We start from the raw sequence: 144,179 nt of genomic DNA on the forward strand, positions 1-144,179 counted from the left end.
ATAATGTCCTGGAGCTGAGATGATTGACCTACAACCACCAAAACCATCTTACTTTGTGCCAGGTATGTCTCCAACCAGCGGAGAGTTTCCCCCTGATTCCCATTGACTCCAAATTAGCTGGGGCTCCTTGATGCCATACTCGGTCAAATGCTGTCTTGATGTCAAGGGCAGTCACTCTCACCTCACCTCTGACATTCAGCTCTTTTGTCCATGTTTGAACCAAGGCTGTAATGAGGTCAAGAGCTGAGTGACCCTGACGGAACCCAAACTGAGCTCCGTGAACAGGTTATTGCTGAGTAAGTGCCGCTTAATAGCACTGTTGATGACTCCTTCCATCACATTGCTGATGATGGAGAGTAGACAGGTCTTCAATACTATTGTCGGGTTACTATCAGGGCCCATAGCCGTTGCAGTAGTTTCAACAGTTGTTTCTTGATAATACATGGAGTGAATCATTTTGGCTGAAGACTGACATCTGTGATGCTGGGGACCTCCGGAGGAGACCGAGATGGATCATCCACTTGGCACTTCTGGTTGGAGATTGTTGCAAATGCCCCAGCCTTGTCTTTTGCACATATGTGCTGGGCTCCTCCATCATTGAGGATGGGGGTATTTGTGGAGCCTCCTCCTCCAATGAGTTGTTTAATGTCACACGATGTGGAAATGCCGGTGTTGGACTGGGGTGAGCACAGTAAGAAACCTTACAACACCAGGTTAAAGTCCAACAGGTTTGCTTCGAATTCACCTGAGGAAGGAGCAGTGGTCCGAAAGCTAGTGATTCAAAACAAACCTGTTGGACTTTAACCTGGTGCTGTAAGACTTCTTACAGCATGTCTACCACCATTCACGGCTGGATGTGGCAGGACTGCAGAGTTTAGTTTGTTGTGGAATCGCTTAGCTCTGTCTATTACTTGCTGCTTATGCTGTTTGGCACACAAGTGGTCCTGTGTTTAAGCTTCATCAGCTTGACACCTCATATTTCGGTATGCACGGTGTTGCTCTTAGCGTGCTTTCCTACTCTCTTCATTGAACCAGAGTTGATCCCTTGGCTTGGTGATAATGGTAGAGTGGGGGAGATGGCAGGCCATGAGGTTGCAGTTTGCAGTTGAATACAATCCTGCTGCTGCTGATGGCCCACAGTGCCTCATGGATGCCCAGTCTTGAGTTGTTGTTCGAAGTCTATCCCATGGTGGTAGTTCGCAAGAAGTGACTTTGAGTAGGACTATGTCAGACTATTGCTTGACTAGTCTGCGAGACAACTCTCCCAACCTTTGCACAAACCCCCAGATGTTAGTAAGGAGGACTTCTTAGGGTCAACAGGGATGGATTTGTTATCTTTGTTTCTGGCTTAATTTGTTTTTGTGTTTTTGTAGCAGTTGAATAGAACTTGCTAGGCTATTTGAGAGTCAGCCACATTGCTGTGGGTCTGGAGTCAGATGTGGGCCAGACCAGGTAAGGGTGGCCTTCCCTCAAGGACATTAGTGTTTCAGATAGGTTTTTACGACAATCAACTCATGGGTATCATTTGACTTTTAAAAAATCCACCATCTGCCATGGTGGGGTTCAAACATGGGTCCCCAGATCATTATTCTGGGTCACTGGATTCGTAATCCAACGACAATACCACCATGCTACCGCCTCTGTTAAGAGTAACAGAAAGTATATTGGCTTAAAAAGAATGTGCGACAATAGAAAATAAATGAGAAAACATTGGGCCGTAACTCCCTCGGAATGGCAATCACCGGCAGATCCTACCGATCCACCCATGGGAATCACTCCTCATTTCTCGCTGGAGACCACACTTTTTTTTCCATAATTTAGAGGACCCAATTCTTTTTTTTTCCAATTAAGGGGCAAATTAGCGTGGCCAATCCACCTACCCTGCACAACTGTTTTGGGTTGTGGGGGTGTGATCCACACAGACATGGGGAGAATGTGCAAACTCCACACGGACAGTGACCCGGGGCCGGGATCGAACCCGGGTCCTCTGCGCCATGAGGCAGCAGTGCTAACCACTGCCCCACCATGCCACCCTTCACACTTGAGTTTAAACCGTCTGATCTGTATTTGCAGGGCTTAATTTCAAACCCTTTTTTAACAAGGATTTGCTAATCTCCAGTCCTCTGGCACCACCCCGGAGTCTGAGGAAGATTGCAAATTTATATAGGCAGAGCCTTCATAGTTTCCATTCTCACTTCCTTCAGTTTTTGTATGCACCTCATTCGGCCCTCGTGCCTTATTCACTTTAAATATAAATAGCCTAGAAAATTATCTAATTACCTCCTCATCAATTCTAAACGCGTCTAATATTTGAATTACCTTCTCTTGCACCATGACCTGGGCAGCATCTAGTTCCTTAGTAAAGACAGATGTAAAGTATCCATTTAGTAGCTCAACCGTGGCCCTTGTCTCCATATGCAACACTCTGTTCCTATCATCCCCACTCCTCCCCTTACTACCATTTTAAGATTTATATGCCCACAGAAGACTTTTGGATTCTCTTTTAGGTTAGCGTCATTCTCTTCCATTATTCCCTTCGCTTTTCATTTGTTTTCTCAATTCCTCGCTGAACCTTCTATAGTTGGCCTGGTTCTTAATTGTTTAGGGCACCTGACATCTGTCATAAGCACTCTTTTCCTTCTTCATCTGAAGATTCATCTCTTGCATCATCCTGCTAGCTCTGGATATGTTTGCCCTATCCTTCCCCTTTGCGGTGGAAAAGTAAATTTTACTCAAACTATCTCTTGAAAGGCAGCCCATTGTTCAGTTACAGTGTTGTATGCCAACCTTTGATTCCAATTACCCTGGGCCTGATCCATTCTTACCCCATTGAAGTTGGCTTTTGCCCATTTAATGATTTTTACTCTGAATTTCTCCTTGTCTTTTCCATATTAAACCTGAACATTATGATATAATGATCACTCAATGTTCCCCTACTGGGGCCTCAAAGTTTCACTCCTGAGGTGGGTGCATCGAGCCACGATGCAGGATAGATTGGGCCAGCCACCTACCAACCCGCCGGATGCCGAGGTGAGCTGTTTAAAAGGCTGCCTTAGTTCTCTGGGACTTTGTTCCTGTCATCCTCTTAAACATTAGGCCCTCTAGCTCTCTCCACTCAGACCCCCTCAATCTACTCCCCATAATAATGATAATCTTTATTAGTGTCACAAGTAGGCTTACTGCAATTAAGTTACTGGGAAAATCCCCTAGTCGTCGCACTCCGGTGCCTGTTCAGATACACAGGGGGAGAATTCAGAATGCCCAATTCACCTAACAACCATGTCTTTTGGGGCTTGTGAGAGGAAACCGGAGCTCCCGGAGTAAACCCGCACAGACTCAGCGAGAATGTGCAGACTCCGCACAGACAGTGACCCAAGCTGGGAATTGAACCCGGGCCCCTGGCGCTATGAAGCAACAGTGCTAACCACTGTGCTATCATGCCGCCCCATGCCAACACATGACAACTCATGTCAGTCTCTGCCTGCCATCCACCCCATGACCGATAATAGCTCCCATGTCAACTTATGCCAACTCGTGCCAACCCTTACCCCCACCAACCACTTGTCTCCTTACAGCCTCTATGCCAAATTACCCAGTATTCACTTTGGGCAAAACTCAAGAGACATTCTGAAATGAAGCATAAATAAAGTTAGAAGTATCTATTATACATTTCACCATGTAAAAAATAAACTCCCATTCATGAACCCATTCTTCCTTCTTTTTGACTTCTCTGCTCGATCCCATAGTGCTAAATCCTCCACCACAGGTGGGGCAAGGAGGCAGGTCCTGAATCCACCCCATCTGGAATGGGAATAAAACCCAGTGCTATTGACATCAATCTGATCCACACCAGCCACCCAGCTCGTTCCCCAAGGAGAGCGAGTTGCTGTGACCACATACACCTCTACATGCATGTTGTAGACTGGAGCTATTGATGGCAAAGGTAGAAGTTCCAATTTCTTCCATCACCTGGCTGACCATAAATCTCTTCTGCTTTTACCACATGCCATTGGCATATGGGGGAAGGATTTATATGCTGCTATTTGTTTGGCCATCTCCTGAATGCACCTTTCTTGGTAATCAAGTGCGACTTGAACCTGGAGCTTCTGCCTCAGAGGTAGAGACACTACTCACTGGATCACAAGACCACCTTGAAAGCCCATTCAATACATTTAATCCCTCACAAGTACTTAATCCTGTACAAAACAAACACTGCCTATGTTCTATTTGTATTTTAAACCCCCATCAAACCCCACAGCTAGTCCTTTAATAATATCTTTCAGCTGTCAATCAAACTGAATCTCTAGCCTCCTACTGTAGTAATGATAGGTTGTGGAAAGCAGTCAAACATTAATAATGCTACAATGATAGCACTTGGAGTTTTGTCAACAAAAAGCTATTGAAACCTCTTGGTCAGATTTTTTCAACTCTTAGACAGTTCAGTTGTTTTTAAATTTATTGTTGAAGGGCAGGATTTTTAAATGATTTGACTACTTGATAGTTCTACATAGCCTATTTGCCATTCAAAAGCGTTCATCTACTGTAATGATTCATAACTCACACACTGCAAGATAAAGTCCTTGCTCTAATGAAAACGGGGTCTGTTGGAACTCAGCACTGAATTCAAATGCCTCTGTTGAATTTGGGTTTCACCAAATGTGGGAGATTTTTCCCGCCCCTCAAACTCCTCCCTGGTGAAAATGTTTTCTGCTAGATATGAGGATGTGACTTTTGGATCTGGGTTTCATCCACCATTTCAGATATGCTGGGGAATCTCTCACAACTCTGCAAAATCCAGGCTATGATCCATTTGGCACGCCTCATTCCTAAGAATCAGATCCAGCATTGCCTCCTTTCTTATTGGGCTAAAACATACTTCTGTCGTGAATTCTCCTGAACACACTCTAGGAACTCTTGCCTCTCTCTACCCTTTCCACCACAACTATCTCATTACATATTTTAGATGAATAAACTCCCCCATTACAACTACTCCATAATTCTTGCACTTCTCTGCAATTTCGTTGCAAATTTGTTCCTCCACATCTTTCCCATTAGCTGATGTCCTATAGAAAATACCGGACCAGTGTTTTCCAATCTTTTTTTCCAGGGCCCCATTTTTACCAACCGGCCAACATTCGGGAACCATGCCGGCTGACCTTCATGACCCACGCCGGCCGACCTTCACAACCCACCATTTTCTCTTACCTTTAGTGTGAGAGGTGAGCCTGCCGGGTCCTCACAATCTCACTCCAATCAGGTTAACAGGAGGAGACGGCTATGCACATATCGGGTGCAGGATTCAGCCGGTTCCTTTGTGCTGTATTCATCTTTGTAAGGACGGAAAATCCATTCTCGCACATGTAGGTCGTTGTGAAGGGCAAAAGCAAAAAAATGTTTGTTTTACTCAGCTCCGGATACTCCTCGGAGATGCTACTCCAGAATGCTGATAGCCTCATCAACTTGTGCTGTGTTTTTAATGTGCTGTCGCAGCTGAGGTGCAGGAGCTTAGTTTCTTCATTTGGAGTCAGCTGCAAGTTAAGGACTGATTCTGGGGTGTCAAACTCAAAGGGATTCTTCACCCACCTGTTCTCTCTCAACATCTTAAACTTGTCCTCTGGAAAGTAGTGACCAAAATTGTTGATCAGCGCAGCCAGATGCAACTGAATAAGGCTTGCCAGTCTATTTACAGTTTCCTTACTAATGCTGTTTTCTTCGATGTGTCGAAGCAGTGTGGGCAACATGTTGTAGTTTTGGCTTTGCACTTGCAATTGCCAAACTTTCAGTGTCTTTTGGAAAGCTTTGATTCATTCACAGTCCCGAAAGCAATCATAATCCTTCCCTTGCAATTTGAGGTCCAGTTCATTTGGAATTGAAAAGATGTCTGCAAGGTAAGACATTGTTAGCTTCCAAGTTTCATCAGCAAATGAATCAGCCAGAGAGGGCAATTTCTTGAGGTGGAAAGCGTGGATTTCATAGATCAGTTCGTAAACTCTGAGTAGCACCCGATCCTTTGACAGCCAACGTACTTCTGTGTGGAACAATAAATGTGTATGCTCAGCCCCCATATCGGAACACAGAGTGTCAAAAAGTCTGGTATTGAGTGGACTGTGTTTAATGAAATTCACAACTTTCACAATTCCTTTCAACATCACGTCAAGATCAGATGGAATTCCTTTCAATGCCAGTGCCTCACGGTGAATAAAACAATGATTCCAAACAATATCCTGACCAGCTTCCTTCTTAAACCTCACTATAACTAGGCTGTTTTTCCCAGTCATGTTGGCTGCTCCATTACTTGTGATTCCTCTGTAATGAACCCAGTTGAACCCGCACTTTCCAACCATGAAACTATTCAAAGGTTCAAAAATTTCTTCGCCAGTCGTGTGGGTTGGTAAAGTCAGTTAGCACAGCAAATCCTCAACAAATTCATTGTGCCAAACATACCTAACGTAAACTAGCAAGGTTGCACAATGTGAAACGTCTGTACTTTCATTCAGTTGTATTGAGAATGCCTGCACTTATTTTAAACGAGAAATAAGCTGCACTTCTAAATTCCCAGCAATATCACAAATTCAGCCGCATTTTTTTACATGGTCGCGGCTGTCATTTTGAAGGTTACTCGCAGCCGGCATTGTTAAAAACTAGCTGTTGCACGCAAATTTTCGCAATCGGAAGTGCCGTGACGGACGGCTCTGTGACCTACCGATACCCGCCCACGACCCACTCGCGGGTCGCAACCCCGACTTTGAAAATGCATGTACTGGACAATATAATAGCACATTGTTTGTTCCTTACCTCTAGCCAAATAGATTCTCTTATTGACCCCTCTGAGACATCATCTCACTCCAGCACAGCAATGTTCTCCTTCCTCACTACTGCCACATCCCCTCCTTTCCCATCTTTCTTGAACACCTTGTATTCAGGAATATTTTATACTCAGTTCTGGCCTTCTTTGAGCTAGATCACTGTTCTAGCCACAACATCATATTTCCACATGGATATCTGCACCAGCAACTCACCAATCTTATTTTCCATACTCCATGGCATTCAGTGACATCTTTGACTAAGACACTAAGAAGGCAACATACTATCCTGAATTACTGACTGCAGTCACAGAAATTCCAATCTGTTCCCCCAAGTATCAAATCTCTTATCATGTATCTTCTTCTAGTCTTCTTTGTGCCACCTAAACAGCGAGGCCAACTGTCATGCCATGGAATTGGCTCCGGCTGCACTCCTCAGAGGAACCATTATTTTCATCAGTATTCAGAACCCAACAGTGAGGTGCACTCAGGGGAGCCTACACTACCTGCCTATTTCTGCAAGACTGCCTTGTGGTTACCCATTCATGCTCTCCCTGCATATTCCTAAACTGTAGATTGACCATGCCAATAAAGGTGCTATGCACAGAGTTTTCAACCTTGCAAATGCACTGCAGTGACACCAGATACAGCTTATAGGGGCTGGTTTAGCACAGGGCTAAAGAGCTGGCTTTTAAAGCAGATCCAGGCAGGCCAGCAGCACGGTTCAATTCCTGTACCAGCCTCCCCGAACAGGCGCTGGAGTGTGGCGACAAGGGGCTTTTCACAGTAACTTCATTTGAAGCCTACTTGTGACAATAAAGTGATTTTCATTTTTCATTTTTTTTCAAGCTTCAAAGCCCAGAGCTCAAACTGCTGTAGCTGACAACACTTCCTGCACAAATGGTTAGCCAGGAAATGTCCTAGAGTTTCAACATGGGGTTCTGGTGTTGGGGCTGCCCCGCCATTCCTCTAACTATTTGGTAATGAAACCTACTCCTTAAAAAGTGAAGACTTACCATCAACTCACTTCTCTTCTTCTGTTGTCACTTAATTGAAATGTATTGCTTAACCCTTATTATCAAAACAAAATAGAAGTTTTTAGACCAACATCCAAACTTTAGAGAAAGGGAAGCAAAGGTAAAGTCCTCATCAGCCATCAACTCGTCATCTTCCTGTGATATTACTGTTTGATTTTGTTGTTGCCTCTGCCTCTCTCTCTCTCTCTCTCACTTCAGCTATCCCAATATGCTTTATACTTCTCCCGGTCTACTTCACAGTACTCCTGACTTGCTGCACACTCTTCTCAGTTCATTGTCTCGATTCCAAACATAGAATTACTTTGAAGCTTGTAAAAATAATAATAATAATTGCTTATTGATAATAAAAGCCCCGGCGCCTGTTCGGGGAGGCCGGTATGGGAATTGAATCTGCACTGTTGGCATTGTTCTGCATTGCAAATGTGAACACAATGAGCATCACACTCATGTGACAGCAGCCTAGATTTCATACTGTTTGTGTGGCCAACTGGAGGTTCGGTGATATCCAAGTTGTGCCTGCCTGACATAGAGGACTGATTTTTGATTAATTTCTGAGGTCAGCCTAACTACAATAATGCAATTAACCAACAGATGTAGACGCACAATTTTCACACTCCTCTTTTCAGGAACACAGTTATGGGGCAGGGCTGGGAATCACTTCAGAAATGTAAGTCTGTAATTCAAACTGGTGTCCACAGCAATAGCTACCATAAGGGGCATGTTCTACCCAGGTACATTCAAAATCTTAAAGTTGCATAACAAAATACAAATTTAACCTCCGAAACCTATCGGGAAAAAAAATCCATATTTTTCCAAATCAACTGACTTTGTACTACAAAATTGTTTCTATTCAGATTTGGCACCAGAAATCTGGCTTCAATCTTCAGTCACTTTCTAGCTGGATTGCTGGCTGTGTCACATAGCACTACTTGTAACAACGCTTCTTCCATTAACCTGGGACTAAGCCTTGTCCACTTTTTGAAAAAAAGATCTTGCTTCTAATAACCTCTTCAAAATGTGCCTTGCCTGTTATCAATCTGTTCCGATTTCCCTCTCCCTCCAGGAGCGCATCCAGTTGGCTTCATTTGTGTGATTTGATTCAACGTGCTTCCACTGCTCAGGCAGAATTCTGGCAAATAGCTTTAAATACAAATTAGAAGACTTGGATGAATCTACATTCTCCCCAGTGGGATTCTCTGAATTTTAATTTTCTTGTTTTTTGTTGAGTGAAATTCCTTGGTGCTCAATTTTAACACAGTTATTCACCTACTTACTTGAAATTAATAACCTACTTGTTTGAAATTAATGAGTTTTTCAAAGGAATTTTCAGTAAACATTCTAACCACTGCTCTATGAAAGGGAATTAAAGGGAGTGATTGCATTAATCAAACACAATCATATTATAGCATGTATGGTGCACACCAAATCCTCAAATGTATTTCTTTCCAAAAGAAAATATGGCAAATACCATTAATAATTTGGAGGTAGACTTTCCAAATTCCACTCAGCTAATTCAGGAACAGGATGAGCGTTGCTCATCTCAAATTTAGAGTACACGATTGTTTTTTTCCCCAAATCAAGAGGCAATTGAGCATGGTTAATCCACCTACACTGCACATCTTTTTTTTGATGTGTGAGGGTGAGACCTATGCAGACATGGGGAGAATGTGCAAGCTCCATATGGACAGTGACTCGGGGTCGGGATCAAACCCGGGTCCTTGCCGCCGTGAGGCAGCAGTGCTAACCACTGTGATTGTAATCAGTAAAACTACACAGCAATGACAGGCAAAACACTATGAAGAAGAATGGATAGGTCTGCTGGATTCTTTGCTGGAGCTTCTCTCACAGGCCAATGATAATGGCAAGGCTGATGGGATACTGGACAATGTACTGTACCATGTTACTTCTGATCTAGTTTTTCTTTGAATTAGTTAAACTGTATCACTACCCCATTGATTAAAGTTTGGTGAAAGGCCCAGAGTCTAATTTTAGTAATAAAAGGAACAATATGGGTTTATTTGTTTTATTTCAGTTCCAGCGAACAAATCAAATTGCAGTATCTGTCAACTTCTTGGACAGATTTCCGAATCAGCTCTGCCTGCATCACACAAATCGATCAAACCTGAAATGTAAAAGTAGTGGAAAGATGTCAGAACCAGCACATAGATAATATGCTATTCAGGAGCCTGGGCTTACATAAATCTAATACCAAAGGCAGCAAAACAACCCCTCCTCATTTATTGTCTCCACACTGAATACACCACCCAATTCCCATTCAATAGTTGCCGATTATTTCCAATTCCTTTGCAGTTTTATTGTCACAAACTCCGATAAAAGTTGCTTAACCAGTTGTTGGTGTTGTTGAAAATACACAGCAAAACACTAACTAGAGTTTGGGCACAGTAGTTGAAATTATTCAGCAATATTCCAGCAATTTCAAAAGGTGGCCATCTCTCAACAACAATTCCAACGGCAACACCATCACCCTGCCCCCCCCCCCCCCCCCACCCTCACCCCTCACATCCCCTCACCCCACGCTCCCCATCCAGTCTTATCTCTTCCTATCCTGGAGACATACATCAAAGCAAAATTTGGAGCACATCAGCCACCCTTCAATGTTAAATTTGGGGAGTGTCAGTGAAGCTGCAGTAGATGGTGGGATTCTTATCACTTAATCACCTGGGATTAGGGAATGGGAGTCAAAACTTTAAAGGAAATAGTTTGGTTGGGACAATATTTGAAATTGGGGTTTAAAGTGGAAATACATCCTTGGTTACAGGTCATGCTGCATTTTGTTATTATTGCTACTGTTCTCATTACCACATATCAAGCTTTTGCAATGATATGTTAAAAGATGGACAAATGGAAGTTTGATTAAACGTGGCCTCAGTAATGAGACATAGGAATTGGGTTTTAAATATGTAAATATGTAATTGAATAAGCTTTGAATATTGTCAGGGAAGTATGTATCTCTTTTTTTAAAATAAATTTAGTGTACCCAATTCATTTTTCCAATTAAGGGGCAATTTAGTGTGGCCAATCCACCTACCCTGCGCATCTTTGGGTTGTGGGAGCGAAACCCATGCAAACACGGGGAGAATGTGCAAACTCCACACGGACAGTGACCCAGAGCCGGGCTCGAACCTGGGACCTCTGCGCCGTGAGGCTGTGTTACTCACTGCGCCACCGTGCTGCCCTGAAAGTATGTATCTCTGACTCACTCTAAGAAGGATTACCCAAATTAATAATCCCAGAGTTTACACTTATGTGATCACAGGAGGAAATGTGGTCCTGAAAACAGGCTGAGAAGATACACAGAGGCCAGGAACCGAAACTGCCTCATGAAACCCTGGCTGGAATCCATACTGATTGCAAAAGCACTCAAGTCAAAGCATAAACCTGTTATTGCGATATGGACTTCGATTACCCACTCCATGTCTATGAGTATGTAACAAACTTCCAGACACAGGTGATCAACTTTGCAGCAGGACAAAGGACAGACAGAATAAACCACCAGACTCCTTAATGAGCTGATGGCTGTTCAGACATTACCGGGTCGGAGAATCGCCGGGGGCTGGCGTGAATCCCGCCCCCGCCGTGTCCCGAATTCTCCGCCACCAGAGATTCGGCGGGGGTGGGAATCGCGCCGCGCCGATCCCACCCCCGGCGATTCTCCGGCCCGCTGGCGTGGATTAAACCACCTTTTTGAATGGCGGGACAAGGCGGCGCTGGCGGGCTCCTGGGTCCTGGGGGGGGCACCCCCCGGGGCCAAATCGCCCCGCGATCGGGGCCCACCGATCCGCGGGCGGGCCTGTGCCATGATGGCACTCTTTTTCTTCCGCCTTCGCCATGGTCTTCACTATGGCAGAGGCGGAAGAGACCCCCTCCCCTGCGCATACGGGGGAATGACGTCAGCAGCTGCTGATGCTCCCGCGCATGCGTCGCCCGGCGAAGATCTTTCGGCCAAAGGCCTTTCCCGCCAGCCGGCGGAGCGGAAACCACTCTGGCATGGGCCTAGCCCCTCCAGGTGAGGGCTTGGCCCCTAAAGGTGCGGAGACGTCCGCACCTTTGAGGGGGCCCGACGCCGGAGTGTTTCCCGCCACTCCATTACGCCGGAACTCCCCGCCCCGCCGGGTAGGGGAGAATCCCGCCCAGGGAGCTTCAGAGCACAATGGGTCTTGATTGAACTACCATCGATAAATAGGAGCATCCTGTCTTTCCCATTAACTAGATGGGGTCTGGCTAGGACAATGACCAGTGGTGGGCGTATAGATATGACTTAATCCAAGCTTTCCAATATAAGAAAGCAGCATCGAACACATCTTGAGAGAAGCTGGGAGTTGCCCACGCACAGCCATCGCAAGAAGAAAGGGCCCTGGGTTTCGAACCCAGAGAAGACATCAACATCGAGTGATTGAAGCCTGCCAGTCTCCTTTACTAAGTGTGGGTAAAACCCAAAGCTCAGCTGTGAGTCTGAGTTATAAAAATTGTGTTAAATTGTGAACCTGTTTTGTACTTCGTTCATCCCGTAAATAAAGACATCTGGGTAAAACCTTGAGTAAGTAAACTGGTCGAATGTATCAGAGGTTTTAAAGGTACAACACCTTGGATACTTCACAGAAGTGTTCATTCTTAATTTGGATATTGAGTATCTGCAGGTTATTTGGCCATGAGGGTATCATATAGTCAAGCCCAATTGAGTTCCCATTAATGCCTGTGCATATAGCAATAGGAGTTATGGCTGGCTTTCTCTGCGAAGCCAAGGAGTGCTGCAGCTGTGGATTGAATCAACTGTCTTGCTGGGCAGTCAGACTCAGAACCACAATAGGCAGTGCTCGGAGTATAACTAAGGCACTGGGAGAGTTCTATAACATTCTTTATACAAATATTTGGAGAGTGGTTGCATTCATTTTGCACATGCTTGAGCAAAGGTTAGAAGAAGTGGACTTCAGTAATTGATTTTAAGAAGATTCAAGGATTAAAAAAACGGAACTGGCATCAATAGAGGGACAAGTTGAATGAAGGACACTACCCAGGGATGATAAAAGGCTCAAGTTGTCTGCTATGAAATGCAAATTTTCTCAAGAGCCCTGTTTCTCTTTATTGTAAATGAAACCATTTCCCAAACAGAAATTCTGCCGCCTGGATGAAGAGTGTGTCTGTGCGCAATTCTAATGAAAGACAGGATAGCCATGGGCTAGTTTAAAGTGAAAATATTGATTTTCACTTCACATGGAACTTCAAAATTATTACCAGTTCACAGCACAAATATTTGACTACTACAAGTTTCCTTCTCATTTTAGGAGTAATGATAAAAGTCACCTCTCTCAAATCACCTTGCATGAGACACCCAATGGTTAGGGAGCACAGTGAGGATTGCCAAAAGTACAGACACTGCACTGCTGATTGCAATTGTTAAAAAAAATAGGAAGCTAAAATAAATTGAAACATATAGGGCACAATTTAACTAAAAAAATAGGATCCATTCCAAGCACGAATCGAGGAGACATTCCCAGCGCTTGTAGTGCTGGGAACGACCCTGCAATCGAATTCACCGAGGCCTTAATTAGCCCGATATCGTACACTGAGGAGCACCGACGAGCGGAGCTCCTCAGTGCTGGACGCGATTGGGGTGCCATTTTTAAATGATGCCGCGATCTCTCGAATGCCCGCACGCCCCCGGACCTCCTCACCTTTTGGGGTTCCTCGAGACCCCTCCCCCCCCCCCCCCACCCCCCACCACATACCGGTAGGGCACTCCTGGGCCCGATCCCCAGAGTAGGCCAGCTTGGCATCTTGGCACTGCCGGCCTGACATCCTGGCAATACCCCTGCCAGGATAGCACGGCCAGGGTGCCAGGATGGCAGTGCCAAGAGGCCCAACTGGCATCAGCAGTGCCAGGGTGCCACCTTGCCCTGGGCCAATGACCCAGGCACTTCTGATCTCCTGGGAGACCCACCCCCCTCCTCAAGTGCCTTTATGCTTTGTCCCCATTTGTGAACAGCATCCAGCTGGGGTGTGCTCTGTGAGGCCGAGGATAGCTAAGTGAGCTATTAAGCTTTCTTAACTATGTGAGTCTGGACCCTGCCCATTGTGGGCAGGATCCCGATCAAAATGTCTTGCAAGATCTCATAAGATCTCGCGAGGCACAATGACCGTCAGGGATCCCGGGAGAGGCCTCTCCTGGGATCTACCAGCTGCATCCCTTCCCGATTCCTGCAGGATGCGGATAGTAAACCGAGATATAGTTATTTATGATATGTCGCTGAATGCTATTAAAGTTTGAAGCTTATGGCATAGTTTGCAATTTCCACACACCTCCACCCATCCCAGTTGTCCTCTGGAAAGATCTTGCAATTTCAGATACGATGGCTATCGATAAAGCAATGTTTGCTGGATTTAATTAACAGACTCTTAGAAATTAATGAAGAGAGGACAATTATTTAGCCAATTTAGAGAGCTGTCCACTTTCATCCTAGCTTCCTGCATTTTCTTTTTCTCACCTTTTAAATTCTTCTAACAATTCCTGATGTAGTCTTCCTGAAACTCTACCAATGTTAAAGCATTTCATGGTCGAATGATCTTGTGCGTGATAAGGTCTTCGTCCAGTGAGTGTACCATCGAGCAATGTGCACGCCAAAGGGCAATGATTATGTATAATGATTTAAAGGGAATATCCTAGAAAACAGGATTTCTCAACTTAATCTGTGCCTTATCGATTCCTACAAGGAATGTATGCACATTTAAAGAGCAGATATGTCATCTCTTTTTTCATATTACTGATTAACTTCATTATTTTCAGCCAGCTCCAATAACAGCTGTAAAGTCTCAGGCAAGCGACTACTCGGAAGCGATGATTGCAGAAAAATTTTGAATTATTCGTCTCACTATTTACACCGCCTACTCTCCGAAGGATCTCCTGCGCCCGGCCCTTACCCAGGCTGGGATATTTATGTCCCAGCAGTCCTAGGAAAAGGTCGGGTGACCTGCACCCTCATCTGGGTAAATCGTACTCATGTGAGGCCACAGGGACTTTGAGGTTACAGATCCCTGGGCCTCTGTAGGGTTATAACAACGGCAGCGACCTAGTTTGTGATTTCTTCTATACTTGTACTTGTGCATTTATTTTGGAAAGTAGCTTTTGAAACCAAATAATGCCACTTCTGACAGTAGGCCCGGAAGGGTAAATGACAAAAGGGGCAGAAAAGATCACTACTGTGACCAAGTGAATGATTAATCCATTATGACCACAAACATAATTTTCATTCTAATGGAAATTTGCATTCCTTTAAAAGCTGCTGCATCATTGAATTTACACTTAGTGGCGAAATGTGCTAAAATCCACACTTGCCTATTCCATAAACCATTAAAACTTTAACTTCAATAAGTAGCAAGCTGATGCCAGAAATTAGTCAAATTGCTGTCAAAATCAGCATGTTGCTGCAATTGTCTACAATCAGTTTATGCAATGCAATGGCTCTGTTCATGTGAATGGATATTCTACAGGTAAACCCAGTGGGACATTATTGTTGAAAGGACAGAGATGGGTACGTCAAAACAAGTACAAGTAGAAGATTGATGAGATTAGGGGCGCGATCCAAACAAATGACAACAAAGTCCTATGACGAGCACTTTAGCCGGATGTTTCCCGGTGCTCTCAGAGCCGAGAAGCACCATGCTATCTATCAGGTCTTAGTTGCAATTCTGGGCCTGTCCCGCTGAGGCCACACTTAGTCCCGTTTCCTGCACTCAGGAGCTCCACTTGCCAAAACTCGTGCAAGAACAGATCGGGAGGCCATTTTTAAGTGGCGTCCCGATCTCTTGACCTCCCACGTCCAACATGACCCCTGAACCTCCCAAAACCTAACTCACTTAATTAGGGGATCCTTGGGGCCCCCTTGCACCCCACCTCATATGTGCTGGGCACCGACGGGCTGGAACCCCATCATGAGAAAAATGCCAGCGTGGCATTGTAGCACTGCCAACTGTAAGGGGCACTGCTAGGTGCCAGGTTGGCATTTCCAGGGTTCCAGACTGGAAGTGCCAAGTTGCCTGGGTGGCACCAGCAGTGTCAGTGTGCTACCCTGCCCAGAGGGCAACCAGTTTATGGTCTCCAATTCCTTGGGAGGCCGACCCTCCACAGCCCTTTTTTTGGGACCAGCCCTGAACACACTCACCCGAGGTCTCCGAGACGAAGGGGTTAGAATCCAGGGCTTCGCTAGATCAGGTGAGTGCGTATGAGAGTGAGACTAGCTGACTTGCTCTAATATGCAGATTTCCCAGATTTGAACCCACCCACAATGGGCGGTATTCAGACGGCGAAGTCTTGCGAGTTTGTGTTAAATCTCGCGAAACGTGGTGAGCTGGGAAGATTCCGGAAGAGGGATCCCCTGGCATCTGCCGGCCATGCCACGCCACCGTTTGGGTACAACACGGCCGGTAGATCATGCCCTTGATGTTAGGTGGGTGCGTTGGACAAGAAGGTCAGTACTAGGGGCAGTACGGATTGTTAATCATAATGTTATAAAACCATGTGCTGGCTTTATTTATTGAGTGCGTTTAAACTACAGGATAAGGGCCGTGATTCTCCCCTACCCAGTGGGGCGGGGGGTCCCGGCGGAATGGAGTGGAGGGAACCACTCCAGCATCGAGCCGCCCGAAAGGTGCAGATTTCTCCACACCTTTAGGGGCCATGTCCTCACCGTGAGGTGCTAGGCCCGCACCGGAGAGGTTTCCGCTTTACCGGCTGGTGTGGAAGGCCTTTGGCGCCACGCCAGCCGGGGCCGAAAGGACTTCACCGGCCGGCGGAAGTCCGCACATGCGTGGGAGCGTCAGTGGCTGCTGGCGTCATCCCCGGGCATGTGCAGGGGGGGTCACTTCCGCATTGGCCATCGTGGAGGCTATGGCTGAGGCAGAAGGAAAAGAGTGCCCCCACGGCACAGGCCCGTCCGCGGATCGGTGGGCCCCGATCGCGTGCCAGGCCACCGTGGGGGCACCCCCCAGGGACAGATCGCCCCGCGTCCCCCCCCAGGACCCCGGAGCTCACTCGCGCTGCCAGTCCCGCCGGTAAGGTAGGTGGTTTGATTCACGCTGGCGGGACTGGCCTGACAGGAGCGGGACGCCGGCGATCGTGGGTCGGAGAATCGCCTGGGGTGGGCCCGCCAACCGGTGCGGCGCGATTCCCGCCCCCGCCGAATATTTGGTGCCAGAGAATTCGGCGGGGGCGGAATTCACGCCACCCCCCGGTGATTCTCCTACCCGGCGGGGGGGTCGGAGAAACCCGCCCAAGGTTTTTTTAAAAACTCACAAAAGCATTCAAATTGAACTAAACAACAGTTCTGAAAAGGGCCAAGCATTTACATAGCTTTTGTAATTTGCAAGGTGACCCTTTCAGAAAGGAGACCTGCTGTCTGGAAATTGGCCGCCAGAGCCAATCAACTTAAATGAGTGTAAATGCCTCATCCACTGAACCATTCACAGATATCCAGACATAATCAGTTATTCAGATGGGTACAGACCAAACCATAACATTCAATGGGGAGAATTCTCCTGCCTTTTCCACAGGCGGGATCGTCCGGTCCTGTCAGAGTCAACCCCCACCATGGATTTCCTGATGGTGGCAGAGGCAAGAAATATATATCGCCATTGACATTGGCTGGGCCAGACGAACCTGCTGCTGGTTAATGGTGAGCTGCCTCCGCCACGTGAAAATATGCCACCAGTGGGCTAGAGTATTCCACCCAATCATTTTGGACAATGCAGACAGGCTTAGGGACTCCACTGGCCACGTAATCTAATCACCGTGAACAATGGACCTGGAATTAGGGTTGCCCAACTTGCTTTGATTATATTTGGTAACTGAATAGTTTCTGAATGGAGGTCATGTGTTAGCAAGTTAAACGTGGTGTTTAAAGAAACTGCATTTCCATGGCCAGAGTCCAGATAGACCTTGAATGGGTAACAGCAAGAAGAGGACTCTCATAGTCCCTCTTTCTCTCTCTCTCTTTCGCTTTGTGCCCTGCCTGTATCTCACTGACCAAACATCACAGCAAGCACCTTAAATATATACCAAACAACTATTGACTTCAGAGAAAGATAGAGATTGTCTGTCAAGTATCTAAATTGCCACCAGACTGAATACAGAAAAATCACGGCCTGAAACCATCCAACACATCAACCTAAAAGAATTATATATGATTGACTGTATATGAAATGGCACCCCCGAGGGCGGCACGGTGGCATAACGGTTAGCACTGCTGCCTCATGGCACTGATGACACCGGTTCGATTCCGGCCCTGGCTCACTGTCCGTGTTGAGTTTGCACATTCTTCCCGTGTCTGCGAGAGTCTCACCCCCACAACAAAAAGATGTGCAGGGTAGGTGGATTGGCCATGCTAAATTGCCCCTTGATTGGAAAAAAAATGAATTGGGTACTCTAAATTTATGTTTAAAAAATGATATGGCAGCCCTGCACCTGATCCCCGACGTGGGCAAAATGCCACCCGGGCACCTTGGCACTGCCAGCCTTGGCATTGCCAGTCTTGGCACTGCCAGGGTGCCAGGCTGGCAGTGCCACATTGCCCGGATGGCATCAGCCATTCCATGGTGCTATTTGCCCAGAGGCCAACCACCCAGGGTCTCTGATCGCCCAGGAGACACCCCCTCCCCCACAAGTGTCATTCTGCCTGGTCACCATTGTGGGGACCAGTGCTAAACGGCGCCCGGCTGGGGTCTCCTCGGTGAGGCCGCTAGTTCCCAGGGGCTGTTTAGGTCCGGCATAGACATAGTTAAGTGTGCTGTTACACAATGGGTGGGATCCAGTTCTCAACCTCTCACGAGATCGCGTTAGGTCACATGGGTGTAACGACCATCGGGAATCCCAGAAGAGGCCTCTCGTGGGATCTACCGGCCGCGTCCCATCCCGATTCCAACGGGAAGTGGATGAAAAATCACACCCGTGAACACAGAGGGAATGATTCCGCTCTGGCACCATGTACTTTGTATATTGGAGAGTCCATTCTTTGATATTGGTTCTCTAGGGCAAATGGAAAGGATTAAATCATGAATGTAGCAGACTGAAAGCAACATCAGACTATATAAATATGACTCCCTATTCTGAGAGCATCATAGGGCTATACTTTGTAGTCAGTCGGTGTACAGCAAAGCTCTTCTGCTGACTAAATCTGTCATCACTCTGGAGTTAAACCAAACTTAAATAAATAACTATCAGTTTTTTCCTTTACAGCAGAGCTCCCTCCTGACACATCTCCCTTAGCCACATAAGTGATTGGTTTCACCGTTCCAATGCACATATTTGTACAGGTTGACCTGCCTGAAGCTATTTACTGATTTTGATTTTGACAGTCTGAATGGAATGAGTTTGGAACTTCTCAGATTCATTTCCTATGTCTCATGTATTCTTTCATGTAAGTGATACAAGTGGAAATTTCAACTGTTTCAATTCTATCCTCACTCCAAAAAAACGACTCAAAGTGAAATAAGTTGTAGCCATTGGCACATAGGAATGGGTATACTAAACAATGGAGCCTTGTTAAACGTAATAGGTTGTGACAGTGAAAAATGCGCTTATGAGCAGTGACTGGCTACAGTAACACTCATTAAGGTCATTATTCAACAAGGCATAGAAAATAATCCTGCCACAAGTGCCTTTTATATTACCGAAAATATGGAACAAAATACCAAAGTGTTATTCACAACTTTAATTATCAAAAGTGTGGAAAAGGAATATTAATTCGACAGTTTGAGGGATGATCAATGCAAAAAATTCTAATTGCATTTACGTATCATTTTAACAGTGTCACTCATGTTGCCCAAAGTATTTCACATGTTTTTCGAAGTACTGTTGCTTCACACGCAGCAAAGTCCCACAACAGCAATGGATCAATTCATGTATTTTCCTGGTATTGGTCGGGCAATAATGTTCATTATGATTTCAGGGAGATTCCCTGCTTTTCTTTGAATCGTGTAGCAGGATGTTTTAGGCATACATAAACAGACAAATGACAGCGCTTCCAACAATTCAACACGCCTCCAGTGCTGGACTAAAGGTGAACCAACATTTGAAATGAATGATCTGCTCACGTGTTTGATTGCTGTTTGTGAGCTTTTGTGATGTGCAAATATTCCTTTTCTTTCTGTTCTATTCCACAGCATTCCCTTTCCTTTATGCTCATTTTCTGGATAGAAGACCCTTTGTCTCAGTGACAAAAGGGCTAACAACTGAGCCAAGACAACTGGCAATCTCTTAAAGCAATACTTTTTCAGTTAAATTATTAGATCATCCACTAATCCGTGATTAAAGAACTCCCATCCTAGAAAGAGCGCAATGAAAAATCGAACGTTGCAAGTTCTGTTCAACTGTACCACTATCAGCTCACATTTATTTTCCTTCCAAATATTAATGATTTACTTAACGTTATTTTTTGCTGCTATAATGCATGCTTTAAATTTCAATCTCCAACCTTATATGAAAATTCATTTTTCACTCAGCAGTTTTCATGGTTTGTTGAAATACGCAAAAAATGCTTATTGGAAAAGATCAGAGTGGGGGGAGGGGGGTGATGGGGGAATGCAGTAAGTCAGCATACCAAACTATTTCAGTATGTCCACCTTCGGTCCTCTCGAGAAATACAAGGAAAGACTTAGAAAATATCACACGAAGATAAATCTCCTGATTGGAGGGTGTGATTGTAGTGTATTGGAAGTGCTACTTCAAAGTAAAACTTGCAAAACCGTCTATGCTATGTGTTCAGAAGTAAGTTACTGAAGATATTATACTATAAATGCTCAAACGCGAAACTACAGCCTGCAAAAGTTTCAATACCAAAATGAGAGCACCAAGACAAGTGTCATTGCTGGCATAATCATCACATAAACATCATTAAATATGTTGGATTATTCATACTACATACTCTTAGCATGGGCAATTAATTTTTCATTTGGTACACGTATTAAGAAAATCGCCACCGTGCCGGTCGACGCCCCCCCCCCGCCGCCCCCCCCCCCCCCCGCCCCCCCCCCCAGCGATTCATCGGCCCATGATGGGCCGAAGTCTCACTGCTTCTATGCCAGTCCCGCCGGCGTAAATTGAACCAGGTCCCTTACCGGCGGGACCTGGCGGCGCGGACGGGCTCCGGGGTCCTGGGGGGAGCGCGGGGTGATCTGGCCCCGGGGCGGCCCCACGGTGGCATGGCCCGCGATCGGGGCCCACCGATCCGCAGGCGGGCCTGTGCCATGGGGGCACTCTTTTCCTACGTGCCTACCATCAGCCTCCGCCATGGCCGACGCGTAGGTGAACCCCCTCCAGCGCATGCACGGGGATGACGTCAGCAGCCGCCGATGCTCCCGCGCATGCGTGGACTCGTGCCGGCCGGCCCCGGCTGATGTGGCGCCAAAGGCCTTCCATGCCAGCCGGCGGGGCGTCAACCACTCCGGTTGGCCAATTAATGACCTAAAGGTGCGGGGGTAGCCCCTAAAGGTGCAGAATCGGGGCGGCCCGACGCCAGAGTGGTTCACACCCATCCCACCGGGACCCCCCGCCCCGCCGGATAGGGGGGAATCCTGCCCGTGCAGGGTAGGTAAATTGGCCATGCTAAATTGCCTCGTAATTGGGGAAAAAAATAATTGGATACTCTAAATTTATACTGAAAAAACGGTCAGGGCACAAAACTGCAGGGAGAAATCTAATCATTTAGCTATATAAAAGAGGGATGGCACGTGGCACAGTGGTTAGCACTGGGACTGCGGCAGTGAGGACCCGGGTTCAAATCCCAACCCTGGGTCACTGTCTGTGTGGAGTTTGCACATTCTCCCCGTGTCTGCTTGGGTTTCACCCCCTCAACCCAAAGATGTGTAGGTTAGATGGATTGGCCACGCTAAGTTGCCCCTTAATTGGGAAAATAAAATAATTGGGTACTCTAAATTTTAAAAAAAGCTATATAGAAGAGCAGAATCTGTATTTACCAAAATTTATGTTGTGGGAGTATCAAAATTCTGCAGACATCCAGGCTGTCAAAGGCATGTATTGTCAAATTGCAGAGCGCAGTCTGAAATATTAAACATTCTGAATATTCAGGATAGGTAAAATGAGCAAACCAAAAAAGTCGATTTGCTGTTTTTTAAAAATATGATTTGTGTTGCCTTCTTTAAGCTTTCAAAATCATCCCTATCCTGAGTGGCTTTCTTACTTTACTGGTAACGTTGTAACTACTTAGAATGGCTGGTTTAGCTCACTTGGCTAGACAGCTGGTCTGTGATGCGGAGCAAGACCAGAAGCATGGGTTCAATTCCCATACCAGCTGAGGTTATTCATAAAGGCCCACCATCCCAACCTTTTCCCTTGCCTGAGGTGTGTTGAGGTTAAATCACCCCCAGTCAACTCTTCCCCTCAAAGGGAAAAGCTGCCTCTGGTCATCTGGAACTATGGTTTTACCTTTACTCAGAAGAGCAGAAAGCACCGATGAAGAGAACAGTCAAATTTAACATTTCAGCTGTGGCTCATCCCTTAGCCAAACTGGAAGATATAACTGAACCCTGAAAATAACAGATCAACAAAAGAATAAAGCCCCAAAAATCATAGACAAGAGAAGGAACACAAACCTATTAAACAATCTCTCAGCAGCAAGCAGAATATGCTTAATTTCGTTTTAGTTAAATACAATTTCTAAAGGCAAAGTGAAAATAGCAATAAGTTTAAAAAAAAATTACAATAGATATTGTACTTCAAGGATTTTGCTGGGGTTTTGAAGAGACACTTACATCTAACTTTAGATCTGAAGAGTCCAAAACCAAACTGAAAATTCCAGCAGCTAACATAGGCGTGTTGTTCATGTATTTGGGGTGTGGGGTTGGGAGAAAAAGAATATTGCCGACTGAGGAATTTTTAGACTGCATTTCACATTTGGTTGAAGCAGGCACAATGGGCTGAATTGTGAAGTAAAAATAAACAGCACTCACTCACTGTCATTTACATGGAAATGGGACCACTTCTGGCAGTCACACATATAAAAGTCGAATGCTGAAATCAGAAAACTGCTGTCTGAGAAATCCTGCATCTCCAAAGGCTGCGTGATCACGGCATCTCTACATGCAACTCTCCATCAGAATACATTAAACTATTTCAAGTTGCTGTACCTTCCTGATTGATACAGACTAAGTCCATCAGGAAAAGTTAAATCTTGTCCATTCCCATGCTTCTTAGGCAGTTCCTTGGAATCAAGGATAATTTGCTTCCACTCCGGTTTGATGGATTCTGAGTTGGCTGATGCGTAATCTGTGGACTCTGCCACATGCAGGGCAGGAAGTGCCTGAAGGTTAGGGTAGATGGATTGAATTGAGGTTTGTGCATTTCCTCAGCATCCCAACATCACCTCTGCATGTTCCTCGTGAATTCTCTCAATGTGTTTGGTGTCTTGAAGCTGTGAAATGGCTTTTTCCGCTTTGCTTCAGACAGCGCTGTTTCAAAGCCAAGATGGTTGGGGTATTGAGGAATGGAGTTGAGGATGTTTGATTTGAAGACAGAGCCTTCATTGAGGAGGTCTTCAAAATGTTAACTTCATCAAGAACAAACTGCTTACTTCCCCTTCATGAACTCCCTTGAATGCTTGATTAGCAGTCTGGCAGTGCTGAAAAAACTATGCATGTCATTGGTGACTGTAAGTTGTTGAATCTCTTCTGCTCTTTCATGATCATCATTCGACTTTTTAATTCCCGATTTTTATTGAATTAAAATTTCACCATCTGCCATGGTAAGATTCAAACCCAGGACCCCAGAGCATTATTCGGGGTCTCTGGTTTACTAGGCCAGTGACAATATCACTGTGCCATCACCTCCCCTGTAGGCCATGGTGTCAAGAAGCACACTGATGCTATTTGCGAGTGTATCCCAACTTGGAACACCGGTTTGTGGGGGTGTATATTTTTTATTTTGTTTTGGTGTGAGGAGACAATTAAAACCCCAGTGAGAATAAATATCTCAGTCATCGGGTAACAATTATTAAAGACTATTAATAAAGTAAAGAAAAGGCAAATACACGCAAAAGGGTTAACTCTACTCTCACACAATTACTAAACACACAGTTTAACTCGAATGTATCCCTTGTTACAAAATATGGGCGTGATCTAATGGACAGGCTTCTAATTGTCATTTGTGGTGGGTTTTGCTGGGAGTTTCCTGCCGGCTCTGATGGCGAGTTCCCCAATGTAATCTAACAACACTTAGTCACTATTTTGAGCCCTGGGGAGTCTCTCACTGGATTAGCCCACACTATGGGTGGGATTTACCGACCACCTCGCCGCATGTTTTTCAGGGGCGAAGTAGGCACGCCAGTGGAATTACTGGTCCCGCCGTTGTCAACGGGGTCCCGATCTCTAAGTGAGCTTGAGGGTCACCCACATCTCCCAGCCATCAGTAATGTCACCGTCCGCACACCCACCCAAGCGAGGCCATCCTGCTATGGGGTCTCTGAGGGCTCCCTCTTCAGGCCCCCCACACCACCTCACAGGCTCCCCTTCTTGGACACCCAGCCATCATCCCCCAATCGTACGGCCCCTTCTTACCTGCTCTGCACCCCGTACCCTCCATGCCCCCCTCCACACTCCTTTCAGGGCCCCCCTCAGGCCCTGACCATTGGCAGTGCCACCCTGGCATCTGAGCACCCTTGCACTGCCACCCTGGCAGTGTTCCTGATGGTTTGGCAATGCCAAATTAGCACCCTTAGCACTGCCAAGGTGCCCAAGTTTTGGGGGATGACCAGGGGCCACCCTCCCCTATACCTGACCACCCAGGAGCTTCCGATGGCCGAGGAGATCCCTGTGTGCCCTTCTGCCTGGTCCACATTTGAGTGGACTAGTACTGAACGGCGTCCAACTGGGGACTCCCTGTGGAGGCCACTAGATACCGGGAGGCTGGTAGATCCCGTGAAAGTAGATCTTAGTAGATTTAAGGCCTACTTATGCCAGCGCAGTTGGGTCATGCCCTTTTGTGGGTGGGTTCCTGATCTTGACTTGGGTAGATCCTGCATGGCGTACTAATCAAAGGGTTTAGCAAGTCTTCAAATTCTTATAAAATTCATACTGAAACCCATCGGGTCCCAGGGCCTTAACAGGTTGAAGCTCCCTCAGGGCAAGAGCCACCCCCCTAGAAATGGGGGCATTCAGGATCGACCATTGGTCATCAGAAATGGTTGGGAGTTTAAGGGAGGAGAAGAGACACTCCATGTGTGCCAATGCATCCCCAGACTGGTTTATTTTATATAAGTCAGCATAAAACCTTTAGTTGCCTTATTCATATCCTCTGTCTCAATTCTCCTATCACTCTTGAAGTGTAGCACAGAGTGGATAGTCCTAGAATCTGCCTTCTACCAGGTAAGAAAAGCAAGGTGTCCAGTCAGTTTATTTCCAAACTCATGTAGCTTTTGTTTGGCAAACATTATACTTCTCTCAGCACATAGTCAACAAGGAGTTCAGAGTTGTTTGAATTGCATTAATTTCTTTCAGCTATGAATGGCTGGGATTCCTGCCGAACTCCCTCTCTGTTTCAGCCAATTTTACTTCCAACTGGCACTGTTGCTCGAGCAATTTACACCTTTTGTTGGCCGTATGCAAAATCACTAAACCCCTAGCCTAAGCCGTGCTGGTTCCCTGCAGGATTGAGGGGCCTACATCATAAAGATAATTGATCGAAGAGATCAAATTCATCCTTAAAGTATGAGATAAAGTTATAATCCCTGGGCAAAGATGCATCAGATCTCTAAGATCCAGACCGGGAGTGGGTCCCCTCGAATGAAAATTTCAGGAAGACAGGCGCGCGATCAGAAATCATGCTACTACTTACATTGCAGGAAGTCACTGAGTGTAGAATTGATTTTGGCATGGACAAAGTAGTCAATTCTAGTATGGCATTGGTGGGGAGCAGAGAAGAAAGTGAACTCTTTATTTTTAGGATTCAGTGTTCTCCACACATCTAAATACCTCATCTCCTCACATGCCCTCTGTTTGGTGGGGGGTTCCTGGTTACGGGGAGTTTGATGACAGTTGAAGTCCCCATTTATAAATAAAGAATTGGTTGATGCTATTTCAGCAAAGTCCATGAAGACGTTCGTCACAAAATTCGGAGAATAATTTGAGTGACCAGAAACATTCACCACTGAGACATTTTCCCCATACAATAGACCCTTGACAATCACGCACACCCCCCCTCCCCCACCACCCCCCCCCCCCAACCCACCCACACACACCTCCTTATCTGTCACACAGTCGTCCAGTCCAAAAGCCACTATGTTATTGACCAGCACTGCAATACCTCGGCTACTGGTCGAGAATGAGGCAAAAAGCATCGGCCCCACACAATCCCTCTTCAATTTTAGGGGCTCTTTTATCCACCAAGCTAAACTCTTATCTCCTCTTAGACAGATACTCTCTGACCCCCAACTCTCTGACCCCCAACGTAGCTCTCCAGGCATCCCCCTTCTCACCAATACCTCCGGTCCCTTACAGATCTATCCAGTCCATCACCCCTAAGTCCACCATGAGCCACCATTTCTCCCCTGCTATAGCTTGAATTCAACAGACAGTCAGCCCATCAATCTGGTTGGCTGCCCAGAAATGTCAGAATTGGAAGAATTCAGCCTTGGGCTGGAGTTGAAAGTTCTGGCAAACTTGAATGAAGAATTTACAGTCAATGTTTTGGAAATTAGGAGTCAGTTGAGCTCAACAAAGAAAAAGAATAATGGGGGATGGGGTTTATTTTGAGAAGAGATGAGATTAACAAATATTTTCACATGCAGTCATTGTACTGGGGAAAAAGATGAATTTCTGAAGAATTACAAACACTAAGGGTTTACTGCTTTACCTGATACCCTATGATTTAGCAAATTAAGTCTCATAACAAATCCAACCCAGCCACCGCCTCATCAGTCAACTCTTGATCATCAGCAAAGTGATGGAAGGGAATGCCGACAGTGCTCTCAAGCAGCACTTACACAGCAATAAACTGCTCATGAATGCTCAGCTTTTACATAAGAACATAAGAACATAAGAACTAGGAGCAGGAGTAGGCCACCTGGCCCCTCGAGCCTGCTCCGCCATTCAATGAGATCATGGCTGATCTTTTGTGGACTCAGCTCCACTTTCCGGCCCGAACACCATAACCCTTAATCCCTTTATTCTTCAAAAAACTATCTATCTTTATCTTAAAAACATTTAATGAAGGAGCCTCTACTGCTTCACTGGGCAAGGAATTCCATAGATTCACAACCCTTTGGGTGAAGAAGTTCCTCCTAAACTCAGTCCTAAATCTACTTCCCCTTATTTTGAGGCTATGCCCCCTAGTTCTGCTTTCACCCGCCAGTGGAAACAACCTGCCCGCATCTATCCTATCTATTCCCTTCATAATCTTATATGTTTCTATAAGATCTCCCCTCATCCTTCTAAATTCCAACGAGTACAGTCCCAGTCTACTCAACTTCTCCTCGTAATCCAACCCCTTCAGCTCTGGGATTAATCTAGTGAATCTCCTCTGCACACCCTCCAGTGCCAGTACGTCCTTTCTCAAGTAAGGAGACCAAAACTGAACACAATACTCCAGGTGTGGCCTCACGAACACCTTATACAATTGCAGCATAACCTCCCTAGTCTTAAACTCCATCCCTCTAGCAATGAAGGACAAAATTCCATTTGCCTTCTTAATCACCTGTTGCACCTGAAAACCAACTTTCTGCGACTCATGCACTAGCACACCCAGATCTCTCTGCACAGCAGCATGTTTTATTTTTTTATCATTTAAATAATAATCCCTTTTGCCGTTATTCTTACCAAAATGGATAACCTCACATTCCATCTGCCAGACCCTAGCCCATTCACTTAGCCTGTCCAAATCCCTCTGCAGACTTCAGTATCCTCTGCACTTTTTGCTTTACCACTTATCTTAGTGTCGTCTGCAAACTTGGACACATTGCCCTTGGTCCCCAACTCCAAATCATCTATGTAAATTGTGAACAGTTGTGGGCCCAACACTGATCCCTGAGGGACACCACTAGCTACTGATTGCCAACCAGAGAAACACCCATTAATCCCCACTCTTTGCTTTCTATTAATTAACCAATCCTCTATCCATGCTACTACTTTCCCCTTAATGCCATGCATCTTTATCTTATGCAACAACCTTTAGTGTGGCACCTTGTCAAAGGCTTTCTGGAAATCCAGATATACCACATCCATTGGCTCCCCGTTATCTACCGCACTGTTAATGTCCTCAAAAAATTCCACTAAATTAGTTAGGCACGACCTGCCCTTTATGAACCCATGCTGCGTCTGTCCAATGGGACAATTTCCATCCAGATGCCTCGCTATTTCTTCCTTGATGATAGATTCCAGCATCTTCCCTACGACCGAAGTTAAGCTCACTGGCTTATAATTACCCACTTTCTGCCTACCTCCTTTTTTAAACAGTGGTGTCACGTTTGCTAATTTCCAATCCGCCGGGACCACCCCAGAGGCTAGTGAATTTTGGTAAATTACTACTAGTGCATTTGCAATTTCCCTAGCCATCTCTTTTAGCACTCTGGGATGCATTCCATCAGGGCCAGGAGATTTGTCTACCTTTAGCCCCATTAGCTTGCCCATCACTACCTCCTTGGTGATATCAATCCTCTCAAGGTCCTCACCTGTCATAGCCTCATTTCCATCAGTCACTGGCATGTTATTTGTGTCTTCCACTGTGAAGACCGACCCAAAAAACCTGTTCAGTTCCTCAGCCATTTCCTCATCTCCCATTATTAAATCTCCCTTCTCATCCTCTAAAGGACCAATATTTATCTTAGCCACTCTTTTTTGTTTTATGTATTTGTAGAAACTTTTACTATCTGTTTTTATATTCTGAGCAAGTTTACTCTCATAATCTATCTTACTCTTCTTTATAGCTTTTTTAGTAGCTTTCTGTTGCCCCCTAAAGATTTCCCAGTCCTCTAGTCTCCCACTGATCTTTGCTACTTTGTATGTTTTTTCCTTCAATTTGATACTCTCCCTTATTTCCTTAGATATCCACGGTCAATTTTCCCTCTTTTTACCGTCCTTCCTTTTTGTTGGTATAAACCTTTGCTGGGCACTGTGAAAAATCACTTGGAAGGTTCTCCACTGTTCCTCAACTGTTTCACCATAAAGTCTTTGCTCCCAGTCTACCTTAGCTAGTTCTTCTCTCATCCCATTGTAATCTCCTTTGTTTAAGCACAAAACGCTAGTGCTTGATTTTACCTTCTCACCCTCCATCTGTATTTTAAATTCCACCATATTGTGATCGCTCCTTCCGAGAGGATCCCTAACTATGAGATCCTGAATCAATCCTGTCTCATTACACAGGACCAGATCTAGGACCGCTTGTTCCCTCGTAGGTTCCATTACATACTGTTCGAGGAAACTATTGCGGATACATTCTATAAACTCCTCCTCAAGGCTGCCTTGACCGACCTGGTTAAACCAATCAACATGTAGATTAAAATCCCCCATGATAACTGCTGTACCATTTCTACATGCATCTGTTATTTCTTTGTTTATTGCCTGCCCCACCATAATGTTACTATTTGGTGGCCTATAGATTACTCCTATCAGTGACTTTTTCGCCTTACTATTCCTGATTTCCACCCAAATGGATTCAACCTTATCCTCCATAGCACCGATGTCATCCCTTACTGTTGCCCGGATGTCATCCTTAAATAACAGAGCTACACCACCTCCCTTACCATCCACTCTGTCCTTCCGAAAAGTTTGATACCCTCGGATATTTAACTCCCAGTCGTGACCATCCTTTAACCATGTTTCAGTAATGGCCACTAAATCATAGTCATTCACGATGATTTGCGCCATCAACTCATTTACCTTATTCCGAATACTACGAGCATTCAGGCAAAGTACACTTATGTTGGCTTTTTTACCTCTGTTCTGAATCTTAACACCTCGATCAGTAACCTCTCCTAAGTTATATTTCCTCTTAACCTTTCTCCTAATTTTCCTTGTCGTCGAACCCACATCTTCCTGTAACAACCTGCCGCATCGCTTACCATTAATGTTTTCACTTCCCGTTTTATTTCTTTTAGTATTCCTGGTCCTATTCACTGAGCTCCCCTCAGTCACTGTACCTTGTACTGTCGCCCTTTTTGATTTTTGACTTTGGCTTCTCTGCCTTACACTTTCCCCCTTACTGCCTTTTATTTCTGTCCCTATTTTACAACCTTCCAACTTCCTGCATCGGTTCCCATCCCCCTGCCACATTAGTTTAAACTCTCCCCAACAGCTCTAGCAAACCCCCCCCCCCCCCCTAGGACATCGGTTCCAGTCCTGCCCAGGTGCAGACCATCCGGTTTGTACTGGTCCCACCTCCCCCAGAATCGGTTCCAATGTCCCAGGAATTTGAATCCCTCCCTCTTGCACCATCCTCTCTATCCTGACATTCCTACTCTGACTAGCTCGTGGCACTGGTAGCAATCCTGAGATTACTACCTTTGAGATTCTACTTTTTAGTTTAACTCCTAGCTCCCTAAATTCAGCTTGTAGGACCTCGTCCCGTTTTTTACCTATATCGTTGGTGCCTATGTGCACCACGACAGCTGGCTGTTCACCCTCCCCCCCCAGAATGTCCTGCAGCCGCTCCGAGACATCCTTGACCCTTGCACCAGGGAGGCAACATACCATCCTGGAGTCTCGATTTCGTCCGCAGAACCGCCTGTCTATTCCCCTTACAATTGAGTCCCCTATCACTATAGCCCTGCCATTCTTCTTCCTGCCCAGCTGCGCAGCAGAGCCAGCCACGGTGCCATGAACCTGGCTGCTGCCGCCTTCCCCTGGTGAGCCATCTCCCTCAACAGTATCCAAAGCGGTATATCTGTTTTGCAGGGAGATGACCGCAGAGGACACCTGCACTGCCTTCCTACTCTTGCTCTGTCTTTTGGTCACCCATTTACTATCTCCCTCAGTACCTTTCATCTGCGGTGTGACCAACTCGCTAAACGTGCTATCCACGACGTCCTCAGCATCGCGGACGCTCCAAAGTGAGTCCATCCGCAGCTCCAGAGCCGTCAAGCGGTCTAACAGGAGCTGCAACTGGACACACTTCATGCACATGAAGGACCCAGGGACAGTGGACGTGCCCCTGAGCTCCCACATCGCATACGAGGGGCATGACACGGGTCTGAGATCTCCTGCCATGTCTTAAACCTTCGGTTAACTTCAATAATTTCAATTTCCCCCCCAAAAAATTTAAATAAACAAATAAACAATGAAGAAAAAAATAAATAAATATACCAATGAAAAGAAACAGAACCACTACTTACCAGTCACTTACCAGGGATAAAAAACACTTCCTCCCCACCCAGCTTCGAATTCCCACCTCGATTCAAATTCCCAAACTCACTCGTTGCTGTGTCTCACTCCTGGCTCTGTCTTCTCTCTGGCTCACTGTTCCGTTAGGACTACTCAGCTCCTCACCTCATTATAACCTTGGTCTAAACATGGACAAAAGAGATGTGGTTAAAATGGGTGCCTTGTCATCAAGGTAGCATTTGACTGAGTGTGGCAACAAGGAGCCCTAGAAAAACTGGAGCCAATGGGAATCAGAGGGAAAACTCCCTATTGGTTGGAGTTATATTTGGCACAAAGGAAGATGGTTGTGGCTATTGAACGTCAATCAGCTCAACCCCAGGGAATTGCTGCAGGAGTTCCTCACGGTAGTGCCTGTAGTGTAAGAGCCTGGCACATGTAGGGTTAATGTGGGATGGAGTAAAGTCCCACCCACCACATCTGGTGCACCAGCTACCAGAGCTGCCCATAATCAAATGAGAAGGCAGATAAATGGATCCATACAGTAAAAGCTCTCCTAAAATATAATGAAGATCTCCCCACATCACTGTTCACACACCGGTCCACCACGTTAGAATGCAGCCAGCCCCAATCTGAAGTCCTAATAGACAGAAAACTCCACAAATTTGGATATTCTGAATTCTCCCTCTCTGTACCCGAACATGTGGAATGTGGCAACTAGGGGCTTTTCACAGTAACTTCATTGCAGTGTTAAGCCTACTTGTGCCAATAAAGATTATAGAACATAGAACATAGAACAATACAGCGCAGTACAGGCCCTTCGGCCCACGATGTTGCACCGAAACAAAAGCCATCTAACCTACACTATGCCATTATCATCCATATGTTTATCCAATAAACTTTTAAATGCCCTCAATGTTGGCGAGTTCACTACTGTAGCAGGTAGGGCATTCCACGGCCTCACTACTCTTTGCGTAAAGAACCTACCTCTGACCTCTGTCCTATATCTATTACCCCTCAGTTTAAAGTTATGTCCCCTCGTGCCAGCCATATCCATCCGCGGGAGAAGGCTCTCACTGTCCACCCTATCCAACCCCCTGATCATTTTGTATGCCTCTATTAAGTCTCCTCTTAACCTTCTTCTCTCCAACGAAAACAACCTCAAGTCCATCAGCCTTTCCTCATAAGATTTTCCCTCCATACCAGGCAACATCCTGGTAAATCTCCTCTGCACCCGCTCCAAAGCCTCCACGTCCTTCCTATAATGCGGTGACCAGAACTGTACGCAATACTCCAAATGCGGCCGGACCAGAGTTCTGTACAGCTGCAACATGACCTCCCGACTCCGGAACTCAATCCCTCTACCAATAAAGGCCAACACTCCATAGGCCTTCTTCACAACCCTATCAACCTGGGTGGCAACTTTCAGGGATCTATGTACATGGACACCTAGATCCCTCTGCTCATCCACACTTTCAAGAACTTTACCATTAGCCAAATATTCCGCATTCCTGTTATTCCTTCCAAAGTGAATCACCTCACACTTCTCTACATTAAACTCCATTTGCCACCTCTCAGCCCAGCTCTGCAGCTTATCTATATCCCTCTGTAACCTGCTACATCCTTCCACACTATCGACAACACCACCGACTTTAGTATCGTCTGCAAATTTACTCACCCACCCTTCTGCGCCTTCCTCTAGGTCATTGATAAAAATGACAAACAGCAACGGCCCCAGAACAGATCCTTGTGGTACTCCACTTGTGACTGTACTCCATTCTGAACATTTCCCATCAACCACCACCCTCTGTCTTCTTTCAGCTAGCCAATTTCTGATCCACATCTCTAAATCACCCTCAATCCCCAGCCTCCGTATTTTTTGCAATAGCCTACCGTGGGGAACCTTATCAAACGCTTTGCTGAAATCCATATACACCACATCAACTGCTCTACCCTCGTCTACCTGTTCAGTCACCTTCTCAAAGAACTCAATAAGGTTTGTGAGGCATGACCTACCCTTCACAAAGCCATGCTGACTATCCCTGATCATATTATTCCTATCTAGATGATTATAAATCTTGTCCCTTATAATCCCCTCCAAGACTTTACCCACTACAGACGTGAGGCTCACCGGTCTATAGTTGCCGGGGTTGTCTCTGCTCCCCTTTTTGAACAAAGGGACCACATTTGCTGTCCTTCAGTCCTCTGGCACTATTCCTGTAGCCAATGATGACATAAAAATCAAAGCCAAAGGTCCAGCAATCTCTTCCCTGGCCTCCCATAGAATCCTAGGATAAATCCCATCAGGTCCCAGGGACTTATCTATTTTCAGCCTGTCCAGAATTGCCAACACCTCTTCCCTACGTACCTCAATGCCATCTATTCTATTAGCCTGGGGCTCAGCATTCTCCTCCACAACATTATCTTTTTCCTGAGTGAATACTGACGAAAAATATTCATTTAGTATCTCGCCTATCTCTTCAGACTCCACACACAATTTCCCATCCCTGTCCTTGACTGGTCCTACTCTTTCCCTAGTCATTCGCTTATTCCTGACATACCTATAGAAAGCTTTTGGGTTTTCCTTGATCCTTCCTGCCAAATACTTCTCATGTCCCCTCCTTGCTCGTCTTAGCTCTCTCTTTAGATCCTTCCTCGCTACCTTGTAACTATCCATCGCCCCAACCGAAACTTCACACTTCATCTTCACATAGGCCTTCTTCTTCCTCTTAACAAGAGATTCCACTTCCTTGGTAAACCACGGTTCCCTCGCTCGACGCCTTCCTCCCTGTCTGACCGGTACATACTTATCAAGAACACGCAGTAGCTGATCCTTGAACAAGCCCCACTTATCCAGTGTGCCCAACACTTGCAGCCTACTTCTCCACCTTATCCCCCCCAAGTCACGTCTAATGGCATCATAATTGCCCTTCCCCCAGCTATAACTCTTGCCCTGCGGTGTATACTTATCCCTTTCCATCATTAACGTAAACGTCACCGAATTGTGGTCACTGTCCCCAAAGTGCTCTCCTACCTCCAAATCCAACACCTGGCCTGGTTCATTACCCAAAACCAAATCCAACGTGGCCTCGCCTCTTGTTGGCCTGTCAACATATTGTTTCAGGAAACCCTCCTGCACACACTGTACAAAAAACGACCCATCTATTGTACTCGAACTATATCTTTTCCAGTCAATATTTGGAAAGTTAAAGTCTCCCATAATAACTACCCTGTTACTTTCGCTCATATCCAGAATCATCTTCGCCATCCTTTCCTCTACATCCCTAGAACTATTAGGAGGCCTATAAAAAACTCCCAACAGGGTGACCTCTCCTTTCCTGTTTCTAACTTCAGCCAATACTACCTCGGAAGAAGAGTCCCCATCTAGCATCCTCTCCGCCACCGTAATACTGCTCTTGACTAGCAGCGCCACACCTCCCCCTCTTTTGCCTCCTTCTCTGAGCTTACTAAAACACCTAAACCCCGGAACCTGCAACATCCATTCCTGTCCCTGCTCTATCCATGTCTCCGAAATGGCCACAACATCGAAGTCCCAGGTACCAACCCACGCTGCCAGTTCCCCTACCTTGTTTCGTATACTCCTGGCATTGAAGTAGACACACTTCAAACCACCTACCTGAACGCTGGCCCCCTCCTGCGACGTCAAATCTGTGCTCCTGACCTCTATACTCTCATTCTCCCTTACCCTAAAACTACAATCCAGGTTCCCATGCCCCTGCTGCATTAGTTTAAACCCCCCCAAAGAGCACTAACAAATCTCCCCCCCAGGATATTTGTGCCCCTCAGGTTCAGATGTAGACCATCCTGTCTGTAGAGGTCCCACCTTCCCCAGAAAGAGCCCCAGTTATCCAAAAATCTGAAACCCTCCCGCCTGCACCATCCCTGTAGCCACGTGTTTAAATGCTCTCTCTCCCTATTCCTCATCTCACTATCACGTGGCACGGGCAACAACCCAGAGATAACAACTCTGTTTGTTCTAGTTCTGAGCTTCCATCCTAGCTCCCTGAAAGCCTGCCTGACATCCTTGTCCCCTTTCCTACCTATGTCGTTGGTGCCAATGTGGACCACGACTTGGGGCTGCTCCCCCTCCCCCCTAAGGACCCGGAAAACACGATCCGAGACATCACGTACCCTTGCACCTGGGAGGCAACATACCAAACGTGAGTCTCTCACGCTCCCACAAAATCTCCTATCTGTGCCCCTGACTATAGAGTCCCCAATTACTAATGCTCTGCTCCTCTCCCCCCTTCCCTTCTGAGCAACAGGGACAGACTCCGTGCCAGAGGCCCGTACCCCATGGCTTACCCCTGGTAAGTCGTCCCCCCCACAAGTATCCAAAGCGGTATACTTGTTTCTCAGGGGAACGACCGCAGGGGATCCCTGCACTGACTGTTTTTTCCCAGTCCCTCTTACAGTTACCCACCTATCTCCAATCTTTGGTGTAACTAATTCCCTGAAGCTGCTATCTATGACCCCTTCTGCCTCCCGAATGATCCGAAGTTCTTCCAACTCCAGCTCCAGTTCCCTAACTCAGTCTTGGAGGAGCTGGAGATGGCAGCACTTCCTGCAGGTAAAATCAGCAGGGACACTAACTGCATCCCTCACCTCAAACATCCTGCAGGAGGAACATTGCACTCCCTTCCCTGCCATTCCTCTAACTTTCTACCAAGATCTGGCTAACAACTAAATTAAAAATTTTATAAAAAACAATAATAATATAATAAAATATGGTACTTACCTCAGACCAATGGGTTTTATTATTAGGTTAGAGGAGGAGGGCGGGTGGGAGACACTACACGTGTAGTGTCTCGGGTTTCCTCTCCACCAGAATTTATTGGTGAGGGTCTTCCCAGACGTCCGCGGGTCGACGTCCTGATCCCGCCTAAAAAACTAATTTAAAAAAAAAGAAAAATTCTCAGCTCCTGCTGAAATTGACTAACCAGCCAGCTCCACTCCCGCCGAAATCGACTGGCCTGCCCCTGCAAAGAGAAGTGCTTTTAAAGGTTGACTTACCTCCCAGCAACCTCCTTCCGCAATGCTCCCGCTGAAACTGACTAACCAGCCAGCTCCACTCCCGCCGAAATCGACTGGCCTGCCCCTGCAAAGAGAAGTGCTTTTAAAGGTTGACTTACCTCCCAGCAACCTCCTTCCGCAATGCTCCCGCTGAAACTGACTCACCAGCTGCTCTCATGCCGCCGAAATCGACTGGCCTGCCCCTGCAAAGAGAAGTGCTTTTAAAGGTTGACTTACCTCCCAGCAACCTCCTTCCGCAATGCTCCCGCTGAAACTGACTCACCAGCCAGCTCCACTCCCGCCGAAATCGACTGGCCTGCCCCTGCAAAGAGAAGTGCTTTTAAAGGTTGACTTACCTCCCAGCAACCTCCTTCCGCAATGCTCCCGCTGAAACTGACTCACCAGCCAGCTCCACTCCCGCCGAAATCGACTGGCCTGCCCCTGCAAAGAGAAGTGCTTTTATTATGATTATAATAAACAACTTCCAATCCAATAAAACTCAAACCAGGGTTGGCAATTAAGAAATTATCAGGACACCCAGGGAAGCAAGTAGTCTGACAGGCAGAAGTATGCTTACACACATGACAGAAGGTACAGACCAGGCACTTGCCACAATTACTGAAAAGTGACAAAGTCCGGAATAAAGACCTCGAGAGAACAGTTACCACCATTAGAATGAACGAGGAGCAACCTTGCTCCTGCCTGGTTGTTATTGCAGAGGGCACATTCAAGCGAAACAGGGAGAGTCTCCTGCTCACCTTCTTGACCCCCCCATCTCCATTTTGCAATGTAGAGATATCGAGGAAAGTACTCAGATGCCAGAGCAACCTCAAAAACGTACAGGAAGGACCAGCAATAGCAGAGCCTAACGTTCATCTGACAGTAGCGCAAATGAGATATGGTAGGATTATAATGACTCCAGAGCGACTAATACTTTGAATTCAAGGACTTAAAGGGGGAGATGGAGTAGTGATAGTATGGAAATGGCAATGTAAATGTATGATAGTAATAGCAATGCAAGACATGATGTCAACGAGTATAACACTAAATACATTGGATGAAGGCTTGTGAGGAGCTGAGGTACAAGGGTCTGGCACATATTGGGTGAATGTGGGACTGAGTTCACAACTGCCCGCACTTTGATATAGAAGGACACATGGCCCATACTGAGGGGTCAGTGTGGTGATGGACAGGTCGTGCTAAGAGTCAAGAAGGCTTACATAACCTTGTAAAGACTATGAAGACTTCATTAAACTTACTGAGATGTAAACAACACTCATTTTGTTCACCAATATCCTTTAGGAAAGCTACCTGGCTTGCATGTGAATCTATTCACACAGAAATGTGCTTGATTTTTAACCTGCCCTCTGAACTGTCCGAGCAAGCTATCATCAAACCACTGTGGAAAAGAATAATACAGCCAGGACCACCCAGTATTGGCCAAGGCACTGAACATAACAAAGCCCTGTTGATCCTATAAAACCTTACTCACTAACATCTGGCAACTTGTGCTAAAATTGGGAGAGCTATTCCACAGACTAGCAACAACCTGACAAGAGTCATACTCACTGAATCATACTTTACAATTAATGTCCCATACTCCACCATTGACATCTCTAATTATCTCTTGTCGAACAAGCACTGTTTATTACAATTTGTAAGAAGTGGCCCTGTGAGTGCTCAACATTGACTTTGGACCACATGAATTTTCATGGGACCACGTCAAACATGGGCAAGGAGACCACTTGCTGGTTACCACCTACTGCTCCTCCCGCAGCTTCTGAATCAAGACTCCTTACAGATGCTTCCAGCATTTCCAGAACATTAGAAGCTTCTCAGCTTATGGATGGTTTTGGAAAGCTTAAGGAATGTATGTTTCTTTTAAAAAGTCTAATTTGCTTGGTTCACGTGATAATTTTAGTTGACACATTTTATGACACCCTAGGCAAGTGTGCGGTCAATTCCAACCCCAACTGTCCTGGAATTACAACACAAGTGAATTAACCAATAATTCTTATGACAACAGCCAAAGTCTTTGGTGCTTGGCTGCCCAATAATAATAAGTCACCAGGTTTGTAAATGTAAACACAATTACTGTTTATTTATAACAAGAAGCATAATGAAATGCACAGCAGATACAGTTGGTTAACAATTAACTAACACTGAACTCCCACTTTAACTTGCCCCCTACGCTCTACACATACATAAACAAGACAGACAAACACAGAGGGGTGGAATGAGGTAAAAATCATAAGTGAAAGGAAAAAGAGTCATTGTTTCAGATTATGTATTTTAGCATACTTTCTTCACAGCACATTTACAGATTAAAATCTTTGGTTTGCAGCCTGTAATGGTCTTCTCTGTAGCTTAGAGATGTAGTACTCACAAATTTTTGTGGCGATCTCCACAAAAAACAAGACAAATCTAATCCGCCCAAATACCATGCCTTCATCTACCCTCAATCACAGCAAAGTAATGGAAGGTGTCATCAACAGTGCTATCAAGTGTCTCTTATACAGCAATAACCTGCTTTTCAATGACCAGTTTGGGTTCTGGTAAGACTCCTCTTCTTCAGATCCCATTGCTGTCTTGGTTAAAACATGGACAAAACAGCTGAATTCCAGAGGTATGGTGAGAGTGACGATGTTTGACATCAAAGCAGCATTTGATGATGTGTAGCATTTAGGAGCCTGAGTAAAATTGAAGTCAATGTAATGCGGATGAATAAAAATCTTCACTGGCTTGAGTCACACACAGTACAAATGAAGGTGGTTGTGGTTGTTGGATGTCGATCATCTCAGCCACATGACAATGTTGCAGAAGGTCCTAGGCCCAACCATCATCAGCTGTTAAATCCTTCCATCATAAGTGGGAATGATTGCAGCGTCAGTCCCATTTTTAACTGTTCAGATGATGAAGCGATCTACCATGCAGGAAAACTTTGGCGACATTCTGGCTTGACCCGATTGATGTGTTGGGTGTTCTGGATCACATACTGGTCACCAACACTTGAAGTAGTGCAACACTATTTTATTAAAAGGTTAACTATTTAAACATACTTGAACTGTGGGTAAATACGATACCAGCTTTAACTAAAGACCTTTGCCTTGTCCAAACCAGTTGATGCAGTCAGCACATGGTGAATGTCTGTGTTTCAGGCTGTGAGCTCTGTGCTCCTAGTTAGCTGCTACTCGAATGAGCGGGAACTCTGACGTCCCTGTCTTTATAGTGCGTGTGCTTTCACTGGTGATTTGCTGCGGTGTTGTGTATGTTGATTGGTCCCACTGTGTGTCCATCAGTGTGTGCCTGCACCATGATATACTGGTGTATATTATTACATCCCCCCTTTTATATAAATAAATGTGCCTGCGTGACAAAAAATAGTGTGTGGTGAATGTTCCTGACTACGTGTGTGCGAAATATTTACAGGACTATATACATAAAACTAAGCTATTTACATGGGAAGGTGCCTGGTGCAGAAAAAAAGTGTGTCACACAAATAACGAGATGAACACTATATACAAACCACTTAAACGATTCAACTGAAGAACAGAACAGACCAGAGAGTCTACTCGTGCAAAGTTCACAAATTAAGTCTCTGAGGTGGGTGACGAATTCTGGTTGACCGCCTCAAGGGTGGGTCGGGAGCCGCCGGCTGAGGAGCGGGCTGGACTGCATCAGAGTGAGGAGGGTGCAGAGTTACCGGAATCTCTGCATAGTCTAGGTCAGGGACAACTGGAGGGCATGGCACTGGCGGAGGATCACGTAGCGAGCGCGGAACGAGACGAAGGGCACGCCGATTACGGCGCAGAATGGAACCATCCGGTAGACGAACCAGGAACGAACGGGGAGCCACCTGCCGAAGAACCACAGCAGTTGCAGACCAGCCACCATCCGGAAAATGGATGCGGACATTGTCACCTAGAGCCAGAGCAGGGAGATCAGCTGCACGGGCGTCATAAGCCGCCTTGTGCTGTGCACGAGACAGCTGCATTCGTTGAAGGACCGGAACGTGGTCGAGGTTTGGGACGTGAATGGACTGCACCGTTGTCCTCAGGGTGCGACCCATGAGCAGCTGGGCTGGCGACAGGCCAGTGGACAGTGGGGCTGGGCGATAGGCCAGCAGGACGAGGTAGAAGTCCGATCCCGCATCAGCAGCCTTGCAGAGGAGCCGTTTGACAATGTGGACGCCCTTCTCCGCTTTGCCATTGGATTGGGAGTACAGGGGATTGGATGTCATATGCACAAAGTTGTACCTCCTGGCAAAGTTGGACCATTCCTGGTTTGCGAAGCAGGGGCCATTGTTCGCCATCACAGTGAGTGGGATGCCGTGACAAGCAAAGGTGTCCTTACAGGCACGGATGACTGCAACGATGTGATGTCGTGCAAACGTACCACTTCCGGGTAGTTTGAAAAATAATAGTCTACAATCAGAACATAGGCCCTGCCCAGCGCGTGGAACAGGTCGATGCCGACCTTGGACCAAGGGGACGTGACCAACTCATGGGGCTGTAGGGTCTCACGTGGTTGGGCCGGCTGGAACCGTTGACAGGTGGGGCAGTTGAGCACTGTGCTGGCAATGTCGTCATTGATGCCGGGCCAGTACACTGCCTCTTGGGCCCGTCGGCGGCACTTCTCCACGCCAGGATGGCCCTTGTGTAGCTATTCCATGACGAGCTGGCGCATGCTGTGCGGGATAACAATGCGGTCCAGCTTCAGGAGGACACCATCGACTACAGCCAGATCGTCTCTGATGTTGTAGAACTGCGGGCATTGGCCCTTGAGCCACCCATCTGTTAGGTGGCGCCTGAAACGCTGTAGCAGGGGGTCAGCCGCAGTCTCGCGGCGAATTCGGACAAGGCGTTCATCCGTGGCCGGTAGATTGGAGGCCGCGAAGGCCACATGGGCGTCAACCTGGCAGACGAATCCCGCTGGGTCACACGGGGTGTTGGCTGCCTTGGACAGAGCGTCGGCTATGCTCAGGTCTTTGCCCGGGGTGTATACGAGCTGAAAGTCGTATCACCAGAGTTTGAGCAGAATGCGCTGAAGGCGAGGCGTCATGTCGTTCAAGTCTTTTTGTATTATATTGACCAGCGGCCGATGGTTGGCCTCGACAGTGAATTGGGGAAGGCCATACACATAATCATGAAATTTGACGACACTGGTCAACAGGCCCAGGCACTCCTTTTCTATCTGCGCGTAGCGCTGTTCCGTGGGGGTCATGGCGTGTGACACATATGCAACGGGGGCCCATGATGAGGCCTCATCGTGTTGCAGGAGCACTGCCCCAATGCCAGATTGGCTGGCGTCGGTCGAAATGTTTGTCTCTTTTGCTGGATCAAGAAAAGCCAATACCGGGTCCGTGGTGAGTTTGGTTTTGAGTTCTCTCCATTCGCGCTCGTGGGCAGGAAGCCATTGGAAGTCTGTCGTCTTCCTGAGCAGGTTCCTGAGAGCTGTGGTATGAGAGGTGAGGTTAGGGATGAACTTCCCTAGAAAGTTGACCATGACCAGAAAACGGAAGACCGCCTTCTTGTCCTCTGGCTTTTTCATGGCTGTGATGGCAGCCACCTTGTCCACCTCCGGCCGCACACCCAACTGGGAGATGTGGTCCCCTAGGAACTTGAGTTCTGTCTGGCCGAAGGAGCATTTGGCTCTGTTGAGGCACAGGTCCTGCTCCCGCATGCGTTTGAATACGTGCTGGAGGCGACTGATATGCCCCTGCGGGGTGGTGGGCCAAATGATTATCTTGTCAACATAGACGCGAACTCCTTCAATGCCTTCCATCATTTGTTCCATGATCCTGTGGAATACTTCTGACGCCGATATGATCCCAAACGGCATCCTGTTGTAACAATATCTGCCAAAAGGGGTGTTAAAGGTACACAGTTTCCTGCTGGATCTGTCTAGTTGAATTTGCCAGAATCCTTTCAAGGCGTCAAGTTTGGCGAAGAGCTTGGTACGAGCCATCTCACATGTGATCTCTTCACGCTTGGGGATTGGGTAATGCTCCCTCCTTATATTGCGATTCAGATCCTTTGGATCAATGCAGATTCTGACCTCGCCGGAAGGCTTTTTTACGCACACCATGGAACTGACCCAGTTGGTTGGTTCCGTAACTCTGGAGATCACTCCTTGGTCTTGGAGGTCCTGCAGCTGCTGCTTGAGGTGGTCCTTGAGGGATGCTGGGACTCTGCGAGGTGCATGCACCACACGCGTGGCGTTCTGTTTGAGTAGGATCTTGTAAGCATCTGGGAGCGTGCCCATGCCTTCGAAGACATCGCGGTGCTGGTCCATGATGGCGTTGAGTTGCGCCCTGAAGTCAGCATCCTGGAAGGCAGACGTGTCATCAGGAGAGATAGAATGAACTCTTTGAACGAGGCTTGGGAATTTGCACGCCTGTCCTTCGAGGAGCCCACGAGGAGCATTGTCGAGATTTTGCGGGGCATTGCTGCTTTAAATGGGCGGGGCCACAGTTGCCGTACATCGTGACGTCAGCACGTTCACTGCGCCACCGCGCATGCGCGGTGCGGTCCTGCGTGGTGCGCGCCTGTGCATTACGTTCCTCGATGTCACCGCCCCCTCGTTTGGTGCGTACAAGCGCGGGAGTCCGCGAAAAGCACACAAATGGCCGCCCTCATCCAGGCTGAGGCCTTGGAGGTGTTCAATTACTTGGACCCGTACCGCCTCGTGGGGACCTTGCTGTGCCGTTTCAGCCGCTTGTATATGGGAGTACCGACTGGTGGCATTTTCATTTTCGATAGCAGTTGCTAGGGTGAGTTGCTTTACTTTGAGGAGCTGCTGACGTATGGGGTCCGACTGAACACCGAAAACGATCTGGTCGCGTATCATGAAGTCGGAGGTGGGCCCGTAGCTGCAAGATTGCGCAAGGATGCGGAGGTGCGTTCGAAAGGATTGGAAAGGTTCGTCCTTATCCTGCAAACGCTGCTGGAACACTTAGCGTTCAAAACTTTCATTCACCTCTACGCTGCAGTGAGTGTCAAATTTGAGGAGAACCGTCTTGAACTTCGTCTTGTCTTCGTCATCTGCAAAGGTGAGAGAGTTGAAAATATGGATGGCATGGTCCCCGGCCGTGGAGAGGAAAAGAGCAATCTTTCTGGTGTCTGAGGCACCCTCCTTGTCCGTGGCTTCGAGGTAGATCAGGAAGCGCTGTTTGAAAATCTTCCAGTTGGCCCCGAGGTTGCCAGCGATGCGGAGCGGCGGCGGCGGGCTGATGTTGTCCATGTTGCAGAATGACGGAATGCTGGCGGAAGGCAAATCACTTGCAGGTATGTCTAAGAAGTGCTAGTATCCCACCACTCCTGGTATCATGATGTGTTGCGTGCTCTGGATCACATACAGGTCACCAACACTTGAAGTAGTGCAACACTATTTTATTAAAAGGTTAACTATTTAAACATACTTGAACTGTGGGTAAATACGATACCAGCTTTAACTAAAGACCTTTACCTTGTCCTAACCAGTTGATGCAATCAGCACATGGTGAATGTCTGTGTTACAGGCTGTGAGCTCTGTCCTCCTAGCTAGCAGCAACTCGAATGAGCAGGAACTCTGATGTCCCCTGTCTTTATAGTGCGTGTGCTCTCACTGGTGATTGACTGCGGTGTTGTGTATGTTGATTGGTCCCACTGTGTGTCCGTCGGTGTGTGGCTGCGCCATGATATACTGGTGTATATTATGGCACCGATAAATGGCAAATAACATTCACATCGCACATGAGCCATGCAATGATTATCTCCAACAAGGAAGCAGTTAACCATACCTGCTTGAACTTCAACCGTATTACATCAATAAATCTGCTACCATTGACATTCTGAGGTTCCCATTGAGCAGAACTCACTTCCCGACTTCCCAGATCCTGTCAACCATCTGCAAGGTACAGCTCAGGAGTGTGATGGAATGCTGTCCACTTGCCCGGATGAATATGGCTCCAAGAATAGTTGAAAAATTGGACACCTTCTAATAATAATAATCTTTATTGTCACAAGTAGTTGCATTAACACTGCAATGAAAGAGCAGCACGGTGGCACAGTGGGTAAGCCTTGCTGCCTCACGGCGCCGTGGTCCCAGGTTCAATCACAGCTCTGGGTCACTGTCGGTGTGGACATTCTCCCCGTGTTTGCTTGATTTCGCCCACACAACCTAAAGGAAAAAAACACTGCAATGAAGTTACTGTGAAAATCCCCTCGTCACCACACTCCAGCGTCTGTTCGGGTACACTGAAGGAGAATTCATAATGTCCAAATTACCTAGTAGCCCTCTTGATTGACTGGCACACCATCCACCATCTTCATCTGCTCCACCACTGATGCACAGTGGCAGCTGTATGTACCATCTACAAGGTGCACTGCAGCAACTCACCAAGATTGCTTTGACAGAACTTTCCAAACCGGTGACTTCAAACACCTAGAAGGGCAGCAGGCACATGGGACCACCACTTCCCAGCCCAGCAGGACATAAGAATGCTGACCTTACTGAAATTGGCTTTATTAACATACGCTAGGGATGGACTTTGATGGCTTCATGGTCAGAATAATTTAATACAGGGCAGCACGGTGGCGCAGTGGTAGTACTGCAGTCTCACGGCGACGAGGTCCCATGTTCAATCCCGGCTCTGGGTCACTCACCGTGTGGAGTTTGTACATTCTCCCTGTGTTTGCGTGGGTTTCGCCCCCACAATCCAAAGATGTGCAGAGTAGGTGGATTGAACACGCTAAATTGCCCCTTAATTGGTAAAAATGAATTGGGTACTCTAAATTGGTTCTGAAATAACTGTGGATCAAGTTGCAAGAAATCAAAGAATCTTGGTAGTCCTGATGCTCAATAGGTTCATACAAGATCGCTTCTCGACCTTTTGGCTCAGATCAAGTGCAATATCTGCTCTGCCTTTTGGCTCAGATCTGGTATGTCTCTCTTGTGGGGACCATGAATTGGATTCAATTTGAATTTGAATTGGTTTTTGGAGCAGGCAAGGAACTGGATTAGGGGTTCGCCCCTGTCCACACTCTGAGCCCTGGCATTGTAACTCTGAAAAAGTAATAAAATAAAAAAATAAGTTCATACAAGGCAGGAATCAGCAATTCCAATAACATTTTGAACTATATAGCCATAACAGTATAGGTTGGAGGAGGAAGTCATGGTCAAACTAAAGAATGTTCAGGTCAGACTATATTTTTAATACTGCATTCAGACATTGAATTGCTGCAGGCAATGCAGAAGAGCCAGGAAGTTGATTCTTATTATTTATTGTCGAATTCTTCGAAAAGTATGGAGAAATTAGGCTTTCCAAGGATATAATGATTTCAGTGAATTGCCACCATTATTCTATATGAGTTTCTTCCGTGTATTGATGACTCTGAAGATCAACTTTCTGGACCAAGTCCTAAATTTGCATTTTATTCTTTTGCAATTATTGAATTGCTACAATTCGACCCTTATGTTTATGCCAGCGAGAGCAGTCAGTTTGACTCTTTTCCCTCATCCTTTCCCCATAACTGCAAATCTTTCACATTGCTCTCATCTTTCATCTTCCACATGCCTGACCATTCCACCGCCCTGTCTACATCCCCCTGAAAAGGTATCATTATCGTCCTCACAGTTTATAATAATGCAAAGCTTTGTGTCACAAGACCAGAAGATGTAGGAGAAGAAATAAGCCTTTCAGCTCACCGGGTCTAGTCCGACATTCAATAAGATCATGACAGATCTGGTATGATTTATTTAGATTTCTTTTTATAAATTTAGGGCACCCAATTATTTTTTTTCCCGATTAAGGGGCAATTTAGTGTGGCCAATCCACCTAACCTGCACATCTTTTGGGTTGTGAGGGTGAAACCCACGCAGACAAGGGGAGAATGTGCAAACTCCACACTGGCAGTGACCCGGGCTGGGTAGATCTGATATGACAATCCTCAATTCCACTTTCCCGCCTTATCCCCATAACCATCTATCTCAGCCTTGAATATACTTAATGACCCAACCTCTATAGCTCTCTGCAGTAAAGAATTCCACAGATTCATGACCCTCTGAGAGAATAAATTCCTCCTCATGTCTGTCTTAAATGGTCGATCCCTTACTCTGAGATTATGCCCTCTTGATCCTGGACTCTCCAACAAGAGGAAACAACTCTCAGCATCTACCTGACAAGCCCCCTGAGAATCTTATATGTCTCAATAAGGTTCTTCTAAATTTGGGGGCAGCGCGATGGCACAAGTGGTTAGCACGGTTGCCCCACGGCGCCGAGGTCCCAGGTTCAATCCCGGCGCTGGGTCACTGTCCGTGTGGAGTTTGTACATTCTCCCTGTGTTTGCGTGGGTTTCGTGCCCAAAACCCAAAAGATGTGCAGGATAAATGGATTGGCCACACTAAATTGCCCCTTAATTGGAATAAATGAATTGGGTACTCTAAATTTATTTTTAACAAGATTTTTCTAAATTCCACTGAAATTTAGGCCCAACCTACTTCACCCCTCCTCATTAGAAAATCCCTCCATAACTGGGATCAACCTAATGAACCTTTTCTGGACTGTCTCCAATGTACGTGCATCGCTCCTTAGATAAGGGGACAAAAACTGTTCACAGTATTCCAGGTGTGGTCCAGCTCATGTCTTGTACAGTTTTAGCAGGACTTCCCTACTTTTATGCTCCATTCCTTTTGAAGTAGAAGCCAAAATGCCATCTGCCTTCCCTATGTGAACATACATGCTAGCTTTTTGTGACTTATGCACAAGATTTCCCAAATCCCTTTGTGCTGCAGCTCTGTCTCGTCTGCAAATTTTGAAACTGTGCCCTGCACACCGAAGTACAGATCATTAATATATATCAAAAAATGCAATACCAACGCTTGATGAAGCCATCAGCTTCCTCTGGTTCACCACTACTCTCTGTTTCCTGTCACTCAGACAACTTTGTCGGCATGCTGCAACTGTCCTTTTTATTTCATGGGCTTTGACTTTGCTTACATACTTATAAATGTGGCACTTTATCAAGCACCTTTTGGAAATCCATGTACACCACATCAACTATATTACCCTCATCAGTCCTCTCTGTTGTATCTTCAAAAACTCAAATATGTTTGTTAAACACAAATTGACTTTAACCCATCCATACTGGCGTTCCATAATTAATCCACATTTGTCCAGGTGGCTGCTAATTTTGTCCAAACTTATTTGTTCTCAAAATGTTCCCACCTCGGAGGTTAAATTGACAGGCCTGTAATTTCTGGGATTATGCTTACGTCCTTTTTGAACAATGGTGTAACACTCACAATTCTCCAGTTGTCTGGCAGCATCTCGGTTTCCAAAGAAGATTGGAAGACGATGGTCAGTACATTGGCAATTTACACCCTTACTTATCTCAGTGTTCTCAAATACACCTCATCTGGTCCTGGTGATTCATCGTCTTTATTTACAGCCAGCCATTCTAATACCTCCTCTTTTTAAATTTTTAGCCCAACCAGTGACTCAACTTCCTCCTCTTTCATTATAACATTGCAACATATTTTTACTTCATTAAGGCAGCTTGAAAATACTGATTTAGTACCTTGGCCATAACACCTGCCTCCATATCTAGATCTCTGTTTTGGTCTCTAATCAACCCCATCCCTCCTTTTACAATTTAAAAAAAAAAATTTTTTTAGAGTACCCAATTCATTTTTTTTTCTAATTAAGGGGCAATTTAGCGTGGCCAATCCACCTACCTTGCACATCTTTGAGTCATGGGGGTGAAACCCACGCAAACACGGGGAGAATGTACAAACTCCACACGGACAGTGACCCAGGGCCAGGATCGAACCTGGGACCTCAGCGCCGTGAAGCAACAGGGCTAACCCATTGCGCCACCGTGCTGCCCCTCCTTTTACAACTTTTATGCCGAGAGTAAACTTTTGGATTCCCTATTATATTAACAGGCAAACTCTTCTAAATTCAAGCTTTGCTTCTCACTTTTTCACTTCCTCTCAGAGCTTCCTAAATTCAGCCTGGTTCTTACTTGCAATATCAATCTGACATTCCTTTTCTTTTCCATCTTACTTTCTTATCATTTTCATTATTCAGGGAGCTCTGAGTTTGTTTGTTTTACCTTTCTACTAACGGGAATATACTTTACCTGTACCCAAACCATTTCCACTTTAAAACCAATCCATTGTTACTTGATAGTTTTGCCATTCAATTTTTGATTTCAATTTATCCAGAACAGATCTGTTCTCTCCCGCTAAAATTGGTATTCCACCAAATGATTTTTTAAAACCCCGGATTACTCCCTGACCTTTTCCAAATCTCAGCTAAATCATATGGCACTAAGATCATGTTCCTGTAAATGTTAGCTTGCTGCTGCCTCATCCACCTGACTCACCTCATTCCTGGAACCAGATCCAGCAATGCCTCCTTCCTCATTAGGCCAGAAACATACTGACCAAGAAAACTCTCTTGAGCACACTTCAGAAGCTCTCCCTTTTTCAAAGGCAAACAACCAAACCAATGTTGCATTCCTGTGGTGTCCATTAGGTAGCTGAACATCTTAAGATGCTTCACAGAGGTGCAACTAAAAAAAGTATGAAGAATGACAAATTCTTTGGTGAGTTTTATGAAGATCTTAAAGCAATAGTATGTCGGAGCTACAGAAGTGTTCAGGGGTGTATTCTAGTGCAGGGGGCTTGGGCAGCTGAAGATACAGCTACCAGTAAGGTGGCAAACTGGTGAAGTTACAACAAAGGATGGCAAGCATGCTAAACAGTGGAAGCAGCATGCAATAGACAGAATGAAGCAATCCCACAACTAACACATCAGATCCAGGCACTGCAGTCCTACTGCATCCAATTGCATATGGTGTTGGACAATTAACCAATAGGAGGGGGATGCTTCACAAATATGCCCATCCTCAATGATAGAGGAGTCCAGCTGTCAGTGCAAAAGACAGGGCTGAAAAATCCGAAACAATCTTTAGCCACAAGGGCTGAGTGGATGATCCATCACATCCTTCTCCTCAGGTCTCACGATCATATATGCAAGTCTTCAGCCAATTGGATTCATATCATGTGTTATCAAGCAATGGCCGAAGGCACTGGATGCAGTATAGGGCAAGGGTCTTCAGAACATCCTGGCAACAGTACTAAACATTTGGGCTTCAGAAACAGCCACTCCCCTAGCAAACTGTTCCAGTACAGTTACAACACTGGCATCCTCCCAACAATGTGGAAAATTGGTCCAAACATGAACAAAAGAGGTGAACTCAAGAGGTGAGGTGAAAGTGACTGTACTGAACATCAAGGCATTTCATAGTGAGTAAAATTGAAGTTAATGCAAACCAGGAAAAACTCTCCACTTGCTGGGGTCATATCTAGCACAAAAGAAGATAGTTGTGGTTGATGGAGACCGAACATCTCAGCATAATTGCCGGAATTCCTCAGAATAGTTTCCTAGGCCCACCCATTTTCAGCCGCTTAGAATCATAGAGTCCCTACAGTGCAGAAAGAGGCCATTCAGCCCATTAAGTCTGTACCTACCCTCTTAAGGAGCACTCTACCCAGGCCCACTCCCCCATCCAGTCCCCGTAACCCCACCTGACCTGCACATTTTTGAATACTAAGAGACAATTTTATCATGGCCAATCCACGTTGAACACTAGGGCACAATTCTATCATGGCCAATCCACGTTGAACACTAGGGCACAATTCTATCATGGCCAATCCACGTTGAACACTAGGGCACAATTCTATCATGGCCAATCCACGTTGAACACTAGGGCACAATTCTATCATTGCCAATCCACGTTGAACACTAGGGCACAATTCTATCATGGCCAATCCACGTTGAACACTAGGGCACAATTCTATCATTGCCAATCCACGTTGAACACTAGGGCACAATTCTATCATGGCCAATCCACGTTGAACACTAGGGCACAATTCTATCATGGCCAATCCACGTTGAACACTAGGGTACAATTCTATCACGGCCAATCCACGTTGAACACTAAGGCACAATTCTATCATGGCCAATCCACATTGAACACTAGGGCACAATTCTATCATGGCCAATCCATGTTGAACACTAGGGCACAACTCTATCATGGCCAATCCACGTTGAACACTAGGGCACAATTCTATCACGGCCAATCCACGTTGAACACTAAGGCACAATTCTATCATGGCCAATCCACGTTGAACACTAGGGCACAATTCTATCATGGCCAATCCACGTTGAACACTAGGGCACAATTCTATCATGGCCAATCCACATTGAACACCAGGGCACAATTCTATCATGGCCAATCCACGTTGAACACTAGGGCAGAATTCTATCATGGCCAATCCACCTAACCTGCACATCTTTGGACTCACCATCCTGTTTCATGAAATTTCAGAAGTGGATGTTCGCTGATGATTGCACAATGATCAGCACTATTCGTGACTGCTCACATACTGAAGCATTCCATATCCAACTGCAGCAAGACCTGGAGAATGTCCAGGCTTGGGTGAATAAATGGCAATTAACAGTCATTTTAAAAAAAATTTAGAGTGCCCAATTCATTTTTTACAACTGAGGGCCAATTTAGCTTTGCCAATCCACCTACTCTGCACATCTTTGGGTTGTGGGGGCGAAACTCACGCAGACATGGGGAGAATGTGCAAACTCCACACGGACAGTGACCCAGAGCCGGGATCAAACCTGGGGCCTCGGCGCCGTGAGGTAGCAGGACTAGCCCACTGTGCCACCGTGCTGCCCCGCAATTAACAGTCATGCTACACACTTACCAGGCAATGACCATCTCCAACAAGATCAAATCTAACCATCTCCCCAAATTTCAACCATTAACACGCTGAGGATTACAATTGATCAGAACTGGACCAGCATATAAATACTGTGGTTACAGGAGCAGGTCAAATGCTCGGAATCCTGTGGCGAGTAACTCAGCTCCTGACTCCCCAAAGTCTGTCCCATCTACAAGACACACGTCAGGAGTGTGATAGAACACTTATTCCACTCGTCTGGATGAGTGTGACTCCATCAAGAACAACAACATCCAGGACAAAGCAAACTACTTGATTGGCACCCTATCCACAGTCACTCCCTCCACCACCAGCACGTAGTGGCAACAGTGTGTACCATCTACAAGACGCATTACAGCAAATCACCAAGGCTCCTTTGGCAACACCTTCCAAATCCACGACCACTACCATCTAGAAAGGCAAGGACAGCAGAGATACGGAAAGATCACCACCTGGAAGTTTCCCTCCAAGTCACTCATCATCCTGACTTGAAGATATATCGTCATTCCATCACTGTTGCTGGGTCAAAATCCTAGAACTCCCACCCTAAAGCACAGTAGGCGTACCTAGACCACAGGAACTTGGTTTAAGAAGGCAGCTCACCACCACCTTCTCAAGGGCAATTAGGCATGGGTCACAAATGCTGATCTTGAGCAGCACGGTGGTGCAGTGGGTTAGCACTGCGGCCTCACAGTGCCGAGGTCCCAGGTTCGAACCCTTCTCTGGGTCACTGTCTGAGTTTGCACATTCTTCCCGTGTTTGCGTGGGTTTCGCCCCCACAACCCAAAAATGTGCAAGCTTGGTAGATTGGCCGCACTAAATTGCCCCTTAATTAGAAATTATGAATTGGGTATTCTAAATTAAAAAACAAAACAAATGCTGATCTTGTAATCGGTGGTCACCTCACATGAAAGAATAAAAAGAATTGCGAGTGAAGCGAAGGGTGGAGGAACAAAATGGCAGAGACAGAGCAGCAGTGTACTCTTGGGAGGAGAAGAGGATTGGGGAGACAAGTTGAACAGATGGAGGAGGTTGCAGAGATGGAGCAGGAAAAGAACATAAGGACATTTTAACCCATGGAGGAACATTTTAAATTGGGGGACCAGGAGACATCAAAATCAATAAGCTGTGTAAATTCATTCTATTATGGAAACAGATGCTTTAATTCTACTAATGTGGAGGTGATGCATGACGCCTGTATGTGCCTGTTTCTCCTGTGACGGTAGAATTTCTTTATCATTGTCAATTAATCAGGAGGTTAATGGAAGAAGATCTAACGAATGGATGGCTGCCTGGTAGGACATTAACCTCTTGAGAGTTGGCTTGTATTCTCTTCCATCAATGGCAAATAACAAAGGCTATGGAACTACACATGTGGTACAAAACCTGAGTGCCAAATTCATATGCCAGAACGAAAGTGATGTATACATGGAGAGACAGGCTATACTGAGATTCATATGATTAACAATGCTGACATTGTTCTTTTAAACAGTTTTTTATAAGTATTTTAGTTTGACTTAAATATTTAAGCGAGTTTGAACATGATCTCCAGCTCATCTGAGCTATGTAAACACTCAAAACACAAAACAAACCAGATATCATTCTAATTAATTCAGAAGATAACTATTTTGGGTGATCATTGTATGAAATTGAAGTGAAGCGAAGACCTCATTAAAAAACAAACTCCCAAGCCTGTTTCAAATAAAGTTTGACATGCAGAAGATTTTGGTAAATTTGAGCCAGTCACATACTTAGTTCCATAAAACCCAGCTAAACATATTTTAACCTTGGACCATAATTATTTTCAATTTCCCATTTATCCCTGAGATTAATAGTCCAGAAATAAGAGCGCCACAAAAATGGTGGTGCATTGGAATCGAAAAGAGCAACAACAAAATTTGAAGCATGAATTTGTATTTTGGCACGAATCCAGGGCATATTCAAAATACGGAATTGTTTTTATCTTGGATTGAACAACATGTAACTGCTGACCTGGAATATTGCACGGTTTTGAAGAGGTGACACATAGCTAGAAAATGAGCTTGAAAGTGTTGTGATATTGTGACCAGCACTTATGTGTGGGGCAGAACGATTAACATAATCTGCGGTGCAGTGTAAATAGAGATTATATGAAATAATTACTGATTTATTAATTCTACGAAATCCAGAAAAGTTACAAATCTGCACCCTCCCCATTTTGAAGCTCACTCAGCCTCTTGTACTGCTTTGAACCACAAATGACACTGGCTCACATTAAAGCGTTGAATTCCTTTAAAACAAAATCAAGCATGGAGAGCTTTAAAGTCCTTATGTTGCCACAAGTGGTTTCTTTCTGAAATAAACTTGTGTTTGTAATCAAAAGGTGGGTAAGACAATCAGTAAACATCAAAGCTGAGAGTACAATAACAATATTTTTGGAAGGTTTTCAAAGTACATTCTTCCATTCGATATAATTCCTACCATCTTTGATGTTACTAACCTATTATAATTTACAGATCAGATTGCCTTTTCAAATATTGATATATTCAGCCGCAGAAGCATGCAAATTTAGCTGTAACAAGTTCTTTATGCATATACATTTTTTGCTCTGCTTCTTTACATTTTAAGATTATTGCCACATCAAAAGTATGTAGTACCCAAATACCATCTCTATTAACTTCATTACAGCTTCAGTGCCTACATAATCCACTTAGCCAGCTTGTAGGATGAACAGATCCAGCAATGCTAATATGATAGCTTGTACAGTCCTTTGCATTTAGTTATACAACTTTGCCACTGCACACCAGGGAAATGTTAATTCTAACAATCACCCAGTTATACTCAAAATGTGTTTCAGAATTATTGCTTTGATGGAAATCAGTATCCTCTCCCTGCCCAATTCCTCAATTCAGTGGCTTTTCTGCATTTCAGACCTACAATTTTTCTATCACTGACCATGTAAAGAAAAAACATTGGCCGGAATTCTCCGACCATTGCGATTCAAGCTCAGTTCTAATAGCCACATTGTACAAAAGTTTACCAACACTCATTGTATGGCTCACATGAGAATGCCTACTTAGTCTTTGAACCATAGGCGGATCATTGCTTGTGAGCTTTAATCCATACCAATTATTTAACTTTTAGACAAATTGTGGTGGATATTGATCACTCTTAATCTGTGAATACTGTAAACAGCCTGTTGTTTCAAGTACAACCTTAGCTCCCATTCTGATGACTGAAAAAAAAGAAAAATATTTTGAATTAAGAAAGAATGTATTACCAGAAACAACTGTCAAAATTAGATTTTGCTTAGGAGACAGAACTAGAAAAAAAACTTGTTGTATTATTTCATCATGCACTCCTGGTAGAATGGCTGGTTCATGTATGGAGTTGGCTAACCTAGCCTCCAATGACTATGGGGCGCCACACTAACAGGCATCACATCCTGACATTTTTGAAAATGTCAGTGTTCCCAGTCAAACAGATGTAGCCAATTTACTCTTTGCCATTTTTCTCATAAGTGCTTATGTTGCAAGACTGATCAAGATCAATCAACTGCCCACTATAGGGAAAATTGGAAAAGATACAGCAAATGATTAGTGTGGTCCAGAATTGTAATTCATATCCCTGGGACTTCAATTAAACTTTATTCCATTTAAGCATAGTTATGCTTGAGCATAACAAGTAGCAATTTGGTCTAAATACAGCATACATGTCGTAGGGAAAGAAAACTAAAGCTACACATTTGTATGGTTATTTAACATAAACAATTTTCCCTCAAACTTCAGATCTTTCAATATGAAAACATTCTCGATCACAAGAGTAAAGTTACATCGTCCAAAATCAAGTATTCTGTTTCTAAAACTGTGCGATTAGCCTTTTTTGTTATAGGCACAAGAACAACGAGCTTTGTTTCTGTGGTATGGATTTGGGATTAAAAACATGCTTATAATTCTTTATGCCGCATACATATAATCAACCAGGAAGAAAAAAACATCTTTGGAAATGACATTTGGTTGTGATTTACAAGTTCATAAAGGCTTGAGCCATTTCTTCCAAATCATAGGCTGCAAAGGCACAGAAGTATATTGCTGGGCAGAATGAATTTTCTGCATATTACAGAGCTGGGCTGTTTGAAGAACACAGCTTTGTCTTTATGACAGAAATTATTTTGGAGCACTGCAAGCAAATGCACAAACTAAATAGTTGCAATTTCCAGCTATGAGCTCAGATTGAAATTGATGAATAATCTAATGGTTGCAACTGGTATAATGGCAGAAAAAGTACACTCAGTCGGTGACTCGTAATCTAGAAATAAATGACAATTACAAATAACGCCACAAATTTGTAAGACGCAAAACAAACTGGCTTTTTTTTTCACCATTAACACCTGTGAAAATAGGCCAATTATTCCTGGCTTGTTCTTCCCAGGTGTTTCTAGTCAATGTCATTCTTCCTCTTCTTTTTATCCCTCCCTCAGGATAGTGGAATTCACACTCTTCATCAGGGGTTGGGTGGATGGATTTGTAAGGACAGAAAGCTATGAGTTCAATTTTAGAATTAATATTTCTCGTGTTGGGTGTTCTGATGTACAAACGATCCAACATGGCTGGAGATGGTGTAACTCAATTTTATTAACTACTCAACTATAACAACACACTGCTAACTTGGGTACATACATTACCAGCTAATCTGTGGACCCTGTCCTATCACTATCTGGGTGAGGCACTCAGCACATGGTGAATGTCTGAGTGGCAGGCTCTGAGCTCGGTGCTCTGAACTGGCTGCTGCTGGAACGAGCGGGAACTGTAGTGTCCCCTGTTTTTATAGAGCGTGTGCTCTCACTGGTGATTGGCTGTGATGTTGTGTGTGTGTTGGTTGGTCCTACTGCATGTCCATCAGTGTGTGTGTGATTGCACCATGATATGCTGATCTAAATATCATGACATCCCCCCTTTTCGCAAAGAATATGTGCCTACATGATAATAAATAAAGAAGTGTAGTGAGTGCATCTAATCATGTGTGTGCAATATTTACAACAATATGTACATGTGGCTATACTATATACACAGGAAGGTGCCAGGTGCAGAAACTAACTATGTTACACCAAGAATGAAACCAATGTTATTAACAAACAATAACAAAATCTTAAACAATATGGCAAAAAGTCTGAAACAGTATGTCAGAACAAGTCAGTGAGTCCAAATGAAAAGGTTCATAAATTAAGTCTCTCAGGTGGGCGACGAATTCGGGTTGACCGCCGCAAGGGTGGGTCAGGATCCACCGGCTGAGAACAGGCCGGGCCACGGTCGAGTGAGGAGGATGCAGGGTGTCCGGAAGTTCAACAAAGTCCATTGCAGGGACAACAGGAGGGCGTGGCACTGGTGCAGGATCACGTAGCGAGCACAGAACCAGACGAAGGCCACGCCAATTGCGGCGGCGAATAGAGCCATCAGGCAGACGAACCAGGAACGAACGGGGAGCTATCTGTCGGAGAACCTCAGCGGTTGCCGACCAGTCGCCCTCCGGAAGGTGTATGCGAACATTATCTCCAGGCGCCAGGGCAGGAAGATCAGTCGCCCATGCATTATGTGTCGCCTTTTGTTCCTCACGCTGTTGCTGCATCCGCCAAAGTACCGGAGCATGGTCGAGGTCTGGGACGTGAATGGATGGCACAGTGGTCCTGAGGGTGCGACCCACAAGCAGCTGGGCCGGCGATAGGCCCGTGGACAGTGGGACCGAGCGATAGGCCAGCAAGCCGAGGCAGAAGTCAGATCCTGCATCAGCAGCCTTGCAGAGGAGCCTTTTAATGATGTGGACGCCCTTTTCTGCTTTGCCGTTCGACTGAGGATGCAGAGGATTGGACGTCACGTGTGTGAAGTTGTATGAGCTGGCGAAGGAAGACCATTCCTGACTCACAAAGCAGGGGCCATTATCTGACATCACGGTGAGCGGAATGCCGCGGCGAGCAAAGACCTCTTTGCAGGCCCGGATGACAGCCGATGACGTGGTGTCGTGCAGGCGTATGACCTCTGGATAGCTGGAAAAGTAGTCGATGATGATGATGTAGTCCCTGCCGAGCGCATGGAACAGGTCCACGCCCACCTTCAACAAGGGGGACGTGATCAACTCATGGGGCTGAAGGGTCTCATGGGGTTGTGCCGGCTGAAACCGCTGACAGGTGGGGCAATTGAGCACAGTGTTGACAATGTCCTCATTTATTCCCGGCCAGTACACAGCCTTTCGGGCCCTCCGCCGGCACTTCTCAACGCCGAGATGGCCTTCATGCAGTTGTTCTAAGACAAGCTGGTGCATGCTGTGTGGGATCACGATGCGGTCCAGCTTCAGGACACCATCAACGACTGCCAAGTCATCCCGAATGTTGTAAAACTGTGGGCATTGTCCCTTGAGCAACCCGTCCGTCATGTGGCGCATCACACGTTGCAGAAGGGGGTCGGCCGCAGTCTCATGTCGAATGTGGGCCAGGTGTGCATCAGTGGCCGTCAGATTGGCAGAAGTGAAGGCTACATGTGCGTCGACTTGGCAAACCAACCCCTCAGGGTCGGACGGCGTGTTGACTGCCCTGGACAGAGCATCTGCTATGATGAGGTCCTTACCCGGGGTGTAGACAAGTTGAAAGTCGTACCTCTGGAGTTTGAGCAGAATGCGCTGGAGGCAAGGGGTCATATCATTGAGGTCCTTTTGAATGATGCCAACCAGCGGGCAATGGTCAGTCTCCACAGTGAACTGGGGAAGGCCATACACATAGCCGTGGAACTCGTCAGCGCCAGTCAACAGGCCTAGGCACTCCTTTTCAATCTGCGCATAGCGCTGCTCTGTGGGGGTCATGGCCCGTGACGCATAGGCGACTGGGGCCCATGATGAGGCGTCATCCCGTAGCAGGAGGACCGCCCCAATGCCGGACTGGCTGGCGTCAGCCGAGATTTTTGTCTCCCTTGCAGGATCGAAAAACGCCAGTACCGGGGCGGTGGTGAGCTTGACCTTGAGCTCCTCCCATTCACGCTGGTGGGTGGGAAGCCACTGGAATTCAGTTGTCTTCCTGACAAGGTGCCGGAGAGCTGTAATGTGGGAAGCGAGGTTAGGGATGAACTTCCCCAGGAAGTTGACCATTCTGAGAAAGCATAGCACCGCCTTCTTGTCTGTGGGCTTCTGCATAGCCGTGATGGCTGCCACCTTGTCGGCATCCGGCCGCACACCCAACCAGGAAATGTGGTCCCCCAGGAACTTCAGCTCGGTTTGTCCAAAAGAGCATTTGGCTCGGTTAAGACACAGGCCCTGGTCCCGTATCCGTTTAAAGACGCGCTGGAGGCGACTTATGTGCTCCTGCGGTGTTGTGGACCAAATAATGATGTCGTCTACATAGACGCGCACCCCTTCGATGCCCTCCATCATCTGTTCCATGATGCGATGGAACACTTCAGAGGCCGATATGATGCCAAATGGCATCCTATTGTAGCAGTATCTGCCAAATGGTGTGTTGAAAGTGCACAGCTTCCTGCTGGACTGATACAATTGAATCTGCCAGAAGCCCTTTGAGGCATCAAGCTTGGTGAATATTTTTGCCCGAGCCATCTCGCACGTGATCTGCTCACGTTTGGGTATGGGGTATTGTTCCCTCATTATGTTGTGATTTAAGTCTTTCTGGTCTATACAGATCTGGAGCTCGCCGGAAGACTTCTTGACGCACACCATGGCGCTGACCCATGGAGTCGGCTCCGTTACCCGGGAAAGCACTCCTTGGTCCCGAAGGTCCTGCAGCTGCTGCTTGAGGCGGTCCTTGAGGGGTGCTGGGACCCTGCGAGGTGCGTGAACTACCGGGGTGGCATCCTGTTTAAGCAGGATTTTGTACGTGTAGGGCAGTGTGCCCATGCCATCGAAAACATCCTGGTTGTGCGTGAGGATGGAGTTGAGCTGCGCCCTAAAGTCTGCATCTGGGAAATCGGACGTGCCTTCTGGAGAGAGAGAGTGTACACGCCGAACGAGGTGGAGGATTCTGAACGCCTGTGCGCCTAGCAGAGAGTCCTTTGAGGAGCCCACAATTTCGAATGGTAGTATGACTTTACGTGAGTTGTGTGTCACTTCGAGCTGGCACGACCCAGTGGCGGGGATGACGTTGCCATTATAGTCAACGAGGGTCTGGAATGCTGACCATGCGAGGAGATTGGTGGAGGCACCAGTGTCCAGGCGGAATCAGGGGCGTCAATCTCCGACCCCCCGCCGGGTCGGAGAATGGCCGTTGGCTGCCGTGAATCCCGCCCCCGCCGAAGTCTCCGGTACAAGAGATTGGGCGGGGGTGGGAATCGGGCCGCACCGGTTGGCAGGACCCCCCGCTCAATTCTCCGGCCCGGATGGGCCGAAGTCCCGCCCAGAAATTGCCTGTCCCGCCGGCGTAAATCAAAGCTGGTATTTACCGGCGGGACCAGGCGGCGTGGGCGGGCTCCGGGGTCCTGGGGAGGGCGCGGGGCGATCTGACCCCGGGGGGTGCCCCCACGGTGGCCTGGCCCGCGATCGGGGCCCACCGATCCGCGGGCGGGCCTGTGCCGTGGGGGCACTCTTTCCCTTCCGCCTCCGCCACGGCATCCACCATGGCGGAGGCAGAAGAGACTCTCCCCACTGCGCATGCGCGGGAAACTGTCGGCGGCTGCTGACGCTCCCGTGCATGCGCCGCATTTCCGCGCCAGCTGGCGGGGCACCAAATGCCATTTCCGCCAGCTGGCGGGACAACAAACGCCATTTCCGCCAGCTGGCGGGGCGGAAATCCCTCCGGCGCCGGCCTAGCCCCTCAATGTTGGGGCTCGGCCCCCAAAGATGCGGAGCATTCCGCACCTTTGGGCCGGCAAGATGCCCGTCTGATTGGCGCCGTTTTGGGCGCCAGTCGGCGGACATCGCACCGTTGGGGGAGAATTTCGCCCCTGATCTGGGATCGGTTGACCGTCAGGGTGGCACACCACTCGTCGTCCAGATCAATGCTGTGCACTGACAGCGGCTGGTGCTTTTGACTCGGGGACAGCTTGTTCTTGTTGATAACAGCAACGCGGAAGGGCTCGCTGTCCTCAGCGCATGGACGGTGTGGTCTTGCGTAATGCGCACCTGCGCATCGCGTTCCTCTGCATCAGCGTCCCCTCTTTTGGTGCGTACAAGCGTGGGAGGCCTCGGAAAGCGCACAAAATGGCCGGCCTCCTCCAGGCCGCGGCCCGGGAGGTACTTGATCGTCTGGACCCGCTCCGCCTTGTGGGGCCCCGTGCCATGCCGTTTCAGCCGCCTGGATGTGTGAGTACCGGCTGGTGCCATTCTCATGCAGGACGCAGGTCTCGACGGCAGTCGCCAGGGTGAGTTGCTTGACCCGAAGGAGCTGCGGGCGCAGGGTGTCCAACGTGACTCCGAAAACTATCTGGTCGCGTATCATGGAGTCAGAGGTGGTCCCGTAGCCGCAGGACTGCGCGAGGATGCGGAGGTGTGTTAAATAAGACTGGAAAGGTTCGTCCTTACCCTGCGGGCACTGCTGGAACAGGTAGCTTTCGAAGCTCTCGTTTACTTCAACGCTGAAGTGTTTGTCAAACTTCAGGAGCACCGTCTTGCATTTGGTTTTGTCCTCGCCGTCCGCAAATGTAAGGGAGTTAACGATGTGGATGGCATGTTGCCCTGCCGTGGAGAGAAGAAGGGCAATCTTCCTGGTGTCCGATGCATTCTCCATGTTTGTGGCCTTGAGGAAGAGCTGGAAGAGCTGCTTGAACAGTTTCCAATTGACCCCGAGATTGCCAGCGATTCGGCGGCGGCGGCGGATTGATGTTCTCCATGATGCAGGATGGCGGATTGCTGATACGTTGCAGGTAGGTCTCACAGGCGCTGGTTTGCGTCTACTTCTGGTATCATGTCGTGTTGGGGCTTCTGATGTACAAACGATCCAACACGGCTGGAGTTGGTGTAACTCAATTTTATTAACTACTCAACTGTAACAGCACCCTGCTAACTTGGGTACGTGCATTACCAGCTAATCTGTGGACCCTGTCCTATCACTATCTGGGTGAGGCACTCAGCACATGGCGAATGTCTGAGTGGCAGGCTCTGAGCTTGGTGCTCTGAGCTGGCTGCTGCTGGAATGAGCGGGAACTGTAGTGTCCCCTGTTTTTATAGTGCATGTGCTCTCACTGGTGATTGGCTGTGATGTTGTGTGTGTGTTGGTTGGTCCTAGTGCATGTCCATCAGTGTGTGTGTGATTACACCATGGTATGCTGATCTAAATATCATGACACTACTGTCCTCATTCACATCTTGTGCCCAAAAGCATGGGGCATAATAATAATAATCTTTATTGTCACAGGTAGGCTTACATTTACACTGCAATGAAGTTACTGTGAAAACCCCTAGTCGCCACATTCCGGCGCCTGTTTCGGTACACAGAGGGAGAATTCAGAGTGTCCAAATTACCTAACAGCACATCTTTCAGGACTTGTGCGAGGAAACCGGAGCACCCGGAGGAAACCCACGCAGACACAGGGAGAACGTGCAGACTCTGCCCAGACAGTGACCCAAGCCGGGAATCGAACCTGGGACACTGGCGCTGTGAAGCAACAGTGCTAACCACTGTGCTACCGTGTGGCCCCCATGCGAAAGAATGGACATTGTGCTCAATAATGTACAAAGTTGTGTTTTGTTTTTTCCGTTCAAGTAATTATGATTAAGCAACACCTCTACAATGCTGCAGGATTAGTAAATGCTAATATGACATCTGCCCATCCTTAGAACGCTGATCCATCCATTAGAAAGCTTAAAATACAAGGGTAGCTTTTCATTTCACTGTGTCTGGAGAGTGTAGTGGCTGGAAACTAAGCAAAGAGAAATAAAGCAGTGGAAACCCATTTTGCCAGGTTTCTAATGCATTGGCCCAGGATTTCTCAGGGCTTCCCAAAGGAATCTCACAGAGTCTACACCTGGAATAATTAAAAGTGCCAGTATTGCAATGCTAATGAGATGGAAAGGCTGTTTCAGCCTCTTGTATTGCTTTTCTTTTCTGACTGTTGTGTGCCCAGTCAGAAACCCAGCAATCGGGCTTGTCCTGGGACCAAAACATAATAATAATCTTTATTTGTGTCATAAATAGGCTTACATAGACACTGCAATTAAGTTACTGTGAAAATCCCCTAGTCGCCACACTCCTGCGCCTGTTCAGGTACGCAGAGGGAGAATTCAGAATGGCTAATTCACCTAGCCAGCACGTCTTTCGGGACTTGTGGGAGGAAACTGGAGGACCCAGAGGAAACCCACGAGGACACGGGAAGAATGTGCAGACTCTGCACAGCCAGTGATCCAAGCCGGGAATCGAACCCTAGTCCCTGGTGCTGTGAAGCAACAGTGCTAACCACTGTGCTACCATGCCGCCCACTTTGTAAGGGAAGGACAACCTGAACCAAGAGCCTTAAGATAAGATTTTAGAAGATACCTTCCTCTATCCACCCTCCTTCAGCCCCCCACATGATGATTACCGATATCAGCCATAAACACAACAGGTTTGTAGCTGTGCTGCTGTTCACCGTCCTGAAGCTAGGCTCAACCAGCGATTATGCCAATGGCAGGAATGCACCCGAGTGATACAAATAGTTTGGACCATGAAATCTGAATGTCCCTCCTGCGACAGAGGAAGCACATTGGGCGGGATTCTGCCGTAATCGGCGGGGCGGGCAACTCCGGCGGGATGGAGTGGCGCGAACCACTCCGGCGTCGGGCCGCCCCAAAAGTGCAGAATCCTCCCCACCTTCAGGGGCTAGGCCAGCCCTGGAGTGGTTTGCTCTGCGCCGGCTGGTGGGGAAGCAGCTTGGCACCACGCCAACCGGTGCCAAAGGGCCTCCGCCAGCCGGCGCGAGTTGCGCGAGCGCCAGCATGTGCTGGCGTCATCCCAGCGCATGTGCAGAGGGCTTCGTCTCTGCACTGGCAATGGCGGACCGCTGCAGCTGCCGGTGCGGAAGAATAGAGTGCCGCCATGGCACAGGCCCGCCCGCAGATCAGTGGGACCCGATCGCGGGCCAGGCCACCGTGGGGGCACCTCCCGGGGCCAGATCCCCCCGCAACCTTCCGAGAACCCCGGAGGCCGCCCGCGCCGCCAGGTCCCGCCGGTAACGACCTACTCTAATTTACGCCGGCGGGACTGGCAAAAAAATGGGCGGCCACTCGGCCCATCGTGGGCCAGAGAATCGCCGGTGCCGCTCCACCGATATCGCAACAGAGGAGGGAAGGTAAACAGCAGCAAAGACAAACTAAAGACCACTGAAATCTTGCAATATTAACTTCTACACCTGGGAAATACAGCCATTGACAGGCTATCATATCTACCTTGTTAGCTCGGTTGTGAGGATGAGCGGCTGCAAGATTTGGTTGCCAACTGCCTGGCAGACAAGGCAACCCATATATCTGCCCCATCAGGCTTTTAGTGCAATATGTGCAGCCATATATGTGCTTCCCGAATTAGGATCTTCTACCATCAGTGCTGAGGCTCATCTACACAACTGAGACTCAGCTGCTGATTTGCCAAGAGACTCCCTCAGAATCATCAACCACATATAACATGGCTCAGTGTTCTTGCAAGATCTGGTTGAAGATCACATTGTATTTTCAATAGCCTGTCATGAACGGACTTTTATAAAGATTTGGGGGTAGAGTTTCCCCTTTGGGCATCATTTCCAGTTACAGTGCAAATTGCACCCATTTTGAAAGCATTTGTTTTTAACCACCACTCCTCCCTTCACCCCCCCCCCCCCCCCCCGCGCCCACCCCTCTTGGGTTTTCTCTCAAATTCATTTGCATGCCATCAAATGCCACAAATCAGGGGAATTGGGCTGCATTTTTAAATTTCTCTTTAACTTTATTTTAAAAAATCCTTCATAAATGGCAACTTGGTGAACTTGATAAAACAGGTTAAATTGGGTTTATCACACAAGTAATCCATCACATCAGAGTAACCAGATTTTAAATTGCTGTAATTCACTTTTCAAAAATACCCCAAACTTTTTCATAGCTATACTGGAATATATTCATCAGTTACTTGAAACAAAATAGGTAAAAAAACTTATAAAAATTACCTTTGTGTTCATGGACCCAAAAGGACCAACTTAACTTTTTAAAGGTTCCAGAGGAAGGCCTGCAAATCAGCCCAAACAAATATGTCACCCTGAGGTCATGGCCAATGTTGGCAAAAGTCTCTTTCCAGTGCAAGGTTTTTAAAACAAGCATCAAATATTGTAAAAACTTCAGTTTACAAACTGAATACAGAATACAAACCATGCTGAATATTCCACCATCCTTTTAATTTCAGCTGAATTGTGCTCAAGCAATCAAGTGGAAACTTAGGTCATGGATACACTGGCAAAAATTCAGAGATGACTGATTAAAAGCCTACTCAGACTTGTAACGCTTAAATTGTACTAAGATTGCTCATAATTTTGCAGTCAGCGATGAAGTACCCTCTCCACTGATCTCAAAGGAAGCTCCCTGCAAAGGATTGAGTGATCTCCGTGACGTGGTTTCCCCTTTCCCAACAGCAGTGTAAATCTGGTGTCACAAAATCTGGTGCCACGTGAAAGGGGTATCTTGGTGTGTGGCAGCAGTGATGCCAGCACATCGGTAGGGAACCAGCCACATTAAAATATTCACACGCATCAAACCATGAAGCTAAAGATACTTGATATACTTCTCTTTTAAGATAAATGTTCAGTGGGCAAAATAAATCAGTGCTCGATAAAAGTGAAAACAAACAGTGACAATCTTTCTAAAAAGAATTGTCATGGAGAAATGTGATATTCCACAAGAGTAAGATTAGATTTTCAGGATTAGTGAGGGTGGGTAGCAGTAATTATGAAGTTTGTGCGCTGTTAAAAACCTATGTCCACCTCATTCAACGAAGTGCAACTTTTTCAAAGGTATTTACAGTGGGGATACAGAGTGGAAGTTCTCATCAATTCAGTCGAATTGATTGTGGGCTGGAATGGGGTGTGGTTAGGTGGAATACCCCAACTGCGTGCACTCTGAAGAAGTGTGGCTCTAGACTTCCGCATAATTCTGCATGTATGCTGCTGCCCGGCTCAGTGGAGTAATGCAGCGAACACCGACAGTTCTACCTTCACTGCCATTGCAAAATACCAGCCATAAATTCACAAAACTGATTGATTCTTTCATCAGAGAAGTGGTACCTGACCTTGGTCTTTAAATGCTAAAAAGTATAATTAGTGCAGAATGTAAGCATTCTAATATGTGGAATATGATTACAAAACGAAAGAGTATAAATATCAAACAGGCGAGTCTCAAATAAGTTGTATTTTTTTTCTCCTTTGCAGGGCAATAAATATTTGGAATAGAATTTAAACAAAAGTATTTTGTATTTTAGCAACTAAAAAGGAGCTGTCCTTTTGGAATTACAGGTTTTAAACACAATTATGGACATAGATGATCAGATACTTCATGCAGTGCAATTCAAACAGTCCTTTTGGACTGCATCTGGTTAAGTTCAGTAATGTAGATTCTATTGCTAGATTGCTACCCCAGAACATGACTCAATCAATTGCAGCAGAAGGATGAAATTTCAGCTTTCCTATTTGGACGTTTCCCCCATGGTTATTCAGCTTCAGCAGGAGCCTAAATATGTTTGGGAGAATCTTTAGGCAATGGCTCGTTGCAAAGTAAACCTGGCACAATGGGCTTAATACTTATACGCATTTTACATGTGTGCCTATCCAAACTAAGGAGAAAGGATAGAATGGAAAAATAAATTAATAATTTAAAACAAAGCAGAGATTTTGAAAAATCACTTAAAAAAAATAATAAAAAGCTCATTTTGATTGAGTAAAAAGGTTAAGTTACCTTTCACCCAATAACAAAATATTTAAAGCATGTGTGGGAGGGCATTGTGTAAGGACAAGTCAAATCATGTATAATCTCCATACCATCTTAAAGCTGGAAGGCGAAAGGTGAGCCAAACCTCTACAACCTGCTGGTCTTATTTTTAAATGGTAGATGTGTTACACAAACCAAGGTCCTAACCAGTCAGGCAATCTCAAAGGAACTGGAATACAGATTACTTGGGCGAAATTCTCCAGTATCGGCGCGATGTCCGCCGACCGGCGCCAAAAACGGCGCAAATCAGTCCGGCATCGCGCCGCCCCAAAGGTGCGGAATCCTCCGCATCTTGGGGGCCCAGCCCTAACTTTGAGGGGCTAGGCCCGTGCCGGACTGACTTCCGCCCCGCCAGTTGGCGGAAAAGGCCTTTGGTGCCCCACCAGCTGGCGCGTAAATGACATTTCCGGGCGGCGCATGCGCGGGAGCGTTAGCGGCCGCTCACGGCATCCCCGTGCATGCGCAGTGGAGGGAGTCTCTTCCACCTCCGCCATGGTGGAGACCGTGGCGAAGGTGGAAGGAAAAGAGTGCCCCCACGGCACAGGCCCGCCCGCGGATCGGTGGGCCCCGATCGCGGGCCAGGCCACCGTGGGGGCACCCCCCAGGGCCAGATCGCCCCGCGCCCCCCCAGGACCCCGGAGCCCGCCCGCGCCGCCTTGTCCCGCCGGTAAGGTAGGTGGTTTAATTTACGCCGGCGGGACAGGCATTTTAGCGGTGGGACTTCGGCCCATCCGGGTCGGAGAATCGAGCGGGGGGGCCCGCCAACCGGCGCGGCGCGATTCCCGCCCCCGCCGAATATCCGGTGCCGGAGACTTCGGCAACCAGCGGGGGCGGGATTCACGCCAGCCGGCCGGGTCGGAGAATCTCGCCCCTTGTTATAATTAGCCTTCCCCCAATTTAGCACATTCACTCTAGGACCACTTTAAAACTTACTGAATTTTGGTCACTGTTCCCAAAATGCTCCCCTACTGAAACATCTACCATCTGGCTGGGCTCATTCCCCAATACCTGGTCCAGTACAGCCCCTTCCCTAGTTGGACTATCTACATATTGTTTTAAGAAGCCCTCCTGGATGCTCCTTACAAACACTGCCCCGTCCAAGCCCGTAGCACTAAGTGAGTTCCAGTCAATATTGGGGAAGTTGAAGTCTCCCATCACAACAACCCTGTTGCTTTTACTCCTTCCAAAATCTGTCTACCTACCTGCTCTTCTATCTCCCGCTGGCTGTTGGGAGGCCTGTAGTAAACCCCCAACAATGTGACTGCACCCTTCTTATTCCTGATCTCTACCCATATAGCCTTGCTGCCTTCTGAGGTGTCCTCCTGTAGTACAGCTGTGATATTCTCCCTAACCAGTAGCGCAACTCCACCACCCCTTTTACATCCTCCTCTATCCTGCCTGAAACATCTAAATCCTGGAACGTTCAGCTGCCAATCCTGTCCTTCCCTCAACCAAGTCTCTGTAATGGCAACAACATCATAATTCCAAGTACCAATCCAAGCTCTAAGTTCATCTACCTTACCCATTATACTTCTTGCATGAAAGCATGTGCACTTCAGGCCACCAGACCTGCTGTTTTCAGCAACATCTCCCTGTCTGCTCTTCCTCAGAGCCATACTGGACCTATTCCCCAGTTCTCCCTCAATGTTTTCACCTTCTGACCTATTGCTCCGGTACCCACCCCCCTGCCATACTAGTTTAAACCCTCCTGTGTGACACTAGCAAACCCCACGGCCAGGATATTTATGCCTCTCCAGTTTAGATGCAACCCGTCCTTCTTATACAGGTCACACCTGACTTGTAAGAGCTCCCAGTGGTCCAGATAACGGAAACCCTCCCTCCTACACCAGCTGTTTAGCCACGTGTTTAGCTGCTCTATCTTCCTATTTCAAGCCTCACTGGTCCGTGGCACAGGGAGCAATCCCGAGATTACAACCCTAGATATCCTGTCTTTTAACTTTTTGCCTAGCTCCCTGAACTCCTGCTGCATGACCACATGCCCCTTTCTGCCTATGTCGTTAGTACCAATATGTACTACAACCTCTGCCTGTTTGCCCTCCCCCTTCAGGATGCCCGCTACCCGTTCTGAGACATCCTGGATCCTGGCACCAGGGAGGCAACATACCATTCTGGAGTCTCTTTCACGTCCACAGAAGCGCCTATCTGTGCCCCTGACTATAGGGTCCCCTATGACTATTGCTCTTCTGCGCTTTGACCCTCCCTGCTGAACATCGGAGCCAGCTGTGGTGCCACTGCCCTGGCTGCTGCTGTTTTCCCCTGATAGGCTATTGCCCCCAACAGTATCCAAAGCGGTATACCTGTTTGAGAGGGGGACAACCACAGGGAATTCCTGCACTGACTGCCTGCCCCTTCTGGTGGTCACCTTCTCTGCCTGCACTTGGGTGTGACCACATCTCTAAAACCCCTATCTATGATGCTTTCCGCCACCTGCATGCTCCAAAGTGCATCCAATTGCTGCTCCAACCGAACCTGTGAGGAGCTGCCGTTGGTTACACTTGCTGTAGATGTAGTCGACCGGAACGCTGAAGCGTCACAGATCTGCCACATCTCACAGTTGGAACACTGCACCCCGCTGAGTGACATTTAAGCACTAGTTAATTAATTTAAAATAAACACTTGAATTATTGTTAGATTGAGTTACAATTAACTATATGGCCCTGAAGCTGGATTATTTTTATTGTAAATTTAAATGCTAAATACCGATCACTGCCCTCAGGTTTATTTACTCCACTATCTAGTTAATCAATTAGATTTGTTTTGCAATATTTTTTTTTTCAAATTTAACAGATTTCCAACCAGCCAATCAGGACACAGCTTTACTGTGATGTCACTTCAGTACCTCCCCCACACAATTTGAAAAGGTAATAAAAATCAGGTACCTTCCCAGGATGCTCTCTGGTTCTCTCCCTGCAGATTAACAGTTACAGGCCAGAAGAAAGAGAACAAAACGGTAGGGAAAAAGCACCTTCTCCCACTCTGCACCAAATTACCTCGCTGCACCAAATTACCAAGTTCCAATTCCCACTCTGGATGTGCCTCACTCATTCAGGCTGTGTCTCCTTCACCTGCGCAAAGCTTAAACCCCACCCTTGATGGCATTCCCAACCCCTCCTGACCCCTACGGGATTCCCACAACACGCACAGGACTCTTGACCCCTCCTCTCCATGGCCCAACTCTCAATGCCTACTCCCACCCCCATCACGATCCCCATCCAGCAAGGCCGACCAGATTTCCCCCCCACCCTGAGTTCCAACCTGACCCCCACACACCCTCGACCCATAAGACCATAAAATATAGGCACAGACTTATTCCATTCAGCCCATCGAGTGTGCTCCTCCATTCAATCATGGCTAATATGTTTCTCATCCCTATTCTCCTGCTTTCTTCCCATAACCCCTGATCTCCTTATTAACCAAGAACCTATCTATCTCTGTTTTTGGCCTCCACAGCCTTCTGCAGCAATGAGTTACTTAGATTCACCACCCTCTGGCTGAAGAAATACCTCCTCATCTCTGTTTTAAAGGATCATCCCTTCAATCTGAGACTGCACCCTCGGGTTCTCGTTTTTCCCACTAGTGGGAACACCCTCTCCACGTTCACTCTATCTAGATCCAAACACCCAACTCCCACCGTCCGACCCAAATGGCCTCCACACAGCAGGTCTGATCCAGATTCGAACACCCCGACCCAGGGGACCTACACCCATGCCCCTCCCACAACCCAGCTGGATTCCCTGGACTCCTCACCCTTCCAACCCAACCCGACTCTTCCAAACTGACTGGACTCGCTGCCCAGTTTGGGGTTTGTGGGGGTGAGACCCCCGCAGAAACGGGGAGAATGTGCAAACACCACACAAACAGTAACCTGGGGCCGGGATCGAACCCGGGTCTGTGCGCCGTAGGGAGCAGTACTAACCACAAACAGTGTGACACCGTGCCGCCCAACCTGTTCTGTCAATTTCAATCGGTTTTTTAAACTCGCCTGGTTTACACAGCTGGTGCCATAAAAAAGGGGACGAGTTCTCCTCAATCTGACTCTGCTGTACTGCGACGCTGGACCTCGGAGACCGCTGCACTGCTTGGATCTTGCCCGACCCAATTCAGAAGGTCAGGGGAGATGGGCATGGAAGAAATGTGGCATAGATAAGTGGGCACATAGTGGCAATCTGATGCTGATTGCCAGCCCGAGGAACTTACAGCCCAATCATTTTTTAAAAAGCTGACCTGGTAATATGAACAGCCATTAAACCAAAACAAAAATGACAACGATCAAACTTGAGCCATGTCTAACCACTTACAGTACAGTAAAATAGCATTCCTTCTGGGTGAATTCCAATAGATTAACTGAAACAAGTTTACAGAAGAGATACTTAATCAAATATGTGTGAAGGGCACAGACCTGATGGAATAATATCCTTTTCATATTTAAAACTTTGCAAAGATCCACCATTTCTGCCTGGTTGTGGTGACCATCTTTGTTGGCATTTTGGCTTCAGCGATTTTGCATTTTACCCACAGAATGCATCGCACCAAGCCTCACGCACTCCCTTGCTCAGAATCAGCTTTATTTAGTGCCTTGCACCACATATTTCCAAATGTTAAACTTAACATTCCACTGTAGATCATATAAAGGTAAGAAATTTGGGGATGCTAGAGGAATCAAAGTTTATGACATTTAGCAGTTATTGGGTTGACAGAATAAAGATTAATCCCACATTTAAGTTATGCTTTCTACTAGGAACTCCCAATTTCCTATTTGGCACAAGTTATCAAATGTGCTTGATCAAAACTTGCTTTGTCAGACACTGTTGCAGCCTGTCCGAACACCATACAATGAAAAAACACCATTAGAAAACAATCTATTAAAATATGATACTGTTCATCGCACAATGTAGAAGAAGCTGTATAATCTGGGAGAAAAATAAATAGGAAAAATTGTTTTGAATCATTTCTAAAAGAAAGTGCTGCAAGTACAGTACCTTCTGACTAATGGGGTGGAATGGGAAAAATAACAATGTATTCGTCTCATTAGAAATACCATGCTGTCAAGGCAGAGAATGTGGCTGTAATTAACCGTGCAGGTTTTATCTGTACAGCAATGATTAATGTGGGATTTTAATCTCTTCCATATTCCAGTTCTTTCCTATGTAAACTTTGGAGGTTATTGGTTGTCTGTATCTCTTGCCCTCCCCCAGCTGGGGGATTGGCCTTTCTGACAGTTCTTTTTGTGAACATAGCCAAACTACCTTAATGTATTTGGAATTCATTCATGGTTACCGAGAACAGTCCAGAATTTAAGGAGTGGAAGCTGAAGACAAGAGTATTCAATGACTGATCATGGGAAACAGATTCAAAAGGGAAATATTTTGACTGATCATGTACCAGTCATTACTCATAATCTCCAAAAAAATGACATCTGAATTCAATTAGTAACTAATAGAATTGCTTGTGGACAATGGAGAATTAGTTAGGAATGATTAAACATCATGGGGCCAGATTTTGATGTGGGGAACATCTCATGATGTGCTCCGTCAGTTTGACGTGTTGCGCTCACTTAAGATTTTACCCATTTTTGTCCACAAAGTTGCTGGAAGTGCAAGCTGAAAACACAGATGTGAGGGCAACATGACATCTGGCACCTTGGTGCATGATGGGATCAACAGAGTGCCTCTTTGATCAATGAGATTTAAGGATTAGGAAACAAACAGAGGAAGGACTGAGGAGAAAATTAGAATGAGTGAATCAAATCAAGTGCAGAAAAAGAAATAAAGAATGGGGAAGAAGGTTGCATTCAAAGACAGAGAGAAAATAATGAGTCAGAAGGAAAAATAAGAAGTTAAAAAAACAGAAAGATTTTACAAGCTTGCAAAATAATTCACATACCAAAGGAGTGAGATTCCACACTTATAATTAATAATGTTCTGGGAAAGAGAGGTAGCTTGGCAGGCATTAACAAGTATTACATTGTTAATAGGGTACTTATGCTGTTACTTACTAGACCTAACTTTCTATGACAAGTTTAATGGGCTATTAATCTGCAAATACTGCCACTTCATGAAAATCATGCAGCACAAAGCAGCCAGCAACTTGTGGCAATTCTCAATTCTTGGACCTTCTTCATCACTACAAGTTGCTTGTGCATTTGCACATTAAACATGCAATGATTGTTTCATATGCTGTAATTTCTCAACAAAATCTGGCATAATATGTTTATATCCTATAAATTTCAATGCATAAGAAATTACAAGCTATTTAAAATGAGGCAGGAGTGGCGCAGTGGTTAGCACTACTGCCTCACGGCACCGAGGGCCAGGGTTCGATCCCGGCCCTCGGTCTCTGTCCATATGGAGTTTGCACATTCTCCCCTTGTCTGCATGGGTCTCACCCCCCACAACCAAAAAATCTGCAGGTTAGTTGGGTTGGCCACACTAAATTGCCCTTTAATTGGAAAAATAAAATTAAAATGAGGCTGTCTCAGAGTTGCACCAGTCAGAAGTACAAGTCTGGCAAGAATAGTAACATTTTCCAAAAAGGATGTGGTCTCATAACAGTACCTTTGTTTCCCAAGAATTATACCAATTCAAGATCTACTATTTAACAATGTGTTAGACCACTCCAGACACTCTCATTCTAATTTTCGGGTGTGGGGAAGAAGGCCATGAGACACAGTTAAACCTATTAATAGTAAACTCCACAAACTTGCATTATCACAGATCACAACCACCATATTGAAATTCATGAGTATAATTGTCCCCAATTGCTTTAAATTTCCATGCTCATTATTTCACATACATTCAGCTCCTGTGACTTTTGACTCTGAAGGTCATTACTGGAATAAGTCACTTCTAAGCAAATGAATAACAAATTTAAGCAAAGCTTTCCAATGTTGCAGAATTCTATCTATTATACTATAATGAATCAGGCAAGACAATTAGGTTATAAATTATTCCAATACTAATCACCTGCATTTCTATTTCTTCAGCACAGTGAATGCATCCTCTGACAATGGAACTTAAAATCTCCTAGTCATTCGGAAAAGTTCAAAATACACAAATGCAAATTAATTCATAAACAGTTCAGAAATGAATATACCTGGGTACTAGTTTACACTAGTAAACCATCCTCTGTGCATTTTGATGATAAAGGAATCAGCTTTCCAAATTTTGAATTCAGTGTCAAAATTAAACACCGATCGCTAAATGCAAATTGGCTGCCACATTCCCCAAACGACAACAGTGACTTCACTTCAAAAGATCTTCATTGGTGTTTAGTGGCATCTTGAGACCATGAAAGATACTATATAAGTATTTATTTCTCACCAATGGGTTAGACATATATGTGCATGTGGGAGGGAGAAAAAGAGAGCACTTTAAATTGGAGCATCAAATCAAATAAAAGAGATTTTTCCCCCCGGTATTTTATGTATAGGGAAAAAACATGATCATTTCGGATGATCTACAATTGGGCAGGGTAAAATAAAGGATGAGCTCAATTGACTTTTCAAAACTGCCACGAGTCTTCGATGACCCTTTTTGTTAAATGTTCTTTTGAATAGGCCCCATGTATTTGTTTAAACTTCATGATAGTTTTCTTAAACTTCATGAGTTTTCTTAAACGACGAATTCCGACTTACGGTCATGACATACATACCATTTTCATGTACACAAGCACATTGTAATAATTTTCTTGTCTCTACAGATACATTCATGTGTTTGTAGTTCCCTCTAAATGAGCTATGTCAATAAAATGACCAGGAAAAGCAGCAGTGGTAGTTACTGCAAAGGTTTGTGGTGACTTTACAGTGGCTTCTTATATTATTTGAGTTAAACTGACAAATTCTATTGAGCTACAGCAGAAAGCCACTACACACTCAAATTAACACAGAATGACAAATATATATTAACCCATATCAAAAGGTACCACCAGAAGGGACAGGGATCAGGATAATAGATCTCTCTGAAAAAGACAATTTATCATTTCTCCTCTCCCTTGTCTAAGCGTTTAACATTTTCTAATAGTATTCAGAGTTTGTCGCCCTGTCTCTGTCATAAGTGCTAAGTAGCAAAGAATATTTGTTTTCATGAAAGAGTTGATTGAAAAAGTACATTCCATATAATAAATCTGAAAAAGACATGTTTACTTCATAAAATTAGCTTGTCGTTGTTCCTCATGATGTGACTTCCTTACAACCTATCAACCACCACCACAGGTTCGAGTACAACATTTATAAAGGCCAGGTTGGGGGATCCCTTTCAATATAAATATTGGCAAATAAATAAAGTCAGAAAGAATTAAAAGCAAGAGATGCAAATACAGCCAAAAACAAAATGATTTTCAAAATTGAATAATGATTTAAAAATTATAAGTTGATGCCAGAGTGCACGCTCGTGGAAAGTAGGTTAAGAAATATATTTATCAACTAAGATCACCTTACCCTCCTGCCTAAATCAGTTTCACAACTCTTTGGATTTAGACATTTCTTTGTTCATTCCTAAAGCACTTCACAAATCATCCATACTTGGAAAAAAATAACTTCCAACTCTGCATAATTACTCTGTCAGCTAGGCATGATCACAGACTCCAGACTCACAGTAGCCCCTGATCCCAATCATACACACATGGCTGGCTAAATGCACTAATGATAAGCATGTACAACAAGCTCGATGTTACTATAATCTCAATAATGAAAGAGAATAGGAGGCTGAACCTTTTCATTCTTGGGGCTTTTTTTGGGGAGCAATTTAGAATCAAGTAACTTGTGCAGTCATTTCAGCGTTAAAGTACTTCTAAATGTATAATAACTATTAACCACTTTCATCTTGGAATCACTTAATGAGGAAATTCTCTCAATTGTGGAGCCCCCTATCACCATGTGAATTTTTTTTTTAAATTTAGAGTACCCAATTAATTTTTTCCAATTAAGGGGCAATTTAGCGTGGCCAATCCACCTACCCTGCACATTTTTGGGTTGTGGGGGCGAAACCCATGCAGACACGAGGAGAATGTGCAAACTCCACACGGACAGTGACCCAGAGCCGGGATCGAACCTGGGACCTCGGCGCCGTGAGGCAGCAATGCTAACCACTGCGCCACCGTGCTGCCCCTCCACCTGTGAATTTTGAAGCAAAACTGTTTGCTGAAATAGGTGGGTGCGCCTGGCTTCCTGCCACTCTGAGCTCAGAATTATTGAGCCTTTGAGGGAAGCCTGGTTTTTATACATTCACCTACAGCTCAGGCTATGATATATGTGTAATGTTTAGTTACAAGCATTTAGCTAATGTTTCCCATTCCACTTGAACTCGCTGATACTACCTGTACCTGTATTGTTTTTCTCCTACTGTAAGTCTGCTGGGCTCTTTTGCAAATGTCTATCGCATGTTGGTATCTTCCATTATAAAGCTCTATATCGGCCAATTCCAGTAAATGCAATACAAAAGGGAAATCAAGGGTAATTTTGATTTTATGCAAAAGCATAATGGGTGATAGCAAAGTGGCAGTCTGTTTTACACCTCTCCCAATTGTTCTTTCCAATGTAGCCTCAAAATTGCCAATGTAATTAGAGTAAAATGTGGTTCCCAAATATATACACAGCGATTGGGTTGCATGATGATACATTTTTGCCTTGGTGATTATAAGGAACATGTTGAAAAAGTAGGTTCATTGCGGAACAGAATTTGCCCTTTGCTTCACATGTGGAAGCAAGCAAGCAAGCAGCTGTTTCAGAAACAGTGGGCAGGATTCTCCCATTCAGCGGCAGAGTGTCCACGCCATCAGAAACGCCATCGCGTTTCACGACAGCGTGAACGGGCCGCTGGAAGCATCGATTCTGGCCCCTACAGGTGCTCCAGCCTCCCATAACGGCGCGAAATGCGCGCCGCGGGATCCGCGCATGCTCAGTGGCGCCGGCACCAACCCACGCTTGCGCAGTGGCCTCCTCAACGCACCGGCCCCGACACAACGTGGCGTGGAAGTTCAGGGGCAGGCGCAGAAGAAAATAGGCCCAGGGAGCGAGAGGCCGGCCCGCCGATTGGTGGGCCCCGATCGCGGGCCAGGCCCCATGGGAGGCACACCCCCTGGGGTCGGAGCCCCCCCCCCCCCCCCCCCCCCCCCCCCCGTATGGCTTAGTGGGCAGCACACATGTTTCTGAGTCACAAGGTTAAGGATTTAGGTCCCAATCTAAGACATGAGAACAAAATTTGTAGAATCTACAATGCAGAAGGAGGCCATTTGGACCACTGAGTCTGCACTGACCCTCTGAAAGAGCACCTAGGCCCACTCCCCCACCCTATACCCGTAACTCCACTTAACCTTTGGGACACTATGGGGCAATTTAGCATGGCCAATCCACTCAACCTGCATATCTTTGGACTGTGGGAGGAGACCGGAGCACCCGGAGGAAACCCACGTAGACACAGGGAGATCATGCAGACTCAGCACAGACAGTCACTCAAGGCTGGAATCGAACCCAGGTCCCTGGCGATGTGTGGGTGATATAGGGCGATACTCAGGAAGTGATGCTGTTTTTCAGATGAGACATTTGGGGCTCTGCCTGCCTTCTCAAATCCGATGGCCCAATGCCAAAAAAGTGTATCCCTGTAAGTGGAATCATGCTGTGTGCAAATCGGCTGCTGTATTTCCTACACATGTGGCATTAAAGGCACAGATTGAAAGTAAAAGAATGAATGCAAATCTCAAAATATTGAGGATTTATTTCTTGTGTTACTAACAATTGTGCAGAGAAGTAGGTTATATAAATTAAATGAGGAAATGGCAAACAATCAAATAGTATATTTTATTCTTACGCTACAAAACCTCTTTAAAATATCAAATAAATTAAATGCCTCAAATTGTTCTTTCATTACACAGCACAGTGCAAATGTTCTACATATGTCAAATAGCAAAACTTCATCCAGTTTTCTATTAAAATTGCCTGAAGTCTTAATTAAGTTACCATTTTATGGCAAATTTCTCTTCCACAAATAAAAATTCCTGGGCGAAATTCTCCTACCCGCCCCGCCACATTTCTGCCCCGACCGGCCGGCGGGAGTCTCCGTAACACCGGCCGGTCAATGGGGTTTCCCATTGTGGGGCAGCCCCACGCCGTCGGGAAACCCCCGGGCGCCGGCAAAACGGAGACTCCCGCCGGCGGAGAATGACGCCCCCTATGTCCACAGGCTGACAGATACTCGATAGAGTGACACAGACAATTCTGCCGTGGGCATGGCATTCTTCACCACACCTTGGCAAGTACAGAACTATACTTTTTCAGGATTTACACGTAAAGCAAGTGTTCGGTCATATTTGCAACATGCTGCAGGTGAACTGAAACTGAAATCCTTATCGCACGCAAGCTGCCTATGATCATTCAGCACACAGAGCACAACCTCATATAAATGAGGCTCAAGAAAGGTGTGCCACTGGTTTACCCACATTGAAGCAGGGATAATTTCTTCTGACCAGTTTGTGCTGACTTGCCAATGCAAGACAAGATCGGGTCCTGATGTCCACCCCAGATTTATGAACGTCCAGGACTGTCCCCACCACTGCCAAAGACCAGATATGCCCAGCCCAATTAAACCTTAATTCTTTGTCCCAGCACTGTTAAATAGCAGGAATGTAACTCCAATTGATTCTAGCGGTTCAATTCCCCAAAATACAAGGAAATATATTGGAAGAAAACGTCTATTTGACTCATTCAATAGGCCTGACATTATGGGCGTCATTCTCCGACCCCCCGCCGGGTTGGAGAATGGCCGTTGGCCGCCGTGAATCCCGCCCCCGCCCCCGCCGAAGTCTCCGGTACCGGAGATTGGGCGGGGGCGGGAATCGGGCCGCGCCGGTTGGCGGGACCCCCCGCTGGATTCTCCGGCCCGGATGGGCCGAAGTCCCGCCCAGAAATTGCCTGTCCCGCCGGTGTAAATCAAACCTGGTATTTAACGGCGGGACCAGGCGGCGTGGGCGGGCTCCGGGGTCCTGGGGGGGGGGGGGGCACGGGGTGATCTGACCCTGGGGGGTGCCCCCACGGTGGCCTGGCCCACGATCGGGGCCCACCGATCCGCGGGCGGGCCTGTGCCATGGGGGCACTCTTTTCCTTCCGCCTCCGCCACGGCCTCCACCATGGCGGAGGCGGAAGAGACTCTCCCCACTGCGCATGCATGGGAAACTGACAGCGGCCACTGATGCTCCCGCGCATGCGCCGGGAAACTGACAGCGGCTGCTGACGCTCCCGCGCATGCGCCGCATTTCCGCGCCAGCTGGCGGGGCAACAAACGCCATTTCCGCCAGCTGGCGGGGCGGAAATCCCTCCGGCGTCGGCCTAGCCCCTCAATGTTGTGGCTAGGCCGCCAAAGATGCGGAGCATTCCGCACCTTTGGGCCGGCGCGATGCCCGTCTGATTGGCGCCGTCTTTGGCGCCAGTCGGCGGACATCCCGCCGTTGGGGGAGAATTTCGCCCTATATCTTTCATAGGATCAATACCCTTCTTGTACATTAACACATCCTCATGCTCACTTTGAGCAACACCTTGGGAATTCTATTGGCCAGTTTAAATGTTGAAGACATTTGTAATGGTCAGACAAAATATTGGTATATAATCGAAGAAAAGAAAATACTTCGACTTTAGTTCATCTCAAATTACAGGGTTTCTCAAAGTTCAAGGAATTGTTACAAAACAATTTTCTTTGCTTGGATTTTCTGCTTGGACACCCTTAACCGTTGTATTGTCCATTTCTATTACTTTCCTCATCCATATGATTTTGTAATTCTTCAGAAATAATTATTTACTGTATGCAATACTCAATATTCCTGCATCTCCCTTTAATATATTAGCTTTTGCCCAACTTGAACTATTAAAAGGCCTGCATGAAGTACTCCATAAAGCTGCGACCACGGGAAACACAGTATCAGGCCACTGGTGTAAGCCAACAGCAGAAAGTTGAAGCAATAAAACATACATTTTAATAATTCAGGGACACAATTTAAACATAGTGCCACTGCTGAGCATGATGAAGAGAACAGAGACAAAGTTTAACTATTAACGTTGCAGTATGGATTATAGAACATAATACAGAGATATATCGTGGGGACAGCACGGTGGCACAGTGGTTAGCAGCAGGACCCGGGGTTCAATTTTGCCTGTATGGAGTCTGCACGTTCTCCTCATGTCTGCGTGGGTTTCCTTCGGGTGCCCCGGTTTCCTCCCACAGTCCAAAGATGTGCAGGTTAGGTGGATTGGCCATGCTAAATTGCCCCTTAATGTCCAGGGATGTGCAAGTTAGGATCTGGGCTCCGGAGATAGGGTGGGGTGGACAGGTTAGTGTAAAATGGGTGGAGTGCCCATTCGAAGGATCGGTGCAGTGTCGATGGGCCGAATGGCCTCTTTCTGTGATTCAGAGATTCTATGACTGGAAATAAGATTTCCACAGTTGCAGAATAATCACCAACTGAATCCCTCTCACTCTCGAAAGCTGAGATTTCTGTAGCAATAAGCATGTGTGATTGTTTTGGTCTGCCTTTCTGGAGTCAAATAAAAGATGATATATTAACTTGGTATAAAGACACAATGTGCACTGTGCAAAAAGAAAATGCAGATCAATCAACTCTTCAGGGTTAATCCCATCAATCCTTCATGAGAATCTCGCGAAGGGAAATGATTTTTATCTATGAAATATTGGCAGCATCCAGCATGATGGATGGTTGTGTCACAGTAATAAAGAACAGGAAACGAGCTGCCTGTAAACTTTTATAGAGAAACTGAAGCTGCTCATGTCCTGCCACACTTTCCATCCACTGCAAATATTACATAATTACATAATGCACTTGACAAAGTAATCACTGTTTATCAATAAATTAACAATAAAATCTCAAAAGCTGGACATATATTTTTGCCATTTGAGGATGGCATAAAGAACAATAATGGAAATTGAGCCATTATCAAGGAATGAAAAATTATGTACAAGGCTTCACAGAAACGCTTCTCATTCAAGTATATAGCAATTACCAATTAATGGCATAATTGTCCACCGAGATAGCATGCCCTGAGATGAAAATAAAAGATTGGTCATCTTTGTTTTATACTATGCTAACAAACACATCTAACCATTCGGAAATGGGTAGTTTTTAATTCCAGCCAGCACACCATATAAGTCAGGCAGCATATAATTTGCCTGGACCTGATTTGAAGCTTGTGAAGTCTGGATCTAGAATCATAGAATTCCTACAGTGCAGAAGGAGGCCATTCAGCCCATCGTGTCCGCACCGACCCTCTGAAAGAGTACTCCACCCAAGCCCACTTCCCCATCCTATTCCTATAACCCTTTAACCTGACCTACACATCCTTGGCCATAAAGGGACAATTTATCATGGCCAAACCACCTAACCTGCACATCTTTAGACTTTAGTGGAAGGAAACCGGAGCACCCACGCAGACACGGGGAGAGAGTGCAAACTCCACACAGACAGTCACCCGAGGCCGGAATTGAAACCGGGTTCCTGGCGCTGTGAGGAAGCAGTGCTAACCACTGTGCCACCGGGACGCCAATCTACTTCAGGGTTCACCTAATTTCAGGAGTGTCAAGATAGGATGCTACAGTAGAGCATCATGGTTGTGCAGTGAATACATCAAGTAGTGAATCTTCCATCCTCCCCAAACATCCCAACAGTATTTTTCTATGTTTCGATGCTTGGCCAGCGGACAACCCTGCACACGTCATAGAAGAGAATAGCAGAATCTTACAAAAGGAGGCCACCTGGACTATCATGTTTGTGTCAGCTCTTATGAAAAGCCAAGCAGTTTAGTTCTATGCTTTAGATTTTTCCCCGCTTGTCCCTATAAATTAGTCCTTTTCAAGTATGTCTCCAGTTGCCATTTGAAAGTTCCAATGGAATCTGACTCCACAGAACTCTTTCAGGTAGTGCATTCCAGAACTTGACAACTTTCTGTGTGAAAAGAATTCTCATTTCTCCTCTAGTTCCTTTGCCAACTGTTTCACATCCATGATCTCTAGTTACTAACCCAATTGCAAAAAAAAGTATTCTCCTCAGTTGTTCTTTCAAAATAACTCAGAATTCTGAATACCTGTTAAGAAACTCCCTTCAGTCTTCAATGCTCTGAGCAAATGACTCAAAACTTTTACAGTCTTTCCACATGACTCAAGTTATTTCTCCCTTGTATCATCCTGGTAAATCTCCAAGGTTTTGACATTGTTCCTAAAAATATGATGCCCAGAATTGAATGCAGTGTTCTAGTTGAGGGCCAACCAATGATTTGTTATGGATTAATAATAATAATCTTTATTGTCACAAGTAGGCTTACATTAACACTGCAATGAAATTACTGTGAAAAGCCCCTAGTCGCCACAGTCTGATGCCTGCTCGGGTACACTGAGTGAGAATTCAGAATGCCCAAATTACCTTAGTATGTCTTACTTGTTTTGTACTCAATGCCCCATAAATAAAGCCAATTATAGCATACATTTTCTTAACCGCCCTATCGATTTTTCCTGCCAACTTAAAAAATGTGAAAATGCATCCATAGGCACCTTCCTGTCAAAATGTTGGCCCATAACTTCCGAATATCGGTTGAAAGCCACAGCTCGCCAATACTGAAAGAGAAAAGTGCGCACTTACCTGCGCTCAGAAATCGTGGCAAACGTTCCTGTTCCAGCGGCAACCCTGGGCCTCCAGCGGGACATGCGGTTCCAGTGCGGCTCAGTTTTGATGTAACCACGACCCCTTGTGATGCAGAAGCTATGAGAATGCCCATTGGGGGCAGGCATTAAAACTGCAGATTTATATTGAAAGCACCAAGCAACAAGTGTTTTAAAGGTATGTTGAAATTGTTTTAACAGTTTTTTTGGCTCTTTTTTTGTACAGACATTGCTGTTGCTATTGGTGCTTTTAAAGTCATTTTAAATTTTATTTTTATGATTAGAGGTGATTACTTGCAAGTGAGCATAGGTTTTGTTACTTAAATTTGTGAAACTACTTAAATCTGCACTTTATTATTTTACATAGTTGTGTGGCATGCTTAAAGCTGTTTGCATGTTTTAATTTAAATTATGGTCATAAGGTTTTAAAAGTGCCCCAGGATGTTTTGTTGTCGTTGTCCTTGTAACATCTGGGGCAAAATCTAATGGCCGCGTCATGCCCTACTCTAACAGGATCTCGTGAGAGTTCGCAATCTGGATCCCGCCCACAATGAAGGGGACCTAAATTTGTATATATATAAGTGTGCATTTAGGCATACTTGAATATGCACTCGCCGGACCTAACCAGTGCCCGTAATCAAAACCCCTCACTGAGGAGACCCCAGCTGGGCACTGTTTAGCACTGGTCTCCAGAAATGAGGGCTAGTTGGAACAGCACTCTGGAGGATTTCCCAGGCAGCTGAAGGCTGCCGGGTACTCTCCCTCACGGCAGGGTGACACCCTACCACTGCTGATGCCACTCAGTCACCGTGGCACTGTCAGCCAGACACCCTAGTAATGTAACCTGGACACCCTTGCAGTGCCCAGATGGTGCTGGCAGAGGCACTGAAAATGCCAAGATGGCACTTTGCCTTTGCTGGGAATCAGACCTGGGGGTGCCCTGCCCTTATGAGGTACGGGGGTGGGGGAGGGGGGGGGGAGTACGCAGGACTTCCCAATAAGTACGTTGGGACGTTGGGGGGTCGAGATATCGGGGCGCCATCGGAGCTTCTCAGTACAGAAATTAAGGAGAGAGCGGTGTTGGCGGAGCCTTCTTTGCCAAGGTCTGAAAAAAATAACAAAGTTCCGTTCGATAGCGGGGCACTTGGAGTGCTGGGAAACACCCAGATAAACCCGTCTACAACAGGACTATATTTTTTCCACATTAAATCGCCCCTGATATTTTTTGGATTTGTGATTATAGAATCATAGAATAACCACAGGCAGAAGAAAGTCATTCGGCTCATCAAATCTGCACTGATGCTCTGAAGGAGCACTCCACTCAGGCCCATGCCCCGCCCTATCCCCACAACCCTGCCTAACCTGCACATCTTTGAACTATAGGAGGAAACCCACGCACACACGGGGAGAAAGTCAAACCTCCACACAGTCACACAAATTGAACACGGGTCCCTGGTGTTGTGAGGCAACAGTGCTAATCAGTGTGCCACATGGATCCCTGTTATTATGTTTCTGCCTTGTTTACTTCAATTATATTATACATTTATAATTATATCATAATTAAATGTTGTGCTTTGATGTTTCAGTAAGATATTTGTAGAAGCTTGTAAAATTTAATGGAAAATATATATTAACAAAGATAATTTTATAAATACCAAACTTTGAAACCAGTTAACATTTAACTTAATGCTTAACTTTATCAACTGAACAATACATTTTGTGTAATAAAAGCCTCAACTTTTACAAATAACTTGCAATAAAATATACTTTCTCACTTAAACACAAATGGTTCTGTCCATTTGTAAAGGAGAGGGGAAGGAAGGGAGGGGAGGGGAGAGAGGGGGAAGGAGAGAGAGAGAGGAGTGGGATGAGGAGGGAGAGAGGGTTTTGACATATCAATTATTAATTTTACAAGCTCAAAGTGCCAAAGCAGCAGCTGCTGAAGCACAGTCTCCTGGCACCCATCTTCTCTGACATCACTTCTTGATGTCCTTTGCCGGTACACTCTTAGGGGTGGGTAAATAATTTGCTTCCATGCCAGGCGGAGATGTAACCAAACTCGTCTCTCATGATCCCTGCGTCTATGTCGAAGTCTCAAAATAACTTCAAGGATTTTAAAAAGCCAAGCTATAAGTCTGATGCCCCAGCGGAGGTGAAACATGACTACAGATTTAGAATCTGCACTGGATACTGCAATACCTGGCAGGGAGATAGTTCACATTACCTTAAAGGAGGCTTGCACATATCAACTAAAGCTCCAAACTTCATTAAAACATTTAAGTAATCACTGAGGCTTGTAAAGGTGAATATTGCACCAGGGAGACTCTTGAACAACACAACTTAAAATACATTGCAAAATCACAATGTACTTTAGCTCTAAATCAGCTTGGAGGACAGGCGTGCTACCATTAGTGTCCTTGGAGATGTCAATAGCGCCAGTATCAAGGCCACGATCATCCGAAACCAACTCCGCTGGGCCGCCCATATGCTTAGGATGTCAGAGTCCCGACTGCAAAAGCAAATCTTCTTCACTCAGCTCAAAGAAGGAATCCGAACAAGAGGAGGACAAAAAAGGACTTCAAAGACACCTTGAAAGCTTCAAGAAATGGGATAGAGACATCAATGCCTGGGACACCTTTCCTCAGAAAAGACCTACTCGGAGGATCCTCTTGATTGAAGGGACAGAACTCTTCTAGAACACCCAATGGCAAAAGGAGGTCTGGAAAGGGAGCCTGAGAAAGGAATACCAATGACCTAGGATCCAAGGACCGAACCCACCTTTTGGAAACTCCTGCCAAGTAAGTGATTGAAGATGTAGCTCTTGGATCGGGCTCATCACGCAACGACCCACAGTAACCGTGACCTGTAACATGGAGTTTCTTAGGTGAACAATGATACTCATTAGCGAGTGATCGCCAAAGATTACCTACACTCCAAACCCACTCTATCCATTATGGTTCCTTTAATGGAATAACATCTTCATGACAAACTAAAGTTTTAAAAAAAAACTTTATTTCACTTTATGTGACTCCAAACTCACTTTATACAGTAAAATACATTTTAATGGAATTAACAGCTTCATGACTTTTGTAAGGGCCACGAAGAATCCAGCACGAGTTTTAAGGATACAAAATAATAACGTTTATTTACTATAACAATATATACATAACAGTAGCAGTAACTTCCCTTGCTACCTTCTCCTTCCTGCTGGTTCCTCAACTGGCCAGCTTATTTATACTAGGAGTTTCTCCGCCCCCCTCATTGGGGAAGTTCATACTCCCATAGGATTGTGGGATAGTCATTAGTCCCCAGCCAATCGTAAGTAGGCAGGTTATAACATCCCTCCCCCCCAAAGTCCAAGGAATCCACCGAAGACCCTGGCGAAGGAAGGCGTCGAACTCGTTTGGCCGCAGGCCGGATGCCATTTGCACGCGGCGCTGGATCAGGCGGCGTGTAACAAGACGGAGACCGGCGCTTCCGTGATGAACGGCGCGGTTGTACATCCACGGCCTGTGGACCCGAGGATTCCCCCTCTGATTCATCCTGTGTCTCCAACTCGGAGTCAGAGTCTGCTGCCTCCGTCATGTCAGCGTCTCTGTCTCCATTCGGTCCCGTAACAACCTGCGCAGGCTTCGAGTGAGGTACCAGTGGAAGATTTTGAGGACTACCTTCCCTTGTCTCTGGTCTTTGCGGCTGTTGAAATGAGCTCCGGGGGCGGGGAATCTTTTGAGGGGATGATCTTCTGGACCGGACGTGGTCTACGTGTTTTCGCTGGAGACGACCCTGGGCTTGCACTTGGTAAGATATAGGGCCCGTTTGGCGAAAGATTACACCAGGAACCCATTGGGCACCACCAGCAAAATTCCGCACGATTACTGGGTCACCGGGCGCAAGCTGCCGAATCGGACGATGCCGAGACAATCCCTGTCCCTGCCGTTCTTGTGTGCAGCGTACTTTTGCGCCAATGTCCGGGAAGACCATACTAAGGCGGGTGCGAAGTCTTCGGCCCATTAGGAGTTCTGCGGGAGCTACCCCAGTCACTGCATGGGGGGTGGTCCTGTACGTAAACAAAAAGCGAGCCAGTCTCGTGTCCATTGATCCAGAAGACTGCTTCTTTAGGCCTCTTTTGAATGTTTGCACTGCACGCTCTGCCAACCAATTTGAAGCCGGGTGGTAAGGGGCAGTGCGGATATGGCGGATGCCGTTCATCTTTGTAAACCTAGCAAACTCCTCACTCGTGAATGGAGTGCCATTATCCGTGACCAGCACCTCGGGGAGGCCATGCGTACTAAATGATAAACGCATCTTTTCAATTGTTGCGCAGGACGTTGTCCCCTGCATCTTATGCACCTCCAGCCATTTGGACTGGGCGTCAATTAGTAGAAGGAACATGGATCCCTGAAAAGGGCCTGCAAAATCTGCAGGTAAGCGTGCCCAAGGCCGCCCTGGCCATTCCCAGTGATGTAGGGGCGCGGCCGGCGGAAGCTTCTGATGCTCCTGGCAAATGGAGCAGTTTTGGGCCACCTTCTCAATGTCGGTGTCGAGGCCTGGCCACCAGACATAACTCCAGGCCAACATTTTCATCTTGGTCATGCCCGGATGCCCATTGTGCAAGTCTGATAATATCAGCTCCTGGCCTTTTTCCGGGACAATCACACGCGTCCCCCACAAGAGGATGCCGTCTTCCACGCTGAACTCTGACAGCTTGGAGGAAAATGCCCGCAACTCGCCTGGGAGCTGTCTATGCTGCCCACCATACAGGACTATGTGCCGAACCTTTGACAAGACTGGCTCCGTCTGGGTCCACTCACGGATCTGTGATGCCGTGACAGGCAAGGTGTCCATAAAATTTAGGGTTGCAACCACCTCACCGGTCGTGGGGGTCGACATGGGGCCGGTCGATAAAGGCAATCGGCTCAGTGCGTCGGCATTTGCCATCTGCGTACCTGGTTTGTGCTCCAGAGAATACTCATATGCAGCAAGCAACAAAGCCCAGCGCTGGATCCGTGCAGAAGCAATGGGCGGTATTGGCTTATCCTCTCTGAAGAGTCCCAGCAGGGGCTTATGATCAGTCATGATAGTGAAATGGCGGCTGTACACATACTGGTGGAAGCGTTTCACCGCGAAAACCACTGCCAGGCCCTCCTTCTCGATCTGCGCGTACGTTTTCTCTGCTGCAGTCAATGTGCGGGAGGCGAAAGCTATCGGTCGCTCGGCCCCGTTCTCCATCTTGTGGGACAGGACAGCCCCAATACCATACGGGGATGCATCACATGTGACGAGCAAAGGCTTTCCCGGATCATAGTGGGTTAGTAACCCAGACGACGACAATTGTTGCTTTACCCGCCGGAAAGCGGTTTCTTGCGGCTGACCCCAAACCCAGGTGTGATTTTTCTTTAGCAGCAGGTGCAAGGGGGCCAGCGTAGTTGCCAGATTGGGGAGGAACTTCCCGTAATAGTTGACGAGACCGAGAAAAGAACGAAGATGCGAAGCGTCAGTCGGTGTGGGGGCATGTTGAATTGCACGCACCTTCTCTGCGACGGGGTGCAGACCCTCGCGGTCCACCCGATAACCTAGGTAGACTACTTCTTTTGCCTGAAATACGCACTTTGTGTGACGTAAACGGACTCCAGCCTCCGAAAGGCGTCTAAGGACAGCCTCCAGATTTTCCAAATGCTCTTGCTCCGACTTCCCTGTAATCAACACGTCATCTAGGTAGACAGCCACACGTGGTAAACCTCTCAAAATGCCCTCCATAACACGTTGAAAAATTGCGCAGGCAGAGGATACTCCAAAGGGCAACCGTGTATATTCATACAGGCCCCGGTGTGTGTTAATTGTTACATAAGGTCGGGAGGCAGGGTCCAGCTCCAACTGCAGGTAGGCGTGACTCATATCTAATGTTGTGAATGAGAGTCCACCTGCAAGTTTCGCGTAGAGATCCTCTATGCGAGGCATTGGGTATCGGTCGAGTCGGGAAACTGTATTCACTGTAAGTTTATAGTCGCCACACAAGCGAACTGTGGCATCTGGCTTCATTACTGGTACAATTGGTGCTGCCCAGTCAACAAAATGGACGGGCCTGATAATACCCAAACTCTCCAAACGAGTGAGCTCCCCTTCTACCTTCTCGAGCAAAGCGTAAGGCACTGGGCGCGCCCGGAAATAGCGCGGCGTGGCTCCTGGTTCAACTTGGATACGGGCTACGGCTCCTTTTATTTTCCCCAAACCAGACTGGAATACCTCTGGGTATCGTCCTAGCACCTCAGTCAACCCTCCAGAAACTGTTTGGAGGATGTGCTGCCATTGCAACCGCAAATGGCGCAACCAGTCCCGACCCAACAGGCTGGGCCCATGGCCACGCACTACGATAAGTGCGAAACGCCCCTCCTGGCGTCCATAGACAACAGGGGTCATTGTAGTTCCTGCAATGTCCAGTGGTTCCCCCGTGTAGGTGGCCAACCTGGCCTGTGAGTCAGTTAATGTAAGGGTCTGTATACCCTGCTTGATGCGGTCGAATGTCCTCTGGGCGATCACGGAGACCGCTGCGCCAGTATCCAACTCCATCTCCAGCGGGTGGCCATTGACCCGTACTGTCACCTTAATGGGGGCCACACGGGGAGCTGCCACACAATGCAGCTGCAGGCAGTCGTCCTCCGTCTCCACGTCCTCAGGAGTGGTCGCCGCAGGTTCATCCACATGGAAGGTACGGCCCCTGGGCTTGTCCCAGTTTCGGTCGGAACGACGGCGCCTCTGGCGTACCCAGGACCGCCGTCCGCGACAGGGTCGGCGTCTACAAGTCTGACACGGACATGGCTCCTCATCCATTGGCTCTGGAGAAGGCTCCCTTCGGGGAGGAATGTCCGATGGCCACTGGCGTCGGTCCGGTCGTTGCCTCGCCCAAGGTACCGCAGGACTGCGGGGGGACGTTTTTGGGCGGAAAGGGTTGCGCCCCAAGGCATGCACTTCCATTCCCTGTAGCTCCTGTACTCCTCGCTCTGCGCTCTCTCGGGACAAGACTATTTGTATTGCCTGTTGAAAAGTCAATGTTGGCTCCGCTAACAACTTTCTCTGGGTGGCCGCATTGTTAATACCGCAAACCAAACGGTCGCGTAACATTTCTGACAAGGTCTCACCATAGTCACAATATTCCGCAATCCCGCGTAGCCTGGATAAAAAAAATCGGCAAGGGATTCTCCAGGGGTCCTCTCAGCGGTATTAAACCGGTAACTCTGGACTATCGTGGACGGGGTTGGGTTAAAGTGTTGCCCCACTATATTCACAAGTTCGTCAAACGTTTTGGTGTCCGGCGCAGCTGGGTACGTAAGGCTCCTAATCACCCCAAACGTATGCGGCCCGCAGGCGGTGAGCAATATGACCACCTGGCGCTCGTTTTCAGTGATATTGTTTGCCTGGAAATAGTAACGCATCCGTTGTGTGTACTGGTTCCAGCTTTCCAGCGCAGCATCAAAAACATCCAAACGTCCGTACAGAGGCATGGTATAATAGAAAACAACTTCCAACCTGTATCCAACAAAAATCCAGGGAGGTGGCTTCAGCAGTGTAGACAGCTATTCACTTTTACCTTCGTCGCCAGTTTTGTAAGGGCCACGAAGAATCCAGCACGAGTTTTAAGGATACAAAATAATAACGTTTATTTACTATAACAATATATACATAACAGTAGCAGTAACTTCCCTTGCTACCTTCTCCTTCCTGCTGGTTCCTGAACTGGCCAGCTTATTTATACTAGGAGTTTCTCCGCCCCCCTCATTGGGGAAGTTCATACTCCCATAGGATTGTGAGATAGTCATTAGTCCCCAGCCAATCGTAAGTAGGCAGGTTATAACAATGACAAACCAAGTTTTTAACAAAATAAAAATATGTCTTCCTTTCACTTTATTTGCATTTTAAACATATTTATAAACGCTAAACCCCAATAAAATAAAACATTAACCCACCAAAATCATGGCTTTCGATGTCTCCTGCCTCTACTCGATGTTTCTGGACCGAGACAAAAAAGCACAATTAAAAAATTGTAAAACTCACCTAACATCAAGGCAAGCCAGCCAAATTAGCACTGTCCCTGGATTTTTCATTTGTCTGTTCAGCGCAGCGGTGGAAAGAAAGTAGGTGAAAAAAATGCACCGGGGGTTTAAACGCGGTGATCTTCCAGCATGCATGCCCGTGTGCAACACTTCCAGCTGGTCAGCCATGCATGTGCAGTGGACAATCAACTTAAGTCCAAAAATGGACAGAAAGTTACAGGCCACTACAACTTAGATAATGCTGCCTCTTCACATCACTCCTTCCAAATTGCACATTTATCAGCATTAAATGTAATCTACTAAGTTCTATCCTGCTCCTAATGATTGCATTAACCAGTATATTGTGTATGGAAAGAGGTGAGTCTTTTCTTACCTTCAGAATGTGTATTCTAATTAAATAATTCAGCAGCAAACTTTTGTGAATTTAAGTAAAGAAGGTTATTTGTTCTCACACATTCACCTGAATAAATGCAATGTGATAAACTCAGGCTGGGTTTTTCTGCCTCACACCCTCCGCTCCCCCCACCCGTGGATGTATTCCAGTGGTGGAGGGAGCTTGCCATTGGCCACTGGTGGGACCTTCCAGTCCTATCAATGTCTATGGCATTTTTTTATGGCTCGCTCACCCACCCCACTGCTGGGAAACCCACCACGGGGGTCACCATCAGGTGGATTGGAATATCCTACCAGCAGGGAAGGCCAGAAAATCCCACCCTTAGTTTCACACCTGCATACACACATAGACGCACACAGGGATTCACAACAGGTTATGAGCATTCTTGCAGTTGTATATCTCAGAGGCTGGTTCCCTGGGGAACTTTGAATCACATGTTGGTTCTCAGACTGGCTGACGATTGGTGGATCTGCTGGCTCCTGGGGTTAAAAGGTGCAGTCCATCGAACAAGCTTTGGTCACATGGCCATTGGTTAATACATCTGAGTTGCACACTGTCTATTTCGAATGGGCGGGGGGGGGGGGGGCGGGGGGAGTCATTATGATGCAAAGAAAAGTTGATAGTGGCCATTGAGTTTAACTCTTACCCTTTGTCCGAGACAAAACTTGGATACAGGCTGTCTGGAAACTCCATAGTCTTTAGCTGGGTCCACCCTTTAGCAATGAGATATGTGAATTCAACAAATGGCCGGGAAGTGCCATCACGTATGCCCATATGAAATTAGGTATTCAGCAGAGACTTGATGCTGACTGTAGTCCAAATGCCAATAGTCACATGATTTGAGGCAACCATCTTAACAACTTGTTTATGTCCAACTTAGTGACTAAAAGTTCATAATATGACATGCCAGTCCTGGGTAGGACATGCCTCCAGCACAAAGGGAAAAAAATAAATTTTGATTCCTTATTTTTTACATTCCTTTCAGAAAAAAGTGGATCACACATTCTGAATTGATTCTACCATCTACAAGTTAACTTTATAATGCAATTGTTTGTAACAGTTTTATTTTCAAGCTTGGTTCTCACATTTTCTTGTGGGGTGAGGCTCAAATGTAATTTAATTTTCATTGGGTGTTGGGGTCTGGCTTGAAGAAGTCTAACATTCAGGGCTCAACTCTTTTCTCTTCCCCCTTTACTTTTGAAATTCCTACTTATGTTTTGTCTGGTAGGCTAGGAATATTATTAACATTTGACTGTAGTGCTTGGGAAACTTTACCATCTGCAGGCATGCATCTTCTGGTGGGCGAGTGGAGTGCTCTGTTTAATTCTGCAGTCTTGGAAAGAATCAGATTTCCCAGGCTGTTGAAGGACAATGCTTATCCATGGCAATTTTTTATTACTGCATAGTTACCCTCTAGTTTGATAATACTTTAAATGTGAAGTTTACCATCTGGACTTGCACTTCTGCACTTGTATTTCCCTTGTGGGTTTCATAAGTACAGTTTGCCTTGAGGCTAATCTTCTTTCCTTTTCCATTTACTTTGGGGAGCAATACCTTCCCAATCTGCCACATTGCCCTCAGGTGGTGATGCAGCTTCTGCTACTCTCCCCTGTGGCATTTCAACTAGGTGAGGCACCCTCGCTTTCAGTCTGCCTACTTGGGAGCTTTCTTAGTCCCTGCTCAGATCCTGGAAGGCAGTTTCCACTGAACATACTTCAGGATTTCCTTTAACTTTTTCTGCTTTCGGGCGGCACAATAGCGCAGTGGTTAGCACTGCTGCCTACGGCGCTGAGGACCCGGGTTCGATCCCAGCTCTGGGGCGTCATTCTCCGACCCCCCGCCGGGTCGGAGAATGGCCGTTGGCCGCCGTGAATCCCGCCCCCGCCCCCGCCGAAGTCTCCGCTCCCGGAGATTGGGCGGGGGCGGGAATCCGGCTGCGCCGGTTGGCGGGACCCCCCGCTGGATTCTCCGGCCCGGATGGGCCGAAGTCCCGCCCAGGAATTGCCTGTTCCGCCGACGTAAATCAAACCTGGTATTTACCGGCGGGATCAGGCGGCGTGGGCGGGCTCCGGGGTCCTGAGGGGGGGGCGCGGGGCGATCTGACCCCGGGGGGTGCCCCCACGGTGGCCTGGCCCGCGATCGGGGCCCACCGATCCGCGGGCGGGCCTGTGCCGTGGGGGCACTCTTTCCCTTCCGCCTCCGCTACGGCCTCCACCATGGCGGAGGCGGAAGAGACTCTCCCCACTGTGCATGCGCGGGAAACTGACAGCGGCCACTGATGCTCCCGCGCATGCGCTGGGAAACTGACAGCGGCCGCTGACGCTCCCGCGCATGCGCCGCATTTCCGTGCCAGCTGGCGGGGCAACAAACGCCATTTCCGCCAGCTGGCGGCGCGGAAATCCCTCCGGCGTCGGCCTAGCCCCTCAATGTTGGGGCTAGGCCGCCAAAGATGCGGAGACTTCCGCACCTTTTTGCCGGCGCGATGCCCGTCTGATTGGCGCCGGCTTTGGCGCCAGTCGGCGGGCATCCCGCCGTTGGGGGAGAATTTCGCCCCTGGTCACTGTCCGTGTGGAGTTTGCACATTCTCCCCATGTCTGCGGGGTTTCATCCCCACAACCCAAAGATGTGTGGGTTAGGTGGATTGCCCACGCTAAATTGCCGCTTAATTGGAAAAAAATAATTGGGTACTCTAAAAATTTTTTTATTTTAATTTTTTGCTTTCATCGCAGTCCTTTTGGTTTTCCCTGGACCTACTTTGGCCCTTTTAAATTCTCCAGGCCCTACTCTTGACTCTGTAAATTTTGTAGATTTAAATTCTATAGGTTCAAATAGCCTCTGTAAAACCTGCTGGGTTTTATTTAGCCCTTACTAGTTCTGTTACCACCAATAGGATTTTAGGAGTTTCCTCAGCCCACTAAAACTGAACAGCATTTCCTTGTTCCCATCATTTCCTGCAGTCTCCAAGGACTGCTCTGGGTCCTCTGGCCACAGGTCTGCACTTCCAGCTAAGTCATTGCCGAGCAATAGGTCCACCCCTTGCATTAGTAATCTCAGTATTATCCTGATTATCACTACTCCTTTGACCAACTTTCAAACATTTGTCAGTAAGCCCTTATACCAACACTGCCACAGTTGTTCTTCATTCATGTTGGTTAGAAGACAGCTAGTGTCCCTGAGAATAGTTATTTATTTTCTAGGGGCCTGGGATAAGGAGTTTTTTTCCTTTTGGTACAAATACTGTCCTGACTGCATTCTGCACCCCCCCGCCCTCCTCCCCCCCCCCCCCCCCCCCCCCCATTGGTTCCTTGACATGCCACAATTTCCCTCTCGCTGCCTGAATTTGCCTTAGTTCCCTATTCTTCTGTGCTTGTAATTATTCCTCCTGCTGGAAGGTACATTCTTGCTCTCCTTCACGGAATTCTCTCTCCGTCCTTACCTTCTGGGATTCCTTGGCCGGGATTCTCCGTTAGCCGACGTCAAAATCGGAAAAGGCGACCGGGTGGAGAATTGGTTCCGACTCCAAAATCGAGGCAAGCGCAGATCTGACCCCAAATCGCAATACTCCTGCACCTTGATAGCGCCATCAATGTGTTTCCGGAACGCACGTACAGTAGACACCATTTGCATATCATTAGCGGTCCCGATCCGGTATTCTCCGGGGCCTCCGCGATTCTCTGCCTCCGATGGGCCAAGTTACCGATGGCGTGGTGTACTTGTGCTTTCTAAAATCATGAAACCTGCATCGTGGCTGCTGAGGGAGAGGGGATACGGAAGGTGTCCAACATCACCGTAGTTTGATGACAGTTTTGCCGCTGGCTGGGTGGCTCCTGCCATGGCCGGGGGAAGTAGTGGGGATGGCCAGGAGGTGGACTGTGGGGACAGAGTGGACGGACATGGAACACCATTGCCGCAGCCGGCAAGGCAGCCATGCAGCAGTGCACACCGCTAACAGTCTACTTTGAACCTAGTGACATGGGTCATTTAGGTGTCTCCCTAGGGCACCCCCCTGGGTATCCTCTGGCCCAAGTTGACTCATCAGCTGTATGGGCGCACTCCAGCACAACCAGTGCCAACATTCTGGCTGGGATAAGTGTGTATGGGGAGTGTAATGTGTATGTGCAGCTGCAGCTTGTCAGCCTCCCGAGTGTCGATCATGGACCCGGTGAATCCTGCACTGTTTTTCATTGGATTGGAGTGTGTTCCACGTGGAACCGGTGCTAGCCCCTCAACGGTAGCGGAATCGGTCCAGTTGCGCCACCGGTTTCTATGTCGTAAAAGTCCACGGGAATGTCAAGGGAAATGTCTTGTATGTTGTACCCGATGCACATACCCTGGTTTATTGTACAGTGTATAAAGTGAAAAACTTCAATAAAAACATTTCTTTTAAAAAGGCATGTTAATTTAGCCTAAGTTAAATCCTTGTGTTGCATCAATGCTTTTCCGTCAAAGTCATCAATCCTACTTTCTGTTGCTAGTATTCACAAAGCTGTTTTTTTTGATTCAACAAATTTGGGCGGGATTCTCCGATGGCCCGACGGCGGCGTAAAAAGCGGCGCAGACCACTCCAGCGTTGGGCCGACCAGAAGTTGCAGAATCCTCCGCACCTCCGGGGGCTAGGCCAGCGGCGGAGGGGTTGGCGCCGCGCCAACCGGTGCCGAAGGGCCGGAGCGAGTTAGCGCATGCGCAGAACCGCCGGCGTGGTTCCGCGCATGCCACAGACCGGCTGTCGTATTCTAGCGCATGCGCAGGGAGGTGTCTTCTCCGCGTTGGCCATGGCGGAGCCCTACAGAGGTGCGGAAGGAAGGAGTGCCCCCATGGCACAGGCCCGTCCGCAGATCGGTGGGGCCCGATCATGGGCGAGGCCACCGTGAGGGCCTCCCCGGGACCAGATCCCCCCCGTGCTCCCCTGCACCAGCCGGCCTACCAGCCAGGTCCCGCCATGTGGGACCATGTCCAATCCACGCTGGCGGGACTGGCCAGAAACCGACGGCTGCTCGGCCCATCGGGGCCCAGAGAATTGCCGGGGTGGCCGTTGCCAACGGCCCCCGACCTGTGCGGTGTGATGCCCGCTCCCGCTCAAAATCCGGTGCCAGAGAATACGGCAGCTGGCGTCGGAGTGGCAGGGTGGGATTCACACCACCCCCCGGGGATTCTCCGACCTGGCAGGGGGTTGGAGAATCTCACCCTTTGGCTATATTACATTTTCCGTTAAAGTTAGACTTGCCTCTTTTGCTCCAATGGATTTAAATCCTGTATTCAGCCTCTAAATCTGTCACAGACAGAATGCATGTGCTCTTTCACTCAGTATGTTTTATGTGGAAAGAGGTGTGTATCTTCTATCCTTTGGAGCGTTTATTCCAATTAAATAATTGAGCAGCAAGCTTTTGCAAATTTTAAAGTAAAGGTGGTTATTTCTTCTCATACACTTGCCCCAAATTAACACAACATTACATGCCTGGTCACATACATGTATGTTCATACACCCATATACACATACATACACACACCCGTACACACACACACATGTACACACAGACACAATATTGCAACTTTACAGATTACAGTTAATTCAGTCTCCCACATGGCAAGTTTCAGAGTTTGGTTCTCAGACTGGTTGATTACTGATGGTTTGAATGATCCGATATGTCCTGGGTTAATAAAGGTACAGTCCATTAAACCAGCTTCAATAACTTAATCACTGGGTTAACACTTCTGGGGCGTCATTCTCCGACCCCCCGCCGGGTCGGAGAATGGCTGTTGGCCGCCGTGAATCCCGCCCCCGCCGAAGTCTCTGGTACCGGAGATTGGGCGGGGGCGGGAATCGGGCCGCGCCGGTTGGCGGGACCCCCCGCTCAATTCTCCGGCCCGGGTGGGCCAAAGTCCCGCCCAGAAACTGCCTGTCCCGCCGGCGTAAATCAAAGCTGGTATTTACCGGCGGGACCAGGCGGCGTGGGCGGGCTCCGGGGTCCTGGGGGGGGCGGGGTGATCTGGCCCCAGGGGGTGCCCCCACGGTGGCCTGGTCCGCGATCAGGGCCCACCGATGTGCGGGCGGGCCTGTGCCGTGGGGGCACACTTTCCCTTCCGCCTCCGCCACGGCCTCCACCATGGCGGAGGCGGAAGAGACTCTCCCCACTGCGCATGCGCGGGAAACTGTCGGCGGCCGCTGACGCTCCCGCGCATGCGCCGCATTACCGCGCCAGCTGGCGGGGCAACAAACGCCATTTCCGCCAGCTGGCGGGGCAACAAACGCCATTTCCGCCAGCTGGCGGGGCGGAGCTCCCTCCGGCGTCGGCCTAGCCCCTCAATGTTGGGGCTCGGCCCCCAAAATGCGGAGCATTCCGCACCTTTGGGCCGTCGCGATGCCCGTCTGATTGGTGCCGTTTTTGGCGCCAGTCGGCGGACATCGCGCCGTTGGGGGAGAATTTCGCTGAAGTTCACCCAGTCTAGTTTGGTTGGGGGAGGTTATTGTGATACAATGGAACGTTGAGTTTCGTTCCCTTTTGTGCAGTGTGAAATATGGAGACGGCGGTGCGGAAACTCCATTGTCTTCAAATGTTGGCCCATCCTTAAACTCCACAAATGGCTGTGTGGCATACTCATCTATGTCCATATGTAATTTAGTATGATACTTTCTAGCCTATGATTTGTGGAAGCCCTTTGCAGCTCGTTTGTGTCCAATTTTTAAACGTATTCACTGAAGGTTTGTAATATGACATGCCTGTAGTCGGCATTGCAGCAGACTTCTAAATTGTGTGCTCTCTACGCAAATCCCGGTCTATTAAATATGAGAAAAAACAATGGTCTGAACACTGATCCTTGTGGTATCCCACTGCATATTTCTATCTGGCCAAAGAATACCTCATCATCACAACTCCTATTCAACAGCTAATTATATACTAAGGTTGCCACTATCCCTTTAGTCCCATGTGCTTTTATTTTCTGAATAAGCCTGTAATGCTTTATCAAAGTCATGAAAAGTCTGTATACATCTACTGCACTAATTTCATCAATTATTTCTGTTATTTTATCATGGACATCAATCATGTCAGTCAACACAATTTGCCTTTAACACATTGCTGCTGTCTGTCTCTTATTAACCCCTGTTTCTCCAAGTGAGAATTCATTTTATTCTGGAAAATGTTCTGGTGCTTCCTGGGGCCTTTGCACTTCTATTTGTGCCTTCGCCTCTGCCTCAGCCCATCTGCTGTTGGAGTTCTGATCCGTGTTTCCGTCACATCCAGATCAAGGCTGGGATTCTCCCCTACCCGGCGGGGCGGGGGTGGGTCCCGGCTGGAAGGAGTGGCGTGAGCCACTCCGGCGTCGGATTTCTCCGCACCTTTCGGGGCCAAGCCCTCACCTTGAGGGGCTAGGCCCACGCTGGAGTGGTTGGCATGCCGCCAGCCGGCGGGAAAGGCCTTTGGTGCCACGCCAGCCGGGGCCGAAAGGACTGCGCCGGTCGGCGGAGGACCGCGCATGCGCGGGAGCGTCATCTGACGCTGATGTCATCCCTGCGCATGCGCGGGGGGGGTTCACTTCCACATCGGCCATCGCGGAGGCTATGGTCGAGGTGGAAGGAAAAGAGTGCCCCCACGGTACAGGCCCGCCCGCGGATCGGTGGACCCCGATCCCAGGCCAGGCCACCGTGGAGACACCCCCCGGGGCCAGACCGCCCCAGAGCAAGATCGCCCCCCAGGACCCCGGAGCCCGCCCGCGCCACCAGCCCCGCCGGTAAGATAGGTGGTTTGATCCATGTCGGCGAGACTGGCATGACAGCAGCGGGACTTCGGCCCATCGCAGGCCGGAGAATCGCTGGAGGGGGCCCGCCGACTGGCACGGCGCGATTCCCGGCCCCGCAAAATCTTCGGTGCCGGAGAATTTGGCGGCCGGCGGGGGCGGGATTCACGCCACCCTCCGACGAATCTCCGACCCGGCTGGGGGGGGTCGGTGAATCCCGCCCCTGATTAGTCAAATGCTCTCTTGATCATAACACTTCCACTCTCTGTTGCTTATACCTTGCACCTGTCTACCTTTGTTTTTGAAATTCTTCTTCATTTCAGCGTTTAAAAAAATTTAGAGTGCCCAATTATTTTTTTTTCCAATTAAGGGGCAATTTTGCATGGCCAATCCACCTAACCTGCACACCTTTGGGTTGTGGGGGTGAAAGCCATGCAGACACGGGGAGAATGTGCAAACTTCACACGGACAGTGACCCAAGACCGGATTCGAACCCGGGTCCTCAGCGCCGTAGTCCCAGTGCTAACCACTGCGCCACCGTACTGCCCCTACACCTGTCCACCTATCCCAGACCTACATTATCTCCCAGTCCCACTAACGCCAATGTACAATTCAGATCCTCTTCTTTAACTTCTTTGTTGGCCTCACCTTTCTTTATATCTGTGACATACTCCAGCCTTAAAACCCTCTACAAGTCTGTGTCCCTTTGTCTTTGGCCTCTTGTGTATCACACACTCCTTTCTCCGCCACTGGTAGCTATGCCATCATCTGCCTGGGCCTCAAATTGTCTCCCGAAACCATTTGTCCACTCCAATTCCATTTCCTCCTTGTAACCTGCTCATTGACCAAGCTTTTAGTTATCCCTTCAAATAACGTCTGAAAGCCCATGTTTGCTGGGTGATGCTGCAGAGTTATGCAATGGGAGGTTTAACACATTTTTGTTGTTGTAACTGCAGTTTGCTTCATTGTTTACAGTTTGCTGATTTTGTTGCTGGAAACTGCAGGACATCGGCTGATAGATAATACTTTAAAGATGTTATCTTCTTCACTATGTGGTAAACGCTGCATTTCTTGTTTATGTGGAAATATGAACAAAACCCCATTAAAATAGCAAATGAAAGAAGCTTGCTTGGAGATCAGCAAAGCTTCTAACCATTTGAAATTGAATAACCCAAATTATAAGTCATTGGATTGCCACAGTTATGTGAATTTCAGTCCCTGTATTAATGGCATGGCATTTCTTCTATGAACTATGGAGAACAATAAATAAGAGATAGACAATAACCTCATAGGAATGCAAGCATATGTGAAATGGAGTGGTTTGTGCAAAATTTGAGGCAATTCCCAAATTAGAAGTATGTTAGCAGGGGAAACACAATAAATACCAAAAGTAGTTTGTGGAAAGAGACATATCCTCCTCAACCCTCAGTGGTTTCGCTGATACAAATTGATGCTATTGTGGTAACATTTGAAGGAAAATACCAGACTGGTGCCAAGGCCAACATTAATGAAAGTAGGAGGGCAAAGGCTGAGCCAAAGCATCATTTTACAGAAGGTTGTGAATGCTTCCTTGTGCTTTATTTCTTTACATTTGTGTTGGGCTATATAGGTTTTATTTGTTTCACTGTTTATTTTAAGCCTATCGCACCTATATCGTCTTAAATCTTTACTCAAGCATATGTGCACAATCTTGATTTTAACAACAAGAAATGGAAGCACTTAAAAAAATATACACGGACTGGTGGTTTTCATTTCATGCTCAAAACATATTGGGTGTCTCAATATGTCGGCACCTTGGAATGGGTTTTCACCATGAACTGAAATAACAGTTTGAAGTCCAACTATTTTTGTTGAAATATCGGAGAAATAAAGAACGTTGAAAAGTTGCAAAAGTCGAGTTGACAATGATGTTACGCTCAAATTAAATGTGCAGCATAGACAGTTCTGTAGCCAGGGCCAGAATCATAGAATTTACAGTGCAGAAGGAGGCCATTTGGCCCATCAGGTTTGCACTGGCTATTGAAAAGAGTACCCCACTTAAGCCCACACCTCCCTGTAACCCAGTAACCCCACATAACCTTTTGGACACTAAAATACAATTTAGCATCGCCAATCCACCTAACCTGCACATCTTTGAACTGTGGGAGGAAACCGGAGCACCCGGAAGAAACCCAAGCAGACATGGGGAGAAAGTGCAAACTTCACACAGACAGTCACCCAAGACTGGAATTGAACCTGGGACTCTGGATGGTGATTTTCTATTTGTGCAAGTTTGAAAAGCATCCTCCTTGAAGTCAGCTCCTTCCACAATGCTGGTCGCACCTCCAGATCGAATTAATCACGTGTCACGTTTCCTCCAATTACATCCATTGGCTGGCCTTTGAGGAAGTTTGAAAACTTAAGAAGTAAGGACACAGATAGGCACTTTTTACAAGTTTCTGATTTTAAAAATTGTTTAATAAGGAACTGACAACTGTGCTCCAATGTAACCCCAGCAAATCAGGGCGGCATGGTGTGCGGGGGTTAGCACTGCTGCCTCACAGTGCCAGAGATCCGGGTTCAATTCCCACCTTGGGTCACTGTCTGTGTGGTATTTTCATTTTCTCCGCATGCCTTCGTGGGTTTCCTCCGGGTGCTCCGGTTTCCTCCCACAGTCCAAAGTTGTGCGGTTTCGGTGGATTGGCCATGATAAATTGCCCCATGATGTGTAGGTTAGGCCATGGGATTACGAGGATAGGGCAGAGTGGACGGGAGAGTGTAAATGCGTAGCTCATTCAAAAGGGTTGGTGTAGACTCGATGGGCCGAATGGCCTCCTTCAGCACTGTAGGGATTCTAAGAAATGGTTCTGCATGATTTTTTAAAACCATTTTGACTTAATTAACTCAAGGTTATCATATTGCCCTCAGTGTCCAAATTGGGCTAAATTGCCCTTAGTGTCCAAAAAGGTTAGGAGGGATTATTGGGTTATGGGGATGGGATGGAAGTGAGGACTTAAGTGGGAGGGTGCAGACTCGATGGGCCGAATGGCCTCCTTCTGCACTGTATGTTCTATGTTCTATATGTGGCTGAATTGAATATTCTGATGAAAAAGGTTGGTTTTGATTGATACAGCCTTGAGAAAGTGGTACCAGTTTATCACTCTTGAGGAAAATGTTTTGAAACAAAGAAAACTATTAAATAAAAGGCTCGAGTGAAGTATAAACACCAGAATGGACTGGTTAAGACAAATTCCCCGTCTCTCAGTGGGTAGCACTGTTGCTTCACAGCCCAAGGATCCCAGGTTCTATTCCCGGCTTGGGTCACTGTCTGTGAGAAGTCTGCACGCTCTCCCTGTGTCTGCTTGGGTTTCCTCTGGGTGCTCTGGTTTCCTCCCACAAGTCCCGAAAGACATGCTGTTAGTGAATTGGATATTTTAAATTCTCCCTCTGTGTACCCGAACAGGGGACGGAATGTGGAAACTAGGGGCTTTTCACAGTAACTTCATTGCAGTGTTAATGCAAGCCTACTTGGGACAATAAAGAATATTATTATATTCTATGTATTTTCAAAAACATTGCATGATTGTGCTGAGTCTTGCTCGATTTTACAACTGGCAATATGCAAATAAATTTAAGTGGAAAACTGAGAGGAAAAATACTGAAAACTAGGGCAATTTTGAAACACCATTTTCACTTGATTTTCTGCTTGTGTAAATCCTTGGCCTCGATGAACAAATGTTTCTTAGACCAGGATTATGATGGAGTGGGTCCGAATTTGCGCATCCTGCATTATGTGGAAGTGGCAACATATTTCAAAGTACAATTGAATGCAAGCAGAGGCGCTTTTCACTATTGGCATTTTCACCACCTGACTCAAGTGACATAACTTTGCACAAAAGCTAGAGGAAGGTAGTTGGAGAGGTCAGGTACCTTTTGGGAGCACAAAGGTCTCAAGAAGTGCCACAGACATTCAGCCGTTTGAAATACAGGTTTGAGGCTGACACCTAAATGCCACTAGAAGGTGGGTCTGTGGTCTTGGAAGGGCATATCTCTTTAGCCCTCCTGAATTGGGCATCCATGTAGGAGGAAGGAGAATGTGCCAGATAAGGAGACAAGTACACATCGTGCTAAAGAAGCCGTAATATGGGAATGGTACCTTGACATTTTTGAGTTATGGTGACAGGTGAGTGGGAGCAATGTGCGACCAGAGGTAGGGACAAGGTCAGGAATTGGAGGCATCCTAGTGGAGGAGGTGGTGAAGGAGGACAACAAGGTTGTATCTTGAGGTAAGGGTATTCATTTTTGGATATGACAGAAAACCCGTGCAGAAGGCCTAGATTAACCGGGAATTGGTTTCCATGATATGTGCCATGTTGCAGCAAGATCTGTCACCACAGTGTGAAAATCCGCATGCCCTGCCAGTGGCATTTAAGGTTACAGCAGCCCTAAAGTTTTATGCTGCCTGCTCTTTCCAGGATGAGCTGCAGGCCTCTCCAGCATTTCACAGTCAATCACCCACAAGTACATCAAGGCCATTACACGTGCTTTCTTTGCTCATGTTGTGAGGGATCACATCAGCTTCCCAATGGATGTGACATTGCAGATGCAGAGGCCCAAGGATTTGTGGAATTAGTCGACTTCCCTCAAGTACAGGGGTCTATCGACTGCACCCACATTACCAGAAGAGCACCAAGTCATCAACCAGAGCTTCATTAGTCAGAAATTTGTCCATTCCTTGAATGTGCAGGTGGTGAATGATCACACCAAGGTGTTCCTACATATATGTCCAAGGTATCCTGGAAGGTGCCAACATTCTTTTATACTGAGGAATTTGCAGCTGCCTCAGTTTTTTAACATCAAACTCAGATCCGTGGCTGGCCTCTGGGGGAGAAGCTCCCTCAAGGTGGTGGCTGATGACGCACACAGAGACTGAAAATCATTACAACAACAGCCATGGTGCTCACCCGCAACGCAATAGAGAAGGCTCTTGGAGTCTTGTGGGATGAGCTTCGGGTGCCTTGACCATTCTGAGGATCACTAAGTATTTCCCTGCAAGGGTCTCTAGATTAGTAGTCTGCATGCTCCACAATATGAAGCAGCGGAGGGGCCTACAATCGGGGCAGGCAGAAGCTGGCCATATAGTTATACATCTGAGGAGGAGGGTGATGAGGAAGATGAGGAGAACTCTCTGTTCAAGGTCATGGAGATGACACACAGGAGGAGGAAGAGGGCAGCAATGGGAGGTTACCCGAGGGGCAGTTCCCTGTCGCCATTGCCAGATTCTTTACAGGAGGTGGTCATCACCTGTTAATTCAGAATAAATTTGCCTAGGCTCTTGAAATGTCACCAAGAATATCAGCCAGTCCCTGATGAACAGTTTCCAGATAATTAGCCTTATTCAGGGAAAGGTCCACCCCAAAGGAGAGAATAAACTAACAGCTCATACTGAAAGTTAGTACCATCAACATGGCTGAAATCATAACCATTATAATCCTTGACATCAAAATAATGCACAAGTACACCTTGAGAAGTCCTTCATACCTGGACCTTGCAATATATGTTAGAGGCTGTCAATGAGCCAGAGAATTGCCATCTAATTACCTAATCTAACCATGCCCATTAAGCCAAGAGAGCCAGTAGAAAGCATGACTTTAAACCCATGACCTTCAGATATGATTGCATGTACCAACAGTACTGCTGTGACTACACACAGTGCAAGGTGATGCCACATGTGTGTCTTCACCATTCCTTCTGCATTATCTCCAATGTCAGGAGTGTGTGAGAGCTGCAACAGGCAGTGCTGCCAAACACCTTGGCCTCTCTGTGAACCCATGAACTCTACAACATAGAAGACAAAGGCTTCAAATGTAGCAGAAAAAAGGGGATCTGATTGAAGTATATAAAATACTAAAAGGGATTGATAAAGTAAATGTTGACCAAATATCCTCCCTTGCGGGGCAATCTGGAACAAGAGGTCACAGATATATGTTGAGAGACGGTAGATTTAAAACTGAGATGAGGAGACACTACTTCTCGCAGATTTTGGTGAATTTGTGCAACTCGCTGCCCCATAGTGCGGTGGAGTCTGAATCACTAAATGGTTTCAAGAGGGAGATCGATATATTTCTGATTTAAAAATGGGTTAAAAAGGGATATAGGGAAGTAGCTATGAGACCAGGAAGAGAGCAGCCATGATCTGATTGAATGGCGGAGCAGGCTCAAAAGGCTGAATTGCCTACTTCTGCTCCTAATTCCTATGTTCCTAAATCTCACCATAGGTATAAGGTAAAATTTGAATTCCATAAAATTCTGGAATTCAATGTCTAATGATAACCATGAAACCATTGTTGACTGTCGTAAAAACCCATCCAGTTCACTAATGTCTTTTAGGGGAAGCAAATCTGCTGTCCTTATCCAGTCTGGCCTACATGTGATTCCAGATCCATGTGATTCCAGATCAATCACAACAATGTGATTGATTCTCAAATGCCCTCTGAAATGGACGGCAGTTAGGGGTGGGCAATAAATGCTGGCCCAGCCAGCGATGCCCACATCCCGTAAAACAAATTTTTAAAACAACTATACCGGGTCTCAAATCGTTAAGTTATGAGACTGGCTGCATAGATTAGGCTTGCATTCCCTTGAATGTAGAAGATTAAGGAGTGAGCTAATTATAGCATCTAAGATGATTAAAGGCCCTGATAGGGTAGATAGAGAGAAATTACTTCCTCTGGTGTGGGAGTCCAGAACAAAGGAGCATATCCTTAAATTAGCCACCTAGGCTAACATCAGGAAATCTTTTTCCACACATAGGGTCGTGGATATCTGAAACTCTTTTCCTCAGAAACATTTTGAGTCAATTGAAAAATGCAAAACTGAGATAGAATTTTGTTGGGGCAGAGAAAGAAGGGGTAAGGAGCAACGACAGAACAATGGATTTGAGTGATAGATCATTAACAGGCTCAAGGGAATGAATGGCCTATTACTGGTCTTTTGTTTCTTCTTCACCAAATGTTTCTGCAACTGTAATTTGCATGATTAGAAGACAATAATAAATATTTTTGGATTCAGGGGGACAACCTTTTCTCCTGGTCAGTAAAGGGCATAATCTTAGCAGTGAAGGACTTCCATCCAACTATATTTGCACCCCTGACCGGAGCCAATTTCGCCCCAAGCACCGTTTGAGGGCCTTGAGGCTGCGGGGGAGAGGGAGTTACTTACGGGGGTGCATGTGGTCGGGGTCGGGGCCTAGGACCCCGTCTTCCACGACATAGCCGAGGATGGCCAGCCGGGTGGTGTGGAAAACGCATTTGCCCTTGCTATAGGTCAGGTTAAGGGCTCGGGCGGTCTGGAGGAACTTTATGAGGTTAGCGTCATGGTCCTGCTGATCATGGCCGCAGATGGTGACATTGTCCAAGTACGGGTATGTAGCCCGCAAACTGTACTGGTCCACCATTTGGTCCATCGCCCTTTGAAAGGCGGGGACCCCATTTGTGACACCAAAGGGGACCCTGAGGAAGTGGAAGAGCCGGCCGGCTGCTTCGAAGGCAGTATAGGGGCGGTCTTTTGGTCGGATGGGGATCTGGTGGTAGGCGCATTTGAGGTCGACCATGGAAAAGACTCGATATTGGGCGATCCGATTTAACATTTCCGCGATGCGAGGAAGTGGGTACGCATCAAGCTGCGTGAATCGGTTTATGGTCTGGCTATAATCCACGACTATCCATTTCTTCTCCCCGGACCGGACTACCACCACTTGCGCTCTCCAAGCGCTGTTGCTAGCCTCGATGACCCCCTCTCCCACTAAACGCTGGTCCTCTGACTTGATAAAAGTCATATGATAAAAGTGCCGTCTCCTGGTGGCGACGGGCTTACAGTCAGGAGTGAGGTTCGTGAATAGCGAGGGGGGTGCGACTTTCAGTGTCACAAGGCAGCACACCGTGAGGGGGGGCAAGGGTCCGCCGAACTTCAGTGACAGGCTTCGGTGGCTGCACTGGAAATCCAGTCCGAGCAGCAGGGGGGCACAGAGGTGAGGGAGGATATAAAATTTGAAATGGGTGTATTTGGCGCCCTGGATCGAGAGATCCACAATACAGTACCCCGTGATTTGTACCGAGTGGGTCCCAGATGCGAGGGCTATGGTTTGGGATGCGGGATGGGTGCGTAGGGAGCAGCGCCTTACCGTTTCAGGGTGGATAAAGCTCTCCATGCTCCCGGAGTCCAAGAGGCATGCAGTGTCGTGCCCGTTGACCTGGACCTGCATCATGGAGTTCTGCAGGTGTTTTGGCCGAGTTTGATCGAGGGTGATCGCACCCAGTCGCGGGTAGTCGGAGTTCTCAGCCGAGTCGGACTCGTAAAATGGCCGCCGCCGCCGGCTACGGGTGTCGGGTCAAGAAGATGTCCGCCGCCAAGATGGCTGCTCCCATGATTCGCACGAGGCTGATGACGCGTCAGAAGAGGGCATGTCGGGTCGGTGCACAGCAGCATGCGGGCCCGAGAGCCTGAATTTCGGGCCGGCTGTTCTTTGTTTTTCTGGCCCCTGGGTCTGGCCAGGCAGTCCCTCTCAAAGTGCCCTTTCTTCCCGCAGTCGCTGCAGATCACGGAGCGGGCTGGGCAGCGTGGGCGTGGGTGCTGGCCGTGCCCGCAGAAGTAGCATGGTGTGCCCCCATGGTAAGTGGGTCGCCGCGTGGCGCAGGCCTGTAATACGGTCGAGTCTGAGAACTCGTCGAGCGATTCCCCCGAGCGCTGCCGGCAGGAAGAGAGCAGATACCGGGCGTGCACCTCGTTGATGGGTTTGACAAACCACTTGCGGAGCAACTCGATCGCCTCATCATAAGTCGTCGCCTTTTCGAGCGTGGCGGAGATTCTGTGACTCACCCGGGCGTGGAGTAGACGCAGCTTGCGTGGCCCCAGGATGGGAGTCTCTGCGGAGTCCAGGTAGGCCTCGAAGCTCTGCAGCCAGTATTTTAAAATTTCCTTCGCCTCCGGCGTTCATGCTTCCAGATTGAGCTTCTCTGGTTTTAGCCCTGCGTCCATCCTGAATCTGGTTTAGTCTAATAAATTGAGGTACCCTCAATAATGACGCTTAGAGATTAAACTGTAAAGAAGGCTTTATTAGACTAATAACTATGCTAGAGCTAGAGACGAGAACTGACTGTTACACAGGCCATGAGGCAGCCCTTTATGTATGGCTCCCAGATGGGCGGAGTCAGAGGCGGAGTCCCCAGGGTTCCAAGCCCGGTCTTAAAGGGGACATCACCTTACATGATGATAAGGCAGTAACCGTTCATCACAGACATATTATAGTTTTCTCATTGCACTCTCTTCAGGATTCCTTCCTGCATTCAGAACTCCTCTCAGGGAAGAGAAGGATATTGTTGATGCAGGCCTCGGGAGTTGTCAGTGAGATAGTGCCCTTGGGCAGTCAAGGGCAATTCATTTTACTTTCTGTTAGGTCACTGGAACCAAAGGAAAAGTAATTGATTGTTTGTGATCAGCTAAAATTTCTTTGCTAAGCATTCTCAGCTTTAAAGCTAGTAATCGGTGAAAAATCTAGATAAAGGAATATATGTTGTGAGATGCAGTCTCCAAAGCATCAGTAAAGGTTCCAGAATATTTAATAAAAATGGAATTTTTGTTATCAAATCATACATGAACCTTGATATGCCCTATACGATATAAGTGCCTACATTGTAATAAACAGGGTATCTTTTGACTCTCCGGGAACAGCACCACAGGAGATCTGCTGGTAAGTGTATTATTAAAAATCTTGCTTTTGCCACACACCTCCTGTACACATTAACCTTGCTTCCTGAGTCATGTTTTTATAACGGGAAGCCCATATATCAACGTCACAACTGAATAACTTTGTCAACATTTTGCAATTAGAAAACCATAAGTCAACTTTTCACATCAGAATATGATGAACCAAACGTTCAACATGTTTTTGTGGAAACATAATTATTTCCTTCATCTGTTATAATTTCTACTGTGTAAAATAAAATTTGAAAGAACACTTTTAAAATCACAATGCAACAAACTTCACAATACAATTAAAATATATCCGTTGAATTGTCTTTTCATTGCCTGAGTTAAAGATTTTATTCGTAGTCTGCTTCAAAAACTTGGTTTTCAACTGGATGTTGCTACCTCTCCATAATCAGAAAGTTTTCAATCACAGCTCCGTCTCCTGAGCATGTGCACATTACAGAATGTCCCAGAATGCAATCTAGACAGCAAACAGTCCACACATCAAAAAAGGGTTTATTGTGAGGATTAAAGTTTTCCTTCTAGGGCGTTGAAAGAAACTGGAGATGAATATTCAAAGGCTTCATTTCTGGTAAATATGGCTCTTCAGTTTGAATGTAATGACAATTTTGTTCTCTAACGAACTGCTCAGGTAACATCGGTGAACAGTTATACCTGAAACTATAGTTTCTTTATTGGTGGTTGAAGAATGTTTTCATCAGTAATGTTTTTTAAAGTCAGCTGTCATTATTTTGGTTCGATGTAATGAAACCCATAATGCCACCATTGCTGCGAGACACAACTCTCCTTCCTCAGGGCTCTCTTCCCTAGATTTACCCCCCCACAAATCTTACAGTACTTTCTTTATGCCCCAAACACCCATGTACTTCCAGGACCACTTGCAATAGCCCCAGATCCCAGCACCTGCTCCACTGTACTTGAGGCCTCTGGGGATGGTGCAAACATGGAACACGTGCTCCCAAATATTGGGACTTCCCTTAAATATCACTCCAGCCTGAGATCTTATCCCAGTACTGCCAGACCCTTTTCAGTGCCTCCGCACTGATAAGTCTGTCCCTGATAATGCTAAGTGGCATAACAGCCCCATTCTTGGACCCAGTAATTATTGCACCACTGTTAGTCAGTGAGCTGCAATTTGCTAATCAATGAGTGGCATGGGTTTATGATGAGACTTACATTGAGCAGAATCTATGAACCACAGCAAACAGAAATTCATGACTCAAACCATAGCAGACTACCAATAAAAGCAGAAACAATTCTTCGAAATGCAGCGAGTGAAGGAAATAATACGATTTACATATATAAAATCACTCCCAATCACTTATAGCATTACGGTTTCCGGACCTGATGATGGGGGAATTATTCAAACATCTTCATTCTGAACATGACTTGTAACATCATGATGCAGCCATGATTACTAAACCTCTGAATATGAGCAATGCCCTGGGGGCCCTGTAAATAAATTGATTACAACACATTTCACAAAAACGTTCATTAAAACTTTTTTTAATATAAAGGCACTGCAAGGGGTGATTCACAACTCTCCTGATTAGTAGTGCCAATCAATTCATGGAATCATATAATTTACAATACAGAAGGCCATTCAGCCCATCAAGTCTGCACCGCCCCTTGGAAAGAGCACCCCACTTAAGCCCACGTCTCCAACACATCCCCGTAATCCCACCTAACCTTTTGGACACTAAGAGGTAATTTAGCATTGCTAATCCACCTAACCTGCACATCGTTGGACTGTGGGAGGAAACCGGAGCTCTCGGAGGAAACCCACGCAGACACGGGGAGAATGTGCAGACTCCACACAGACAGATTGTAAAGAATAAGCATCAATTGGAACCAATTGCACTGAATATGAATCTCAATGCACTTATGCAATATGAAAGTAGTTTTTGTTTGCAAAAGTATACTAAATTTTAACATAAGCACATTTTTTGAAATATATTTTCAGTCAGTGTTCCCCTGTTACAAATGTGAGATTTCTAAGATTTTTTAATTTGGGGATTGAATTTTTAATTTTGGAGTAAATCATGGGGTTCACATGGCCTATTCTAAAGCATGCCTGACAGTAAGCCTGGGTAATTTGATTGTTAGAAAGTAGAAGAAGAGCTGACATTTTTTTTTTATGGAGAAGAGGGTGCAAGATATTTATGCTTGGAAACAATGACAGATGACTCTAAGTTTACAATGGGTAGACTCAGAGTCTCACAAAGTCGCAAAAAGATATTGAGGTACCGAGTTGCAAACAGTTATGCTGTAAACTGTCCCTTAACTGCGAAGAAGAAAGAGGGTTTGGCTCTCCAGGATAGTTAATTAGGATTTTTACCTGGATACCAGGCTAAAGTATTTCATGTTGCCATGGGAAAAGGGTAGAGGAAGCCATGTTGGACATCAGGTTATAGGATACTTATCAATTAATGAATCTCATTAAGGTAGGAGTTCTATATGGGGAGGTGAGAGAAGGCTGCTTAGCTTTGCAAGCTACCACAGCCAGTTGAGGGAGGGAAATGGTCTCTAAAGGAAGAGATACATACGGCAGCCTTCCAATGAGTCCTGGAGGCTTGTCCTGGCATGGCCAAGGAGAACTAGAATCATGGGGACCAAAGAGAAAATGCTGGAAAATCTAAGCAGGTCTGGCAGCATCTATAGGGAGAGAAAAGAGCTATCGTTTTGAGTCCAGGTGACCCTTTGTCAAAGCTAAAAGACGTAGAAAGTGGATAATATTTATACTGTGGGGTGAGAGAATGAAAGGTGAATCATAGCCCCAGAAACCAAGGAAACAGAGTGCTAATAGCCACAGAAACCAAGAGGAAAGAGTGTTAATGGCAGTCCCCAGAGAGAGAAAAAGGTGTGAAAGGCCAAACAGTAGAGAAACTGTGACGCATGTAGATGTGGGGAAGGGGAAGCAAAGGGGAGAAAAGGTAAGGAAAGGGAGGCTAAGATAGGGGGAGGATATATGTAAAGAAAGACAAGAAAGAAAGAAATAGTAAAAGGCAGTTAAAATGAAATGGGATGAAAACAAAGGGGTCAAGGTGGGGTCGCGGTGGGGTCAAGCTAATCACCTGAAGTTGTTGAATTCGATGTTGAGACCGAAAGGCCGGAAGATGAGATGTTGTTCCTCCAGTTTGTGTTGAGCTTCACTGGAACATTGCAACAGGCCAAGGACAGACATATGGGCATGGGAGCAGTGGCTTGTGTTAAAATGGCAAGCAACTTGAAGTTCAGGGTCCTGAATGCACTCTGAAGGTGCTCAGCAAAGCGATCACCCAGCCTGCTTTTGGTCTCTCCGGTATAGAGGAGACCACATTGGGAGCAGCGAATGCAATAGACCAAATTGACAGAGGTGCAAGTGAAACGCTGCTTAACCTGGAATGAGTGTTTTGGGCCTGGGATGTTAAGCATGAAAGAGGTAAAAGGGCAGGTTTTTATCATAGATTATCATAGAATTTACAGTGCAGAAGGAGGCCATTCGGCCCATCGAGTCTGCACCGGCTCTTGGAAAGAGCATCCTACCCAAGGTCAACACCTCCACCCTATCCCCATAACCCAGTAACCCCACCCAACACCAAAGGCAATTTTGGACAATAAGGGCAATTTATCATGGCCAATCCACCTAACCTGCACATCTTTGGACTGTGGGAGGAAACCGGAGCACCCGGAGGAAACCCACGCACACACGGGGAGGATGTGCAGATTCCGCACAGACAGTGACCCAAGCCGGAATTGAACCTGGGACCCTGGAGCTGTGAAGCAATTGTGCTATCCACAATGCTACCATGCTGCCTTCTGTGATTGCATGGGAAGGTGCCATGGATGATGGGAGAGGTGTTGGGTATGGTGGAGGAGTGGACTAGATTATGTCGGAGGTAATGGTCTCTGCGGAATGCTGACAGAGGGAGTGAATGGAAGATGTGTTTGGTGGTGGCATCACGCTGGAGTTGGCGAAAATGGCAGAGGATTATACGGAGGCTGGTGGAGTGAAATGTGAGAATGAGGGGGACTCTATCCTTGTTCTGGGAGGGAGGGGAGGGGGCGAGGGTAGTGGTGCGGGAGATTACCGCACACTGTTGAGGGCCCTGTCGACAACTGTAGGTGGGAATCATGGGGAATGACTTTACTGCCAATGGTGGATTTAAGAAGCTCTTTGAAAACTGAGGAAAATGCCTTGAGATGGCGACTCAAAATTACCACTTGGTGAGACGTGGTACAGGCACCTATCAGAAGCTGAGAACAACTGTGGACTGTTTGCTAAGAGGGCAGTAAAATCATGGAGAGTGCAATGTTTGTTAAATATTGTCATGACAATGGACCATAGCTTGGAATTATGTACTGACATACTAAACTTTTAAATAAGATGTTTTTTGTTTTACTGAAAAGGGATATAGAAGCAAAAACTGGCTGAAACTGCAAAGTAACCACTTGCTGGAAATCCTTTGTGGATTATATTCAGTCACAAGAGAGGAATTGACACTTCACACCCTTTTACAGACAGACACATTTCAAAGGAAGAAGTGCAATGCAAACTAACTGTTACCCCTTGTAGAGATTGTGGTATTATAGGTATTACGGTACCTGAGAGGCTGAAGTACCATTGGTAGAACCTATATGCTTGCCATTGGCTAGAGTGCATAATAGCTCTGCCCTGATAGGCAGGGTTCAAGAACCCATGCCATCCCAGCAGCCTCATTCTGTACCTGAGCTGCTGGGGGAAACATCTAGCTTTCAGTTGTACTACAACCTCGTTTTAGTGGTCATTGATCGTGCATCAGAGATATTGGATGCTGATTACCATCTCAACAGAAATTCTCTCCTGTGAGTTATATCTTAGACATCTTTGTGATTTTTCCTTTCCAGGAATAGACATGAAAAGGGATTAGAAGCCAACTACAACTCTGGTCTCTGTGTTAGTCTGGTGTTTAAACTGCACTGTGCTACTACATGCTGTGAAGGTCACAGCTGAAGAACATCTTAGGCACCCCTACACTGGCAGGTAAAGCTTCTCTTTCTCTCATTGCTGGAAGCACATTAGCAAAGCCACTGGCAAAAATGAAATAAGATAACTCCGAATGGCCACAATATTTTCACCATCTACTCGTCATGGACAAGCAAAGATTAATTTGTATATCATTTTTTTTCAACTTGTATTTTTAGCCTCATTTCTCATTTCTAATCTGTGTTCATGTATGTTTTATTTTATTATTTTCTTCCCACATTTTAGTAATTAGTAAGCTCACTCTTTCTTTAACTCACGAAAGCCTGCTTAAATTGGCTCCTTTGGACTGGGAAAAGGTATCCACAGGGAAGAGAACCGTTTAAAATTAACCATGTTGTGACCAACCGAGGATGTTGGATAAAAACGGGGAGCCAGTTCACCCTTCCACACATGGGAGGAGAACAATTTGGGGGTATCCCACCCGGAATCCTAACTAAATTGGTCATAACAGTATAAAAAAACAACTACCAATTTCTTTAATTCGACATCTAAGTTGCCTACAAAAAAGAAAATAGTGTTTAGTCATATGTGTTCCAGTAATTTGTTATAGTGAAAGTTTCAAAAAGTAAAATCTTGTTTTGTTATTCAGCTATCGATTGGAAGTTCATATATCTTTAAAAGTTTATATATCTTTGTGGGCAGCACGGTAGCACAAGTGGATAGCACTGTGGCTTCACAGTGCCAGGATCCCAGGTTCGATTCCACGCTGGGTTACTGTCTGCGCAGAGTCTGCACGTTCTCCCCGTGTCTGCGTGGGTTTCCTCCGGGTGCTCCGGTTTCCTCCCACAGTACAAAGACGCAGGCTAGGTGGATTGGCCATGATAAATTGCCCATAGTGACCAAAAAGGTTATTGAGTTACTGAGATAGGGTGGAAATGAGGGCTTAAGTGGGTCGGTGCAGACTCGATGGGCCAAATGGCCTCCTTCTGCACTGCATGTTCTATGTTAAAAGTTAGCAGTCAATAGATACCATAACACCTTGCATTGTTCATTAGCTGCGCGTTTCAGCAGAGGACCCATCATGAGTACCTGATCCTCTTATTGCGGCTGCGAGGAGCATTGAAAATATTATTATCAAAGAAGTATCAATGGCTGACCACAGAATTGAGTATGCTCCAAGCATTTCAGATGTTGTAATAGAGGTCTTGGTATAATATGTGGTATGAAGGAGTGATGTTCTGTCTCTTCAGTGGGATCAGTGGCGCTCCAACAGATGCTCAGAAGGCACTAGCAACAGAGAGTAGAAGAGGTCAATGACAAGAGTATAGTGCCAAGAACAATAATGCAGCACAGGGAAAAAGTTTAATGACCTCACAAGAGCTGCCAAGGATAGTGACTGGATCTTCAAATGCCACATCTTTATCACAACTGCATCACAAGCCTTATTCACTACTCAGATCACAGCACCTCTGTCACTCACCTAGAAACACAATCTTTGTCAACCTGGACGCAGACATTGCAGGCGTGATTTTACGGCCACGCTGCACCCATTGTGCAGCATGGCCGATAGAAGAAGGGATCTGCCCAGCTTGCAAGCCTCGTGAGATCTATCGTGTTAGATCTCGCAAGACATTGCGATGTGGGCAGGATCACCTTTTAGCAAATTTGCATATTAAAATGAGACAGCTGGTCTCACTTTAATATGCAGATTCCAAGGTATAGGATCTATCTAGGGGCTGGTCTAGCACAGTAGGCTAAATAGTTGGTTTGCAATGCAGAACAATGTCAGCAGCATGGGTTCAATTCCTGTACCGGCCTCCCCGAATAGGTGCCGGAATGTGGCGACTAGGGGCTTTTCACAGTAACTTCATTGAAGCCTACTTGTGACAATAAGTGATTATTATTATTATCTCTTTTGTCTCGGAGACCTTGAGTCCATTCAGTACTGGCCTCCACAAACAGGGACCAGGTGGAACGGCACTCGTGGGGTTCTCCCAGGGGATGGGAGGCCCCCATGTGCATGCCCTTTGGGCAGGGTTGTCCCCTGGTCCTGTTGGTACCACCTGGGCACCCTGGCACTGCCAGCCTGGCACTGCCAAGGTGCCATGGAGCAGTGCCAGTAGGCAGGGGCATTGCCAGTGTGCCATGTTGGGACTACCAAGCTGGCATTATCTGTATGGTGGCGATCCCGTCAGGAGTGCCCTGCATGGGTGTTGGGGGGGTGGTGTTGTGGGGAGGGGGCGGGGGGGGGAGGACCCTTCCATAGTGTGTTGTGGTTTTGTGGGGGGGGGGGTCAGCGGCCGCTTCTGGGGCTCCAGAGATCGGGACACCATTTAAGAATGGCATCCCGATCTCTCGCTACCCTATGGAGTTTCTGGCTATGTGTGGCCTCGGCAGTGTTCCCCACTGACGCCCCCTATCGGACGCAGGTGCCGTTTTATAGCATTGTGTTTCTCGGCGCGGCAAGCGCCAGGAAACACGCATTTAAATGCTCTCGCTATGGGACTTTGTTCCCATTTAGTTAAATCCTGCCCTACATTTATTTGCCCTAACTTAGCCTCACATCCACATCTCAAATCTTGCACACATTGGTAGCAAGTGAGCTGTGACAGCCATATCATGCATACCACACAAAACTCACTGACAGGTGACACACAATAGGAGGCAGCAGGAAATAGAAACAGGAGTGTGTCATCCAGCCCCTTGAGCCTGTGCACCATTTAATGAGATCATGGCTGATCTGTGGCCTAACTCCATATACCTGCCTTTGGTCCATATCCCTTAATATTTTTACTTAAAAAAGAATGATGTCAGTGTGGCCTCGATGGGGTGTTCCTCGCTGAGGCCAAACAAATAATAAAGTGCTGTTAAATAGCAGTGCCATTTTCAGCGCTGCAGGTGGCAAGAAACACCCTGCTATACGCACCCAAAAATGGGACTCTGTTTCTGTCCTGTTAAAATGTGCCCACTTAATCATCCTCCTCTGATCGCCTTCCCTCAACCTTGATCTCTTCTGACTGCAGATGATGTAAGCATGCACTGAGTGCTTTCACTTCTCCCTCCCTCTCACCATAACCCAACCTTGTCCATTGTTCATTTGCTGCTCAGAAACAAGAAGCTGCCCCAGCAGAGGAGGAAGAACAAGACAAAAGTGAGGATGAAGAGACACTGTGACTTCATCTCACGGCCGCAGTCACCAGCCCAAATCCTGAAACGGGGCGTAATTTAAAGAATAGCAGACAGTTTGGATTTGGTGATACAGTGGGAACAATATGCAGGAGTCCGAGCTGGCAGAAAGGACAATGCAGTTCACAGGTGGGCACACAGAATTGCCTTCTCCATCTTCCGGCAGTTTGTTCCGCTCTGGGATTTCTACTCATCTTTCCAGTCCTGTTAAATATCAAAGGAAGCATCACAAAGCCAGTAACTGGTTTGTACACAAGGCTTTAAGTCATTACGTAGGATATATTCCAGAGAATATATGGCACAGAAACAGGCCATTTAGTCCAAACGGTGCATGCCAATGTTTATGCTCCACTCGAGCTTCCTCCCATCTGTCCTCATTTTAATCTATCATTCTAACCCTCTATTGCCTTCTCCCCCATATGTTTGTCTATGCTATGTGTGTTCTGCCCCAAAACAGGTCCTTGACTCATTTTCTGCTGATGCTTCATCCTGAGCCAATTTCATGGCAGTGGTGATTTGCCATTGCCATCCACTTTCAAGGGCAGGGCAAGGAGACAGGCCGAAGCCACATCTGCCAGAACAAGAATCAAACCTGCACTGTTGATGTTATTCTGTACCTCACACTAGCCATCTAGCTAACTGTCCTATACTTGTCCAGTTTCCTCGTAAATGCTCCTGTACTGTTTGCTTAAACCACTCCCTGTGGTAACGGGTTCCAGATTCTCATCATTCTTTGGGTATCAAAGATTCTTCTCAACTCTGTTGGATTTCATGGTGACTATCTTATATTTATTACCTTAATTTGCCAATTATTTACCTCTTTGGCAATGTTATTCATGTCTCCCTCTAACTTGTTACAGCATCCTCAGTACTGACTATCCTTCCCATTCCACCACCTCCCTCTCCCCCCACACACACTTTGGCATTATAGATGGATTTTAAAATTGTATTTTTAGGGCGGCATGTGGCGCAGTGGATAGCACTGGGACTGTGGCGCTGAGGACCTGGGTTTGAATCCCGGCCCTGGGTCACTGTCCGTGTGGAGTTTGCACATTCTCCCCATTTCTGCGTGGGTTTCACCCCCACAACCCAAAGATGTGCAGGTTAGGTGGGTTGGCCACGCTAAATTGCCCCTTAATTGGGAAAAAACAATAATTGGGTACTCTAAATTTTTTTTTAAAAATTGTATTTTTGATTTCAAAGTCCAAATTCCAGCACTGATCTTTATGAATCACCACTTTCCACCTTCTGAATAGCTACACTTTATTCCCCCCTCTGCATTGTGTTGAAACCACCTAGCATTCCATTCCACCACTTGTCCACTGAGTTCACAGTCTCTAACCTTAGTAATTAATCCATCATGTGGCATCTATTGAAGACATTTTGAAAATCCAAATAACCTGCTTCTACTGTATTATCATTGCCTATGCTGTTATCTTTTCAAAAAATTCAATAAGGTTGGTCAAGCCAGACTTTCCATCTTGAAATCTATGCCGCCTATTCGGGCAGCACGGTAGCATAGTGGTTAGCACAATTACTTCACAGCTCCAGGGTCCCAGATTCGATTCCCATCTTGGGTCACTGTCTGTGCGGAGTCTGCACGTTCTCCCCGTGTGTGCGTGGGTTTCCTCCGGGTGCTCCGGTTTCCCCCCACAGTCCAAAGATATGCAGGTTAGGTGGACTGGCCATGCTAAATTGCCCTTAGTGTCCAAAATTGCCCTCAGTGTTGGATGGGGTTGCTGGGTTATGGGGATAGGGTGGAGGTGTAGGGTGCTCTTTCCAAGAGCCAGTGCAGACTCAATGGACCCAATGGCCTCCTTCTGCACTGTAAATTCTATGATTCATTATTATATATTTTTTTGTTTCGAGGTGTTCTACAATTCTCTCCTTTGTTACGCATTATTCCTCCCACCAAAGTTCAGCTAACATCTATCTATAATTTCCTGGCTTCTTCTGCCCTCCTTCTTAAAGACTGGAGCTCCATTAGCTATCGGCCTGTCCTCTGGCACTAGGCATTTTTCCTGCGAATTATTAAAGATATGTACTAATGCATTTTCTATCTCTTCCCTTGATTCTTTTAAAACATTTGAATGCAGTCAGTGTGGACCAGGGATCTCATCCTCTTTTGATTTGTTTTGTTGATACAATACATCTCTCTTTTTAACATTTTAATTGCATTTATTTCATTTTCCATCTCATTTAATATTATGTCCACATGTTAACGTACCTGGTAAGCACCAAAGTAAGATAACTATTCAATATACCTGCCATCTACCATTACCCATGATATTAACCTGTTTACCTCTTATTGTCATCATAGCCTTCTTTTTTTATTGATGTCCATGTAAAAGGTTTCACTATTTTGATTTTTGCTCATTGATGAAAAATGCCAGCTTAGGGCCTTGGGGGAGTGATGACCTGCACCCTGGCAGTGGCAATGCCAGCTGGAAGTGTCACCTTGACACCATGGCAGTGTCAGGCTGGCACCCAGGTGGCACTGCCAGGATGCCCAGGTGCCAGGGCACCACCCTGCCAAAAGGTCAAGCAGCTGGGGGCCCCTAATTCCCTGGGAGACCCCCACGAGTGCCTTTCCATCTGGTCCCCATTTGTGGAGACCAATACCAAAGGAAGCTCGCCCAAGGTCTCCGAGGCGAAGGCAATAAATCCCAAAGTCTCGGGTATCTCAGGAACCTGCACATTAAAATGAGACTAGCTGTCTCACTCTGATATGCAGATTTGTCAAAAGGCGATCCTGCCCACAATGGGCCGGATTTACATCGCAGTGTCTCGTGAGATCGTGTTAGATCTCGCGAGGCATTGCGAGCCGGGTAGTCCCGGGGCGGGGTCCCCCGGCTGTTATCAGCCACACTGCGCTACAGCGATCTGACTTTCAGACACAACGTGGCAATTGGATCGCGCCCCAAGTGTTATTTTGGGAGGCTTTGGCGGGGTGCTTCCTGCCATTTTTGGACTGCGATCCAAATTTGAATTCACCCACACTTCGTCATTTTTTGGTCGCTTGATGAGTTTCTCACTGGCCAATCCCACACTTAGGGCGCGAGTTAACCAAATGGGAACTATGTCCCATAGCGAGTGCGTTTAGCCATGTGTTCACTGGCGCACGTAGCGTCAAGAAACACAACGCTATCTAACCTGATTCCGGTTAGATACAGGCCATCAGTGGGGAATGCGCAGCTGAGGCCATGCACTTAGTCCTATTTTTTGCATTGAGCATCCCCACTCGCCAAAACTCCTCAGTGCAGGGAGAGATTGGGACGCCATTTTTAAATGGATTCCCAATGTCTCGAGTCCTCGAACCACCCCAAGTCCCCACTCACTGTAAGGGGCTCCCTGGGAGCCTCCTCATCCCCTTTACTCATGCAGGACATCCACCCAGCCTGACCACTGCCGTACAAAAAAATGGCACCTTGGAAATGTCCCTGCCAGCTGGCAGTGTCATCTGGGTAGCTTGGCAGTGCCAGCTTGGCACCCAGATGGTACTGCCAGGGTGCGAGGCTGGCAGTGTTAGGGTGCCCAGGTGGCACCAGCAGTGCCCAGCTGGGCATGCACCTGGGTGCCTCCAATCCCTGGGAGGCCCCAGAATGCTGTTCTGTCTGATTCCCGTTTGTGGAGACCAGTACCGAGCGGCGCTCGTCCGAGGTCTCCAAGGTGAAGGGTATAGATCCCAATGCCTTGGTTACCTCAGCGAACTGCATATTGAGACTAGCTGTCTCGCTCTGATATGCAAATTTGCCAAAAGGTGATCCCGCCCACAATGGATAGGCTTCACATCGTGACAACTTGCGAAATAGCGTTAGATTTTGCGAGGCCTTGTGATCCGAGTAGATCGCAGGAGCGGGGTCTCCCGTCATTTACTGGCTAAGTTGCGCCACAGGGGCTGCTTTTTGGGCAGAGCGTGATGGTAGATTGCAGCGTTGGAAGTAAACTCGCCGACCAGACCAGCTCCTCCAGAATCGAGCAACGATCTTGAAAGGGTGCCCCACACCACCCACCCACAGACAATGCCACCCTCGCAGACATGGGCATTGCCCCAAACCCTCGGTCCCCAAGGTCAACCTCCCCCCATCAATTGAAGTTGGAGAGAGCCCCCACTCCCCATCACCCAGGTAAGAGTGTGACCCATCCATCCATCATTGTGGGCATTGGGGCGTCACTTACACCTCCCCACCAAATGAGCATATCCCACTGTGGGATCGCTGAGGGCCCCCCACCTTTAGGGCCTCCACTTCAGATGTTATCACAGTCCTTTGCCATCACGTGAAAGCCATTATCATACTATGGTTACTATTATCTAGATGTTCACCTACATTTAATTTTCTAACCTGCTCTGGTTTTTCCCCCATTAGTAGATCCAAGAGCAGAGTTTCCATTGTTGGGCAGATTACATATTGAATGAGAAAGGAGTTCTGCACATTATTGGTACTCCAATTACGTATCCTCTTTCAATTAATCTTCTGTCCAATTAATAGCAGGAATAACAGTTAAAACCCTTTATGATTATGATTCTGGCCGGGATTCTCCGTCGGCCAAGTGATTGGGCGGAGAATCGCGGAGGGCGGCGATTTGGCGGCAAATCGCAATTCTCCGTCGCCTCGACACCGGCGCCAATGCGTTCCGAAACGCATGTACAGTAAACACATTTGCATATCATTACTGGGCTCGACCTGGTATTCTCCGGGGCCTCAGCGATTCTCCGCCTCCAATGGGCCGAGTACCCGACGGTGTGATTCACTTAAAAAAATCGTGGAACCTGCATCGTGGCTGATGAAGAGGGAGTACAGAAAGTCCAACATCACCATAGTTTGCTGACAGTTGTGCCGCTGGCCGGGGGTGGGGAGGCGGTTTCTGCTCTGTCCAGGGGGGAATAGCGGGGGATGGCTACGAGGTGGGCTGTTGGGTCGGGTTGGACGGGTACAGAACACCATTGCGCAACCTGCGAGGCAACCATACAGCTGCACATGCAGCTGACTGCCCACTGTGAACATAGGGCCACAGGTCATAGGAATGTCCCCACACGGCACCCCCCTAGGTGCCCGCTGGCCCCAGCTGACCCATCAGCAGGATGGGCGTGCTCCAGCACAACCAGTGCCATCTCGTTGGCTAGGATGAGAGTGCGTGGGGATTATAATATGTATATGCTGCTGCAGCTTGTCAGCCTCCCAAGTGTCAATCGCAAATCCGACACCGTTTCTCATTGGAATCGATTGCGTTCCACGTGGCGACGGTGCTAGCCCCTCCACAGTCGCTGAATCGGACCAGTTGCGGCGCCAGTTTTGCTGTCATGGAAATCCACAAATTCTGTGCTGGCGTCAACACTTAGTCTCTGAAACGGAGAATCCCGCCCTATGTTTACTCAATTTCTTTAAATTATCTGCCTACTTCCTCATTTACCTCCCTTTCACTAAGAGGTGATCTGCTGAATAAACTTATTAGTGTGATTGATCTTTATCATCCTTCATCTCTACTTCCCTTTTTTATTTTATTCAGATAATCCACCTCCTTTTTATCCTTCTCTATCCTTTTTGGATATGTTATACCCTGCTGTGGCTATGTTTAACTCACAATTCTGGGGAGGAACTTTCTGACCGTTTGCTGGCGATTGGATTGCACCCCACCATGAGTTTCCCGGCTACGTAGGGTGGCTTCAATGGGAATCTTCAATGGGAATTCCCATTGACAGCAGTAGGAGCACAGAATCCTGTCCCCAGTGAACTGCACGCCGCCTCCTGCTGCCGAGAAGGACGCGGCTGGGAGGCCGGAGAACCCCGCCCTTATTTTTCTTTATCGTCACCAAAAAGATAATTCAGCACCAGCCATGTCACTCCCTGTGGATCATTGAAGCTTTAAACAAACCCCCCAAAATGTGTAGAATTGCAGTAACAGCCAGAATCAATAAGCAAATAACCTGCTAGTATTATATGATCCCTTTGCATAGCACCGACAGGGGTCCTTCATCCCACTGAATACATGTTGTTCAGTTGAAAACATATTCAAGAGGAGACAAAGACTGGAGAGTGCTACTCCAAAATGGTGGCACTGGTGTCAAAGCAGCATTGTTCTGGAGGCTGTTGACAATCATCAGGGGTGTGCAAATCCACTTACAAATATGGCAGCCACTGCACTTTTATATTCTGCAGACACCAACTTTGATAGTATAAGAGACCTTGCACCCGCCAACGTATGAGCACTGACCTTAATTCCACCCCCAGTGTGGTGTGCACTTATTCATGCTGGCTTCGTGACAAGTATTTAAATTAGTTATGTGCAGGCCTGAAGCAGAGATTTTGAAATGCTACTGGATCATTTTATTCACTATGTTGTAAGTAATTAAGACATTTTCTTTAATTGGAGGAGAGCAGTAATTAATGTTTGGAGCTAATTTTGCCAACAATACAAGCTGTGGATCTGATAAGTTAATTGGTTTTACCCATTACACTTGGACAGGCTGCGAGAATTGATTCATCTAAATCCAACTAAATACAAGGGTGAAATTCTCCTTCATGGTTGTGATCAATGAACATTTCTTAAAGCCTGATACCCTATACAGCAATGAAGAGCAGCTCGTGTTTGAAGCGCACTCAGGCTTTTTTTTCAAGCCACTCATTGGAAGAATTACATTTCATCATTAATCTTCCTTTAAGCTCCAATTGAATGTAATTGTCTCACAAATTATAGAGCTAAAGATTCACTGGCTGACTGTATCGGCTGATGTTAAAAGTATTTAAAACGGAAAATTGACCTTTAAAGTAATAGTCACTGTCTTTGCTATGGTAATGGAAGTCACTTTCATTTGAAAGGTTTGGATTAAGACTTCAAAAGCGATACAAGTTGCAAAAGAAATAAATATGGATATGTCACCTTTCTGAGTCAGGTTGAACATTAAAGTTTCAAATAAATTTGAATCGGGTTGATAGAGAATTTTGTGTCTACCCTGATATCTCCCATTGCATCTCACCATCTATAATTTGGAGGGCATTGCCAGGCATCCAAACCAGAACACCTACAAAGGCTCAGTCAGCAGAGACCACACCTGCTGGGAACTGGCTTGAATTTCTTCATTGCCCTACGAAGGACTGCAAAAATATTACGAGTATTCTCACCTGTTGATTTCCTGATTATATAATTATATTTTGAAATGTTATGCTTTTAATGCATTGACCCCTCTACTGAAATACTACAGCAGATTGCCACACTGAGGTTTTTGGTGCCATTTGGCAGATACTTCTGATCGACCTCTAACAGGAATAAGTCTCCTACCTCAAACACTAAAATGGAACCAACCCTGGTGTTTGTGACAGGTCAAGAGCCATTCCAGGACACACGTGTAAGTCCCAGTATCCCTCTCTTAGTGCCACCTTAGTGTCAATACCTGGGGCATGATTCTCCGACTCCCGCCGGGTCGGAGAATCGCCGGGGGCTGGTGTGAATCCCGCCCCCGCAAGTTGCCGAAGTCTCCGGCACCGGATAGTCGGCGGGGACGGGAATCGCGTTGCGCCAGTCGGCAGGCCCGCCCGCGCGATTCTCCGGCCCGGATGGGCCGAAGTCCTGCCGCTAAAATGCCTGTCCCGCCGGCGTAAATGAAACCACCTACCTTACCGGCGGGACAAGGCGGCGCGGGCGGGCTCCGGGGTCCTGGGGTGGGTGCGGGGCGATCTGGCCCCGGGGGGTGCCCCCACGGTGGCCTGGCCCGTGATCGGGGCCCACCGATGCGCGGGCGGGCCTGTGCCGTGGGGGCACTCTTTGCCTTCCGCCTCCGCCACGGTCTCCACCATGGCGGAGGCAGAAGAGACTCCCTGCACTGCGCATGCGCGGGAATGCCATCAGCGGCCGCTGACGCTCCCGCGCATGCGCCGCCCGGAGAAGTCATTTCCGCGCCAGCTGGCGGGGCACCAAAGGCCTTTTCCGCCAGCTGGCGAGGCGGAAATTCGTCCGGCGCCGACCTAGCCCCTTAAGGTTGGGGCTCGGCCCCCAAAGATGCGGAGCATTCCGCACCTTTGGGGCGGCGCTATGCCCGTCTGATTTGCGCCGTTTTGGGCGCCAGTCGGCGGACATCGTGCCGTTTCCGGAGAATTTCGCCCCAGGTTCTAAAATCTTCAGCTAACTTCCCTACATTTTTTCCTTTTGTTCATGAGATATGGGCATCTCTAGCTAGTTCAGCATTTATTTCCCATCATTAATTACCCTTGAGAAGGTGGTAGTGAGCTGTCTTCTTGAACCACTGCAATTTGTGTGATGCAGGTACACCCACAGTGATGTTAGAAGGAAATTCAGGACGGTGTGTGCTGACTTGGAGGTGGTGGTGGTGGTGTTACTGTGCATCTGCTCTCCTTGTTCTTCCAGATGGTAGAGGTCACTAGTTCAGAAGGTGGTGTCCAAGGAGTCTTGATGACTTCTTGCAGGGAACCTTGTAGATGGTTCACACTGCTGCCACCATGCATCGGTGGTGGAGTGAATGTTGAAGGTGGTGGGAGGGACTGGTTTAGCACAATGGGCTAAGACAGCTGGCATCTAATGCAGAACAAGACCAGCAGCGCGGGTTCAATTCCCGTTCCAATCTGCCCGAACAGGCGCCAGAATGAGGCGACTAGGGGCTTTTCACAGTAACTTCATTGAAGCCTACTTGTGACAATAAGTGATTATTATTATAAGATGCCAATAAAACGGTTGCTTTGTCTTGGATGCTGCCCAGTTTCTTGAATGTTATTGGAGCTGCACTCATCCAGACAAGTGGAGAGTATTCCTTCACACTTCTGACTTGTACCCTGTAAATAGTGAACAAGCTTTGAGGAGTCAGGAGATGAGTTACATGCCACAGAATTCCTAGACTCTGGGGCGTCATTCTCCGACCCCCCGCTGGGTCGGGGAATGGCCGTTGGCCGCCGTGAATCCCGCCCTCGCCCCCGCCGAAGTCTCGGGTACCGGAGATTGGGCGGGGGCGGGAATCGGGCCGTGCCGGTTGGCGGGACCCCCCGCTCAATTCTCCGGCCCGGATGGGCTGAAGTCCCGCCCAGAAATTGCCTGTCCCGCTGGCGTAAATCAAAGCTGGTATTTACCGGCGGGACCAGGCGGCGTGAGCGGGCTCCAGGGTCCTGGGGGGGGCGCGGGGCGATCTGACCCCGGGGGGTTCCCCCACGGTGGCCTGGCCCGCGATCAGGGCCCACCGATCCGCGGGTGGGCCTGCGCCGTGGGGGCACACTTTCCCTTCCGCCTCCACCACGGCCTCCACCATGGCGGAGGTGGAAGAGACTCTCCCCACTGCGCATGCGCGGGAAACTGTCGGCGGCCGCTGACGCTCCCGCGCATGCGCCGCATTTCCGCGCCAGCTGGCGGGGCAACAAACGCCATTTCCGCCAGCTGGCGGGGCAACAAACGCCATTTCCGCCAGTTGACGGGGCGGAAATCCCTCCGCCGCCGGTCTAGCCCCTCAATGTTGGGGCTCGGCCCCCAAAGATGCGGAGCGATGCCCGTCTGATTGGCGCCATTTTTGGCGCCAGTCGGCGGACATTGCGCCGTTGGGGGAGAATTTCGCTCCTGATCTCTCTTCTAGCCATGGGGCTGGATTCTCTGATCCTGCAGCTATGGCCAGAAAGTCAGCATCGCCCCCACACCGATCCTCTGTCTGGTGGGGAGCTGGCAGCTGTGCAGCGGATACGGCCGGAGAATGGCCGGGTCTGTGGCTGCGCATGCACACGGCGCGGTCGGCTGTGCATCATGGCACTGGCTGCTAGCGGACCCGGTCTGCCAAAACTGCCCCCCTGTAACCAGCCTCGCCACCCCCCACCAGTTTCTCAGTCTCCTCTGAAGCCCCCCCCTGCCAGCGGAACAGCTCCCCCAACTGTGGCGGCACTGGACTCAGTCCGCAGCCGCCACGCGAGGTCCCCGAACGGTGTGAGCACACGCAACTCACAAGGTCAAGGACTCGGCCCATCGGGGGTGGAGCATCAGGGGAGGGCCTCGGGTGACATCCTGAGGCAGTCCATACAGTATGCGGTGTACTCCCCGAGTGCGCCGCTTTTGAGGGGCGGAGCATCGCAAAAACAGTGCCGCCCCCGATTCCGGCGTAAACGGGGATTCTCCGGCCAATCGCCGAACGCGATTTCGACGTCTTCGATCAGAGAGTCCAGCCCATGATATTTAGATGGCATGTCCTGTTCAGCATCTGGTCAATGGTAAATCCCCTGGATGTTGATAATTGTGGAATTCAGTGATGATAGTGCCATTGCGTGTCAAGGGGAGATGGTTGAATTCTCTCTTGTTAAAGATTGTCATTGTTTGGCACTTGTGTGGCACAAATGTTACTTGCCACTTGTTAGCCCAGGCCTGGAAATTGCCCAGGTCTTACTGCATTTGAACAATGACTCCTTCAGTGTCTGAGGAGTTGGGAATGGTGCTGAATATTGTGCAATTATCAATGAACCATCAGTGAACACCTCCACTTCTGACCTTATGATGGAGGGAAGATCATTGATGAAGCAGCTGACGATGGTTTAGATTAGGACATTATCCCAAGGAACTCTTGCATTGATATCCCTGAGCTGAGCTGATTGAACTCCAGCAGCCTCAACCGTCTTCCATTGTGCTCAATATGACTCAACCATTGGAGAAATTTCCCCCATGTTCCCATTGACTCCAGTTTTGCTTGTAGCCACACTTGGTCAAATTTGAACCAAGGCTGTAATGAGATCAGGAGCTGAGTTGCTCTGGCAGACAACTGCTTCCATCACTTTGCTGATGATTGAGAGTAGACTGATAGAATAGAATCCCTACAGTGCAGAAGGAAGCCATTCGAACCCTTGCATCTGTACCTACCCTTCAAATGAGCACGCTACCCATGTCTACCCTGCCCTATCCCCGTAATCTAACCTGCACATCCCTGGACACTAAAGGGCAATTTATGATGGGGTGTTAATTGGCGGTGTTGGATTTGCCCTGATAGCACATAGTTGGACAATTTTCCACATTGCCTCCTAGATGCCAGTGTTGCAGCTGTAGTGGAACAACTTAGACAGGAGCATGGCTAGGTCTGGAGCATCAGTCTTTAGTACTACTACCGGAACGTTATCAGGACCCATAGACTTTGCAGTATTCTGTGCTGTCAGCCATTTGTTGATTTCACATGGAGTGAATCAAATTGGTTGAAGAATGGCATTTGCGGTGCTGGAGACCTCAGGACCTCCTCCAATATCACTCCCGAACACCCACCTCCCGGTTTAGATCTCCATCCGTCAACCATTTCTGTATTTGTTAATTTTACATATTCATTTTGCCTTTGCAATTGTCGCACTGTTGTTTTGTGCAGCTGACATTATCTTGGAGAAATCAATTCCAGTGTCTCCCAGGGAATATGCCAATTATTGAAGGGGGTACCCTGCGGAGTATCAATATTTTCAACCGTTCTACCATACAGAAAGGTTTGAATGCCCCTGCTGCAAACTATTCTCTAATGATTGCAACGAACACCTAAGAACACACAGTTCATTCATCTATGCAAATGACTTAATAGCATTTGAAAAATACTATTGATGTATGCAGTAAACTCCCTTCACTGTTGATAATCCAGTGCAATATGAGGGTGGATTCTCCATTGTCTGATGTCGCAATCGGGAATCCGATGCTCCAATCCCCTGCTGGTGGCCGCAGGGCACTACCCACCCCATGCCAGTGGGAGATTTGCATCCATTTAAAGTAAATGAATGGGCGAGAAGCCCAATTCAGGCCCCCCCCCCCCCCCCCCCCCCCCCCCAATTATGCTCCGACTCCCACAGCGGGGAATCTACCGGGTGGGCTTTGGTGCAAGTTCGCCCGGACACCGAGGTGAATCAAGGGGGTCAAGTGCATAACTGAGGTGTCACCCAAAGTCCATCGGAAGGACAATGCAAATCTCTCCCCCTCCCTCCTCCCCCTGCTGACAAGTAGGAGCATTCTGCCCTCAATCAAGTGAATAATGGGTCAATCCCCACCAACCACCCCCCAGCCTATTAGCATTGTGGGAGGAGTGGGGGTCTGCCGGCGGATCTCGGGATCAGGCCACTCACTCAAAATGGTGGCCTGATACCAGGATTCCAACGGAATCGGCGAGCTCTCCACCATGCATATATTTGCATGGTTGAGGAGAGAGATTCGCACCTAAGCCCTGCTCCCAGCACCAGCAGAGACTAGTCCTGATTCTCCACTTAGCCTCCAGAACAGATAATCCAGGCTGTGGTTTATTCACTTCCCACCATAGACACTTTGCAGCTCAATGTTGTCAGTTCTCCCCAGTCGCAAGCAATCATCATGCTCCCAGTGTTCACCTTTATAAGGGCATGGTCCTCCCCGCAATCAGCTGAAAGAGAAAAATGCATTCTATACCACGTGGCATTCATAATCTTGCCCAGACTCTCTCAAACCAAGCATGACTATATCTGAAAATTCACTGTACTGCCTCCCTACCTTACCGCAAAATAAACTAAGAACAACTAAAGATAAAGAATTCTCACACCAGTTTCCCTTAAAGGTCAAAGTCAGATTTTAATAAGAATCCAAACATTTCTTGGTTAAGTTGTTAGTCTGCCCTAAATATGTCATCTCCAGTTTCCTAGACAGGATTATATCATTATTTCCTACCCAGGCTTCATTGGATTGTCATCAGTTTTTACACACTTATATTTATGACAGCATTCATCACTTTCCTGTACAGCATGATATCATTGTTGATTTCTTGTACGACATTGTTATCTCAGCAATGGGACCTTCATACAAGGATGAAGGTTGAATTGCAAGAAGGGATAATGCTATATTAAATCAACTACTTTCTACCTGCACTCCTGGAATGGTTCATCAGAAACAAGATTGTGAGGTAATGATGAGATTATTATTGATGTATTGTGCTCATGTCAAGATGAATCATTGATCTCATTCAAGAGCAAGGAAAGCACTGAATATTTTTTATCAAGTTCGGATGAATATGTGCACAAGCTGAAGGAATGTATTACTTTGATAAATAAGATTATTAATGGGAGGATTTTTTGTGCAAGGCTACTATGAAATATAGGAATCCGCATGATGTAGACAATGCTTGCCAGGAAAAGGCACTCTAGTTCATCTCGGCTGCCATGCACAATTGTGATGGCTAGTTTGTTACAGTGTACGTGCTCCCATCTTTCCAGGAACTGTTTGAAGAATGTCTCTCATCAGGAATCAGCCCCCACTACAATACCAAAAACTACTCTAATTAAAGCTACAAATGATATCCTATGGGACTGTGACAAAGGTAAACTTTCCTGCCTCATCCTTCTTAATTTAAAAATAAATAAATGTAGAGTACCCAATTCGATTTTTCCAATTAAGGGGCAATTTAGTGTGGCCAATCCACACTATCCTGCACATCTTTGGGTTGTCGGGGCGAAACCCACGCAAACACGGGGAGAATGTGCAAACTCCACACGGACAGTGACCCAGAGCGGGGATTGAACCTGGGGCCTGTAGCCATCTAAGATGGCCACCTGCAAAGGACCATGGGAATTATGGCCAACCCAGGACTCAGACAGATGCACAGCCTATGTGTATCTAAAACACAGGTAACCAGACCTGACCGAAACCCCCGCTCGTTTACATTTTAATGGCCCATTTTCCCAGGCCAATAGAACTCCAATTAAGCAACCGGTACAGCCACAGACTGATCGGCGCCACTCCCCTTACTCAGAAAGCACAACTGCCAAGGTCAATGACCGCTAAGGACCCGCCCAGCTACCAAGGCACCCACCCCTTTATTGGCCGAAATTGAAGAGAGTGATCAGGGCCCTGTCGAACTATTGGGTCCAAGATTAAGGACCGCCCCAAAGAGCACACAATTCCAGGGGGATAAAAGAGAGCGCATCCATGTGTTCTGGCTCTCTTGGATCCGGCCTGTTCCTAACCCAATTGCAGCAGGAACAGCCAGCTAAGTTCAAGACCAACGATCGCTACCAGACGGATGAGCCCAGCAAAAACAGAGCCACTTTCTTCGAACCAGCCAAGTGAAAACTAGATAAAGGTCTTTATCCATTTGCACAGTGCCGGTCACCCTGAAGTCAAGTATAGGTTATTGTAGCTGATAGGTGTAGCTTAACTCGTAGTAGATATTGTGTTTGCATGTTGAGATAACTCTTGTGTATGTAAACAAACCATCTTTTGAACTAACTAACTGGTTGTGTGATCATTTGATCAAAATAAGGGAAAGGCTTGTGGTTCACTGAGATAAATAAATAAATAGAGCAACAGACCTCGCCGTCGTGAAGCAGCAGGGCTAACCCACTGCGCCACCATGCTGCTTATGACTCATCCTTCTTGACCTGTCTGACCACATCCTCTTCCTCCAACACATCTCAACTGTCATCCAGTTGGGTGGAACTGATGTAACACACTTCCATTCTTCCGCGATCAGACGAGATCAGGCGTTTTCAGACTGGCATGCCAAAGGCCCCTTCCATTCTTAATCATAGTGAGGGAATCATTTGCAATGGTTTCGCTTCCTGTTCCTGCATCATTACCTCTGGTGTCCCAAGATCAATCTCTGGCCTATTTCCATTTCTCATCTACATGCTGTCACTTGGCAGTATCATCTGAAGGCACATTGTTAGTATTCACATGTATACTGATGACACCCAGCTCTACTCATCACCACCTCTCTCAACTTCTCCACTATTACTAAATGATCAACCTGCTTATCCAGCATCCAGTACTGAGTGAGCAAAACTTTCCTCCAATTAAATATTTGGAAGACTGAAGCCTTGTTTTTGGTCCTCGTTCCAACTCTCCAACTATTGACCGTCTGGATTAAACCATTCTATTTGTGACTTTGTCGTCACATTTGTGTCTCAAGGTAAACATCTGCCGCCTCCAAGATTGCCTTTTTCCACCTGTTACATTGCTCAACTTTGGCCCACCTCAGCTCATCTGCACTGAAACCTGCCTCCATACTTGTTTTTATTATTCTTTCACAGGATGTGAGCACCGCTGGCTGAGCCAGAATATTTTACCCATCTCTTGGGACGTTTCATTATTTTAAAGGTGCTAGAGAAATTTGTGGTTGTTGTTGCCTGGGTCCCACCTTCTCTGAGACTACATCCATCTCCACCTAAGGTAAAGTCAATTCATTGCTCTTAGCTACAAACCCACCTCTTTCCCTCCAGTAAACTGGTGAAACAGGAATTCCTTACGCTGGGCGGGATTCTCCGTTCCCCGAAGCCGATTTCGTAATTGGCAATCAGGCGGAGAATCCCTTTTTACGATGGAATCGGGGGTGGTGCCTGTATTTGCATGCTCCACTCCCTCCAAAATGGCGCCATCGCGGCAAGGGCCGCACGCCGTTGGGACGGCCTCAGGACATCACCCGAAGGCCCTCCCCCGATGGTGGCATCGATTTTTCCCACGTAAAACGCCACGGATCCTCCAGACATAGCCTCCAAATTGGATAATCGAGCCCGCTATCTTTGGCTTCCCCCACTTTGTATTATTGCCCATGTAAGGAGCATGAAGAGCTTCTGTTCCTTAAAAGGTCAATCGGAACTCACCGAGTCAGATCCACCAACATGAGATAAGTCATGCTGTTTACCATGATTCTCTGGATAAATATATTTTCATTATGTTTGGCACTGCTCAAACCCATTTATGAAATACAGTGTAAAAGTCCAGAAATGAACTCAGAGTTTTGGCAGTAATGTCTTAATTGATTATTATTCATGAAAACAAAATAAGGCATTGAATTTTCATTGTATTCATCTTGGCTGTGACTGCATATTAGTATAAATGGTGGCTGGTCCAATATTTATTGACACAACGTTCATGTTTAAACACAAAGAGAAAAATACAGCGGGTTGGACTCACCATTTCAGCAGCTAAGTGCCGGCTCGAATGAAGAATTCGCGGGAGGTTTACGACCAAAAAATCGGTGGTGACCCCTCACCGGTTCCGGGACCGGTGAGGGGCTGGTAACAGTACTGGGTGAAATTCCCAGCTCCCATGCTGAAAATGGCCGGAGAATGGACGGGTCTATTGCATGGCTGACGTCCTGCAGTGATCGCACCGTCCAACATGGGGCCAGACGTGGGCGGACCCGACCTGCCATCTGCGACCCCACAGGCCACCCCCTGGCCACCCCCCACCCCCCAGCCCTCGCAGAAGCCCCCCGCCCACGGCTAGCGGCACAGATCCCAGCATGGTGTGGCAACGTTGGACACGGTCCGCAGCCGCCACACCGGGTTCCCAACCACTGAGACCACACGTGTCCTGCACCGTCCAGAACTCAGCCCATCGGGGGTGGAGCATCATGGGAGGGTCTGCCAATGACGCGACAACACCGTTGTAATGGCGCGCAGCGCGCAACGCGATTTTGCCATTTATGAGGGGGTGGAGCATGGTGTAGCCATCTGGGTTGGCCACTTCCCGACTTAAAATGGAGGTGTGCAAAGACTACAGGGAAATTCAGCCAACATAAGCAAAAACTAGCAAGTGCAGAAATCCTGTGTATTAGAACTTGCAAAAGCCCAGACAGCACTGAAACTCACAGGCATCTGCATACTAATGCGCGATCCCCGGGAACAATCAAAACATTTAAGGTGAATAAGGCCAAGCCAGAATCCTCGGCGCCAGCAGGAGCCAAGACAAAGGAAGGCCAACGGACAATCAGAGACCACCCAGCGATCAGGGAACAACTCCAGTATTGGAGAAATCGATCCAAATTATCGGAACCTAATCACTTGGAACCAGATACGGGGTCCGCCCCGAACGGCGCGAAGCCCCTGGGGACTATAAAGTAGAGCCCCCAAGTTCAAATCGGTCTTCTTGGCAGGGTCACTCAGCAACTCGAATCAACCCTCGAGAGCCTAAGCTGCCGCACCAGCCAAGTAAGTCTCCAGTCAACGCACGCTACGAGATAGGCGCTCCTTGTTACCAGTCCATACCAGCTTTTGAATCCTGCAGACTCAGGTCGAACGAAAGACCATTTGTTCCCCTGACCTGGTGGGCCAGTTCCGAAGCTAAGTATAGGCCTTTTAGTGATAGAGAATAGTCTAGAAAGTAGAGTTTATGCATGAGTAGTGATTTACTGTGTATAATAAATGTGTTTTGATATGAATCTTACTAACTGGTGTGTTGAGTTATTGATCAATTCATTGAACTTGAACCTCGTGGCGGTATCATAAAGATACCTGGTGACTCGAGCGCAAAGGTTACAGAAACAGAGCAAATTCAGTAAAGATCCAACGGGCAACGAATTAAGAGCCAACCAAAGTTAGCAACAATGGCTGACTGGCGTCAAATTGGCACCGGCCCCGATTTGGGCATCGGAGTAGCTGCTCTGCCGATCGCCGGAGAATCCAGCCCAGGGTTTTTTTCCATGTTCATTTTATCAGCTGTGTATTTGTTTGAGTTCATTTTAATGTAAATTTGACGTTTTAATACAAACATGTACACCTGAAAAATCTTTAAAATCATACAGACCTCCCCACTCTTATGACACCTCCCCTTTAAATTAGCATGGCAAAAAAATTATACTCTGCTACTAATGTGGAGATTAAACATACAGCCTGTGACTTACTTGCTGCATTGATGCAGCAACAGTTCCCAATACAATGAAGCAATGTTAATTCAAAGTGACCCCCTATTATTTCATCACAGCGAAAGAATGACAAGATCCAGCTAGCCATTCAACACAAATCATCCCTTATCACACATGTGAAGCTCTCATTTAATTCTTAACTACTAATCCTGGAAGGGGGAAAGCAGCAAAATTGATTCAGTTACAAAAATCATTGAAACAAGAATTTGATCTGATCTATTTCATATGTGTAAAAATCTTGTACAAAATGAAAGGGATCCCTTGAAATGTCTCAGTAATTTGTCCAGTGAGTATTTGGATTATACAGAATGGTAAAGCCCCCAGTTTCCAGCTTGGTCTCTGTTCAATTAGCTGATCTTATCTGAAGTTACAGGAGGAATATTTCTATTGACCTTACATTTCCTAACCTGCCACAGGAAGGCAAAAATACGCATTATTCTTGATTGACTTATCCAAAAGCCCATGCTGGAAAGAGCCTGTGTATATACGTGGGAAAGGTTATGTAGAGGATTTGGGAACAATTCTGCAACCTCGTTAATGTCACATGTGAAAATCAGACATATTTGAGCTGCTGGAAGTGTAGCCAAATTTATGATCATGTTCGGCATGTATCTGGAGAGGAAAGCGAGGATTCTGGGGCAAGGACGCGCAAGTATGAAGGTCGTTGCCTTAATGTGTCCTTTCTTATTTGTTCGCAGACGCCATGTCAGGAATCCTTCTACTGTGGTCACTCTTGTATTCTAGTGAAGAGCACAACAAAACTCAACAGGTAATTCTTGATTAGTCTGTAGAAATACCAATGAAATGGAAATCAATAGCAGGAAGCTGGCATGCTCTGTGCAGTCCTGCTGTCTGACATTAGTCAAGTGCAAGCACTTCACTTCCACTTGATTGAAACATCTGTCTTTAGCACTCTACAGAGGAGCCTTTCCGCCGCAAATTATGTGACAAAGAAAGGCAGCTGTTAAACGATAATGACGTTGGATTCAGCATTAGTTTATACAGAGAGATTCTGTTTGATTGTATCGGTGTTACTATCTGTACAAAATTCTTCAATTGAAGATCAGACATTATTTTTACATCCACACTTATTAACACTAAACGGTTATTCACTTTTTACAAATAAACATCAGTAAGCAAGGCTGTCAAATGTTACAATCAGTCCTACTTTTATCTTTCACTGTCTTGCTTTCCACTTCCAGCATTTCATAATCCCACCAGTCCTAGAACGACCATTATTGCCATTTTGTGATGAATGAATCAATCAAGGCTGGTCAGAGGTTGACAGTCGAAGCCAGTATTTATCCCTTTTCCAACGGCGATCAGATATCCACCCTGATTTACGATCGCAAACTAAAAAAAGGATGAATAACTGTACTTTTAATGGTTATTAGATTGATGCATGGTCATGCCAAATTTATTGAGATGTAATTTTATCAAAGAGTGTACAGGATAAAGCAAAGACAGTCACTTTCAGCTAATGGTCCATTTCAGAAGCTCAGCACTGCCTTGAGCATTTTATTCTTCAGAGATCATCATTATGTTTGAAAACCTACATTTCTTTCAAGATTCTCACATTACGTTGGACAGACAGTGGTGTAGTAGTACTAGTCCTGGACCAGTAATCCAGAGACCCGGGGCAGTGCTCTGGGGATCCAGATTCAAATCCCACCAGGGAAGATGGTGGAATTTGAATTCAATAAAAAATCTGAAATCAAAAGTCCAATGATGACCATGAAACCATTGTTGATTGTCATAAAACACATTTCGTTCACTTATGTCCCTTTACGGAAGGAAATCTGCAAACTTATCTGGTCCAGTCCATTTGTGACTCCAAATCCACAACAATGTGGTTGACTCTTAAAACGCTCTCTGGGGGGGGGGGAAGGGCAACATGATGATGCAGTGGGTTAGCACTGCGGCTTCACGGCGCTGAGGTCCCAGGTTCGTACCCGGTTCTGGGTCACTGTCCATGTGGAGTTTGCACATTTACCCGTGTTTGCGTGGGTTTCGCCCCCACAACCCAAAAGATGTGCAAGCTAGGTGGATTGGCCACGCTAAATTGTCCCTTAATTGGAAAAAAATGAATTGGGTATTCTAAATTAAAAAACAAAATGTCCTCTGAAATGGGACAGAATCATAGAATGGAATCTTAGAATCCCTACAGTGCAGAAGGAGGCCATTTGGCTAATCAAATCTGCACCGAGCCCCCGAAAGGGCATCCTACCTAGGCCCAATCCCCTGCCCTATCTCTACAACCCTACATAACCAATTGGACACTTCGGGGCAATTTAGCATGGTCAATCCTCCTAACCTGCACATCTTCGTACTATGGGAGGAAACCGGAGCACCAGGAGGAAACGCACACAGTCACGGGAATAATGTGCACTCGCCACCCAGTCAGTCAGTCGAGGTCGGAATTGAACCTGGGCCCCTGGCGCTGTGAGACAACACTGTGCCACCATGCACCCTTGTAAGCCACTCCATTGTGTCAAACTGTTAAAAGATCACAAAGATATGAAACTGATGGACCAACTGGCATTGACCTGGGCACCGGAAATGTCGATGGGAAACTTAGACCTGTAGGCCCTGCAAAGTCCTCCTTTTTTTAAATTTAGAGTACCCAATTTTTTTTTTTTCCAATTAGGGGGCAATTTAGCATGGCCAATCCACCTAACCTGCACATCTTTGGGTTGTGGGGGTGAAACCCACACAGACATGGAGAGAATGTGCAAACTCCACACAGAGAGTGACCCAGGGCCGGGATTTGAACCCGTGTCATCAGCGCCGTTGTCGCAGTGTTATCCACTGCGCCACATGCAAAGTCCTCCTTACTAACAGCTAGTGCCAAAATTGGGAGAGATTTCTCATAAGAGTTGTCAAGCAAGAGGCTGACATAGTCACACTCAGGCAATCATACATTACAGATAATGTCCCAGACACCACCAGGACAGACCCAGCATAGGTGGCAGCACGGTGGTGAACAATCAGGAGGGAGTTGACCATGGAGTCCTCAGCAGTGACTCTGGACCCCATGGAATCTCATAGCATCAGCTCAAACATTGGTAAGTAAATTCCATCTATACCACCGCCCCCCCCCCCCCCCCCCCCCCCCCCCCCCCCCCCCCCCCCCCTCCCACCAGCTGACGAATCAGTAATTCTCTATGTTGAACTCCACTTAGAGGAAGCACAGAGGGTAGCAAAGGTGCAGAATGCACTCTGGGTGGGGGACTTCAATATCCATCACCAAAAGTGGGTCAGGAGCACCAATACTCACCAAGCTGGTCGCTAAAGTACATAGCTTTTAGACTGACACTGCTACAGATGGTGAAGGAACCAACAAGAAGGAAAACCAAACGTAACCTCATTCCTACCAACCTACCTGCTGCAAATGCATCTGTGCATGACAGTATCAGTAGGAGTGACCACTTCATAGTCCTGGCGGAGACAAAGTCCTGTCTTCACATTGAGGATACTTCCCATTATGTGGGTGGCACTATCATTGTTCTAAATGGGATAAACTTTGAACAGACTAGCAACTCCAGACTGGGCAGCAGTCGAATTGTACTCAACCACAATATGTACCCTCATGGCCCAGCATACCCCAGCTTCACCAATACTACCAAGCCAGGGGATCAACCCTGGTTCAATGGAGAGTGTAGACCATGCCAGGAGCAACACGCATCCCTAAAAATGAGGTGTGAACCTGGTGAATATACAGCACAGGACTACTTGTGTGCCAAACAGCATAAGCAGGATAACCAATGCATCAGACCTAAACTGGACAGTCATACCACACCAACTGTGAGTTATGGGCAGCACGTTGCACTGTGGCTAGCACTGATGCCTCACAGATCCAGGGTCTCAGGTTCAATTCTGGCCTCTGGTGACTGTGTGGAGTTTTCACTTTCTCACCGTGTCTGCGTGGGTTTCCTCTGGGTGCTCCGGTTTCCTCCCACAGTCCAAGATGTGTAGATTAAGTGGATTGGCCATGCTATATTGCCCCTTATTGCCCAAAAGGTTGTATCGGTTTACGGGGATTGGGTGGAAGCATTGTGTAGGGTGCTCTTTCCAAGGGCCGGTGCAGACTCAATGGGCCGAATGGCTGTAAATTCTATGATTCTAATTAAACAACTCACTGGAGCAGGTGGTTCTACAAATATCCCCGTCCTCACTAATAAATAAAACCAGCAGTGCAAAAGATAAGGCTGAAGCATTTGCAACAATCTTCAGCCAGATGTGTTGAGTGGATGATGCATCTTCGTCTCCTTCGAAGTTCCACAGAAAGACAGCTTCAGCCAATTCGATTCACTGTAAGTGATTTCAAGAAATGACTGAAGGCATTGGATACTTCAAAGGCTATGGGACCTGACAATATTCCAGCAATAGTATTGAAAATGTGCTCCATAATCTGCTGTGCCCCTAACCAAACTGTTCCAGTACAGCAACAACACTGACAGCAGCTAACCAGCAATATGGAAATTTGCCCAGCAAGATCTGGCACACAAAAAACAGGACAAATCCAACCATGCCAATTACTGCCCCATCAGTCCACTCTGGACCATCAGTAAAGTAATGAAAGGTGTCGTTAAGTTTTATCAAATAGCATTTTCTTAGGAATAATATGTTCACTGGCACTCAGTTTTGCTCCTGACTTCATTACAGCCTTGGATCAAACACAGGCAAAAGAGATGAACTCCAGAAATGAGGTGAGAACGAATGCCTTTGATACCGAGGCAGCATTAGCTAAGTGTGGCATCAAGGAGCCCTGGAAAAACTGGAGTGAATGGGAATCGGGTGAAAGTCCCCCTACCGGTTGAAGTCATACCTGGCACAAAGGAAGGTGTTGGAGGTCAGTCATCTCAGCAGGGCTTACTCAGCGTTGTGTGCTAGGGACAACCATCTTCAGTTGCGACATCAACGACCATCCTTCCATCATAAAATCAGAAGTGGGGATGTTCACTGATGATTGCATAATGCCTCAGATACTGATGCAGTCCATGTCCAGTGCAGCAAGAACTGGACAATGTCCAGGCTTGGGCTGGCAAGTGACATTCAAGCCACACAAGTGTGAGACAATATAATCTCCAAAACTCACCTCTTAACATTCAATAGCATTACCATTGCTGAGTCCCCCACTATCAATATACTGGTGTTATCATTGATCAGAAACCTAATTAGACTAGTCAAGCAAATACTACAAGACCAGGTCAGAGGACAGGAAGCCTGTGGTGAGGAACTCATCTCCTGATTTCCCCGAAGCCTGTCCACTGTCTACAAGGCACACACCACACATCAGGAGTATGATGGAATTCTCCCTATTGCCTAGTTGAGTGCAATTCCACCAACACAAGAAACTTGACACCATCCAGGACAAAGCAGCCCGCTTGATTGACACCCCATCCCCAAAATTCACACCCTCCAACACCGATGCATGGTGGCAGCCGTGTGTACCATCTACACGATGCACCGCCTGCAGGAACTCACCAAGGATCCTTAGACAGCACTTTCCAAACCCACGACCATTACCATCTAGAAAGACATGGGTGGCAGATACATGGGAACACCACCACCTGGATGTTTTCCTCCAAGTTTCTCACTATCCTGACTTGGAAATATAGCACTGTTTCCTTCAATGTCGCTGGGTCAAAATCCTGGAACTCCCTCCCTGACAGCACTGTGGGTGTCCCTACACCCCAGGGATCGCAGTGGATCAAGAAGGCAGCTCACCACCACCTTCTTAAAGGCAGTTAGGGATGGGCAATCAATGTTGGCCTAGCTAGTGAAGCCTCCATTCCTGGAATTAAATTTTAAAATTGTTATAACAGACCAAGGTGATAATTTCTTGAGGTCTGAAGAAGAATCATACTTGACTTAAAACATTATTTCTCTCCACATATGTAATCCGATCTGCAGTATTTTCAGTGCTTTTGTCTTATTTCAAATTTTCAGTATCTGTAATATTTCACTATTATTACGATAATTCTTTAGTTGCCTCATGAAGCTCAATGACTTTAACTGTATTAATTTAAAAGTATTGGTTATATGTACACTTCATGTAAATACCACATTTACTTCCTGTAACATTTTCCTGTCATTTATAGCTCGATCATGCTTTACTCACCAAATTACTTTTATCATGCCTCTCTATCACATCCAACCTATACCAATTTCACTCAGTATGTTTTTCTTTTAGTCATTTCATAGTATATGATTTCAGTATTGCTAAAAAAAGAGACATGCTGTTGAAGCTTTTCATTTTGCACTCATCAAGACACACCCAATTGTAAAAGGAACAACAATTTATACTGCATGAGAAGAGAGTGCTGATTGGTTGGCAAGTGAACTCTGATTGGTAGAGATATTGCCATGGAGAAATCACCATGGAATAGTTAATTGCCACGCATTTGTATGGATTCAAACCAGGCAGGTCAATTCTGATTGGTCAAGGCATTGTCATGGGGAATGAACCAGGGACTGGCATTCCCTCAAGCTCATTCCCATTATAAACCCACCCCCACTTCCCCATGCCGCCTAAAATCCAACATTCTGGCAGCCATTTTGATAGGTTGGATTTATAGATCTGGGAATTTCCTGACTCTGCGCCCCTGACCTGGGAGCAAAGATTTGGGCTCCGGTATGCAATCAAAAGGATATGTAATTGTTTGAAGCCTGTCTTTTTTAATTCTCTGTTACATGCTGCTGAAAAAATAAATCAATGTAAACTTTGCTCTGAGAATTTGTCCTTCAGCTTTCTTCAAACACTAATTGTAAAGAAATTATCATTATTTTTCAACCTTACTATAGTATACTGTTTTTTTTTATTCATGTAAGGGATGTGGGTGTCGTTGGTTAGGCCAGCATTTATTGCCCATCTCTAGTTGCCCTTCAGAAGGTGGTGGTAAGTTGCCTTCTTGAACCACTGCAGTCGTTGAGATGTACGTACACCCACTGTGCTGTGAAGGAGGGGTTCTAGGATTTTGCCCAGCGACAGTGAAGGAATGGCTGTATATTTCCAAGTCAGGATGGTGAGTGACTTGGAAGGGGACCTCCAGGTGGTTGGGTTCCCAGGTATCTGCTACTCTTACTCTTTTAGGGTTGGAAGGTGCTGTCTAAGGCACTTTGGTGAGTTACTGCTGTGCATCTTGTAGATGGTACAGACGGCTGCCACTGTTCATCGGCGGTGGAGGGTTTGAATGTTTGTGGAAGGAGGAGCAACCAAATGTGCAGCTTTGTCCTGGATGGTGTTGAGCTTCTTGAGTGTTGGTGGAGCTGAATTCATCCAGGCAAGGGGAGAGAATCCCATTACACTCCTGACTTGTGCCTTGTAGATGGTGGGCAGGTTTTGGGAGCTTCAGAGGTGAGTCACATGCCATAGAACTCCTAGCCTTTGACTTGTCCTGATGGCCACAGCATTAATATGGCTCATCCAGTTCAGTTTATAATCTATGGCAACCCCCAGGATGTTGATTGTGGGAGATTCAGCAATGGTAATGCCATTGAATGGCAAGGGATGATGGTTAGATCCTCTTTTGTAGGAGATGATCATTGCCTGGCACTTGTGTGGCACAAATGTAACTTGCTACTTGCCAGGATATTGTTCAGATCTTGCTGCATTTGGACATGGACTGCTTCATTATCTGAGGAGTCGCGAATGGTGCTGAACATTGTGCAGTCATCTGCAAAGATCCCCACTTCTGACCTTATGATGGCTCCTCCTTCCACAAACATTCAAACCTTCCTCCACTGTGAAGTGTGTCTGAGTGTTAGTTAATGTATTTAAGCAAAGACAGTTAGGCTGCAAAGCATAAATCATTCAAAGGACTAGGTGTAAAAGCAGACATTTGAAGTGGAGATGAACAAGATAAGATGGATTACATGTAAATGTAACACGGGCAGAAATTTGCATTAGGAGATATTAGTTGCTGAATGTCAAAGAGAAATAAAAAGGAGATTTACAACTGGCAAAGGTCATAAATGAATAAATCAAATGTGTTAATTTTATTTTATCCCAAAATAGTGGCTATTAGAAAAACATGAACGACTTTTATATTCTGAGAAAGGTAACTTCAAACAAGAGATAAGAATAATGGTTTTAAAGATTAAAGAGGTAAAATATTTAAGGAGTGTTTGGAAGCGATGCTGTAAGGAGTGGCCATGTAAGATCTTGCAGGGTGATGTTCTAAGAGAGAGCGGTGAAAGAACCAAAGTGAGCCATTTCCAGAAACCCCAGTGTAGTGTCTGTTTTTTTCAGAAAGCAGGGTTTTTTACTGTTGAGTGAGAGGGAACACGAAGCCCTGTGAAATATCTCTTGTATAGCAACAGTAGGTGCCTTGTGGTAATATTACTGGAATGAAGTATCTATTGGGACTATTGCCTAAAAGGGGGTTCATGTCCTTGTCTAAGTAGAAACCTTTGGGGGAAATGATTGTATCCCTAATTCTTGGGTGTGTAAATGCAATCTTGTGTATTTATGTGTTCTTTTGTTAATTAATGTTTCAATTTAATATGCAACATTCCCAAAAGTGGGATTGGAATTAGGACTCCTAACTTCAGTACACAAACCTACTTGTAATAAAATACAAATTGTAAATAGTTGTGATAGCTTGCCCAGGTTTCCCTTGGGATTTAGTCAGCCTGGCAATTACCATTTACATAGTCTAAATGTCAATACTTCATGGGTAAATAAAATCATGTGTTGGCTAAGGGCATTATTGGACAACCACTTAAACTTCCAAATCCTGAATCTCAAAATTTAAAATCAACCTTTTAGATTTTGATATACTTCAATTATTTTTTTTCAGATTTTTAACCCATGAATCCATTTTGCTCAACCGAGCCAATTTCCACCTAATATTACAGGCTATATTTTTTTCCTGTTAGTAAAAGTGAAAAGGTGAGTATTGGTATGATGTGCGCAGTGCTATTCAAGTCTCATTCTTCCACTAAATTAGGAAATGGGAAACACTCATCTTATTAGAGTACAGTGAGCATATAGGCTCTGAAAGCATTTAACCTATTAAATGGCGTTCTTTGTTCAGACAAACTGACAGTGCATGTCTCTAGCATACTGCCTTCTTACTGGAAAAGTTGAAACTTATCCCCTTTATTAGGAAGATTTACGAACAAATCCTTTTTGAAAACAATTCAGAGGGGCTGCTTTGGATTTAAATTTCTTCTCCAAGATGACTATCTTGTTTAAATGTAAAATAATCATTGCTGCAGTGGGGAACCCTCAGTACAAAGAAAACAATTAAAACCCTGATATCTGGGCAGTACGCAAGGGGGTTTGTAACATCAATATCCAGTCACTGCATTGATGTTGATTCCATGGTGATCTAAAACTGCTCAATGATTATAACTATAAGTAGCTGAAACCTGTGCAAGAGCAGACCAGTTATAATCATTTCCATCTCAGGATAACATTTCAATCAGGGGCGTCATTCTCCGCCGGCGGGAGTCTCCGTTTTGCCGGCGCCCGGGGGTTTCCCGACGGCGTGGGGCTGCCCCACAATGGGAAACCCCATTGACCGGCCGGTGTTACGGAGACTCCCGCCGGCCGGTCGGGGCAGAAATGTGGCGGGGCGGGTAGGAGAATTTTGCCCCAGATGTCCAGGTTTCATTATTTTCAAACAACCACACCTGCAATGTAGTCACTTTCTCCTGTAGTAATTTTTTCAACAAAACTACATGTGTCTGTGCGATATATTCATTTTGCTCACTTTACATGTTGACTGTTACTTTCTCCTTTCCTCTAAAGCCATGTTCTTAGATTCCCCACATTTTGCTTATTTGGAAGGGAACATCATAGAACAACATTAAAGGGCAGAATTCTCCAGTCCTTCCCACCAGTGGGATTTTCCGGTCTTACTGAATTTGGTTCCCTGGTGGCAGGATGAGCAAAGAATGTTAATGGCCATCGATTTTGGTGGGACCAGAATATCCTGCCAGTGCCTGATGGCGAGCTGACTCCGCTGTAGAAAACCCCGCTTGGGGAAGGGGGGGGGGGGAGTAGAACTCTGCTCAAATATACAGTGGTAGCACAAATCAGAGTAGATGTGAATGGTTACACAAGACTGCATGGAAGTATATGCATGGAATCCATAGAATCCCTACAGTGCAGAAAGAGGCCATTTGGCCCATTGAGTCTACACCGACCCTCTGAAAGAGCATCCTACCTAGGCCCATCCCCATAAACCCGTAACCCCATCTAATCTGTACATATTTAGATGCTAAAGGGCAATTTAACATGGGCAATCCATTTAACCTGCACATCTTTAGACTGTGAGGAAACCGGAGTACCCATACCCAGAGGAAACCTACGGAGACGCGGGAAGAATATACAAATTCCACACCGACAGTCACCCAAGGCTGGAATTGAACCCGGGTGCCTGACGCTGTGGGCAACAGTGCTAACCACTGTTCCACCGTGGCGTCCCAGGATCAATATTAAGAACACTAATAATGTTAGGTGAATTAACTAGACTTGGGATAGATGGCATAATTTCAATGCTGGCAGTTGAGACAAAACTTTAAAATGTAGCGACAAATAAAGAATTTCAGGAAGACATGGCTGATAAAATGGTCAGGCATGCGGCAGGTGGAATTTAAAGTGGAGAAGTGTGAAGTGATCAATTTTAGTCGAAAGATTGAGGCAATATGAGCTAAACGGTACAACCTAATAAATGCATTGCAAGAGAAGAGGGGCCTCGATGTCCATCTGAAGGCGGCAGGACAAATTGAGAAGGCTATTTAAAAAAATTACGGGATTCTTGGCTTCACAAATAGCGACATCGAGTACAAAAGCCTGGACTTTGTGCCAAATCTTTTAAAAAAACACCGCTGGGGCCTCTGTTTGAATACTGTGTTCAATTCTGGACACCACACTTTAGGAAGGATGTGAACACTTTGAAGAGGGTGCAGAAGAGATTTACTAGAATGTTACCAAGGGGTCAGTTCTGTGGAGCCATTGAAGAAGCTCAGGTTGTTTTC

At 46.7% G+C, this 144,179-nt stretch overlaps 1 non-coding gene across 1 annotated transcript; it reads left to right on the forward strand.

Moving 5' to 3' along the window:
• The first annotated feature begins 45,058 nt into the window (after positions 1-45,058).
• On the forward strand, positions 45,059-45,258 carry LOC140390930 (U2 spliceosomal RNA). Its single transcript, XR_011934963.1, has one exon. It is a non-coding gene; the product is annotated as a U2 spliceosomal RNA (small nuclear RNA).
• The last annotated feature ends 98,921 nt before the right edge of the window (positions 45,259-144,179 follow it).

The sequence above is a fragment of the Scyliorhinus torazame genome, chromosome 14, assembly GCF_047496885.1.
Source record: "Scyliorhinus torazame isolate Kashiwa2021f chromosome 14, sScyTor2.1, whole genome shotgun sequence".
In the NCBI taxonomy this organism is placed as follows: domain Eukaryota; kingdom Metazoa; phylum Chordata; class Chondrichthyes; order Carcharhiniformes; family Scyliorhinidae; genus Scyliorhinus; species Scyliorhinus torazame.